The sequence below is a fragment of the Ctenopharyngodon idella genome, chromosome 10 (assembly GCF_019924925.1).
Source record: "Ctenopharyngodon idella isolate HZGC_01 chromosome 10, HZGC01, whole genome shotgun sequence".
Lineage (NCBI taxonomy): Eukaryota > Metazoa > Chordata > Actinopteri > Cypriniformes > Xenocyprididae > Ctenopharyngodon > Ctenopharyngodon idella.
The window spans coordinates 22,638,437-22,782,615 of NC_067229.1; the positions used below are offsets into that span (position 1 = coordinate 22,638,437).

Sequence of the window (144,179 nt, forward strand, 5' to 3'; positions counted from 1 at the left end):
TCCTAAAGATACTGTGAAGAAAAGCCCAACAGGTGCGATTATTATTAACAACACAACTTTAAAAAATAAATTATTATGTCTCGTTATAAAATAGGCCAAGTTTTATTGTCGGGAAATACTTTATTTACTTTTTTGCAAAAAAAAAATTGTGGTCAAATATTTTCACTACACATTTTATTAATTTGTTGTCTTACGTTTAAAAGCTTTGTTCACCTCAAAATGAAAATTAAGTCATCATTTACTCACCCTGATATTGTTCGAATGCCGTATGCCCTTCTTGCTTTTTCGGACAACAAAAGGAAAATTTGAAATAAATTTCCCGCTCGCTCGCGCTCATAATGGCAGTAAATCGCAACAAGCATCAAGCAGAAGTATCACAGGATGGTCCCATGCGACACTTGCCGAATATTCCATGTATTCTGGGAGTAAAAGATAGGGTTTGGTGGAAAAAACGAACCGAAATTTAATGCATTTTTTAACGAAAATCCTGACCTTGACAGTTGGTCTTCCATGCTCGATCGCGCGTTCACGAGTCTATTAGCGCCGCAGTTCACTCCGACATTCCGACTCGCCGAGAAAAAGCAAAAGCACTTTCCAGGACATACAATGCATGTAGTTTCTTCTCTGGGGTGTTTCTGCGGGTCTGGAAAAGGTCTTAAAAAGTCTTGATTCACCCTTACACAAATTAAGCTTTTAAAAGGTCTTAAATCAGAGCAGAAGGTCTTAAATTCATAAAGTCATGGCATTAAACGTTGCATGCATTGCAAAAAAATGAATATTGTCCTTAGTATTTTTGTCCTGCTTTCCAATACAAATGTCTAAACATCTTTAAATCAAGACCATTTTACATTTGTATCTCAAGTAAATGTAAGTAGCCTACTAGAAGAAAATTGAGTTTATGCTTAAAACAAGAACATATATCTGTCAACGAGTTATAAAAAAAGTCCTTTGAATTAAGTTGATTTGTCTGGGCCCATTGGCAGATATTTGTACTTGTTTTTATCTTAAACTTTCTTCATTTTGATCAATTTCACAGAAAACAAGACTTTATATTTTATGTTATTTTGCATCTCCAGTAAATGTACCTTGATTTAAGACCCTTTGGATATTTTCACTTAAAAACAAGACAAAAATACTGAGGAAGAACAACCTTTTTTGCAGTGTGATCAGAAGGTACAGATGCCTATATTCTAGTGGTTGGGAGCAAAGCGATTCAAGCTACTTTTTTTTTTTATAATTGTTATTAATTTCTATTTCTATGCTGTATTTCAAATTTTGTATTGTCTTTCATTTTTCAGATTTTATTGATTTGTTTTCTTAGCTTTGAGGGGGTTTTGTATTCCATTGCCCTGCTTTTCCATAATTTATGTAAACGTGCTAAACAGATGTCTTTAATAACCATTGATGTTTAAAGTCTTGGGGAAGATTGTATTTTCTTCCCTGTTGTGAAGTATATCCGAATGAAATGCAAACAAGAACTTGAATTTGTCAATGGGGAATTGATTGGTTCGTTGTCGTTTGCTATTGCTGTGATTTCTACTCGAGTGACAGGTTTCCATTTGCTCCAGTAAACACATCATCAGAGAACAGCGATGTCTACAAGAGGGAGGGGAAGTTATTTTGATTAAAGATCACAAGGGGCCATGAATTTTTTATAAAATAATTATGTGCACGGATAAATAATTTCTAATAAACACTGAAATATTCCATAACAAATAAGAATTGTTAGTTTTAATTTCATGGTGACTGTAATCTGTGGTCAGACGTTTTGCTAATATTTTCCTCTTTGTTTTTTCTACATTTAAGAAATTCATACACGAAGCAGCAGGAGGAGCAGATTCTATGTGTTCTTCAAGAGAGCATGGAAGGCCATAAAGCATCCTTTCCTTTGCTGCAGACGAACAAGAGTGGAGTCTCCCACACCACAGTCGAACCCACATCAGTCTGATCCCGAGCCGTCATCTGTCTCAGGTCCCTCTGGGCTCCATCAAATGCCTGATGTAGATCCGGCTGTTCCCGAACCACCATCTGTCCCAAGTCTCTCTGATTGGGAGCCAAATAATGGTCAGTCTGCTGTTAGTGCTGCCCTGTTTCTTAATTTCTAGTTTATTTTTAGGTACTGTTACATTGTAATTCTGATATCACCTACCTTAACATAACCACAAACTTGCTCATAGAGATATATAAAGAGTTTTATAAGAGACACATTCGTTAAATGGATTTTATTTAGTCTGTTTTGATACAGCCAGCCAGAAATGCTGTTATAAATACAAGTTAATAATATAAGATAATTGAAGGAACTAGCAACCTCTTCTTTTTTTCAGGATCTTTGACCACTTTCTACGAGGTGAAAGAGATGCTGGGATCGGGAAGCTTTGGCCGGGTGTTCAAGGGAATCCGTAAATCCGATGAACAAGAGGTAACACACTCTTACTGAACATTTTGCTCCTTCTATAGAGAATAACATCCAATTTATTAATGGGAAAAATTAATAATATATATATTTATCTTTTTGCAGGTTGCCATCAAAAGTATTCGCAAAATGAAGACTGGCCATTATCTTTTTATTGTGAGTTGGCAAAATTTAAAGAATATACACTACCATTCAAATGTTTTAGATTTTAAAAAAATCTTACCAACATTTTTAAAAGAAGTCTGCTCACCAAGTCTGCATTTTTTGATCCAAAATACAGCAAAAACAGCAATATTGTAAAATATTTTTTACAATATAAAATAACTGTTTTCTATTTGAATATATTTTAAAATGCAGTTCCTGTGATCAAAGCTGAATTTTCAGCATCATTACTCCATTCTGCTCAAGAAACATTTATTATTATCAATGTCGAAAAACAGTTGTGTACAAAAATTTTTCAGGATTCTTTGATGAAATGAAAGTTCAAAAGATCAGCATTTATCTGAAATAAAAAGCTTTTGTAACATTATAAATGTCTTTGTCACTTTTGATCAATTTAATGCATCCTTGCTGAATAAAAGCATTGATTTCTTACTAGATTTCTTACTAACCCCAAACCTTTAAACAGTAGTGTATATTTAGGTGTTTAAAATGTTGGTTTTAGTTGGTATCCACACAATCATGAAAACATTAATGTGACCGCACCTCAATTACTGTAGTACACCATAACTGAAATAAATGATAAAGCTGAAAGCACCAACAAACTTTGAGCTGGTAAGGCTCTGATGATTGTATCTACAAAAAAATTAAAGCAATGTAAATACATGTAAATACAATGGCATGGGTTCTTCAGATCTATAGTCAACTAACCTTTTGTTGTCTTGTTCTCTTTTTCTCTAGCGTGATTGTCCCAGACCTCTGGTTACAGAAGTGGCGATGATGCTAATATTCAGGCGTCCTCCAGTAAGCCCCTATGTAATAGAAATGTATGAGTGGTTTGATCGGCCCAAAGTCATCTCACTCATTTTGGAGTACCCTCAACCGTGCAAAGTCTTGCGAGAGTTCATCACTGATCTTCATAAACTGAATGAACCGATAGCACGTGGCTTGATGCGCCAGTTAGTCCTGGCAGTACAGCACTGCATAGACCACGGCGTCTTTCATAATGACATTCATGCAGACAACATCCTGGTGAACACATGCAGTTTGGAACTCAAGTTGATTGACTTTGGCTGCGCTCACCTAGTTGATAGTAATGGCTACAACAGCATTCAATATCTAGGTAAGCTGGTATTTTGTATTACATGTATTTTGTATTTAATTATTGTATTGGTGTGGAAATGTATTAATCATAAAATGTCTTGCTTACAGGAGCAATAGAGTACTGCCCACCAGAGGTCTTCAAATGGCCCAAATACCACGCCGTCCCAACAAACGTTTGGGCTCTAGGCATTGTGCTGTATATGATGATGAATGGACGTTTGCCATTTTTCAGTATACAGGAAACAGCAAAGGCCTGTCCTGATTTGAACCCCGACTTGTCCAACGGTGAGAGAATAGACATTCATAAATGCACATGCAGAGCCTCTGCACAACTTGTTAGAACAACAGCTAAATGGTGTTTAACAGAAAAAATGGCAAAAACAGCCATAAATGTTTACCAGTGAGATAAAAGCCACTTTTCCACTGTCAGGCCAAACCGTTCTCTTTGCTTAACCATTCTATTCCATGCTGATCCGGCCCAGCCAGTACAGATACGGCTCTTTGGAATGTAATACAAATGCATCAGTCATTGCCTTGGTAATGCAAGAGTTTACAGACAATATGAGATGTAAATAGCAACCGTGTTAGGGAGGCTGATTAGGTATTTCTTTTAAATGTATTATTTATTTGTTTTTACGTCACTCAAATAGCGTGCTAAGCAAGCTACAGAGAAACTGGCAGCCAGGCAACAGACAAGTGACCAATCCTGAGTTGCAACGTCACACGCATTCTACTAGCAAACTGTGCTGAGAATTCCGGACCGAGAACAGTTTGTAATCGTGACGTGCCATAAAGGCTCAAGTGGGAATATAACTGGAATTTTTCCTTACCGTTCTTAGAACCGTTCAACCAGACTGTGGAAAAGCGGCTAAGGGATGAAATTATGACCCTAATGTATACATATAACTTACATTATAGCTTATATTAATCACGAATTTCAGAAGATATTTTCACAAATGTCAGCTTTGGTGTATTACATGGTCTTGACTAACATTCTCTCTCCTCCAAACTTGTACAGCATGCCGTGATCTGATTAGCCAGTGTCTGAATCGCAGTCCAGCGAAAAGGCCGACGTTAGAGCAGATCTTACAGCACGATCGGTTGAATAATCAGTGCTAGAATGAAGGCAGGCAGGGGATTTCATCGATCATTGGGGTCAGAAGTTAGGACAGAGCCAGTTGTGGCCTAAAGGTTAGAGAGTAGGACTTGTAACCCGAAGGTTGCAGGTTCGAGTCTCAGTACCGGAAGGAAATGTAGGTGGGGGGAGTAAATGAATAGTGCTCTCTTCCGCTCTCATTACCCACAGCTGAGGTTCCCTTGAGCAAGGCACCTAACCCCCAATCGCTTCCCGGGCACCGAACAAAAATGGCTGCCTACCGCTCCGGGTGTGTGTTCACAGTGCGTGTTCAATACTCACTGCTGTGTGTGTGCATTTGGATGGGTGAAATGCAGAGCACAAATTCCAAGTATGGGACACCATACTTGGCCACAATTCTAAATTATGTTTAGGATAAAAAATGCAGATATGATGAAAGAGAGACTGGGTGGAGACAGACCATTACGAGAATACTTTTGCTTCACCATCCACTGGACTAGACAGGAAACAAAATCCAGAGATAGAAAACACTTCTACATTCTCATGAAACATAAACCCTTGCAGGCCTCTGTAGCAAAGTTAACGACAGGAACCAGCAAACTTTTAACATAATTTATTAATTTATTTAATCATAAAATAAACAACAAAACGAAAGTAAAGCAGCAACCCCTCACAGATGACTGGTGCATAAACTAAAACAAAACAACAAAAAGTCCAGGCCTGGCCTTCTCTCATCTTGCACTGTCATCACTCCTCCTTTTAACCTTCCAGAGCTCGCTCCATTCCCATGGCTCTCGGCCCCATTTTCAAAACATGGTCTGGCGTAATGTTATTCTACAGCTGTTACAGCAGAAAATGTTTCCTCACAAAGATAGATTGCCGTGAATGGCACTGAATTAGTCATAATGGTCTGTTAAGCATTATAGTATATAATACATAATTTATTATTAAAAAATATTGTAAACTTTTATTAAAAATCATAATTTATTAAATTCTTTTAAACTTTTAAGTTATTTAGCATGATGATATATATAGTGGCGATTTAGTGGGCAGTAGTTATTAACACATTAGCGATAAAGGAAGATGGATGAATGAGTAATAGAGCGGGATGCATTTGATTTTAAAAAGAGTTATTAAAAGTGCCAAAAAAAAGAAAGAAGAGAACTCAGATTCAGTATTTGCACACAGGCAGCTTTCTGTGTGCAGCTAAACGGTCAAATACATACAAAAGTATGTCAAAATCTGTGTATCCACATAAGCACAGTCGGTTTATATTACCTGAGTGAAGGTAAACTGTGTCATTAATGTTAATCACACAACAAAAGACAAAGAGAAAGTCACTCACTGCTCTTGACTGAATAATTTTTGCTGCTTTAATAAATATCAGTGTGCTTAATTCATACAGTAAAGACTATGCAGTGTTTTATTTTACATTTGATTACTTTGTTTCTTTAGTATTTCTTACTTCTGTTAGGTAGACCTACCTGAAAAGCACTCTTTATTGAATTTGTATCTTTGTTCTATTGTACTAATTTGTCCTAATGCTTGTCATTTGTTTCTTTGTTCTTATTTTATTACTGACTGTTTACTTGTCTTCGATAATTGCTTGAACTTTTTTACTTGCATTTCTGTCATGACAACTCTCAGAGTGTTTGGCATGGTAATGGGTATGACAATGTTGATATGTTTGGTCTTGGCGGAAGAGATCTGCTACGCTGCTGCTGCTGTTGATTATTGCTGCTGCTGCAGAGCAAGTACGGGACTTGCTACTGCCAATACATACACGACACGCTGCTGCTGTACAATATAGCGTACATGAATTACCCCCCAACAGAGCAGGAGACATTGATATTTGAACAATACAAGCCAAGTGTACTGTATGTCAGAAGATCCCCCATCATGCAGATAGCAAGATGACGATTCAGCCCTCAGCCCCCAAAACATATGTACTGCTGCTGCTCCAAAGAGCCATAGGAACCGTGTGTATGCTAGCTATGTGTGCTTGGCCCATTAGTTTTGAGAATGAGAAATGGGGCATATGCTTGGTCTTGGCAGACTAGATCTGCCTACGCATTATTCCCCCCAAGCAGATCTAGCTGTTAGACATGTGGGCTGCCATGAGATGCATATAAGGCGCGTGAAGCATTTCGCAGTGTAGCCCTATGTGAAATAGTGTACCCCCCTTTTTAAAGGGTGTCCTTGGTGACTTACCAATGTGGTGTTAGCTACATATGTTCCTACATACCAGTGTATGCATGCCACTAAACTAATTTATTTTGGGCCATAAGGCTTAGCTCTTGTGGCCTATTAGACTATGTGTGCTTGGGCTACCACGCTGAATGGCTTAGCTCTAGTGAACAATATGGCTATGTGTGCCTGGGCTACCACGCCGAATGGCTTAGCTCTAGTGAACAATATGTGTGCCTGGGCTACCACGCCGAATGGCTTAACTCTAGTGGCCTATGACTTTGTGTGCCTGAGCCAAAAGGCTCAAACATAACCAATTAGAATGCGCATTATGTGTGGCTTTAACAAATGGTAACACGTTGCAGGCTAATAGAGATGAGAAAAGAAACCCCCCACAACCACCTGAGCAAATAATTAGTATAATGATTTAGCATCATTTGATAATTGTCATTGTCAAACCCTCTATACTCCTATTGTAAAAGTGGAAGTCATTCGGACAACGGAAAAATAATGAGCATGGCTCTAACACGCGTTCATCTGAACCCAGCCTGAAACATGTGTAGGTAAATGAAAACATCAACCTTGAAAAGTGTTATTGGAAGTTGAGCAAATAAGGTAACCCGGTTAAATGGTAATATGTTTCTCATGTCCACTATGCTTAGTTGCAGTGATGGCTTGCTGCTGTATAAAAATGTGTATCGCTGCTGCTGTATGTTTGTATTTTACTCCTACATCGAATGTAATACTTTAAACACCCTTCTAAGACAAATAAGGCATAGATGATGTTTTGTAGATCAAAAGAAAAGGTTTATGTTTAGACGTGAATGCCCAGCCCAGTTCCAGAATCCGGAAATTTGATTTAATACAGATGCTGTGTAAGCAACGTCTCCGCCATAAGAATAGCAATGTACTGTGAAGCGTTTAGATTTACGTGACATTAATTGAATGACATTGAATAGAACTAAAAATATTTTTGAATCAATATTTCTATACATCTATTGTCTGAGTTACATGCTAATGTGTTACTATGATATATTATATATTTGTTCCATGTAATGGTTATGTCATTCGATGCAATTTGACAGTGAATCCCATATCACTTACCAAACTCCGCAGTGTGCAACCAACTGTCGGTTCTTACAGCAGCATAAACACTTATTAATGAAACCGTATGGCCGCGAGAGCTGAAAAAACCGTGCACTCATCTGAATAGCGAACTCAAATCATGTAGAATTCATTTATTTTGTAACAATAATTTTGTTTCTATTCAAATATGAGTTTGTCATAATAAATTAGACAAAAAAAATACTCCCCCTCCTTTGAACCGATTGGTAACGCACAACCAATGCGTCGCACTTTAACCAAAACAACGCGAGTGGTGCTGTACTGTTTGAATGGGAGAGCGCGGGCAGCACCAAAAATGAAGAGAACCGCTGCCCAGACGACTATATTAAACCTGGTCAAAGAGGGACGTTAAAAAGAATAAAGCATGTTCTGAGAAGGAGGTATGAGAATATTGTGTAATAACCTAGTACACTCCACATATATTTTATATTTTAGCTAGCTAATCCATTGCAATTTAGCCATAACTAGCAGTGTAACTGTAACCAGTTACCAGAACAGCCGTCTGTTAGTTGTTAGTTCATTTTTCAATAGTGTCTGTAATTATCAATGACAAAAGTATTCACATCGGTGTTTGTTTTCTTCCTAAATTAATCTGACTTTTGAACGAATTGGCTGAACAAACGATTTAAGTGGCTCACTCATTAAAACAGCGAATCGCTGCCGCCTACTGGCGGTTTCAATTTTTGACATAATTTCTTTTTAGAATCACTCAGTTATGTTGGAATTTGATGAATGATTATACATAAATTTCATAAAGTTATGAAGTATAGATAGATAGATAGATAGATTTAGTTTGATAGATAGATAGATAGATAGATAAAGAAGAAATAAATTATCCAATAACGTAAAACATTATTATTATTACAGATTATTATTATTATTTTTTAATTAAAAAAATAATAACAGGCAGCATACCAACGTTCAACCCCCCCCAATGTTGAAACCAAATCTACGCCCTTGAGCCACACACTCTAGATAAGTTGAAATGATAAATTATTCTACGTGAAATCTATAAATAAGATGCTAACATATCCGACATTGGCATAAATTGCTGTTCGTCCTGTAGTTATGAAATATGCCCAACATAAATCCGAATACAGCTGCTCGCGTATTTAGTATGTAAATAAGGTGAAAACATTGTTTGCGTTTTAATTCATGATAATATTCACATTGCATTATCAACTCATTAGCCAACTCATCTCACTCAAATTGCAACACGTACACAGTGTTTACTAAACTGCAACGTCTGCTGCGTTCTATTGTTGTTGATATTAGCTACATTGCAATCTGTATTTGTCATCCATGCTGCTGCTGCTGTACAAAAATACTGGAATTGCAGATCTATCTCCTTCAGCGACGACGACGCTTCTCTTCGCTGGACACCGAGACTGAACGCCTTTGCCTGCTCGCCGCGGATCAAGCTCCCTTCTCGCCGTTGACAGGCTTCGCAGTGGACCAGCTGAGACTCGCCGACCGCCTGCAGAGCCGTCGCCCTCGCAGACTGCCCGCTCTCTCGCGCCGCTCACGAGTAATGTCGTGCCACGGCTGTGGCACTTGCAGGGCCCCCCTGCAAGTGGACAACGGGCACGGTCTTTTGCCTGGGCAAGCCCCACGCAGAGGCCGAGTGGTTCCTGCCCGGTCGTCGCCAGCCCCCTCGTCAACGCGCTGCACCATTTTTCCCAGAGGTCCACGATGAGCTAACCAAGTCGTGGCACGCCCCCTATTCGGCCTGCCTACGTACTACCATCTCTACGGCTCTCACCACTGTGGATGGCTCTGAAGAGAAGGGCTACGAGAGGATGCCGCCCCTGGATGAAGCAGTGGCTGCTCATCTCTGCCCTTCAGCTGCTTTGGGTAGGAAAAAAAAAGTGGGCTATTCGATCCAAACCCTGCAGGACGACCTCCGCTCTCACTGGGAGAGCTTATTCGTCTGCCGGCCAAGCAGCTTCGGCACTCCACACTGTGGCCATACTTCAAGTGTTTCAGGCCAAACTTCTCTGCTCCATGGACGAGTCCGGCCCTGACACCGCTGCCTTCAGGGAGCTGCGCAGCGCAACTGATCTGGCCCTGCACACTACTAAGGCCACAGCCCAGGCTATTGGACGCTCGATGGCCAGCCTGGTTGTATTGGAGCGCCACCTCTGGCTGAATCTCACCGAGATTAAGGAGGCAGATAAGGTGGCTTTCTTGGACGCCCCTGTCTCCCCCACCGGTCTCTTCGGACCCGCCGTGGAGGGCTTCAACGAGCGCTTCACCGCTGTGCAGAAGTCGTCCCTGGCCATGCGACACTTCTTGCCCAAGCGCTCCAGCTCCGAATCCCCCCAGAACCGTGCCGACTCAGCAGCAGAGCAAGCTGGCGCCCTCCGCCACCCAGCCAGCGCCACCGCCGGAGCCATGTCAGCAATCTCACTCCGCCAAGCGCCAGCCCTTCCTGAGACGTCAGGGACCCCGGCCCAGGATTGTGCTGGACCCGACGCCTCCCAAATCTTCCTGATCCGTCAGGAAGGAAGAATATGGGGCAATGTCTCGCTGCGGCCGGACCACCCCCAAAGTTGCCTTGCTTAAGTCTCCCACCACCCCGATCACTTCCGGGTGTTGGAGAAAATGTTTGTTGTGCATGCTGGGCCCACGATTGTTGCGCCTGTGACAACAGAAAGAAGTAAAACTCAAACATATTTAAATAAGGAGCAAATTTCCTCTTCCACCCACCGCGGTTCTCAGGCCCCAAGTCAGCAGTCTGTCATCTGCCCTAATCCAACCCCTTGCCACACGGGCCGAGGCCTGGCAGGCCATCCCCGGAGTGTCAAGCTGGGTGTTGGGGATAATAAATCGAGGTTACTCACTGCAGTTCGCCCGAAGACCCCAGCGTTTCAGCGGAGTGGTCCCCACTGTGGTGAAAGCGGACGACGCGCATGTCCTCCGCACCGAAGTGATGGCTCTGATGGAAAAGGGAGCCATAGAAGTGGTCCCTCCATCCGAGAGCGAATTGGGTTTTTACAGCCGGTATTTCCTCGTCCCCAAGAGAGATGGCGGTCTCAGACCCATCCTCGACCTCAGACTCCTGAACCTCTCCCTCATGAGACGGAAGTTCAGGATGTTGACGTTGAAACAGATCCTTGCGCAGATTTGCCCCGGGGACTGGTTCTTCTCGCTGGATCTGAAAGACGCATACTTTCACATCCAGATAGCCCCCCATCACAGACGATTCTTGAGATTTGCATTCGAAGGAGTGGCTTACCAATATACAGTCCTTCCCTTTGGGCTGTCCCTAGCTCTGCGCACTTTTACAAAGTGTATGGGCACAGCTCTTTCCCCTCTGAGGCAGATGGGAATCCGCGTTTTGAATTACCTCAACGACTGGCTTATATTGCCCCAGTCTCAGGACGAGCTAGCACACCACAGATCCGTGCTCCTCAGCCACATGGAGTGCCTGGGACTCAGGGTCAATTTCGCCAAGAGCTCACTGCTCCCCAGCCAACGAATATCATTCCTGGGAGCTGTCTTCGACTCAGCCCAGATGAGGGCGACAGTCTCACAAGAGCATGCTCTGGCCATTCGGCAGCTCGTGGCTTCTGTCAGGATCAGAGCCCGTCTTCCTCTGAAGTGTTTCCAGAGGATGCTAGGGCTGATGGCTTCCGCCTCCCCAGTTCTACAGCTCGGCCTCCTACGAATGTGGCCTCTGCAGCACTGGCTGAAACTTCGGGTCCCACCTCACGCTTAGCAGAATGGCCGCTTCTATGTCAGGGTGAATCAGGCCTGTTTAACAGCCCTGAACCCCTGGAGAGACCCTCAGTGGTACATTCATGGGGTTCCCCTAGGGGCGGTATCCAGAAGGATGGTGGTCTCGACGGACGTGTCCAACATGGGTTGGGGTGCTCTGTGCGAGGGCAGACCAGCCTTCGGCTCTTGGTCGAGCGAGGAGAGCAGGCTACATATCAACTGCTTAGAGATGCTAGCAGTTTGTCGGGCCCTCCAAGCCTTCCTGTCGGTCCTGAGGGGACACCAAGTCTTAGTCTGATCGGACAGCATGAGTGTCCTACGTAAATCACCAAGGCGGGCTTTCGTCCAGACGCCTCTATGCACTGACAAAGCGGCTCTTGGAATGGGCGCTGCCCAACCTGCGATCGCTGAGAGCATGTTCCGGGCAAAATGAACCAGGGAGCAGACATGCTGTCTTGGAGCAATGTCCCCTCAGACGAGTGGACGCTCCACCCCCAGACGGTTCTCAAAATCTGGGAGATCTTCGGGAAGGCAGAGGTTGACCTCTTCGCCTCAGAAGACAACTGCTATTTACTCTTATACTCTCATTACTCTATACTCTATTTATTTTGAAGTGCTTTTTGTAGTATAGTTATATTTATGTAGAAATAACAAAATCAGAAAATGAATACAGCAATATTTTACGAAAAGGGCAATAGGAAGAGTGCAGAGTTAGCTCTTCCATGTGATGAGAGTGAGGATGAGTTAGCCTAACTTATTTGAAAAAGTATTTCATGGTTAGAACATAATGCATGACATACAGGGTTAGGGGGCTTTCACACTGCATCAGTGTGCTGCAATGTACCCAGTGTCCGAGTGTGATTGTTCCAGTGCCCCCCTCACAAGCGTCGGTCTGGTTTTACACACATGTCCATCAAACCCTGGTGCATTTCCGTTCATCTTACTTCACTAGTATGTGCACGGAGCATGATAAAAAAACAAAATGTGGGTCTTTTTTTTTTTTTTTTAATTTGGTGGTGAACTACACGTCTACTCCAAGTGCATCACATGAAGGTTGCTTTCTGCTGCATGTAAATTGACTCTATTGAGGAGGCAGCTGATTTCAAACCATTCATTTGCCACTCTGTTTGCACTCATTCTGCATGATGACAATGCACACTTACTCTCGCTTGTATCCAAGGTAAATCATCACCTCTGTCTTTCCCGACATGTGTTTTGTTGAACTAATTATGCTGTCTTCAGCTAAAACGCATGTGCAGGTTATTTTGCTTCCTGAAAAAGTGTGGCATTCAAGCTGCTTTCACATTCATGCTATTTGTGCGACAGTTAAAGTGCAACCAAACTTAGACCACCTCCTACAGGTAGTCTCTGATTCGGTACAGTGGTGCGCTCCCGGCCCGCATGACAGATTTACATTATCAATTTTTCATGTGAACAGTGCTCTGTTTCTAACTAAACCGCCATTGTGAAGACACCCTTTAAACACATCCAGCATTGTACAGCAAATGTAGATTATAACTGTGCCATATTTGTTTTTCCTCCAGAGGGTACTTACTGACTGAGGAAATCGAGTCCTTCATTGGGACACATGTTTGTAGCACAGCATGTGAGCAAAGCAGAGCGCTGTGACTCTCCGCTCAATATTCTGCTCTATGACAGTGCCCTCCACTCAAGTGCAAATCGCCCAAGAGATCGCTCCACTCATGTACCAACTCATGCGAATAGTAAAAGAACGTTCGCTCAAATCCCACTCCGACATGAAATTTCTTTGTATTATTTTTGTTTGTAATGAATTTCTTGAGTAAATGTCTCAATTACAGTAGGCCTATACATACCAGTTAGAATATTTGCGGCTTTAAAAGCAATATATAAAGTGGTATAAATAAACGTGACTTGACTTGACTGGATAGTGCCAAATTGCAGAGCTCATTCAAACATATCCACATCGCTAATATGATCAAATGCTTTCTTTACTGCTATTTTCTCACCACTTTTTTTTTATGTATGTTTATTTTGTTGTTGAGAGGAAAGCACTTAACACATATTTATAGATTCGTCTAAATGGTGCTCTTATCAGTGTGAACTGCGTCAGGATGTTTGTTAACAGTATACCTCCTCAAAGGTATTGCAAACTTCGTTTTACTCCTAAGCAAAAAAAGCAACAAAAAAAAGAACTTTGCTGTGAGTATATCACAAAATTAATCTTTGCTAGTTTATCCACACCCCTTTCCACTCACATGCTCTGTTCGCAGTGGGTGTTGGAGGCTGTAAGATTGTGGCATATAATCTGCAGACAGAGGGATGTCTGCTCATCTGCCACTTCAGCAAAATGGGCTCTGTGCTTAGCATCCACCACAGCACAGTAGGTCAGTGACAGCACTACAGTAGTACTGCAGTATGAATCATTGGAATTATAAGATGATTGTGTGATTTCCAATGTCTTAAATGTCCGCTCTGAGGGTCGATTTCTTGTAAAACAGCTAATGTTTGCGTTGCCCTTGTGGACATTGTAACGTGGGCAAAACAGCTTAAAACTCTTTGCCGAACATCTAAGTGCTATCAGTGCTATCATGATCTTAGAAGTCAAGTAGCACAACACTTTTTTTTTTTTAAGTTGAGACATTCTGATTTTTTTTTTTTTTTTTTTTGTCACGTGGTTGATAATGTGATGTAGGTCTGTGGTGTATATGAGGGTTTAGAAGTGCATGTGTTCATGTCTGATGAAGAGCCACTGGGCTTGAAACGTGAGAACATGAAATAAATATTTTTCTGTGCAGATGGGGTGGTGGAGGGATGCTGATAAACTATCAACGAACAGAGGTAAGTCTGCTGTATGTATAGCTCTTATCGTTAATTAAGTTGATTAACTGAATGTGCACCTTTAACAAACTTTAATATAACATCATTTAAAAGAACACTGCGAACTGAGTGTGATGTTTTTGGACACTTAATGGCATGTTAGTTGTGATTGAATGAAAATTTATTCTAGTTTAAATTTATATTAAATTCAGTTAGCTGAACTTTAGAGTGCTTTCTGACCTACTTAGGTAGAACGTAAGTACATCTTTATATGAAATTATTAGGAGCTGTAGCCCTTATTGTAATTGGCAGATTACTTTATTAGTATTCCTCCCCAATGGGAGTCAATGGCAGCCCTATGAACCGCAAGTTGGAAAATGATGAAAATTGGCACACTTGTAGTGATGGTAATGAATAGTAATCTGACCAAGTTTGAGGTATCTAGAAACAACTCTATAGTGCCACCACCAGTTCAAAAGTTCACTTTTCAAATGGTTATAACTTTTGAACCCTTTGTTCTCGAAAAATTAAACTTAGTACACCTGATTCCTCTTAATATGCTGATCACATTCAACATCTTACATTAAGACTCTGCCCATTACAGTAGTGGCCATTTTGAAAAGTTCAGTATTCTGTTTTTTTAGCCACTCCTCCTTCAAATTTTGCCCAATTCTTACATAAATTGGCTTAGATGATCTTTTCTGAACATTTTTTTTATTCATCTCTATTCAAAAGTTATGATGTCGCAAACTTAATGTCGACCCAAAATTGGTTCAGCTGTATCTCAGCAAATCTTTGATCAATCGATACGAAAATTGGTACATTTTATCGGAACCATGATCTGTGGGTCCATGGCAAATTTGGGAACAGCACCATGTACAGGTCATGAGCTAATGATATTTGAGTTGTTTTTGAGGCTGACCTTATTGCATATGCATTTGTAGGAGTTTCCCTTTCAGACGCAAAATTTATGGGAGAAGAGTATTTAAATGAATCACGCAACGCAATTTACTAATGTTTGCGCTCGACAATTTACTGGTATTTGCACCATTATTTAATGCCCCCCAAAAAAACATTTTGCGACATGGCTGCAATTGTTGCTGCTATAAGGAGACACCGAAGAGAACAGAGAGCGGTGGCAGTGTGTGTGTCGTGGCCACCCTCTCTGTGCCGTCTCCCACACACCCTGTCACCTTGCGGAGTCTGACCCCACTTCGGGCCGCGCTGCCGTCCGAGTCGGGTCCCTCTGCTCCGCCTCGCTGCTCCACCACGGGTACTGTGAGCCAGCGGGACGCAATAGAGAATGGAGACTCCATCCCCAGGTGGTCCAGGTGATTTGGCAGCGTTTCCGGGCCGCACAGATAGATCTGTTTGCCTCTCCGGACACAGCCCATTGCCAGTTGTTTTACTCCCTGACCAAGGGCACTCTCAGCATGGACGCACTAGCACACAGCTGGCCCCGGGACCTTCGCAAGTATGTGTTTCCTCCAGTGAGCCTGCTCGCACAGCTGTTGTGCAAAGTCAGGGAGGACAAGGAGCAGGTCCTGTTAGTGGTGCCCTATTGGCCCACTTGGACCTGGTTTCCAGAACTGATGCTCCTCACGACAGCACCTCCTTGGCCCATTCCTCTGAGGAAAGACCTTCTGACTCAGAGACGGGGCACCCTATGGCACCCGCGTCCGGACCTCCGCCATTGCTGCACATCAGATAATGGTAAGTCCCTAGGGAAGCATGACCTGATCGTCAGGTTCCTGAGGGGGGCGAGGAGACTGAATCCGCCTCGCCCTCCCTCTGTACCCTCTTGGGACTTGTCCCTGGTACTTACAGCTCTCCGGGGACCTCCCTTTGAGCCTTTGCAGTCAGTTGAGTTAAAAGCGCTGTCCCTTAAGACAGTACCCCTGATTGCATTGGCCTCCATCAAGAGGGTAGGGGACCTGCACGCATTTTCTGTCGACAAATCGTGCTTGGAGTTCCTGCCCAAGGTTCCTACCACTCCCTTTAGAGACCAGGTAGTGAACCTGCAAGCACTGCCCTCGGAGGAGGCAGACCCAGCCCTAGCTTTGCTCTGTCCCGTCCGCTCTTTGCACCTGTACGTGGACAGAACACGATGCTTAAGGACCAGCTCCAGCTCTTCGTCTGTTACGGAGGTCAGCAGAAGGGAAAGGCTGTCTCCAAGCAGAGGATGGCTAGATGGCTGGATAGCAGGATAGTGGATGCCATCGCCTTGGCTTATCAGTCCCAAGGCGTGCCTTGCCCGCTCGGGTTGAGAGCTCACTCTACTAGAGGAGTTGCTTCTTCCTGGGCATTGGCGTACGGCACCTCGCTGACCGGTATATGTAGAGCTGCGGGCTGGGCGACACCCAACACTTTTGCTAGATTCTATAGCCTTCGTGTAAAACCGGTATCTTCCCGTGTACTCGCCCCCAGTGGCCAGTAGCGCGAAGGACCCGTTCTAAGTGTCGGCTTGCCACGCCAATCCCGCCCCCTGGGCCGGATATGTGCGTCCATTGCTCCAGCGAGTTCCCCGTCTGGCGAACCCTGTTGAGTTCCTCCGCCACCTCTGCGGCTCGGACATTGCGGAGTGTCTGATGCTGGGTGCCATATGTTGTGACCCCTACGGCGGTCCCATATGTGTATTTCTCCACGGTAACCTTCCTATGGTGAGCCCGTGTCTTTCCCTTTCCCAAACCTCTTTTTTTCAGACACCTTGGCATTGTTATATATTAGCAGTATATTATTGTATATTATTTTCTCATTTACATTTGAGGTAATATAGTTGATGCTACTTAATAGTAGTAATTATTAATTAGTAGTAGTAGGGATGTGACAAGATCTCGTGCCATGAGCTCTCACGATATTAAAATGACGGAGCGTGAGGGTGAAATTAGCCTAGAATGGGATGAGCGGGGCACAGCTAAGGTGAAGACATTAGTTGTAACACGCATGGTTTAAATACTTCCACACATGCTAGCATGATGAGACCTAGCGTATTTACTAGTTGCCATATTGAAAATATATAGAGAAAAAGTTGCGCCAAAATTTAGAAATCTTTGGAAGATATCACTGAACATTTATTTAACAATAGCAAAAGTAAAGATGCAATGTGTAAATTTTAGCGGCAGCTAACGGTGCACACCTCGCACCCTTCCCTTTCGGAGAAGCTATGGTGGCCGTCTGGCCAACACAACACAAAGATGTCGTCGTCTGAGACAGCAGAGTAGAACTATGCTACGCTATTAGAACTATGCTGTTACATGTTATAATCTCATGTGCAGTAGAGAAAGCAGCTTACATGCAGTCTATACACAGGAAAAGTAATCGTGAAGACATTGAATTAAACATAAACACCACTTTTGTGTCTTTATCAGCTTTTCCACATATATTCTGGCCCTGATAATCACACTTAGCACTTGCTCTGTTTCTGTAAATTTGTTTTTGTGAATGATGACTGTAGCTGTTGCTCTGTTCCTCGTTAACAGCCGCTTGCGGCACCTGCTGGTGAGGAGGACTAACAGTAGATGGAGATCATGCATTGGCAATCTACTGCTATTACTGCAGTTCCCGGATGTGCAATGTTGAATTTTCTGTTGAATTTGAAACACTGAATTTGTGGAAGCGACTTTGTAAAGCGAAATAAAATGGACCGAAATTGCCTGTTGAATATTTTAGGTTGTATTTTTAAACAGACTGAATATGTTGAAAGTGAAATCTGAAAGGTGAATATGAATCTTCGAATTTTTAACAATGAAAATGTGGGTGAAATATTTTGAATTGAAATATTCATATATATGACCATGTTGAATTTCAGCCCACAAAAATGCAAGCCCTAAAAATACAATGCATTAAAATGCAAACACGGTTAATGCAATGCACATTTTTTTCAACTAGTGCAATTCAGCAGGCTTTTTTTATTTCAAACACTTTTGGCATTAATAAACTTCCATAAAGTTCCCCATGCAGATTTCCCTCGTGTTCAGATTGGTCACGTGAATTTGCTGCATTGACCAATAGAAAGCTGCTAGTTTTGAAAGTGACTTCATTGTGAGCTCTTGTAAGGAAAACGGATCAATTTAGCTCAAAGGGAATTATTAATTAATTTATAGGGAATTTTGAAAGAATCACTTATTTTATGGCAGAATAAATTAATCGTCGAGTGCTCAACTGAACAGGCCATAACTATCAATTCTGTAGTGGTTATTAATATCCAAACTAAACTGAAAACACTTTATTAGCATGGTAACAAGATCAGCAGTTTAAGACATTAAATTTTTAAGCACATACATTTTTAAGCTCCTATTTAAATACAAACGAGACTTTATTGATTATTGATTAACATATAATCAACACACAGAGTCGCCGAAAGAAAGAAAGTGAGGGCAGAATGAGTTTTAACTGAGTGAAATGATGAAATCCCAAGTTTCTAGCAATATATGCACTTTATAAGACCTGACCTGAATGAACCATCAATCGTTAATTTAACCCTTCTATGGTTTCTCAGGCGGGGTTATTAAATTTAGGCTACAATCTGGAGGTGCTACTTGCGTTTGTTGTTTGTCTTTGATGGGTGTTTCCTTTTCGTTGATTTTCTGGAGGTCTTTTCGCATCTGGAGTAATGTCTTGGGAAGCCAGTCACTTTGATATGTTGGCAAGTGAATGGAAGCGGAGTCTCTGCAGTTTGAAGTTGAAGTTTGAGGCAGGCAAAGAATATAGAGTCACGGACTGTGGATTTGTGGCAAAAACTTAACTTAGAAAACAAGACTTTCAATGGAAAAGAAAAAGAACTAAGTAAAGAAAAGAAATGTGAGACAAGAGTAATTAGATGGCTTGCCGTTGTCTTAACCCATTTTACAAGTTTCCCAAATCTGATCTTCTCCTAATGCTTTGTTTGCCATCTCCAAACCCATTTGTCTTGTTAGACTACAAGTTGACATCTTAATTGTTTGTTGGGACCATCACTTATATGCGTTCTTTGTCTTATATGTGGAAGAGTTAGTTTCTCAGACTGAATGGTGTCCCAAATGACAGATCACTTATTTTATGGTCCTAAATTGTTGACTCAGACTCTGTGGAATTATGCTTTTTCAGTTTTAGTGACCAGTCTTCTCTGTCTGATTCACTCTCAGTTCCTACACTCTGCTTCTTACTTCACTATCGACAATAGTCAGTGGACCTTTTTTGTCCACAAAATTTCAGTGAAATTTAGATGTGACCACAAAAAACATGCATAGAGGTAATTTGAATTTATTATACAGTGTAGTGGATAAGTAGCCCACTTTGGTGGCTGAACAAAGAAAAAGGCTTGACATTCACTGTCCAAAGGATTCCATTATCCACAGCATAGTTATTCTAAACTGTATAGTATATTACAAAAGTTAATACACAAAATAAAAATAATATCTCAAGAGGTGTGTCTCACTTAGCTCCCTAGTGTAACAGTTTGCAGGGAAGAGATGCAAGGATCTAATTGCAAGCAAGTCAAGTCACCTTTATTTATATAGCGCTTTATACAATACAGATTGTTTCAAAGCAGCTTTACAGTGATAACAGTCTTTTTTCCATAAACACACAAACGAAGATAATTCAAAAGAGAGATCAGATGACAATAATCCAAACAAGAAACTATAAATGCAAACATTAAGATGATAAAACTCCAACAGGGAAACAGTGTGCGCTGTACTTACAGGAACATTATAAATACACCATTTCTAATTAAACTTATCTCTGTTTTATATCTCATTCTTTTAACATCTAAGGATCGCAGGTAAGAGTTGAGAGTAAAACTGTCCTGAATATAACAAAATGTTGAAATTTTAAAATTAGATTAACTAGTTAAAATTAGACTTTAATAGGCCTAATCAGTAACATAATAAACAATGAAAGAAACCAATCAAAATCTAAGTTTTTTGATTGATAGATAAGAAAACCAATATGGACAGCACCCCCATGCCATTATATGACTGCTTTTTATTTTTCCAGGAAGTCAGTACAGTTATAATTCTTTACAGATTCACACACCAGTTTTCGTCGACTGTTTGTTTGGACTTCTTATATATCAGTTCATAAACTGATTTTCGGCGGGTGAACTTGACGGCTCACGGTGTTAATGATTTTGTGCTGATCGTCACAAGACTGTGAGGCATGTGATATTGATCAGACTATTGAAAACACCCAGCATTGTGCTGCATTGTGCCATTTTGTTTTTCCTCCAGAGGGCGCTTACCGGCTCAGGAAGCCGACTCCCCCATTGAGCCGCATTCAAATCTCTTAACGATTTGTGTCCTGTGTGAAACTTTTTAACTTGACCACATATAATTGTTTAAATCTTTTAACATTAGTTACTGATTTCTGGACCACAAATTAAAATCCGCCCCATCAATCACTATAAAAGCATTTTTAAAAATTCTTGCTCGTTACACTCAAACAACTGTGATTGGTTCACCCTAACCAGCGCTGAAAAAAGTAACAGCTTTTCCGTGACCAAGCTATGGTCTACTTGTTGCTTCAGCAGTGGTGTAAACAATTTATTATTTCCTAAATAATAACACTGAGAATTTTAAATAGCGGATTAATTGAAAATACACAGTTAGTAGTTAAAATAGCTTAGTCGATATTTAGACCCATCGTACCGGACCAATTAGAAACAGCTTCCGGACCGCTAAACCCCACCTATTTTAAATATCTGTGTCATGCGAATTGTTATTCTGTCACTTATTCTGTTTATGCAACTCTTCCGTGATTCACAGACATGTAGACTACAGTCCCCGCAGCAGAAATGGTTCACGTCTATAACTGTCACCCGTTCGCGTCTCAGCACATCGTAGCGGCGGAGCAGGAGCCTGGGCTGGTGTGCTGCGGCGGCGGGGCGCTGTTCGTAGTGAATGCTGGAGGCTGTAAGATCGAGGCATATGATCTGCAGCAAGAGGGATGTCCGCTTATCTGCCGGTTCAGCAGCATGGGTTCTGTGCTCAGCATCCACCACAGCACAGTAGGTCAGTGACAGCACTGGGATTGTAGTATGAGTCACTGAATATAAGATGACTGTGTGATTTCTAGTGTCTTAAAAGTACCATGGTCCCCTGTGAAAAAGTACACTTTGTAGCATACTTTTAAAATGAGTACTTACACAAATAATATACTTTAATAGAGCACTGCAAACTGAATGTAACGTTTTTGGACATTGAATGTTGTGTGTCATGTATTTAAATATATATATATATATATATATATATATATATATATATATATATATACATTTACACATTTGTCATGATGAAGTTGCAGTTTTTAAAATATATAAACTTTAAATGTAATATCAAATAACACGCTATAGTTATATATTATATACTTTTCATGTGCTTTAGTATGTTAGTCAAGACATCAAAATAAGTACTTTAACACAGGACAAACACTTATTAAAAACATGATTATAAATAAAACATTTAATGTCACATTATTACGAAGTGCACTTTTTAAGTGTGTTAACAAACAAAATCATGAAAGTGTACTCTCTTTAAGTACATTTAAATGGCATTTTATTTTATCAACATTACCCGCAAGTACAATTGTTTAAAACGTTTACCCCTGGTTTCACAGACAAGGCTTAAGCTAGTCCTAGACTAAAATGCGTGTTTGAGCTGTTTTAACTGGAAGCAACTTGCACTGACATTTCTAAAATAAGTCAGTGCCATTGTTTTGTCTCAAGATGCACACCAGTAATGTGTTTTTTTTTTTGTTTTTTTTTCCTCCTCTAGTGTACGTTTATAAAAGCTACTTAAATATCCTAATTGAACTAAGGCCTAATCCTGGTTTAGGCTAAGCCCTGTCTGTGAAACCGGGCCTTAAAATTTGAAGTACAATGCAAGTGCACATTCAATACAATTAAGCGCACTTATTTTTCACAAGGGGCACCATGATAGTATTAGATGTTAAATACCGATTATTCGTTTATCATGCAATTTGTGTTAATTTAAAAGAGTACCATTGGAATACCATGGTACATGTGCAAAAACATAGTTGTGGCAGTTGTGGCCTAATGGTTAAAGAGTCAGACTTGTAACCTGAAGGTTGGGGTAACTCCGGGTGTATGTATCTACGGTTATACTCACTACTACTAGTATGTGTGCACTAACTTGGATGGGTTAAATGCAGAGGACAAATTCCGAGTATGGGTTACCATACTTGGCCTTCACATGTCACTTTCACTTTCATAAGATGGCACCATGTCCAAAAACCATCACATTACAATATTAAAATCTTGACATGATGATAATGAATAAAAATTAAATAATTGGTATAAATAAAGTCAATGGTTTCTGACTTGTTTGGCTGTTTTTGTTCTTAGGGGACTATCTAGTCACTATTGAAGAGAAGAACAAGGCCACTTATCTCAGGGCCTACACTAACTGGAGGTACCAGGCTGCCGAGAAGACTCGTGTTGGGGTGCGTCTGTTGGGTCACTTTCTGCGGGGCTCGTCCTTCCGCGGAGCTCCCAAAGAGCAAATGGAGATCATTGAAATCCCTCTGTTTGAGCCGCCATTGTGTATGGCATGCTGCAGTCTTACTGGTGAGAACACTTACACTGAAATCATACAGAATCATACAGTTTTCCAAACAGCAGATTTGACACGTTCACGGGAAAAAGCAGCAATGTTTTTGACTTAAGTATTATTTTATGATGTTACAATGGTGAAATTACAAACATGGAATACACATTCTGAGGTGTGAAATGAACAACTAGGAATTTTATTAACATTAAATGGTTCTTCTCCCATTTTCCTCCTCAAAATCTTGGGTAGGCTGTGCCTCCCTTGCCTCCCCTGATGAGCCACTACGGCCTGGCACTAATTACTTAACTAAAGAGCCAGTTGATGCACCCTGGATGGTGGTTGCTCGAACATTTCTACTGTGTTCAGAGTGGTGTAAGACCACTGCTATGTGGTTCTTAGGATGTTCTGAATGGTTGCTTTTAGGGCTGCCCCCTAATAGTCGACTAAACGTTAGTTGACGAGAAGAGGCTTAGTCAACCAAAATTGTATTAGTCGCAGGAAAAATAATGGGAAGAAGTGGCGAAGTCATGCAGTCTGTGAGGGAAAGATTGTTAACAGCTGGTATATCGGACAGGACATCCAAACGCTCACCTATCATTCATTGACCTTAAATATGAGGACTCTGTTTGTGTGTGTGTTTAGGTGATGTGGGTGTTTTATTCTTGTTTAGTTATTTTTAGAGATCGACCGATATATCGATTAACCAATATTTTCCGCGATATTTAAGCATTTTACCATAATCGGATATCGGTTTTGTAATATCGGATTTACCGATAAATGCCGCCATCTTGTGGGTGTTTTGAGAATTGCGTGCAGGATCGCCATTACAGCGCATCTGAGGGGAGACGAGACAATGGCGTGCACAGGTAAAGTATACTTACCTGCTTTGCTGTAATTAGTAAACTTTATTTAACATAACAGCCATTATGCCAAATTAGATGATACATAAATGCCTGAAATTTGGCTAGTTTATGCAGCTTGTCTCTAAGAAATAGAGGCAAGCTCACGGAGTCACGGAAGATAATCCGTCAAGTCCTGTCACAATAAAGATGTAACTTTGCATGAATTAAATAATACAGCCATGAATGAGCACATGTTGGAAATAAAAGCGCTGAATTTAATTCTCTCTCTGTTGTCTATGCTTATCATTAGTCTCGTGAAGTCGTCTGCATTTTGCTAATGCTCCAACACGGCCACCGCATGTAACTTTTAACAAGATTCGCTTGTTTAAAACACCGCAATTATATAAACATTTACTATATAACCATTAATTCGCTAATAAACATCCAAGTAAACACAACTCTATGGAAATTAATTATTTATTATCTCCGCGAGCAATCGCAGTTTGAGTATAGTTCTGTGTAAATGCATAGATAAACAGCGCTTTGTCAGCAGATATTTCATAATCTAGAATGACAAAAACATTATTAATAATTCTGATATAACATACCAGTTGAGAAATGCAATAAAATATGATGTTTTGTTTGTTATATTCCAGTATTCCAGAGAATATTATTCAGTTATTTAACATTATCCAGCAAAAGACGCTCCTGTCGAGGTGTTAACTTCCACGGACGACATGGACGTCTCTGTGAGATGGTTGCAGTTCCATCTTTTTAAAATTTTTGTACCACTTTTGCTGCAGTATTCTGACTGATAAGTAAAGCTTTGCTGATCTTCTTGTAGCCTTCACCTTTCTGGTGTAAAGAAATTATTTTCTTTCTCATTTTCTTTTCTTGTGACATTTCTCTTCCATGTGGTGCCATTGCTGACAGCATGAAATGGGAAGGGGTTTTAACACCCTTTTATAGTCAACTGTCTGCTGGACACCTGTGTAATGAATAATTAGACTCGCCTGTGGTTGAATTCTTGTTAAATTAGACATTTGTAGTGTAAAATTTAGCTTTGCTCCAGAGACTTTCAGTGGGGTGTACTCATTTTTGCATCACCCTAATTTGAGTAAAACTGAAAATTTTGTTCTCTAAGTTCTCTAACTTTACATGTAAACTCGCTTTAACGATAACCTAGAAAAATTTGGGCTATTCAAGTGTTTGTGCGGAGTGTGAAAGCTGAATAGTAGCACGCTTGCTGCATGACAGCCAACATGGAGGCGCCGGTGCGATCACTTGCACTTAAAATCAATTTTGGTCATTGAGATGAGTGTAATACATCTTTTGAATCTGTGAAGAGTCTACTTTTATTTGTGTGCATTCACAATAAGAGAAGCACAACGTTTTGTAAAATAATGAAAGCAAACAGGATGTGCTTTCTGCCGTCTCTGCCGCCGGGGATCATGCTCTGTTGGCATTCATGGTTCCCTCAATGAACTGTAGCTCCACAGTGCTGGTAGCACTCATGCAGTCCCAGACCATGACACTCCCACCACCTTGCTTGACTGTAGGCAAGACACACTTGTCTTTGTACTCCTCACCTGGTTGCCGCCACACACGCTTGACACCATCTGAACCAAATAAGTTTATCTTGGTCTCATCAGACCACAGGACATGGTTCCAGTAATCCATGTCCTTAGTCTGCTTGTCTTCAGCAAACTGTTTGCAGGCTTTCTTGTGCATCATCTTTAGAAGAGGCTTCCTTCTGGTACGACAGCCATGCAGACCAATTTGATGCAGTGTGTGGTGTATGGTCTGAGCACTGACAGGCTGACCCCCCACCCCTTCAACCTCTGCAGCAATGCTGGCAGCACTCATACGTCTATTTCCCAAACACAACCTCTGGATATGACGCTGAGCACGTGCACTCAACTTCTTTGGTCGACCATGGCGAGGCCTGTTCTGAGTGGAACCTGTCCTGTTAAACCGCTGTATGGTCTTGGCCACCGTGCCGCAGCTCAGTTTCAGGGTCTTGGCAATCTTCTTATAGCTTAAGCCATCTTTATGTAGAGCAGCAATTCTTTTTTTCAGATCCTCAGAGAGTTCTTTGCCATGGGGTGCCATGTTGAACTTCCAGTGACCAGTATGAGAGAGTGAGAGCAATAGCACCAAATTTAACACACCTGCTCCCCATTCACACCTGAGACCGTGTAATACTAATGAGTCACATGACACCGGGGAGAGGAAATGGCTAATTGGGCATTTTTACTTAGGGGTGTACTCACTTTTGTGGTCAGTGGTTTAGACATTAATGGCTGTGTGTTGAGTTATTTTGAGGGGACAGCAAATTTACACTGTTATACAAGCTGTACACTCACTACTTTACATTGTAGCAAAGTGTCATTTCTTCAGTGTTGTCACATGAAAAGATATAATAAAATATTTACAAAAATGTGAGGGGTGTACTCACTTCTGTGAGATACTGTATATGGTTTATTAATAAACTTGAAAAAAAAATGAACGACTACTAGTCGACCAGAAAAATCTTTAGTTGAGGGTAGCCCTAGTTTCTGTGATGATGCTAGGTTGTTATTGGTGGAGTCTTGCTTGCCATAAGTCTCTATGATGCTCCATATCAGGGATTCCCAAAGTGTGGTACGCGCACCCCCAGGGGTACGCGAGCTGCCACCAGGGGGTGCGCGAGAGGAAAAATGTAATGGCGGTCTGTTTTTTTAAGTGGGATTTTTCCATACAATAAAAAAAACATGAACAGTAAGCATTTCCTTTGTAATCGCTTTTATTTTAAATAAAAAATTATAATTGATTAGTTTTTGATAGAAACGTAGAAGAAGACAGCTGCTGTCTTCTTCTACGCACTGCTCTTCTTTTATGCACTGCAGGCTAGGCTATATGCGTGCCAACTCGTTTCATTCATTACATATATATATTATAAATATGCTTAACTGGCTGAAATCAGGGAAACTGTCAAGTGGGACGTCTTATCTATTTCGGAGCTTATTCTCTTTAATGTTGTGGATCGTTTGTAACTTCATTGCAATTTAATTCAATGTACTGTCGTTCTAATTTCCATAACCGTTGTGTTATGATGATGATGATGCTAGCTCCACGGTCATTTAATAGGCCTAGCCTATTGCTGCAATGTTTCTTTTACGCGGCTGAAAATAACCGTGCTTTCTGTTACTGAGCCTGTGTCTGTCACTCGTCCTCTTAAAAGTGGAAGCTTGTGCGTAGCTTTGTTGCATTATATTGAAACTTTGTTGATGTTGTTATTGTCATGCGTGTTCTGGTTATTTGCGCATGAGTCATTAAACATGAGTCTTTATATGGCGATAAAACAAAGCTTTGTTGCGTTTTTTTTGAAGTGGGGATTGGGGGTGCGCCTACCCGGTTGGGACATAGAAGGGGGTGCGCAGGAAAAAAAGTTTGGGAACCGCTGCTCTATATATATCCATAGCCTCCCTGAGTTTAACACTTCAGACAAATGTAACATAACACAAATACATTGAACAAGTTCAGACAAATGGGATGTCCCCCATACTTACACCATTGGTCAAGCCAGAAGTTAACATGTCTTTTAGACTGCTTATAGATTCTCAAGCTTTGTCCTAATTCAGACTTCAAAGGCCATGAAGTTCAGATCGAGCGTTGTTAAATGGGACGGTCTAGCCTACAGAGGATTGTTCTTGTCGCTTATCAACTGTGACAGCTGCCGTTGACGGCAGTAACGTTTGTACCAAACAGGGTTCACAACCTGTCTAAATATGTTCACCTTGGTCCATTTATGTACATAATAAAGAGTATAAACTATCTATGAAATCGCATATTGATAAGAAATCAATATTTAAACTAGGGCTGGGTGGTATATCGAGTTTGTATGATATATCAATATTTTTTTTGTATACGATATGGAATGAGGCAATACCGTTTATATCGATATACAGTAGTTTTATATGAGCGCATCTGAAACATAGCAGTGGATGTCGCAGAGTGCTGCTGCGAGGAAAATGCATTGTGTTTAGGACATACAATTTGTCCTAAACATGAGACATGCTTAATATTAAGGGCTTTAAAAATAGCCTAACTCATAAGATTAAAATATAGTTAACACGTATAGTTTAAAGCGGCTTGCCCCATCAGATGCTCTGAGTCTGACAGATACTTGCGCTGTTTAATGCGTTTGTTATGTGTTGTTTTCCTCAGAGCCTAACTTACATTTCACAGGTATATCCTCCATCTGTAAATGTTAGAAAGTCATACAAATATTTCCATTTTGCTGTCAGGAGTGGACGAGCCTTCTGCTAGTTAATCTCCTCCTCTAAACTTTGTAGATTTCTGTGAACGAGCGCCGCCGCGCGCATTCGCGCCAAACAGATGGGGCACTATAGAATAGGATCACTATAATTCTGACTAAAATATACATTTTGCTAAAATGTTTGTTGTTGAACAATAAATGTGCCATATGTAGAATTTTAAACAAATAAGTGCATTTTTATGATAGCAGTAACTGTTAAGTGACTATTTGGGGTAATCAAAAAAGCCTAATATAGATATTATATTAACTATATTATTAGTCCTTTTTGCACTAGTGTGCCAGACTACATGGTTACATTTACTATACTTGTTTTAATAGGCTTCAGTATGAACATTGTTTGTAGGACAATGTTCATACTGAAGCCTATTAAAACAAGTAATAATAATAATAATACAGAGATATATACCGTATATCGCCATTTAGCCAAAAAATACAGAGATATGAGTTTTTGGCCATATCGCCCAGCCCTAATTTGAACAGCTTTAAAAAAAATACCTTTGTATGGTTAAATATTCGAGCAAGTTGAAACCCAACAATACTTACAATTAAAAGTGTAATATGGCATTTGAAACAAAATTTAATCATCACTGGATGGCAATGAATCTTGGAATATTCTAGGCTGTGAAGGATTCATTCGTTCTATCCTTCATGGCCCAGGAAACAGGATGCATTTGTAGGCCGCGTTAAAAAGGCCCCTTCAACCTCTGCAGCAATGCTGGCAGCACTCATACGTCTATTTCCCAAACACAACCTCTGGATATGACGCTGAGCACGTGGACTCAACTTCTTTGGTCGACCATGGCGAGGCCTGTTCTGAGTGGAACCTGTCCTGTTAAACCGCTGTATGGTCTTGGCCACCGTGCTGCAGCTCAGTTTCAGGGTCTTGGCAATCTTCTTATAGCTTAAGCCATCTTTATGTAGAGCAGCAATTCTTTTTTTCAGATCCTCAGAGAGTTCTTTGCCATGGGGTGCCATGTTGAACTTCCAGTGACCAGTATGAGAGAGTGAGAGCAATAGCACCAAATTTAACACACCTGCTCCCCATTCACACCTGAGACCGTGTAATACTAATGAGTCACATGACTGTGTGAGTCACACAGCCTCTTCGAATTGGGACATCCTTTGTCACGCTGACGTGACGCATTTGGCCTTCGAAGGAAGGTTTACGTACATCATGGAATTGACCAACCAATGGTTTGCTTACAGTTCATTTTGTACATTTACCTGAGGTACATGTAACTGAGTCTTCTGTTACTTTTAGGTGATCTTCTAGTGGGCTGTGCAAAGAGTTTGGTGATCTTCAGTCTGAAGCGACAGACACTGAGCGAACAGCTCTCTGTGCTGGACTTCGAGAGGGTTCTCATTCTTCACATCCAGGGCTGGAGCCCGTCTCAGGTGGCCTTCTGTGCTGGATACGTAGCCCTTCAAACGGAGCTGGAGGTCCTGGTGGTGAAGCTTACCCCGCAGCAGAAGAGCAGCCAGGCTGCAGAGCAACACGCGCTGCTACCAGAAGATATCATGACTGAAACCAGCTTAGATGAAGATGCAGGTATTACTTAACAGGCTGGTAACAGGCAAATATCATCAGAGCTAGTATGAACAGTTCCTCTCTCTCCTCTCCCATTATTTCCCTGTCTCTTTACTGTACTAATAAAGTCAAAAATGGCAAAAATAACTTTTATAATATGTACTTTTAAAATGCATTGTAAACTTGAAGCCCAAAGTATATTTCACATAAAAAATTGAGAATACTTTAGGCTGATCGAGACCATAGAAACCACTGGCACTGAAGATCTCTATGATCTCTTTGGGCTCACAATGCTTTTGGGAAATGCAGCCCTGGCTGATAAATTGTTTTATAACAACACAAGTTGCAACAGTGTAATTTCTTTTCATATTTTTTTTCTTCTAGAGATGAAAAAAGATGGATTCAGCCCTCTCCATGAGCAAGAGGACTTCTTTTTGTTCCCAAAGCATCAGGAGATGTTGGGTAATGAAGCCCAGGAGTGTGGCATCTCTTTAGTTCTGGAGTGGACTGGTATGGAGGCGGAGAGCCGAGGAGACATGAGCGTGGTTTACATCTTATTCAGGTATAATGAAGAGCTTGAGAAAATGAGCTGCTTTCTGAATGTGGTGTGTTTGTTTGTCAGATGTCACCTCTCTAGTTTGCCCTGTCTAGGAGGTTTGCACCTGATTTCTTCCAAGGTTGCAGTGTTGAGGAGACACACTTGCATTCCCTACAGCTCCACCCCATGTTTACTGGTTAGTGAACGCTACGTGTGCTACATTCATTCACACACCCCTCTCCTTTGAACTGAATGGTTTCCTCCTATTGTCTGAACAGATAAACAGGAAGAAGCCTCTGTCTCCAAAGTTGGGGAACCTACATGTATGTTTGTTTTCTTCTCCTTGCCGAACACCGGTTACATGTACAGCTTGAAGGACACCGTGGAGCTCGTGTCCACCTACCAGTACCCAGAAAAGGCCCACCAGGCTGTGCTTAGTGACCAGTTCCTTTATGTCATCACCAGGTATGGTGGACAAATTCTCGCTGTCCACAGTACACATACGACACTTCCTGACACATAAACTAAGATTCAAATTTGCTGTTTATGGGTGCTGTGATACAGTACATAGTGAGATGAACAGGTTTTTGACTTGAAACGCTCTTATTTTTTCATTAAAAAAACATTTAAATATTTAGTATTATTCTATGGCTCACTGTGAATAGTAAAATGTTGGTATTTATATTCATATATTTGTACTAAAGAGCATTATACATAACATTAAAATCCTGATGTAATGGAAGTAATGACAGATCTTTTCTTCCATATTGTGATGTACATCAGAGTATAATGGATTATTGAAAAAAGAAATAAATGTAGGATGGGGACTTTATCTGTTGTTGATTGGATGAAGGCAAATCTTAAAATCACCTCAATCAACATTGACAATTCTTGTTTTTTTTCAATGATGCTTTATTAACAAAGTTCAGGGGGATCACATTAAGATAATTAACCTTATTAACACGAGTGGAGCACATTCAGTTAATCAACGCAATTAATGAGATAAGAGGTGGGGGGGGGCTCTGGGTTTGCGCCAAATTCCAAACTCAGAGCCCTCCCCTAGGACAGCATGCTAAATACTTGTGAAAGGAATATTGCAGTATTTATTATAAATGATTTATCCATGCACATCATTTTTTTATTTATTTTTTTATTCAATGTTTAGTCAGAATAATTTCCGCTCCCTCTTGCAGCAACATCTCTTCTTTGATGTTGAGGGCCAACCTTTCACTCACATGAGATCCACCCATAGCAAACCACAACCATCCAATCAATTCCCCATGAACAAAATTAAGTCCTGCCCTACATTTCTTCTTGTTCCAGAAGCTTTTTCACTCGTATATATGTCATAATAACGTATACTATCACAGCTTTTGTCTCATGACAACTTTAATGCAAGCTTTCAGTTGATTGTAAAAATGGGGCGGGGTTTATGCAGACAGAATGATTGGAGAACATGTCTGGCATACGTCAACAGAGAGAAATCTGTCATTTAACTGAAAGATCAAGTTATGACATTTTGAATTAAAAATTACAATATAAAAAAATAGTTAATCATTCATAATAAGATCAATAACATGCATTTAGAAAATAATTGAGGTGAGTTTCCATTTGATGCCAATTTTAACATAAAACTGAGAAGTTAGTCTTAGTCGATGTGGTTGTGTTTACTGTAGGAATGCTCTCCAGTGTTTCACCGTCAGGTGCAGTGCGGTAGCGGCTCGGCTCGATGACCCATACATTGACACCACCATGAAGGTAACACAAGTCATCATGGGTTTCCCTGATTTTGTATATTTTACTCAGTATTACTATTAAAACCCCTCAGTGGAAGTTTTGCACCATTTGGGCCTGAATGATGCATCATGTGGCTTGTGTGCTATTACTTTACATAAGATTTTCAACTGCCAGATGACAAAATGGTTGAAAATGTCCCATAAGCCTACTCAGAAGGAGGGACTTGATTCATATCTCCACAAGCATGGTCACATTATCGAAATTTCAGCAATGTTTCACCAACCAAAAAGGTCCATTATCCACTGTCAATAGAGTAGTGATGCAAAAGCACCACTCTGATCAATGTGAAGAATTTGCGTAAAAAGCCTTCAAACCGAATATCAAATCTGCGTGGGGAAATGTTTCATCCTTACTTAAATTTCACCTGCAATCCAGTAATGTGACACATCTTTACAAGAGGGCCTTTTTGAGCCCAGGAACCACATAGCAAGACTTTAAAGCTACTTTTCCCACAGTCGGGCCAAACCGTAACCATTCCGTTCCGTGCCAATCCAGCCCAGCCAGTATGAATATGGTTTCATTTTCCACTGTGGGACTGATAACAGAATGCTTTGGAATGTAATACAGATGTGTCAGTCATTGCCTTGGTGACACAAACGTTTACAGACGGTATGAGATGTAAATTGCGACCATGTTATGGAGGATGATCAGATATTTCTGTTATTAACTTGCATTTATGCTGCTCAAATAGTGCACTTGGTGACCAATCCTGAGTGGCAACGACCCAGCACGCATTCTACCAGCATGGTTAGCCAAATGAGAACCAAGAACGGTTTGTAATAGTGCCGATCCAAGCTCAAATTGAAGTATAAGTTCCTTACCTTTCTTAGAACCAACAGTGGGAAAGTGACTTAAGATTAGAATCACTCAAAAAACCTTGTCAGCCCTCCCCAAGACCCTAGAATCACGGCTGTGAGTTATGCATGGCCAGGAACCACTCATATTCAGTTCAAAACTAGTTGTCTGACTGTTGATATCTGAACGGTGTCCCATCAGGCCTGTCCACCCTTCACAATGGATGTGTGTGCTCTGAGGATCCAGCTCTTCATTGGATTGAAGTTTCTCTGTCAGGATGGAAATCATATTGTTCTCCTGACAGCAGCAGACGTGGACAGCAAAGAGGACATGGAGAGATCAGCCCGCAAAAACACGTATGTGTGTATGTTCACAATCACTGCAGTTTTGTGAATTGAGAAATGTTTATCTCATACATTTTGACTGCTTGATTTTTTTCAGTATGACGTTGCTGTTTGGTTTGTAAATGTATCATAGTGCCCTGAGTAAATGGCCTGTAACTCTTATTGTAGTGAATCGAGGGAACACAGAACCCTGACAGGCATTTTAGTAGCTGTAGGTCTAGAGCCGTCCTCAACACCAACTCTGGAAAGCCTTCTGTCAAGGTCCTTCCTGTAAGTTAGCGAGGAGCATGATCCTAACAGTGGGCCGCTCTGAAACAAACCCTAAAATTCCTCTTAACCCACTCTGAGTGTTACCTGCATGCGGTCATTCATAAATTATCTAACATCTCAGTTTTGTTCTGACATAACATTTCAGTCATGATAAATAAGATAAGAACCTCTCAATATGGTTCAGGACTTACTCTTATTTAGAGAACACTTTAATGCTTTAACTGAATTTAACCAACCACAGCTATACTAATCCCACAACCCTTTTCAGTCTAGCATTTTAACAATTCGTTGTCGTCCATTTAAATGGGTCATGACATAAGAAATCAAATTTGCCTTGATCTTTTGACCTATAAGAGGTCTTTGTAGTATTAAAACACCTTTAAAACATCCTCCTCATTATAAACAAAGAATTTAATCAAGCTCCCAAAACGGCTCATTTTGATATTGCGGGATCTGTGATGTCACATGGGCAAAGGCATTTGCATATGCCTGCCTCTAGAGCAAGATGTCGACAAATAGTTACACATCATCGCACCGCAGGCCCCGCCCACTGGCATTCAGTCGCTTGATGGCTGACATTTGCCTACACTGGATGTGAGAGTTGAGTCAAAAGCGAATAGAAGCCATTATAATCACTGACGCTGTCTACGCTGGATACAGTATACAAATGTGCATTCAGTTTCTGACATAATCATGCACTTGAATCTGCCAACGAGGACAAATGGAAGAGTGAAAAAACATTCATTTTGACACGTCCAGTTTAAAACAGCTCGTTTGCATATTTCTGTGCAGACCTTAGAAGGATCCCAGAGTCAGAAAAGCGTATGGTTTATTTTAATGGCGTCCCGGAACACATTGGAGGATTATATGTTTGTTTGGAGCATTTTGTTTTGTAAACGAGGCAGTGTAATGGAGAGTTTTGAAAAGAAACTTTTGTTGAAAGATGAAGCTGCCAACTGTATTGGATCTGACACCAGCTACTCCACAAACTGTAATTAAATGATTTCATAATGCTTTGTCTGGGTTTATATGGGTTTATATGGGTTTATATTTCAAAACACTTATTTTCGCAATAGCGAGTGGGCGTTGCTACTGTTTCCTATGCAATGATGTTAGCCAATTATAACAGTGGCCGTTAACTGACAATCCTTAAAGGAGCGGCCCCTTAAAAACTAGGGATGGGAGAAAAAAAAAACGATGCATCGCGATTCTCTCTCCAACGATTCTGGATCAATTCTGAGCTTATTTTTTACCACAGATGCGCGATGGCACTGTGTGTGTTTTAGAAACACCCATATTCTGCTTGCTTCCAATTCCTCACACACACACACACCACTCGAACCTTCCATAAAATAAGCTTTCATAAAGTTTGGAAAGGTACAAGGAAATTCGTCGAATTTACTGCACAGAAGAAGCGTGCCTGCTGTGAGAAGCATGCACTTTACCCTTGCAGTGTGTGGTCTCGCCCTCCGGTATTTTCCTTACAAATGCTCTACGAAGGCATCATTTATGTCAAAATATGTAACTGACTGACAGAAGGCTGCTTTCAATTTCAAATGTTTATGTGCGCTTTAAGAAGAGAGCTCATGCCTGCGGCTGTGTGCAACTCTGTGTAAAATGTACTTGCAGCTCAAAATGGTTTCATGATGTGAAATTAATGTAAACACAGTCAGTTATATCTTAAAGTCCCCCTGAAATCAAAACTTAAGTTTTTTAGCTTTTAGTATGAATATGTTAGCCTTAATGTTAATGTCAATGACAAAATTCACATTTAGGAGATATAAGCATTCAAAACTTAGTCTCTCACTTCCGCTAAAATGGACCACGAATTTTCATGACATCACATCGCACTTCAGCTTCTCATCAAATGTTCTGTCCAATCAAATGCTCTCTAGAATCTGAAGTCCCGCCCCCTTCCTACACTATCAACAGACACTGAAGCTGCAGCTGAAATCGGTCATTTGTTCACACATTAACTAGTTTCTACATGGTGAATGGCACATAGAGAATAGGGAACGATTCAGATTCAGCTTTCCATTGACGCGAATGAAGTCTGTTTTCGCGTTAGAATAACGTGAACCGCTGCAGCGCAAGCGCTGTCTGCTCTGGCCCAAGGACACGAGAGCACAGAGCGGATCATATCCGCGAGTCAGCTCAGACCACGGAAGGTATTAAACCCATTTAAATTCTGCACAGTATGCTATATTTTAAAGTGATATAGAGGAGATTAGGAGGAGAAACAGTTATATATTAAAAGGAAACAGAGATTTTACTGAGTTTAACGGCTCTGGCCGAGCTGTGATATAAACAAAACGCTATTGGCTATTTAAAAAAATATCGCTGTTCGATATATCGCCCTGTCTTCCTGTTTCAGTTGAAATCACGTCAACACATTGAAAAATGCAACGCGTTCCAAGACACTTCAGCAGGCCTTTAAAGGATTATACAGACAGAACAAACCACATCTTATATTTCAAAAGAGATCTGTGCATTAGTGTGAAGGCAGCTTATTAGATCTCCTGCTGTCTATGATGTCATCAGTAATAATCAAACAACAGTAAAATTGAGAAAGAAGAAAAAATCATTCACTTCTTTTGAATGAAAAATGTTCAGTTACTCTTAAATACTAAAAGCTTGTAATATGTTTCTTCTTTTCTTTTACTACTTGCTTTTATGTTTTGAAGCTATATTAGTTTATATTATTAAAATTCTCAACATAGGCCTACAATTGTTTTAATTTAATTTAATTTGTTTTTTGTTTATAATTTGTTTTTATTTATTGTTTTAAAAAGTACTTATTACATATGTAAGGTTAAATTAAAAAAAAATCTTATAAAAGTCAGTAAACAAATTAATTAACCTCTTAGCGTCCCAGTGTACCGCCTGCAGTACACATACCTTTCAAAAGGTATGTGCATATATTCCAAATGGTTCAAGAACAGCATGCAATTTTCTTTGGGTATGCCTTTTTTTAGGCGTTTTAGGTAAATTTTATATGCTAAGGGGTTAATAAGAAAAAAAAGTAGATCAAGAATTGTTTTGGAATCTGATTATGACTCAATGAATTGGAATTGGATCGAATACTGAAGTGCCTAAAGATTCACACCCCTATTAAAAGCTGATCATTTCAGACAGAGGGTCAGAATGAGTATTGAAAATAATCGTTTTTCCACTTTATATTTTTGTGTTTTTTCCCCCCCAGCCTCCCCCAAAAACCAAAAAAAAACAAACAAAAAAACTTTTATCAATTATAAATGAACCTTGAGGAACATATAAAAAAAAATACATGTCATGACCCCTTTAAATGTGTTTTATTGGTATTATTTGTGTAATGAAGTGACCTAGTATACTTACACACAGTGTATGTGGACTAAAGGTGTGGTCACATTAGCGAAATTTCTTTAAAATTAATCCCCACAAAAAAAAAAAAAAAATGTCTGTAAAATATGGTCCATTGTCTGTTGTCAATAGTAATTTATGAAGCATGGCTCACACAGAAGTCACTTACAAAGCAAGTGGCTTCTGTTGGTCAGTGTGGCTAAATTGCGTGATTTTTTTTGCCCTCACAAAAACTTCCAGATGGTTGTTGATTCCTATTGAATTGTCTGCATTTCACCCACTAACAATGGTAAATGTGGCGGCACCTTAACTCAAGAAAATGCAAGCAGTAAATGCAACTGCGGTTACGATCTATGACCATTACCATGTTCTTCTATGTTCCTCAGATCCAGGAAGACCTCCATCTCCAAATCCACAGAGCCGACTGACAGCGGTCATGGCTGGAACCTTTATGTCATCAGTTCTGTGTCCGCACTGCAGCTCTACAGAGAAATAGTACTGTAGCTTCAGCTGTCATATCAACACTATCTATCTATATATATATATATATATAATATGTGATATATATGTGATATATCACATATATATATATCACATATATATATATCACAAACCCTTGTAGAGCCAGACTATTGTTAAGATGTTTATATTTTATTCTGGCCAAGCACTGCCCACTTTGACAGGAAGAGACTGTCTGATTGATGTGTAAAGCGTCCAACAACATTTATGAATGGGGATCGATCTGAAATCGACTATGCCACAATTATAAGAATGTGCAGGAAAATAAAAATAAATATTTTTTGCAATTTTGTTTGCTGCTGCTAATGGTGCAAAAATTACACATGCAGAAAACCCTTTATTAAGGTTAATTTGCTTATATCTAACCAAATTAAAACTTTTTTATTTTAACACTGTCATGTTTCTAGGGCCCTATGATTTTAGTAGGAAATTGGGTCCCACTTTATATTAAGTTGCCTTAACTACTATGCACTTACATTTAAATTAAGCATTTGATACAGTGCACTTATTGTGTACAGTACATACGTGTTTTTACATTGTACTTATATTTTAAAATCACCTGCATGTAATTACATCTGTAATTAATTTCTGTAATTACATTTATAATTACTATAGTATAAATACTGTTGACCAATCCCTTACACCTTACCAGCTTTCCCTAACCTTACCCGTATCCCACTTCAATAGCAGCAAAAGTGTTTTGCAATTCAATATGAACCCAATAAGTACATTGTACTTAGTTTTTGATGTAAGTACATAGTAGTTAAGGCCAACTAAAGTGGGACCGGAAATTGTGACAGAAATATATCTCTATTGCACAGTAAAATGTACTTCTCAAAGTAAATAATAATAATCATAATAAAATGATTAAAACTTTAACAGTAAATGTTGTGCAGCACTGTTTGCCAAAAAAATAAAAGAAATTGTTAAATGTTCATTTGATTTATAATTTCTATTGGTTCATTTGATTACCACCATTTTAATAATAAATTTGTATTTAATCATAAATTCAGAAAAATTAAAAAAGAATTTCTGAAAAATAAAACATTTCTTAGGGCCCTATTATTATTGTAAAAACTGTAATAAACTATTAAATTGTTTTATGAATTACATTCATTAGACATGCTTTTTGATTATTAAAATTAAATCAACCATTAAAACGGAATCCAAATAAATAAATAAATCAAACGGAAAAAATTGTGAATTTTGGAAAGAAAATAGTGAATTTCTAAAAATGTTTTTTTTTTTAAATAAATTGGAGTTAAGTTTCAGGATTTTAATTAATCAGATATGTTTTTTATTACTAAAATGTAATGTATTAATTAAAACAGAATCCAGAAAAATTTGAATATAAAAAAAAAAAAAGAAAAAAAAGAAAGGAATTTGGGAGAAAATAAAGCTGATTTTATATGGCCCATGTTTCCCACATGCTGCATGTTTTCTTTGTAAACATTCCTCATTGTTTCCATCAGGTGGAATACAGCAAGCGATATGAGCAATCGAGCCCGTCGTCTCAGAGCTGCATTCACCTGCTAAGTGAAGGTCACCTGCTCCTGCGGACGGCACTGCTCATGCGGCGGGACTGTGATCCTGCGGAGAGAGCTCAGCTGCAGCAGGCCTTTCAGGAGAGCTGTGCTCAATTAGGAGACTGCTTCAGCAGGTCAGCTGCATCTTGTGAGTGTGTGAGCTGTGATCAGTAATTGTCAGTGTCATACTCTGATTTCATGTTTAATTTGCAGGTTTGATAAGAAGGACTGTCACTTGGCTCTTCCGTACTATAAGATGTCAGGCCTCACTGTGACTGATGTTATCAAAAGAAATGTGTCCATGAGCTCCTTTTCAAACGGTTACGGCAAAGGATTTCTCTTCTTCCTGAAGCATTCAATCTACGAGGAGACCATGGAGGAGCTTAGCAAGGTACTGAAGGAAACACCAGTGTCTCACAGATGGAAATTTTAGATATAGTGGTCATCAAATATATGCTAAAATGCAATTCACTGATAGCAAATGAGATGTGCACAAAACTGCTGAAATTAAATTAACGGTTATTTTACATATTTACTCAGAATTCAATTATCAAGTAGGCAGGTTATGCAAATGCATACAGTATATAGAAATTTAGGTAATATTTTACAAATAGGTTTCTTCAGTTAACATTAGTTAACTAAGAATTAACAATACTTCTACAGCATTTATTAATCTTAGTTCATGTTAGTTTCAAACATTCACTAATACATTATTAAAATCAAATGTTGTATTTGTTAACATTAGTTGATGCACTATGAACTAACATGAACAAACAATGAAGCTAGATTTTTATTAACTAACATTAATAAATATTAATAATACTGTAACAAATTGCTCATTATTTGCTCATGTTAGTTAATACATTAACTAATGTTATCAAATGAGACCTTATTGTAAAGTGTTACCGAAATTTAGATAATCTTTAATTCAGAGTTTAAGATATTTTAGTAACACTTTTCCAATAAGGGTACATGAACAATGTACCTGAATTAATACTTAATTCAGCATAAACTAATGATTATTGAAAGCATGATCTAATCATGTGTATTTGATAGTAATTTTAAAATGAATCATGTGCTGAATTTATTAAGTAGTTAACAGTGAATTAATTATGATGGGCCCTCTCAAGTAAAGTCATTACAAAATAATTAATTAACAAGGCATGAGTTGATGTTAGTGTATGGGTAGTTAATAGGGATGTGACGGTGAGAAAATTTTCCCACCAGTTAATCGACATGTGACAACACCGGTAATACCAGTGTCACCGGGGGGCGAGGCCTCTACCTCTTTTTTTTTTTTTTTTAAACCGCATCTTTTTATCTAAAAACGAGTGGAAAGCGCGGCCATGTCGCTTTCTCCTTGTTTCCAAAGCACTTGTGCTCCCGTGGCGTGTCTCATTGCTATGCAACCATGAACTGCGCTCTCCGCGACGAGGAATGTTTTTGACATGAGAAATAAAAACCCGCCCTGTACAGCTATGATCAGCTGTTCGGCTGAGCTTTTGATGTTTTGTTACGAAAAGGCTGACTTTCACTTTCAAATTAACGGCAATTGCTTGAATGTTGGGTTACTCTTACTGAAAAACACTCAACAAAGCAGACATTTTGGCATAATTTGTGTGTTTTATGGTTCGTTAAGAGCAGAAGAGAACTCGATACTGGCTCGCGTGCGTTGTGTGTGTGTGTCACATAGGCAGAACATTCACAGACAGCGCGTTCTCTTTTGCCTTGTCGTGCTTGAATGGTTTAAAAGCATTAGCATGAACAAGAGCTTGATCATATAACGCAGAATACGGATACTACGTTAATTGCATTAATTGCAAATACTTTTAACATGTTAAAGAGGAAAAAAAAAATAACCTTGGTGCCGTGGTGGGCAAGTGATGAAACCGGTGTTGCGACTGTACACCGGTAACACCAACTACCGTAGCAAGCCTAGTAGTTAATAATTAATTAGTAATTATGGGCCCATCAAAGTAAAGTCATCACACAATGATGCACTGTTAATTATGATTTTCTACGCTTGATGGGGAGGATCAATTAATTCTGTGCTATCCAGTAATGTTTATGACAAAGCTGCAGTCAAAAGTTCAAACTATGATAATATTAAATTTGTTTCAAAGTCAGAGTAATTCTTATTCCTCCTTAAAGAGGCTGTTTGATTTGGTTTAGCCATAAATGTTAATTAATGCATTAACTATCAAACATGTACTAACATGTAGTTAAGGCTGCCATTATTCATGCGTGAATGCATAATGTCATAGCCTGCATCTCAATGTGCACACTATCCATCCTAAATAGTATGTGACATTAGTAATATTCAATACTAGCTCCAATAATAGCTCTTCATTGGTTCATGATTAGTTCATGCTTTCAATAATCATTAGTTCATCCTGAATTAAGTATTAATTCAGGTATTAGTACATGATTATTCATGTACCCTTATTGTAAAGTGTTATCGATATCTATTAATTCGGAATCCATTGCTAATCCCTCACTTCTCTGGGAGACCTGTAAGGCATATATTACAGGCCTTGCTATTTCATATGTCACTGCCAAAAAAGGAAACAATTAGAAAAACAGAGACACCTAGGGCCCTATTTTAACGATCTAAGCGCATGGTCTAAAGCGCACAGTGCAAGTGCACTTAGGGCGTGTCCGAATCCACTTTTGCTAGTTTAATGAGCGGAAAAATGGTCGACGCGCCCGGCGCATGGTCTAAAAGGGTTGTAATAATAATAATTCTCTTAATGAGTAATAGGTGTGTTTTGGGCGTAACTTGCAATAAACCAGAGTCTCATCTCCCATTCCCTTTAAAAGCCAGTTGCGCTAGCGCCATGGCGAATTCACTATTTACATTGCAGAATTTGCAAGCGAAAAATAACTGAACGCTTCTCTAGCAAGGAGACGGCTCTGCTTGTGCATGAGGTTAAAGCGTGTGAGCAGACCATCTCCGGGACAAGCCGGATTCCACCAAAGCATTTTTATATTTATGCACACAATAATAATCTTTTACATTGTGATCCTTTTATTTTTAATATTCGGCATGTTTGTATGCTGCTGCGCGTTCCTGTGTGTGTGTAATAAGCAAAGTGTACGTACGCCTATAGGCACATATTACTAACGCGCTATTTAAATAAAAAAATAAAAAATAAAAATTGACTTTAGATCAGGTTTTAGTTGGTTTATGGCACAGTCTATTTCAGTTGCCTCAAAATAGCAACGCACGACAATGCGCCTAAACACACCTCGTTTTCAGACCAGCACGCCCATGGGCACACAAATGGGTGCAAATGCATTTGCTATTTAAACAACATGGCACTGGACGTGAAAATGATAACTGTGTCGGGCTGAAACTGGCAAAAAACACCTGGCGCCGCATTGCGCCGGGTGTATGATAGGGCCACTAGAGTCAGAGTTATATATTACCACTAATAGTTATTTTAATGACCCCTCTTCAGCTTCCTCAGGAAAAATAGGTACCGTGCAGGCTTCTTGAAAATTATTATTAACTCAAGTGTCCCACTCAGATATTCTATTTTCAAAGCAGAAGTTGTATGAATAGGGTAATAAACCTTAAATATTAAAGGGATAGTTCACCCAAAAATGAAAATTTGATGTTTATCTGCTTACCCCCAGGGCATCCAAGATGTAGGTGACTTTGTTTCTTCAGTAGAACACAAATGATGATTTTTAACTCCAACCGTTGCGGTCTGTCAGTCGTATAATGCATGTCAATGGGAACTCCATCTATAAGAGTCAAAAAAACATGCACAGACAAATCCAAATTAAACCCTGCGGCTCGTGACGACACATTGATGTCTTAAGACACGAAACGATCGGTTTGTGCGAGAAACCGAACAGTATTTATATCATTTTTTTACCTCTAATACACCACTATGTCCAACTGCCTTGAGCATCCTGTTGGTGAGGTCTAAAAACACGCTCTGATGACGGAAGTGATCTCTCGCATGTATATGTCAATGAGTGCGAGCGATCACTTCCGGCATCAGAGTGCATTCAGACCTCACACACCGGATGCCGTGCATGCGCTCAAGGCAGTTGGACATAGTGATGTATTAGAGGTAAAAAATTATATAAATACTGTTCAGTTTCTCTGTTTATTTAACTGTTATATTAAATTATAATATTGTTATAACCATCATTCTGTCTCGTTTGTGTGGTGCAGGACATGGCTGATAAAGTCCTGGAGATCTTTAGTGCGGCTGAACCTGCTCAGCTTCCTCATGTTGTGACCAGTCCGTCCATGCTGAAGGCTGATCCTGACAGCGCCATGACCCACCTGAGACAGCTGGAGGCCTCCGGTGCCCCGTCCATTACCTTGTCTCTCTGTATAGCCTCCCTGGCACTTCGAAAGGGTGACCTGCACACTTACAGGCAACAGATGGACCTCCATGCTGAGGTATTACATGAGGAATTCTGTACCATTTTACATATTTTATTATCATCTTTTGATGTAGGATTGTGGCTGTTTTTGAGTTTGTTTGTTTGTTTTATTTTGCTTAAAAAGTGTTCAAATTAAGGGGAATTTTTTTAATTCTTGGTCCTGTTCGTCTGAAATATCAGCATACAAATACAGTGAAGACTATACAGTGTTTTATTTTTACATTTGACTATTACATTTCTAAAGTATTTCTTACTACAGGTTAAATAAATGTTACTTTGTTCTTATTTTTAATAATAATAAAAAAAAAAATTACAAAAACTACACTGCCGTATATACCTTTGGCTGTATCGTCCACCCCTTACTTCATATGGTGTTCTGTTTGTTTTCCTGGCTTTGTGAGGTGACTTTGTTACTAAATCACATCACATATTAAATCACTAATTTGTTGTCATCTCCAGATGCTGCAGGTGTACGGCTTCATAGAAGTGCCCAAACTACTGCTGCACGGCAGAGGGAAGGCCGTGCTGCCCACCATACTGGCCCAGCACTTGCACGACACACGGGAGGGTCTGCTGGTGGCGGCGGTCATAGCGCTGCATGAGAACAGCAAAATCAGACTGGAGGAGGCCGATCTTTTCTTCCAGGTACATGCAGCAAACTGGGAGACAGAGAGTGTTTCTATCTGTGTCTTTGTCATAGCTGCATGTGTTAATCTCTCTCTCAGGAGCTGTGTAAGGATGGTGTTGAGGTTGAGAGCAGTCCTCAATTACTGGTGGATTTCTGGGAGGCTCTGTTAGTAGCATCCTCTCATGAATCCATTATCCAAGAGCTGCTATTCCGTCTTACGTCTGTCTATATTGACCGTATCACGCACAGAGATCGCTCCGGTGTCAAAGCCCTCAAAACGGCAGAGGACCTGGTGAGCAAGATTATCTTCCTATCATAATGTAACATAGCAGGTGTTTTCAGTGGTTGTTTACATGTTTCTAGGTGATTACTAGAGTGTTCAAACTGGGGTCCAAGGATCCCCAGTGCGCCGCAAGAGAGTTTAGAGAAAACAAGTGTAACAAACATAAATAATAATAAAAAAAAAATCTTCTTTTGGAAACATAATTTGTATGCAGTATCATGAAAACCATATTTATAAAGCTTTTCCAGCACCATTAATTAAACCTCATTAAATATCCCTACAAGTTGTCTTCTTCTTTAAAATAGTGTTAAAATATTATCTCATCTCGTTCTCATGAACTCAATATCATGTGTCGTCTCATCTTGTGAGCTAAATGTATCATCACGTAATTTCCCAACAACAACTGTGGCCAGTGAAAATGCTGAGTGGCTAGTAATTTTAGAAAAACCACAGTGCCTGGTGAGCAAAAAACTTCATGTCAAGCCCTAATAAGAACCATTAGTAATAACTGAGCTGCAAATCATCATATTAGAATGATTTCTGAAGGATCATGTGACACTGAAGACTGGAGTAATGATGCTGTAAATTCAGCTTTGATCACAGGAATAAATTACATTTTAAATTATATTACAATAAAAAACATAACAATAATTGTAATAATATTTCACAACATTACTGTGTTCACTGTATTTTTGATCAAATAAATTCAGCCTTGGTGAGCAGAAAAGACTTAATTAAAAAATATTAAAACTTTGTTATACTTTCTTTTGCTGATTTTTCTTTGTTTTGTTTTTTGTCAGGTAAAAATTGTCTGATCACAGTAATAGTACACTTTCCCTCAACAAGACACATGATTTAATCATGTCTGTAGCACAAATGGTATAGGAAACTGCTGTTTATTAACCTATTACCCTAAGGACAAATCAAGGTTTCAACAAGGTTTTCAAATCAGTTAACTCAAGTAATAGTTTTTGTTGCCTTAGCAAACACCGCAAATTAAGATAAAACAGTTAGCCCGTAAGTTACATTAGGTCTCGACAGTCAGATGCGTTTAAAAAATGCTGCATAAATGACAACTTAGTAACACTACAGTAAGGTTTCATTAGTTAATATTAGTTGACTAATTTAGTTATCATAAACTAAGAATGAACAATACTCTACAGCATTTATTAATCTTAGTTAATGTTAATTTCAACATTTACTAATACATTATTAAAATCAAATGTTGTATTTGATAACATTAGTTAAAGGGGACCTATAATGCCCCTTTTACAAGATGTGATATAAGTCTCTGGTGTCCCCAGAATGTTGTCTGTGAAGTTTCAGCTTAAAAAACCCCATAGATCATTTATTATAGCTCGTCAAATTTGCCCCTATTTGGGTGTGAGCAAAAACACGCCGTTTTTGTGTGTCCCTTTAAATGCAAATGAGCTTCTGCTCCTGGCCTGCTTTCCAGAAGAGGGCGGAGCTTTAACAGCTCACGCTTTGGTTGCTCAACAACAACAAAGCTGGGGAATCTTACGCAGCCAAAATGGGGATTGTCAGTAACGGTGTTCAGCCTTACATTGTTCAAAAGTCGGACACTGATGGAAAGACTCAGGAAGAAGTTACAACTTTTAGAATGAAACTGGACATTTCTGAATGGTTAGTGGATAAATTTATGTGGTTGCTGTGGAGTTGATTCAACTCATCGACTAGCATGTGCCATCATGTTAATCTTTTGTGCAAATCCAGCGTTGAATTGACCCCCGTTTGTGAAGCAGTCCGCATAAAATGACGGCATGGCAACAACACTGTACTACAACAACACTTCCTCTTCTCTAAAGCAGCCCAACATGGCCTCACCCTCTTTGTTGCGTGTTCTTGGGGGCAGAAAAAGAAAATATCTGTGTAAAAGAAAATATCTTCCTTTGCATTGAACTTTGAGCGTCGTAACTTTGCAGAGGTTATTTATGCTCTAACAGCAAAATTACACACTAACTAAAGTTAAAAAACGTGAAATCATAATCAACCACCCCTTTAGTGCACTATGAACTAACATAAACTAACAATGAATGACTGTATTTTTATTAATTAACATTAATAAAGATGAATAAATACTGTAACAAATGTATTGCTCATTGTTAGTTTATGTTAGTTAATACATTAACTAATGTTTGCAAATGAGGCCTTTTTGTAAAGTTACAGACATCTTTAATTACTGTAGCTTGGAAGTGGTATATAAAGACTCATCAAATGTTTCTTCATGTCCAGATAAACTCCTGTTCTCATTATGGAATGTTGTATCCATGGGTGAGCATCCTGACGCCTGTCCAGTTCAACATCACCCATGACCACCAGGAGGACCTACACAAACTTCAAGTGTGTACTGATATATTTCTCTTTTTTTGACAAGCAACACCATTAAATAACACAAATTAATGACAAGGACTTCTATGAAGTGCAGCCAGAATAGCTGAAGCAAAGGTGTTTGGCCTTGTGTACACTGAAAAAAGTTGGTATTTACTTTGAAACAATCAGAAATTCACTCAGAAATTGTTAGTAAATTTCACAAATAATTACAAAGAATCACAAGTAACACTGAATTAAACATGATTTTTTTTTAAGTAGAAAGACTAAAATGGTATTTTCTTGTAAAACAATTTAATAATGTTTGTTTTATTTACAACTTTGAAAAATATTTTTTTACAGCGTACACAAACCTCAGCTCGGCAAATATTTTCTTGCATGTGCTTTGCAACTGCTTTAAAAGAATGATTCACCCAAAAATGACAATTTTGACATCATTCATGGTGTTTTAAGATTTGTTTCAGAACCTGACATGTTTTCTCCCTTAGTTCAGTTTGTTTATGGATATATGAACACGACAATCACGCTCAGATCCGCACCAAAACAATCATTACGAAATCACCTGAACGAGGTGGTCTCAGCCCGATAGGGAATTAACTCTGGATGTGGTGAAAAAGCAATCCGACCCAAAGGACCAATGAAACAAACTGCATCATCATTCATAATAGGAAATGCACTGTGTAAAAAAAGCAGCAGTGAGCATGTTAGTTATTGCAATTGAAAACCAAAGAGAGCCTCTTTGTCTTAAAATGTTGTGTAATTAATTGCTCTTCTCTGAAGCAAGTACAATGCTGTCCTGATGAAGCCTTGATTCTTGTTCTCTCTCTCATCTTTACCCTAATGTTGTTGTTTATTTCTTTCCGCTTTGGAACACAAAAGATAAATGCTGGGGTCCAAATAAAGCTTTAGTTCATGTGTTACTCTTCTCACGGTGTGCAGTCTCTGCTGTGCGGCCCAACGCTGGAGGTCTCGTCCATTCTGCCTCTGTTGGAGCAACTTTCTGACTCTGATGGCAATGGTCTCAGCGTGCACGTGCTCTGTGCCACCAAACTGGGCCAACACGAGAGCTCCATCGACAGACTTCTAGACCGATGCCCACAAGCCATCATCTCCTACGCCAACCACGAGCTACAGAACGACAAACTGGTAACTAACTTAACTGCTCCAGCGATAAGGCCTAAAATGTATTAGACTTCTACACATGCTTGATTTGTCTTAACTTGAACATTTCATTCTCAGTGTTACTGGCCAAAGTGTCATAAAAATGGATGAAAATTGTTAGAAAGGTTTGCTTTGTGACTTTCACCATTATGAATGGATTCACAAACTGTTATTCACTGCTACTCCTAAAATGTTTGTCCAAACTTCACTGAAATTGTTTCAATTCATATTCAGACTAAAGGCAGTTCACATGAAGGACAATAACTATAATGATAACGATAAAAATATAGTTCTAAAAATCTTTCTAAATATAAAAGAATATCAGAATCCACAAAACAACTATAATGAGAATGGCACAATGGAATCACTTTCAGAGTGATTTTTTTTTTTCCCCAGCTGGTGAACAATAAAACATTGACAGCCAATCAGAATCCATCCTGCTTTAAAGAGCTCCAGCATTTAAAGCGGTAGGCGACAAAAACTTATCGTGCGCTGGTGTGGATGCTAATATAGTTATCATTATAGTTAATCTTTATAGTGTGAACGGGCCTTAAAGGTACAGCCACATTAGCAAAATATTAGCAAAATTTTAGCAGGATATCGCAGGGCAAAAAAATAGCTAGAGATGCACCGATACTAAATTTCTCTGCCGATACCGATAGCCGATTATTCAGAATAATATCGGCCGTTGCCGATACCAATAGTTTGGTTTTTCTTATGGGAAAAAAAATCTCTCCCAAATAATGTTGCAAACTATACAGGGAACCCTCTTATTTGGTACACTACAATATTAGAGGTTATACAATGAACAACAGAGGTATTATATTCAGCTGCTGTTTATTTTCAGATGTAATAATTACACTCAAATAAAAACTGAAATGTTTGTATTAGTATCACAAAAGGTAGTTTTCATAAGCACTTGTTGTTTTCATGGCAAATTTACACAAACATATAATTAACAGTAAATAAGCTCCTCTCTAGTGTGTTTTATATATAGATAGCTAAGGTACTGTGAACATTGGAAAACATTCCTGAGGTAAACGTGACATGATGTGACATTGTTCACAAGCTGTTTTATTGACGTCTTTCTGCGGTTGAAACACAAATAAAGTGATTACATGAGACATAAGACAAGACATAAGACATTCCGGTAAGTTGTACTATATCTTTTAACATACCTTTGATGTTCATGCATGTTTTTCGAGATATAACTTGTATTGAGAAGGAAGAATAGACTCGCGTTCCGTGCTGCCGCCTGACCCGAGGCATTACAGCGATCTGACACGTCACATTTATGAGCATCAAAACGCCATTTATTGTTTGAATTTCATGATAAAATGGACAGAATTTGAAAACTGAAACTTTTATTCTTATCAGAAGTAACAAAGCACAAAGCTTTTTGCGATTATTGGATGGGAGGTGCTACAAATAATATATGATGTAGGAAAAAAACGCAGACCTGGCAACCCTGGCTTGAACTACGGCTGATTCATAGGGTCAAAAAGAGCCTGCTTTAACGTCACTATTTTTAAACTGTTAATGCGTTAAAATTCAACACAAGAGTGAGTTTCTTCACACACAGTATGTATGAGTTGCAGTCTGAACACGTTTTTCCACACCCTTTTGATGGCCGATAGTGATTATGATAGCTTTTATCGGCCAAGACCGATTGTTGGCCGATACATCGGTGCATCTCTAAAAATAGCTGTTTATTATCCATTCCTTGTATATAGATGTACGAAGCACAGCTTGCAGCTAATTCACCCAAACTTGAACATGATGCGCTATCTGGGAAAATCTTTCGCCCTCACGCAACTTTGCCAATGATAGTTGAAAAAAGTGATAATAAACGTGATGTGATGCAATAAAAGGTGTAACTTTCTTGTCAGTCAGAGATTTTGTCTTTGTTTACTGGCCTCTAATTAATTTATACTTTTCACAACTACTGTCTTCATCCAGCCTCTGTGGTGGCAGAAGCTTTTCCCTGAGGTCTGTGACAGGATGAGAAAAACAGGAAATGACAACGCCGTCCTCCTCTCAGCACTCAAAGGTATAAGCTGTTTTAAGCTACTGTATGTCCAGACACAACAGAATGAACTGAAGTGAATTCAGCTGCTCATGTAAATATCCTTTTTTTTTTTTTTTTAAACAGAAACTCTGGTTGTGGCGGCCAAAGAGTTGAACCCGTTAGAGTTCCTGGAGTTGTTGCCGGATGATGGAACGGCCCATTTTTTCCTGCCACATCTACTTGAATGCAGCCAATGAAATCTTATGACACTGGCATTTATTTTAGACAATCGCCAAATCAACACTAAACTTCTGGATTTATAGTCGTCCTGCTGCTTTGAATGCTGATAACCAAAAAAAACTGTTATGTGTCCACTCAGATCTTTGACTGCTGTGAACATGATCTGATTTCAACTACATGTTACAATCATTCATAAAGTCTTGAAGTTTGCTTAAAAAAACAGGTCCTCCCAATTTAAGTCAGAATAAATAGACTATATAATATAACAAAATACATTGATGTACAATTGTTAAATTACAAGTGTTTTTTTTTTAATTGCTTGTTAGGCTTGCACTGCTTTTGTTTGAATGTTTCTCGAATGTATGTGTGCACATTACCCACAATGCATCTATCATCTCATTTTATATGATTTTTCAGAATGAAGATTTTTAAGTGTCCTTTTTTTGTTTATCATTAAATTATATTCAAATGCAGAGTCTCGCGCACAGTTTGTTTTGTAAACATTCACTTGAACATTCTCTTCTGCTGTGTTCGAAATCGCCCCCTATACCCTCATTCACTATTCCCTATATTACTCCACTAATGTAGTCCACTTGAAGGAGTGAATGAAAACGAGTGAGTGAATTCAGACACTTAAGTGTGCCGGAAGGACTGTCGCTTTTGCAATATCTTGTGCTTGCTGTTTAATAATCTTTGAAACATAGCAAACTAGCACCTCCAGTAGTAATGAAATGATTTATTTTGAACTCTGTTATGGAAACCCACATGTATATACCGTAATTAAACAATTTAATAATCAATTAAATATGAATTTATACCTGTATGATATTATGCCATATCCACATTGGACCAGCGGTTTGGAAAATGGATGGATGGATGATTCAACTGGAGGCGCCATCTTGTTAAATGCGGGAATTACTTCGATGTGTGACTCTCACAGTGCATTATGGGTATTCTCTAGCCATTGAGCGTACATCAGTTGTACATTCATTACTTAGGTGCATGGTGGGATTGAATGAGTGCATTCAATAACGTCCACTGTGGTTTCAGACACCGCTACAAATGGCTGTCCCCTCAAATAGTGCCCTATTTAAGGGTATGGGGGTGATTTCGGACACAGCCTTCCATTTACAAAATCATATTTTAAAGCTTCAGCAATGTAATTCAAATGCCAACAACTCTACTTCCAGTCCTCCCTTTACAGAATCATATTTTCTTTCAAAATCGACCCTATTTATAATGTCTTCTTTCCTGGTCTTACTGTGCACAAGTCAGGAAAAAATCAACATTTCAGCAAAATCAAATGACCTCTGACCCCTTATATTTTGATATAGTCCACTTAGAGACCATTTTTCATCATCCAATCATATTCCAATTTTAATTGCAATTCTAATGTCTTTGTCATGATTAACAATATCCCAAGATAGGAAAGTTTTTTCAGCTCATTTGCAAACAGAATAAATTATTTATGAAGAACTAAAAGTGTTTATTTAGAAAAATCATGGCCAGGTATTAAAACAAACTTCCTGTTACAAGCACATTGAATTTTAACCACTACCAAACAAACCCAGGAAGTGTAGAAGATTTTGTTATGGTAAAAGTGAGCATAATATAGCATAATATGATGTGTTTTACTTTACAATTAAAATCATATGTGTGTCAGAAGTAGGCCTACATGTGCTGAGAACATGGTAGCATAAGGCCTGGTTCTAAAAAAGGTTTGCTGTGTATACAGAAATTTGAATCATAAAGAATGTGAGTATGGAAAATTCTATTTTAGGCTAGAAGAAACAGAAAAATATGACCCGAAAGCAAGGAAGAACAGTTGTTGCCTCTGCAGACATAACAGCTCCACTTTGTAATAGTGTGTATTCTGAATCAAAGATTTTGAGAAGTGTTTTGTTTTACAAAAATAAGAAACTATCACAGAAGCCCCTCTATTTCCCTAAAAAAGAAAGAAAATTACATAATTTAGTTTGTGTAGCTGGTAAGCTGGTAAAATGTTCTCAATTTCATCACAAAACAAACATTTGTGTAATCAGACTTTTGTGTTCTTTTGTTAAGAATCTGAAAACATGACCCGCTTTCCCATTTAGCTTTGCATAACAGAATAGTAAAATATGTTCATTGTTGTCTGCCTAACTACTAAAACTGATTTCATAGACTTGTACATGCTGTACTTGTCATGCAAACTCACCGTCTTTTTCGAGTACAGTGTATGTGGTCTCCATTCCAGCCTGGATGTGATCAGTGACATGACAGTGCAAGAGCCATGTGCCAGAATACAGTGGACGCATGGTCACTGTCTGGAACGTTCCGGGGAATAAGTCAAACACATCTGCTCGATGTGTACCACTGATCTGCGGTAAAAGCCGACAGTCAACACACTACTGCTTTGGAATATTTTTACATTTTCGATGGATGGATGGATGGATGGATGGATGGATGGATGTTTTACCTTATAGTCAAAGCTGTGGCCATGGAAGTGTGCAGTGTGTATGTCCACCTCGTTTCCCATTCCCATGAGATACCAGTACACTTTATCTCCGACCTTCATGTTCAAGCCCTTAAGGTTGCCATAGACTAAACCATTGATTCCTGTGATAAACAAAAGAATAACCATTCATTTTACACTATAGCTTTTGTTGAATAATAATAATAACAGGAACATTGCAGTTTAATGCTGAAGTAATGATGCTTTAGGGGAAATGAATTAAAAGAGGAAATTTCTCAGGTAGAGTTTAACAGTGGTAAAGATAGTACACATTTTAGTATGCTAAACCACTCCATGAGAAGTTCTCAAATATTTGAGAATTAAAAAGTCATCCTTACTAAGTGACATGTCCTCATCCTCAAAACCATGACCAAATCTACGTAACCTAGAACACAATAAACTCACCATGCATCTTGTTGCTTTCGATAAACTCCTCATCCTCCTTCAGTTCTTTTGGAGGGTTTTTAACGTGAGCTTTGATGTTGTCATCCAGATACCAAGATTCGTTCTCATCAAAGACCATGAAGAGCAAGGCAAACTCTTCAATCTCTTTCTTCAGCCCCAGTGTACGCGCCAGACTCTTCTTGCAGATGACCAGCGGCCCAATCAAACCACTGTACATGTCCTGCGCAAAAAGAAATCAGATTTACTTAGACTCTGGCTCTGTTACAAAACTGTTTTTTAGGCACCATGTTCCATAAGATTTTTCTATAGATATAATTATGCAATCTTCTACAATACCTTCTTTTGACCAGATTTGGAAATCACATTTCCACTAAATGCATTTCAATGGAAAATAAGTGATCCAAGATTGTGGACTAGTCAAGAAAAATGATGATTATGAATACGCTTACATTTCACTAAATAATGAAAAGTAAAATGAATACATTCAGAAACAACTGTGAGTGAAGATTCCTGTGTGCTTTGAATGCAGAGCTTAAATTTCAGGATGCTGCACCCAGCCTGATCTCATAAGAAAACATGTTTTTTTACAAGTTTGTTATGAATTTGTACAATATGATTTGTGTGAATTTGTATTTTTTTTTTTTGTATGAATTTGTATTTTTTTATTGTTATTTAAAAATAATAATAAGCATGAAGCTACACCTCTAACCCCACCCATAAACCCTCAATGGTGCATGAGCAGATTATACGAAACCTATGAATTGTATGAATTCATACAAATTCACAACTAAAACGTGAAATAGTTACGAATTACCATGTGTTGGTAGACAGCAAGCTCATTAGGCTTTAAGAAATCACACTTGTTTTCTTTGGTAGACAGTCAGGAGATATTATGGAGTTTTGCAAAAGATTAGATCCAAAAAGGTTCTAAACAAGGTCCCATGACCTTGTTTCATAGGTCAGAAAGGTACCTTAATAACATCTATGGTGGAGTAATACGCTCCAACACTGCATTCCTCCTGCTCCTCTGTCGGCCCAGAATTCTTTGGAAGGTACCAGGTATAGGTCTGAGTTTCACCTTGAGTGAGCAACATATTTCTTCGGACTTAATGAACAATATGAACTTCAATTTGTCTAATATACAACTGTCAGATCATCTTATCCTTTACCTGGACGTGTCAGGGCGACCTGAGGACTGTCAGTTTTAACTCCATGGGCGTGTATGGAGTACGGTCTCTTAGCCATGTTCTTAAACACAATCTTCACTTTTTCCCCTACTTTACCATGGATCATGGGTCCTGAGGTGAGCAATACCACAGTTGAGCATATTCTGAAGATTTACAAACATTTACACCAAATTATGAGTCAACAGCAAATTCTGTAAATATTTACCCATAATTCCTAAGTGTTCCATATTAGCAGGTCTGTCTTTCAGTTTGGTGAAGGTTTCATCAGTGTACTCTCTGTACAGCACCTTCTTATATTTTGAGCCAATGAATTTTCCTTCTTTCTTGAGGAACTCGTTGCCTGGACTGAATATATCAAAATAAATTATTTAGAACTTGCGTTCACATTTTAATGACAGTCTAACATCATGTTCCTTTCCAAAGATATAGCCTGAATGGTCTTTGTAAATTCAATTTAGTCCAAAACTAACATGTGGGTCTATATTTCAGCCAAAAACAAAAAAATCTCTAAAGTTGTTTCAAACTTGTAAAACTTGAAACTTGATCACAGTCTGTCACAATTCACTCAAGAACCTGTGGTGTTTGGTTTGGTGTCATTGATGTGGTTGTTCACTGATAATCTCACACTTGGTATGTAACCAGGTTTGGCATCAATCACGCTAAATGTCACTGGTGTTTTTAAACATCTTAAATGAAGTTCCAAACTAAGGTTTCAGCATCCCTCCACCTCCCGATCTTCTCTATTTCTCCTATTCTTCCTCTACGTACTACAGTTATAGCGGGGTTTAGCTCAAGAAGAGTCTTTCGAGCCCCCTTCAAAGACAGCAAGCCAAGATCGTTTACCATTACCTATTAAAACTAGATGGGCAGGCGAACTTGTGGAATGAGATTTGCCAAGCAGTGTTTGCAAATGGGATTTGTGAGTTCTGGGGCCTCATTTAAAGCGTGTGTTCAAACATTGAACAGATCAAATTTAGGGCGATTTCTGCGCAACATTTTATAAACGAGGCCCCGTGTGAAGGAAGTGGACTACCTTTCTTTCAGACCATGGTGCATTTGTTCCTCCCAGGTGCGGTTGGGTGAATAGTCCCAATCCATCTCAACTGCAGCAATGTAATACTTCTTCTGGTGTAGCATCGTCTCAGACTGACGGTTCCAGAAGTGACACTTCTCCACAGTGTAGTTGGCTCTCATGCCTCCATGATAATGATCTGTGGTTTTACAGCTCACTTCAAACTGTCCTGCAGATGCAAAACGTTAAATCATCAGAACAGCACACTGTGTAATACTTTAATGTTTATCAGATATGCATATTTATGTGATTGTGTAAGGAATAAATGATTATTTTTCTTGTTTTAAGCATAAATCTAACAAAGTTCAGTGAAGTACCAAACCTGTATGACTTTCTTTCCTCTGTAGAACACAATAGAAGATATTTTGAAAAATGTTTCGACTGTTTTTGTCCAAATAATGAATGTCAAATTGGTCCAAAACAAAGTTGGACCCCACTGACTCTTCTTTGTATGGCTAAAAAAATCTCAAAATGTATTTCAAAATAACTTATTTTGTTTTCTGCAGGAGAAGGTAATGCATATAGGTTTGGTACAACATTGGTTGAATGCTTGTCAACTGATCAAGATAAGAATTCAACAACGCTGTGTGTTAAGTCGAGCACATAATTGTTCTCTATCACAGGGAGGTCAAAGAGATGGGAAAGTACCCATGCTGTCAGGCTCCATGATGATGGTGTGAGATACATGAGGAAACACATTGATGGTGTCTCTCCTGGTGTCTTTGTAGAGAAACCTGTTGCCCTCAAAGTAAAGACCATGGATGTCTGCCTCTGATCCTAGTCCAGACAGATGCCATGACACCTTATCACCTTTACACATACTCAAACCTTTGAGATTCCCATACATGTATCCATTGAGCGCTGTGAATGGAGAACAAATATTAGTTTGGGTGAAAGTGCAAACAATATGGTTTGTGTGCTACAGAAAAGCAAAAGTGTTTTATCAAGGAATGTGACTTGTGCTCACAGTGCATTTTATTGGACTCTTGAAAGTCTTCATCTTCTTTATTTATAGATTTGGGCTGTTTCACACATCTGTTGATGTTGTCATCCAAATACCAGCTCAGATTCTCATCAAACACAGTTGCAAGAAGGTGAAACTCTTTCTCCACGTTTTTCTGGAATAGAAAATGAATATTGGCAAAGCTGTGAGCAAAGAATTGTTACACAGTATTGTTGGAACTCAAATCACAAAGTACTCCACATCTCTGCCCCTGCTTTCAGCTACAAATCATGCAGTACTCTCATCTCAACACATTTTACAAATTTTAGCTCACTCAGCATCCATCTCTCCCACCTGCTTCCCTGATTTGAGGGTTTTTGGCTTGCAGATCAGAAGAGGTCCAACCAGCCCTGAGTTGGTGTCTCGGATGGGATCTACCGCTGAGTAGTACAAGTAGGTGATGCAGTCTGGATCTTTTTCGGTGGGTCCTCCACCCTTAGGTACCACCCATTCATATTTGTAAGTGGTGTCAGGACGGACCAATGCAGCAGGAAGTGGCTCAACCACTCCTGAAGAGATTAAGAACATACAGCTTTTCTACATTCACTGATTGTTTTCTTGTCTTACAAGTAATACGAAGTGCAGGACTTCATTTTATCCACTGGGAATTGACTGAATAGTTAAAAGTCAGCTTTCTATACCAAGATTGAGTCAGAGCTGAATATGAGTTTGCAGTTGATGAGTTTGAGTGCTGCTCCTGGAGGGCCACTGTTCAGAAGAGTTCAGCTCCAACCTTAATTATACACACCTAAACCAGCTTATCAAGGTCTCACTAGGAATTACTAGGCAGGTGTTTTGGAGCTGGTTGGAGCTACACTGTGCAGGGCAGTTGGCCCTCTAGGAGCAGAGTTTGATACATGTTGCCTAAAATAATGCTTAAGAACTATTTTTATGATGTCAGCCAAAAAGGAAAGTCATTTGGAAGCAAACCAAATGATTATATTTTAATGAAAAATTATAAAGTCAGCCCTGGGATGGACTGGCCACTCATTCAGGGTGTTTCATTGCCTATGGTCCAAGATGCCGGGAAAGGCTCTAGCATCCCTGCAACCCTACGTAATGGTTTGGAAAATGGATGGATGAACAGATGGATAGATGGATTATAAAGACAATTTTTTTTATATATATATATAGAGTAATGTGAACTGCTGAACAATAAGACCAGAAACAAGTATTAAGGAAGATCATAGGGTGAATTTGATCTGATTTTCCTCTCATTCTCAGTAAAGCCAGTCATGCGCTCACTAATCACCCAGATAATTCAGAGACAGAACTTTGGTCTCTGATAAATTTGGACTGATTTGTTTGAGACCAGCCAGGACTAGGAAAATACACTTTTGCGCAATGATCCCTGACCTTGATTCAACATCAGACTTAATAGACAACATTTTGGGATCGCTTATCCCTTTAATTTCCAGATCTTTCGGTATATTACTGAGATCTTTTTCTTACTTGCTTCTTTCTTGAGTTCACGAAGCTTCTCGGCAGTGTATGTCTCTACATAGTAAAAGAAAAGAAAATAATGATATTTTGTTCAAGACTGTGACAAATTTTATACATTTATTTAATAAGGTTTTTTCTTTACCTTCCAGGACGTTATGGTAGAGTGTTCCATCCATTTCTATGCTATATTGCACTCCGTGAGGTTGAATACTGTAGGGCCTGCTTGCTTTATTTCTAAATGTCACTTTAATTGTGTCCCCTTCCTCTGCTCTGATGACTGGACCTAAAAAATAACTCAAAGATATTAATTTGGGTTTATAATTCAATTCTAATCCGGTTCCAAGTTAAATACAATGTTCTATCTACAACATCTACCTAGAATTCCCAGGTGCTGCTCCTCAGAGGTCCTCTCTTTGCGCTTCGTGAATGTGTCATCAGTGTATTCCACATATTGGACCTTCTTGTATTTGCCTCCAATGCGACCATTGCGGTAATCAAAGAAAGTGTCAGATACACTGTGGATATTCAGAGACAAGCTCAAATTCAAAGACATTCCCTTTGACTTTAGTATGTCTCTCAGTGAAGATCTTAAAAAGATATTGTTACCTGTCATCAACAAGTTTCTTCCCTGTATACTGGTTTATTTCTGTTGGCCCATAATCCCAGATAAGTTCCTCAGCAGCAATGTAATACTGTCTCACTTCTCCAAATGGTCTGGGTTTATGCACGTTTGGGAAACATTTCTTAATCTCAAAAATGGCTTGCATTCCAGCTAAAAGTGGGGAGAAATGTAATTCAATTCAACACAACAATTACAAGTATAACAATGCTAAATTTACACTCAGATCTGGCCTGTCTTTACCTTCCAAATGATCATTGACTTGACAACTGAGGAGCCATTGGCCGGGATTGTCCGCCACCATCTCTACATTAACAAAAGTAGCTGGGAACAGACTGATGGTGTCAACATGGTGCCGCTTGTCCGTCAGGATCTGTCCATGGAAGAAGGCTGAGTGGATGTCCACCTCATTACCCATCCCAAACAGGTGCCAGTGGATCTTATTTCCCACGCACATAGTAAGGTCTGGCAAGTTGCCGTAGACGTACCCGTTGATAGCTACAATAAAGTTCACGAGGGAAGTTGAAATTCTTAGATAGTTACACATACATTTTTAATAAATAGTAGGCAGTATATAGTATATATATATATCATGAGGCATTATTCCAGGACATTATTACTAAACTCACAGTGCATTTTATTGCTTTCCTGGAAACCATCATCATCCTTGTTTACTTTGGCGGCTGCTGAGCAGTAGGTCTTGATATTTTCATCCAGGTACCAGCTAAGGTTCTCGTCAGACACCGTAAACATAAGGGTGTAAAGATAGTCAGCTGTCTTATCGCCATGGACATCTAGAGAGCCTGACAAATGCACAAACAAAAAAAGAATTATTCATTATTAGTGGACTATATCACAACTTGAAGTGTGTGTATTAAACAATGACATTCATGGTGGTCAGCTTTTTATGTGAATGTACATAATCATTTGAGTGTCATCATATGCCAAATTGTCATAGTGTAGCAGTTAGCCAGATGATTTTTTGCTGTTGTTGTTGTTGTTATATATGCTACTTATGATCTATATATTTACTCTGTTGTAAACATACACTAACAAACTTGTACTCTAACTGGGTGGTTCCTGAAACCCTGAGTGAAAAGACTATTAAAAATGCTCATGTAATGTGCATAATTACTTTTTAAGACTTATTTTTGTTCAGGCCTTAATGGAATGTTCCAGATCTAATACTCACAAATGTTGACAAATATCAGACCTTTGACAAAAATCTGATGAAAAATTTTGATTCCTCCTTTTGATTCCTCCTTTTTTCTTTTTTTTTTTTTTTATTAAATATACACAAATAAAAGGGGGACAGGCACTTTATGTCTTTAAAAGCATTTGAAGCCTGTATTTTGCATTAATCTGTAAAATTGAAAATAAAAGCTGTAAAAATTAACCTGTCTAAATAATCATATTTGAGGTGGCACTACTTCTTAGTTATATAAATTTACAGTGATCTGTCACTGCTGTAAATTCTTTGTGTGTTTCATATTAAAAAACACTGCATTTACTGGTTGACATTGTCATGACGTGAGTTGGAAAAACATGATGCAGTCAATAAGTGATTCGGTAACACTTTACAATAGGGTTCTTTAGTTAACATCAGTTAACTACATTAGTTAACCTGAACTAATAATGAACTGCACTTAAACAGCATTTATTAATCTTTGTTAATGTTGATTTCAACATTTACCAATACATTATTAAAATTTTGTTAACATTAGTTAATGCACTGTGAACTAACATGAACAAACAATGAACAACTGTATTTTCATTAACAAACGTTAACTAAAATTAGTAAATACAGTAACAAATGTATTGCTCATGGTTAGTTCATGTTAGTTAATACATTAACTAATGTTTAACTAATGAACCTTATTGTAAAGTGTTACCAGTGATTCTTTCAAACTAGCCTCATGCTAACGTATAATGCTTTGTGGCTATACTTTTACTTACATTTTAAAGTTACTTGTATTTGAACCCAAAATATTTCTGTAATTAGAGGGGTCCTAGCATTTGAACCCTGAAGTGAAGAGAAAGATTTCTACCTTTTTTACATATAATGAGAGGTCCAATGAGGCCTGAGGCGATGTCTTTGGGGGCATTAACATGGGAGTGGTATATTCTGCTCAGGCAGGTAGTGTCATCTTTGCCAGGGGTATGGGAAGTCGGTAGAGTCCAAACATAGGTGAAAGACTTCCCAGGGGCCACTGAATCGTCATGTTTCTCCTCTTTTTCTGATGAATCGGGATACAGTGCTCCTGGAGAGAAATTCCATATTTAGAGTATTTATGATGAACAATTCATGAACAAAAGTTAAACTGATGAAATGAATCCAGACCCGTATTTTACATCATTTGCAGCACGCACCTTCATGGGACTTGTTGTAACTGAGGCCGTGTGCATGGATGGAGTATGCTCGTTTGGCCATGTTCTTCAGATGCACAACAACTATGTCATCTTCCTCTGCACTAATGAGGGGTCCGAGGTAGCCCAGCCACTTGGGTTTTTCTATCTCCTGCCTGTAGGTGGCATCAGTATATTGTTGGTACACTGCCTTCTTATAAACCTGCCCGATCCGCTGCTCTCCCCTCTCCAGAAACACCCGTGCCTCTCTGTCAAACAACAACACAACATTCTTAGTGAGGCTTTTGCATGCATTGACTCATAAAGTCTAGCAACACTCCTAGTATTTTATTTTTGTATAATCTTTTCAAGGAAATTTTAATGGTGCTTCCCCGTACAGAGGAATAGCACACACCTTCTCAAAATTCCGCATGATTTGCGATATCATACATGACCACCGCATACACATTTTGGAGTGAGGGCATTTCTAAGGTGTTCTGGGTGGTTTCTAGGGTGTCGCTTGGTGGTTACTAGGATTTCTGTGTGGTTTCTAGAGTGTTGCTATGGTGTCGCTAGGCAGTTACTAGGTTATGAAAAAGGCATTGCAAAATGATCGCTTACTGCTCTTTTTATCGTCCACCTATTTAAAATATTAAGTCTAAACACATGTAATACTTGGGTTTAAGCGTTTGTTGAAGATCCAGACTCTAAAGCTGCATTCACACTCACTGACAATTATCTGCAGAAACAAAGTCGCCAGAACTCACTTTTGGAATCTTCAGTTCCAAAATTTTCAACTAACAGCAACATCTGTATGAAGCGGCAATTCATCTTTATGCAAATAATGCACTGACTTCCAATGGGAGTGATGAGATTGAAAACAGTGATCTTCTGACACAGTTGGATACCACGGTTGAGTTTGACTGGCTAAGTAATAGGCAGAATCAACAAGTGAAATTGTCACTAAAGTTCTAAAGAAGGCTATAATTTACGATCATACGTTCTAAATTGCAAATAGAGTGTATTTTAAATGTTAAATCAAATGTTATTATAAGCTCAATTCTTACATACAAAACTCATTCTAGTCAGAAGTGTTTGTACTCACTCATCTTCTTTTATGGTTTTGTTCTGAATCAGATTTTTACCACTAGGAGCATAATCCCACTGAATCTCCTTAATGGCAAAGAAATATTCCCTTGTGATAGAAGACACAATTCCAGCACAACACAAAACCCCGAGCAGCGTCCACTGCAGCCCCTTCATTTTGGATCAGTGGGATTCAGAATGGAGCAGATGCTTCGCTTCTTTAAATGATAGAAGGTGACAGCAGTCAGCCAATCACAACAGATATGAAGAGGGCAAGTTGACTAATACAGCTGGGCGGTCTGGCTGTGCATGACCCCGTGAATTTACTGGCAGTATGTGACCTGATGGACTTTAGGAAACTCCAGTCTATCAGTAAAGTTTTCTTTGCAGTCATTAACCATATATCTGATAAAGCTTAAGGCCAAATCTGTTAATTTCACCCATTTGGATCTGATTTAAGACATTAAGACATTAATTATGTTTTCTTGGTTGGACAATTTATAGGTACAAAAAAAAAAAAAAAAAATCCTTAGGTGTGTTTGTTCATGGTAGATGGGGAAAACATTGCCGACCAAAAACCCCAATTTGTTTGCATTACGTAAAAATCATTAGGGTTTTAGGTACTTGTCTCATGTTGAGTTAAGAGATATTTGTCTGCTGGGACTTGACAACTCAGTTAAAATGCTTTAAAACCTAATTGCAATACATAGGGACAGATTATTTCAAAATAATGAAGCAAGCTATGCTATAAAATTTGTTGACAAATCATAACTCACTACTCCTGAACCCGTCAAGGAGAGATAGGGCAAAAGTCAAGAATTGTAATGAATAATTATTGGTGCTCTTTCATTTTCATTATATCAAAAAGTGGATCCAGTATATTTCTCAAAAATTCACCTTTTGTGTTTCAAAGACATAAGAAAGTCGCACAGGTTTGGATATTGGAATGGAATGGTGAGTAAATAATGACAGAATTTTCATTTGGGGGATATTCTGTTAAGTTTGAACATAATTACAATGAAAACAATTTGTTGACTTAGCAACTTGTTATAAAGTCAACACTTAAACCAAACATTTTCAGCAACATGAAGTTGACTACAAGGTCTCACCAAGTAGCACACTATGCCAAATAAATTACAGAAATTATAATGACGAAGAAGATGATGGAAGGGTTACCAAGGTATTTCAAAGGTTCTGGTACTTCAAAGAAGTAGTGATATTCATTATCTCTAAACTGAGAACTGTCCCCCCCCCACCCCCCCCACCCCCCAGAGAAAACAAACAAACAAACAAAAAAAAATTCCAGAATTTCACCAGTCTGTGAAGCACAGATCGACTATGCTAAAATGATCTAAAGCATAGGAGTAAATACACCTCTGAATATCTAGTCAGAGATAATCTATAGACTTGATTGAGATGCTGCGGCAGGACTTGCGGGCAGTTCATGCTGAAAAAATCCTCCATTGAGGCTGAACTAAAGCAGTTCTGAAAGGAAAAGTGCCACCTCAGCGATGTGAAAGACTGAGGTATGGTTCTCTGAAGTATTTGGTTTCTTCTTTTTGCTGCTAAAGTTGGCACAACCAGTTAAGTTCATGGGGCAATTATTTTTTCACATGAATATACTGTAGGTACATATTTTACATTCTGATTGGAAATCTGAAACTGTTTAGTATGATTTATACACAAAAATACAAATCAGGATGGGGCTAAATGCCTTTTCACATATCTGGAACTAAAGAGTTTGTGCTTAGGTACTTGTGTAGCTTATGTTTGGCCAGAAATCTGCATGTCTTTAAAATACATACCAAGAGGCTTTGGGCTAGTGCTACAGTGTGACATGGCTTTAAAGATTATTATTATTCAGAGATTATTGCTGCAATGGGATAATGAGGCTTACAGCAACCATTTCCTAGTGGATTTTTGCAATAATGTTGTACTGCAAATGCTGAAAATGCTACAAATGCTTATCCACAAATTTAACAAAACAGAAAACAGTAGTCTAAAACAAAACCTATTTATTTACTGAAGGGAATATTCGAGACATATTACAGCTTTTATAGGTATATAAAACAACATTCACCAACTGTTCTTCTAATACTCTCAATATTTAAATAATTTACAAAACAACTTTCTGTACAAAACGACCAGAACTCATACAAAAATACTTTTATATTTTAGCAAAATGCATATTGCAGGTAGTATACAATACAAATGTTTGTTCTATACAGAAAACATGCACTGCTAATACAAATTCGGCTGGAGTGATGTTGAAATGTTTCAATACATTCATTAGAAATGCAGTGACTTAATGTTTACATTTTTTATTTTTATTTTTTTTATCCAAGGCGACTTACAGTTGTTAATGTGTGTGAGTGTGTGATTGACAGTTCTGTTGGCTCTCTGATGGCCCAGTGTTTCTGCTGCAGATGAGCAGTCCTGTTTCCGATTGATGGAGGCTGGGAAGTGCGCCGTCCTCAAGCGTTTAGACTGTACTCTTGTTTGTAGCAGCATGGCCGGCACACTGCATTAACCAGACCACTGATGAACTGCAGGAAACAGATAAGGAACTCAAGGGTGCTGAGACCCAACAGGATGGACAGCAACGTCACATTCCACTCCACAATGTGTTTTGGGTAAACGCAGTCAGACCATCTCTCTTGAGCAAAGAGATACCTGAAAAAATGAAGGAAAAGAGTTCAGGAATTTTGTCTTATAACATCACCATCAATGCATTATCAAAAAAAAAGAAGAAGAAGAAGAAAAAAAGAGCTCCTACTTCCCCCCGTCGGTCTCAAAAGGAGACCTCCATCCCATCGTAGTGTAGCAATACGGCCCCTTCAAGAGCGCCACAGCGGAGATCAGGAAGCAGTATCCAGAGCCAACTAGCCCCACCAGAGCCGCTATCACTGAACCACACATCTATACACACAATGTGAAACTGATGACTATGGCTGGCCTGTACAGCATGTCTTTGAATTAGAGCTCAAATAAGGGCCACAGACCCCCTTCCCAACACTTACCGCACAGCTGTCTGTTCCACAGGAATCCACACACTTCCCCATTCCCAGAAACACGCAGGCCGGAATCAGCATCTGAATGTGGACAAAGAGTTCTCAATACAGTTCAACCAGCTTGAGTAACTGCACCTCAATTACTACATTTTACTTCTGACATATACAAGTGGGATATTCAACAAGAATGGAACTTTTTATCCATGGACTGTGAATAGTGATTTGGTAATGTTAGCAAAAAAGGAAAATTGTGTTAGATGTGGAGCAATCTTGCATTTTAATGAAAGTTTATGAAGATATTGTTGACAAAGAAGGTATAGTAACATATTAGATATCTGAAGAATTTGACCCAGTACTTGTACTTCAGCTTAAGCTTAATTCCATTACAAGTAAAGTTTTTATTGCTTAAACACATATTCTTGTTTTCTCGGATGTAGCCTACTGTACGTCTTGTGTAATAAGGTCTCTTCATCCGTTTATTTTAGTGTTAGCTCATTATTTTCACGTTTAAGGTGTTCATTTTCAACCAAGAAATGCCCAGAAGTTTACTTTATAACACTCATTCCAACCCAATCTTATGAGAATTCGTAAGTATTGTACGAGTCGCCCAAATACATAAAATCCAACCCATACAAAAAAATATGAAAAATGGGTAAAACGTCATTGGGTCCACCCCTAAACCCACCCTAAGTCTAACCCTCAAGGGGGCATGGGCAGATTGTACGAACAGTTGAATTAGATTATGAATAAGAGATTGTATGAATACATCACCAATTTGCCAAATCATAAAATACTTTCAAAACTGTTTTGAGAGCGTGTTGCTTATTCCACACACTCAACTGCACAGATCTGTTTTGACCAATACACAACTAAGAATCTTACACACACACATCCCATTGACTTCTGTTGTTTTTATATTACGCTTATTAGATTTTCTACATCCTAACCCTTAAACCAAAACTTTACAGATTTTATATATATTTTTGCATCACTGTAGTGATTTTTCTTTAGCCTAAATCTGATCTGAACATTTAAAACATTAAGCATTTTTACATTTTAATTGAGACATTATTTAGTGTGTTTATTTAGTCTTTTTTCTCATGGGAAGTGCCCACAGTGTAGAAAGGATGTGTCCAGCAACCTCAGTCCACCAACACTATGCCACAACCTGGACACAAGACAGCATTTACACCAACACAAGTCTGATACTCACCACCAAACCACCTCCTCCGATTCCCATAAAGTACCAGACAAATGTAGTCACATGCTCCTCCTGAACATATATCACATTTCCATCAGGAAAGAAGAGCAGGACATTTGCCACAATGCAGCAAGTGGCGAGGGGAATGAGGGCGAAACCCAGAGACCTGGCGAAGCTCAGAGAACACATCTTCACACGGAGCAGAGGGAATGAGAACAGGCGGCTGTAATCCGGGACAGGAAACTATAGTGGTGGACGGACGAGTGGAAGAATTTTAAGAGACTACCCCCCTCCTCGGTCCCCCATGAGCTGCTGTTCCTCTGAGGAGGAGGAGACAGGAAACGGGCTGACATTATACAGTATAACTCAGGGCCAGATTAACATAAGGGCTAGGTGGGGCTGAAGCCCCAGGGCCAGAGCATGGAGGGGGCCCGTGATTGGCCGAGGGAAGGATTGACTGGACATCGGGAGAACCTGAACTTTTCCTGCTGGGCTGATCAACAAAACCTCACCACGGCCCCGCATATTAAATGCTGTTATTTACTGGAGTGCTGCAAGCGCATGGGAAACAAACAACAAAAGCCAAGTGATGAAACGGCGCTACCTGATTAAATCACACGCGCATCCAGCAGTCGCAGTGTGAGAGCAGCTGGACTGTCTTACACACAGTGATGACAAACTCGTAGAAATGTATGGTATATATTATTAATCTTACTACTATTAGCTTTATATTAAATATTAGGTAATATAAGGGCAATATAAGTCACTTTTAGAAGTTGATTTTTTTTTCATGTTTAATTTTTTTAATTACAAATACCATAGTTTATTCTTAGTAATATTATTATCGTTGTTGTTGTTGTTGTTATTGTTATTATTATTATAGAAACCATAAAAACCATGGTAATGAGGAGCATGGTTTTTGCCTGTGTCATGATGTTACAGTTAAACTCTGGATTCTGTCCAAGAACAATGGAAACTTTTTATTGAGGCAACTAAGGAAATTTAAGAGCTTTATAGCCTGGATTCCATGATTTAAGGAAGAAGCTATGACTTTTTCTTCTATGTAGATATGATCAGCTCTAATAAACTTTAATTGAAGTAAAATATTAGTTCAATAATTAACAGCCTGCAATGCAATGCAATATGAATATTGTTTAACATTTGCAGTATATTAAAAATATCTTGTTTCTGTCCTTTATTTATTCATTGATTAATTTATTTATTCGGATTTAAAGGCCGTAACCCTAGCAAAACATTAATGGGAAATGAGCCAGAAAGAAGACTTTCCAGAAATAGCAAAAGTTGTTGCTGTTTGTATTGAACTCACATCTGGTGTTAAATGCATGTATGCTGTTAATGTGTTATAACCTGGAATATTTATATATAGGCCTATACTCATTGTATCTTTGTGTACTGTTGATTTATTTTTATTTATTTATTTAAATATTCATTATTTTTGTGGTAGAAAACTTTGTGGCACCAAGATAGACTACTGTGAAGAGGGTCCTTGGGTTTGCTTTAGCACCAGGGCCCTATGTGTTCTTGATCCGGGCCTCAGTATGGCTGTATTCTCTCTGACAGACAATATGACTGCACTTTGTGGGGGACTTTGTTTTCCCACAAAACTGATTTTGTGGACATTCAGAAAAGATGTTTTAAAGGTTGGACTCTATCAGATAAATCTCAACCTAAATGAACAGTTTATACCATGGTCTGTCTGAATACTTGATTCCGATTAGCTGAAATATGTGCAATAAAACCGTTAAATGCACAGTTATTAATGCGCTGTTTTCATTGTTGCGCACACACAGTACGTCGCTCACACACGGAGAGCGAAGATCGTGCCGGGCACAGACGGATTCAGGAGCAGAGAAACTTGTTATCAACGCTGACTCAGCCACGCGACTTTTAGTAATAAAATAGTTCCCTACTCTTCACTTTGGGCGGTTCTTTGCCTCCACATAGTGCATTAAAATCATTTAATGCACAGCTAGACATGGATTATCCCTTACTTAATACATGTTGAGAGCTTTGCAGTTTAACATTAGCTATAAACCTTGTGCTCAAGGTCGTGAAACTACAAGGCACTTAGAAAAATAATCTAATGTTGTATATTTCTGCAAGTATTAGTTTCTTACTACAAGGCTGATGACAAGGTTACATAGACGATAGATGGAGATTTTACTTTGTTTTTCAGTGATTACAAAGTGAAAAGGTGTCTTTATTAACACAGTAAAAATTGTTACGAGGTATTCATTGTCATTTTTAAATGCACCACAAATTTTGGGATCGGTAAGATTTTTTCATGTTTTTGAAAGAAGTCTCTTCTGCTCACCATGACTGCATTTATTTGATAAAAATACAGTAATATTGTAAAATATAATTAATATTTAAAATAACTTATCTGTGTAAATGTATTGTAAAATGAAATATATTCCTGCGATCAAAGCCGAATTTTACACATCATTACTCCAGTCTTCAGTGTCACATGGTCCTTCAGAAATCATTCTAATATGTAGATTTGCTGCTCAATATTTTTGTGGAATTACGCCTTTGTCTTTAAAGGTGCGTGTGGTCCAGATGATGTGCAGATGGGTCTTGTTTCAGCCTTTAACACTTCTAATTTGAGACTATAGATGGCATCACTTGCTGTCACACACACGCTAATGACACTGGGTTCAGAGTTCACAAAATAGATCTCTTTAATATGAAATTGAGATGAAATGGAAAGAAAAATAGAGACTTTAGCTGAAGTGTCCTTACTTTCCCCCAGAGAAAACAGGTGATTACATCATTTGTTTCTCCACTAGATGTTTGCAGATGTCATAACAGGGCAATAACTACCAAAGACACTGAGAAAAAACATCTGAGACAACATTGATACTTAGATGGGAATCATCTGCACACTTGCACACTATTTGTTTATGGTGTAAAATCTTTATTAAGCCAGACAAACATGAAGTAACAGGTCTTTTTTGTGATCCAGGATTAGATGCTGGAGTAATCAGGCTTTATGAATAAAGCAGCCTGGTATGGAAGTATTACACTACATTACGTAACTCAACAGTGTTCACAGAGGATACAAACGCTCACTGTTGTGTTTGTTGAGCTGAGCTTCGAGGGGGTTTGAGAACAAAAAATATGTTCTCAAGCATCTCTATTATCACAAAAAAGAATGTTGTAGAACCGCCTTGATGAACTTCATGTTCCTTTCATACTAATTAAATATTAGTGAATATATATTTAATACTTCAGAGTTTAGTATGCCATTCATGTAATGGTGGTTTATTAAAACCATTACTAAAACATTTTAATTTCTATGCTTGTTAAATATGTGTTAATAAGAGTAGAATAACTTCTTATTGTATGTTCCCTTGTGAAAAATAAGTAAACTTTAGTAACTATTACATAAATAATTTTTAAAAGAGAACATATTTAAGTGTAAACTGAATGTAATGTTTTCAAACACTTAATTGTGTTTAAGTGTAATATTAAATGCAATTAGCTGAACTTTAGAGTGCTTTTTGACCAACTTAAGTAGGACTTAAGTACATCTTTATATGTAATTTTATAATTACATATATGGTAAAGTAAAATATACTTTTATGTCATTCCTATTTAAAGTTGTATGTCATGTTTTTAAACAACTGTAATTACACTTTTGAAAGGATGAAGTTGCAATTCAGTACATTTAAAATATACTTTAAATGTAATGTCGAATAACACATTTCGGTTAAAATTATAATTAAATACTTTACTGTGTGTTAGTCAACACATCAAAATACACGTACTTTAAAGTACATTTTAAATCATTGTCTTTTAATAAACTTTTGTCATGCTTTAAAGTAAAAACTTTACATTAAATGTTAAAAACATAGTCATGAAATTCTCTTTAAGTGGCCTTTTATTTCTTTTCTATTATTGAATCTACAAGTACATTTCTGTTAAATATACTTTTAAGATTTGATGTACATCGCAAGTGCAAATTCAAAACAAATCACAAGCGGTTTTTACCACAGAGACGCATGAACCCCTGCAATAAAACCATCCATTATGAATATGTTGTGGAGCAGTGTTTAAAAGCATGTAAAAAAAAAACACTGTAACACAGCCTCTTGTGGCTTATTGCTACTATAAACAGTGATAACAGTAACATAACAAAAGACACCAATGATTAATTAATAGGTAAATTTATTACTAAGAGTAATCAATTATTCATCAAATCAAGTAATACAGTTCATTACAATGTAACTGTATTACTGAATTACAAATCAAGTAATACAGTTCATTACAATGATTGTTGGCTGTTGTATTATCTTCAAACATGGCTCATTCAATCAGAATCTCCAGTCATAATTTTCCATTTAATAAAAGTGATTCAAATGTGTCTTTCTCACAGTCCTCTGGCAGGACATTTTTTGACCTTATAAACTTCCCTCAATGAAAGCAAATTAATCAAAACAACGGAAGTGCAATGACATGACTTCCTGATAAATGTAATGAGTTTATTCTTGTAGTTGGTCATTTGAGTAATGAGATTCCTAAAGACTCACATTTCTCCTCCACCCCTGATTTCCTTTCTAAAGAATGGATGGGCGAGCAGATTCCAGTGTCCTGACACATGTAGAGGGCTTGTCCGCTGTGATCTCACCCATACAAATACATCATTACATATCACTGCAAATTCATATGTTGCGGCCATATGTTGCAGTGTCATATGGCCACTGGACAAGTGTGTTATATTTATTAGACTTTAATGGCCAATGACATAAGAGAGCAGAAAAAAACTTATTTATAACAATCATTCATTCATCTGTTTGAATCAATCTATTCATTTTGTCTGTAAGATATTAGCTGGTTCCCAATTCAGAGGCCACAAAGTCAGACTGAGCGTTGTTAAATGGGACCATCTACTGCAGCCTATATGGAGGATTGTTTTTGTCGCCTACCAACTGTGACAGCTGCCGTTGACGGCACTAAGATTTTTTACTGGACTTTTTTTGAAAGTTATATTCAAGGGTTCACAACCTGTCTAAATATGTTCACATTGGTCCATTTATGTGCATAATAAAGGGTATAAAATATCTATACAATTACATCTTAGTAAGATATGTCAACAAGATATGTTGACCCAACATTTGAATCTGTGTGATTCCATACTTGTCAAGTCTGTTCTGGGTTTGAGTTTATGAGTGAATTTGCACTGTTTCCTGTTCAGTCTTCTGTGTTAGGGCCTGTTTACATCTGGTCACTTCATGCATTTTCTCTGATACCTTGAAAAGACCAGGTGTAAATGCTCTCCGAAAAGCTTTTGACGAATTTAAATCCGATCACTCAAACCGCTTCATAAGGTGGCCTGAGACGCATTCCAGACGAAACTGGACTTACATCTGGTTGTTGAACCCACATAGCCTATGTAAATCTTACTCCTCCCATAATGTAAAAAATAAACATGAGAGAGTGTGTAGAGAGTGTGTTCGAGGCTATATGGCATGTTATAGCCAGACATGACGGCACTACTGCAACACGAATCGCCGCAGATGAGTAGCTGAGTATCTCTTCAGCAAGCCAACATGCAAACTGCTTCAAATTAAACTGAAAATAAGTCGCAGACGCTCAAAACACAGTCATCTTCATTAAAAGTAGTGAGACCAAATTATCTTACCAGTGCTGATACCGCTCTCTCTCTCCTATTGCGGCCTTTGATCATGAAATTAGCTGATGATAAATATGCAGCTCATATCTGTTGCTTTTGTTGACGTGAACTCTGTTAAATTTGCATATAGTGTGGGAATTGAAGATCAGATATATATTCGTTTTGCAGGGAAACACATTTATGCGGCCAAGTGTAAATGGAACTGCTTTAACAAATCTGTTAGTTATCCGATCAGTAAAATGTGGCGATTTCAATGCACCGCTTCATGAAGCTTCGAAACTTTACGAATCTTTTGTTTTGAATCAGTGGTTCAGAGCGCATATCAAACTGCCAAAGTCACGTGATTTTAGTAAACGAAGCTTCGTTACATCATAAGTGTTTCGAAATTTCAGCGGTTCACCACTGGGGGTCGTGACTTTGGCAGTTTGATACACGCTCCAGACCACTAATTCGAAACAATAGATTCATGAAGCTTTGAAGCTTCATGAAGCAGTGTTTTGAAATTGCCCATCACTAGGTATTGTTGAATAAAGTCATTATTTTGTTTTTTGGCGCACAAAAAGTATTCTCATCGCTTCATAACATTAAGGTTGAACCACTGTAGTCACATGAACTGTTTTAAATATGTCTTTAGTAGCTTTCTGGTCATTGAAAGTGTTAATTGCCTTGCTGGCAATGGAGGCTTCACTGAGCCATCGGATTTTATCAAAAATATGTTAATTTGTGTTCCGAAGATGAAGGTCTTACGGGTGTGGAACGACATGAGGGTGAGTAATTAATGACAGAATTTTCATTTTTGGGTGAACTAACCATTTAAAGTCTGTTAAATCATTGATGCAACTTAAAACAATTACATTCTCTGAACAAGGAGTTTAGTTTTATTTTTGTGTAGTTCAACATTTTTGTGTAAACCCTTATACTTAAATTATTATTTTTAAGTTTACTGAGCGACATACAGTGACGTCATAAATTAGGTCAGCCGGAACCGGAAACACTTTCTATAACGCCTGATGTACTCGTTACATCAGAAGAAGAATGGCATCTACGCTAATATTAGTCTTTCTGGTTATCCCGAGGTTCACCGTAGTCAACCGGATCCGGGCCGTATCCAGGTGAGGCCAAGGACCTGCATCCTTGACACGACCACAACGCAGCCCTGAAGTATCAGCAGAGATTGAGTCAACTAGATCATCCACTGTGAGGGCCTCATCGACACAACAGCCACGACACAGTTCCTCAACAACCGTCCATACCGCCGTGATGAATACGATCCTCAATTGGATGGAACTGGAATAAATACTTTGAATGTTGCGATCCTGTCGGACTTATGATAGCTACCTGAATCGTAACAAAGCACTGTTGGCCAGAGGAGAACTGGCCCCCCGACTAAGCCTGGTTTCTCCCAAGTTTTTTTTCTCCATTTAAACACCTATTTGCCATTTGTCTGCCACCTGATGTCACCTGATGGAGTTTGGGTTCCTTGCCGCTGTCGCCTTTGGCTTGCTTAGTTGGGGACACTTGACATTTGACTTGACATTTGATATTCAACAATGCTTTGATCTGCCTGCATTGACACTATTCTTTTAAGAGCTGCTGTGCAGCCAAATAATGTACCAGTTATCAATGTAAAGCTGCTTTGACACAATCTACATTGTAAAAAGCGCTATATAAATAAAGGTGACTTGACTTGACTTGACTTGACTTGACGTCATCCACGTCACATTGTTGCTCTAACCAACGTTATCAGAAGAATCCATTCAACATTAAACTGAGTTGCAGCAGATTTCACGTTCCCACCATGCTTTGCGTCACACTGTGTAAGGAGAATAAATGTTCAAATTGAGTGTTATTTTGTGTGTTTTTGCAGAAGATTAATACAGGGGAAGATTTGTTATTGTTTAATGTTCTGTTATTTTGGTATTTAAATGTGTTTCTGTGATGTTGAAGTTTTGTAGGGTTGCCATCGTGGTGAAGAGTAGTGCCTATGGTTAGGTCGAGAATGGGCTGTGAAACTTCAAGGCAGTTGATTAACAGTTCATGAAAGTGATAGTCGCTTTGGTTATATTAGCACATGCTGGTGTGCTGCTACTAACTAACACTTAACCATAAAGTTTAATATTAATTAGTGTGTTTGTGTAGTACAAAGTTCATTTTTTAAGTTCTACTAAAATGATCTTCGAGTTGTTTACTTAAATGTTTTGAGTATTCTGAACTTACTGGGTTTAACAACCACTGCATCAAAATAATTGAAAAATGAGAAACATTACGAATGGTAAACAATAGTTTTAAGTACAGTGGACTTAAACATTAAATAAAATTTAAAAAATTTAGTTTGACTTAATTATTTATAATTATTGTTTACTTTAAAAAAATTTAGTTACTTAACTTTGTTTTTGCTTAATTGAATAGTTTTAGTTAAAACTCAGAAATAGTACTAAAATCAGCAGTGCAGTTGGTTTCACAGTAATAAATGCCCTGCAGTTAATCAATATGTCTTTCCTAGTCTAAATTCTTATTGAAGCTTATGAGTTTACTAAAGTCCTATTTAAAGACACATGAGGTGCACTTGGCTTGAAGACTGCGACACACCCATCACTCCTGGTGTGTGAACCTCCTACAGCCCGCCGGTCCCACAGTCATTTTACAGTCACCAATGGTCACACCCTATTTGTAACGCACATCCACAGTCCACACATTCAGCTGCAGCATCAGTTGTCATTGCTGAGCTGCAAAATTCTGAATCTGGCAAGAGTTTTTCAGAACATGTATGTACAATCTAAGAAGAAAATTTCTATTATATATTCTATAACCTTAAAAGCGCTTCATATAGAACATTTGAGGGGTTCCATCATTTTATTGATTTAGTTTTATATATATATATATATATATTATAAAATTGTGATGATTTGACTCAATAATTGTGTACACTCTTAGAAAAAAAAGGGGGTTCAGTGTGGTAGAACCCAAGTGTTCTTGACTATATATATATAGAACCCCACTGAACCCCCCTTTTTTTCTAAAAGTGTACACAATTATTGAATCAAATCTTCACAATTTTATAATGTAAATGCATAGTAGATAAAAAGACCTTATTAAAGTGGGACCAAATAAAATAAATCATTACTTTAGAATTTTTATTCCTATTTATGCCCTGGTAGAAAACATTTTCTCAAGTGAGCATACATTTTTCTCTTATAATGCCTTAAAGCAACTTTATAAAAGAAATATTGTCATTAAAATTGAGTAAATTAGCCTATAAATGAAGAATTGCAACATGGGTCATAAAATAACAAGTTATAATAAAAGTAAAATTCATGTCATCTAATTTTTTCTGAAAATATCTCATATGTTATGTGTTATAATAACATGTTTATGGATAATTCATGTAACTTTTGGCGGATGAATATGGTTCTTTCTCGTAACTAAAAAAAAGAGAGAGAGATTATCCTACTGCTCATAAAACATTCACTACTAGACTTAAGAGATAACCAATTTAGATGGAAAGGATCTCAAGCTAACTAGCTGAAGATACTGTACTGTCAGCTAGTTACTGTAGCTTTACCCATTCATAGACATGGTACTTCCTTGAAAATAAATTCCAGCACAGAGCAACAACAACCATAATGAAATGAGTCTTCACAATAGATAATGATTTACAATAAACTCTGTTAGAGAGCTACATATGGCAGTTTATCTGTTCAATAAAATTCCTTACTCACCTATTGAGTAATAAAAATGCCATCATCTCCACGTCGCATTTACAACATTTTAAATCCTTCAGTTCTTGTCATCTCCGAAAAGTCAAGCCAATATTGATTCTGGTTTTATTACGAGCTCTGTCGATTTTTTTCTTTTTGCCAGCAGACTCTCCTCTATTCGGCGATTGTTTAAAACAGGTGATTCCTCTGAGATTGGAGATTAAGCTGCTCCATGTCAATCTTTTTTTCTCGTTGTGACAACTAACCTATGCCACTCCCACACAAGACACGCGTCAAAGTAGCCGGATCAACTTTTCTCAATTTACGGATATGATGAGACACACACAGGCGAGTGACACATGTACGCAATTTCCTACGAAAACCACTCCGTCAGGTCTAAACACTTATAACAGGGTGAAGACAAAAAAAAAAAAAAAAACATGTTTTGGAAGAAGGATTGATGATGTATTAATTTTTGTTAATTTTGTACAAAAAAGGTTACATTGTGTACCTTTAAATTAAACATTTAAATACAATTCCTGTTTGTCTGGCTTTATAGATCTGTAAAACATAAAAAAAAATAAAATAAAAAAAAACCATTAAAAAAAAAGAGAGATCATAGTCTGCTTCATCCTGCACAACTAATTTTGTGCTCATATTGGTCCCGTTATCTGATTTGCATCGTTTTTTTTTTTTTTTTTTTTGTTAATAATGAGACTATTGGTGTTCATATTTGTTACTGTAAGTAGCCGCTGTGACTGTTCAAACACATGTTTGGTATTCATTCTGAACTCGGTTGTTAAGTAACATCTGACATGAGCATCATCAGATACAGCAGGTAATATACAGTCATATACTCTGAAACGTGCACATCAGCCCCGATAAGTATTTAAAGGTTATTTTTTAGCTGTTTAAAGCAATGTGCGCGGCAAGATAATATTCAGTTTTGTTTAGGTAAGAGGTTAACTATGTTCAGGCTCTTCTGAAGGTTTATAAACACAGTAAATCTGGACCGAGCAGAGGTAAACTCAACGTTTCTCTTCTCAAGGGGTTTAAAATTTACATTTTTCCACTCTGAGCTGATTACTCTTTAGCTCCGCATGGCTTGTACTGAAAGTTTAGGGTCAATTCAGATTGAATCTGAGTTCAGTTTATGAGATTTCTTCTGCCCATCTTTCCTGCACTCTTAGAAATAAAAAATGTTCAGTGCGGTTATATATAAAACCCTAGGGTACTTGACTCAATTTAAAAAGAAGGCCTTTATGATTGCATGATACTTTCATGTTTAATGTACCTAAAATGTTCTATATATGAAGTGCCTGACAGAATGCTTTATGGTTCCATAAAGAGCCTTTTCTTCTAAGAGTGTGTAAAGATAGGCTGTGTCTGAAATTTTAGTATCCCATGAGGCCACGAGAAAGGATTTGTGAATGGAAGTGAAGTGACGCAACTGACACTGGTAGGTCACATGACAGTGACAACATCGTTCAAATTTAGTACCTCAGTATTATTCAAGTTTCATAGGCATGAAAATTTTCTCACTTCTCTGTTTTTGATGTTAAAATACATTTTCTTCTCCCATGTTCAAAATCATACTATAAGTAAACCATTTGTTTACCAATAATGGCAGATACTTATATTTGCCAAAGAGCTGTTCATGTTTGTCTGAAAAGCATTGCTTCAAATGTGCAAGAGGATCTGAACAGTCACATGGTGTAATGTGCTTACCTGCAGCAAAGCCTCTGTCCACATGGGTGGGATTACGATGTGATAAGGCCCCTCTCGCCTGGGCATGCAGTTACCAAGACAGAGACAAATCAGCACCTTTGTTCTATTAGATACAGGAAGAGAGAGAGAGAGACGATCTTACTGTGACCTGATATGACTTAATAAACTCTTTCCTTTGGTCTAGGTACTCTTTCCTTTTGATCTAAAATCACATGAGGTAAAAACACTGGCAAAACATTTCACAAACTTATTGATCGCTGGTTAGATCACTGCCAAGATGAATTCAACAAAGGACTCACTGAACAGACAAAACCTAAAAAGTTAATAAGCAACTAGTATATTTGGTTAAGCATTAGAACATGTTACTCACAGCATATACAGATCGATACTCTCGTTGAAAAAGGATTAAACTACAATTTTTGTATGCATGTTAGCAAAAATAAAATGTGAAAAATAAGTGCTTAAAGGATTAGTTCACTTTCAAATGAAAATTACCCCAAGCTTTACTCACCCTCAAGCCATCTGAGGTGTATATGACTTTCTTCTTTCTGATGAACATAATCGGAGATATATTAATAAATATCCTGACGCATCCAAGCTTTATAATGGCAGTGAACGGGACCAACGAGTATGAGCTGAAGAAAGTGCTTCCATCCACATCCATCCATCATAACCGTGCACTCCACACGGCTCCGGGGCGTTAATAAAGGCCTTCTGAAGCGAAGCGATGCATTTGTGTAAAAAAAAAAAAAAAAATATGATATTTATTTATACTTATGAAGTAAAATATCTAGCTTCTGCCAGACCTCCTTCCATATTCAACTTACAAAGAAGTTGCTTATTGCTCTGGATTTAAACATTCTTGAAAACATCTGGGATAATGTAAGTACCTAAGTCAACAAAATATATAACACTGTCCTAGTGGTTTTTGGATATTTTAATCCAAAAATCTTATATATTGTGCCTTTAAACAAAATTGTTTCTTTTAACTATTTCTATGAACTTAGCTTTTAAACAAACTGAACGAAACAAGTTTTAAACAATGATTTTTTGATAGTCCAGTATAAAATACACTATAATTGCAAAGAAATTACACAGTCATTTCAATAGAAGTTTCACATTTCAAGTTTCAATAGAAATTACTTTAACCATATTTTACACTTTAATCATATTTCAAAGACAATAGAAGTAATTATGAATTTAAGATATTCCTTACAAAAAAAAAAGAAAGAAAGAATAAGTTTATTCAACTGTGCTATTAGTATATTTCTCAGAAATATACTTAAAATTAAAATTACACTTAAAAGTGCAATAGGACATTTTCGGAGAGGCTAGCAATAGCGAGCTATCTTTCAAATCATAACATCCCAACCTCCCTTCAGAGCATCTCCAAAGCCACACATCCTCCAAAACACATTTGCATAAACTAAACTTAAGACTTGAGTGGAACCCTCCATCTTGTCCTGAGCACTTGCGGTTCGATGATTGGTTCCAGGGTGCGGAGCATGGTTCACAGCCAAGTTCTGCCTCAGTGCCTTTCTTCTGGGAAGTGCATGAGGAGGTTCAGAAGTTGTGGAAGGCGCCTTTTACTGCCTGAAGCCACTCTGCTGCCTCCTCCACTCTCACTACCCTTGATGGCAGAACCGACCAGGGTTACCTGGAGATTCCACAGATGGAGCATGCAGTTTCAATGCACATGTGCCCGCAAAGTGCCACCACCTGGTGTAACTGTCCATGTCTCCCGTCCAAGGCCTATAAGACAACAGCAGCTCTGGCTGCTAAAGCTTACAGTGCTGCTGGACAGGCCGCTTCCGCCCTGCATGCCATGGCCATCCTGCAGGTCCGTCAGGCTAAAGCTCTCAAAGAGCTGCACAAGGGTAGTTCTGAGCCGGGGTTGATGCAGGAACTGCGCACGGTGACTGACCTCACCCTCCGGGTGACGAAAGTCACAGTGAGGGCCCTCAGCCAGACGATGTTCACCTTGGTGGTCCAGGAAAGCAATCTCAGATTGGACCTGGCTGAGATGAAGGATGCAGACAAAGTTCGCTTTTCTACACCATCTCCGGCGTGACCGGAGTCGTCATCCCGGCTGCCCCGTAGAGCCCCCCACAGGAAAGCGACACACCCTGTCTAGGATGCCTCTAAACCCTCAAAGCGTCGATCTAAGCGGCCCTGAGATGGGTGGCCCAGAGATGGAGGTTCAAACTGAAGCTGCTATGAACCAGGAGATGGTGAACACACCACTCCTTCTCCCAAAGGAGGGCTGGGTGGAGAATATTCAGTTTCATTTTATTTGGGGCCAGCAGTACCCGCATTTTCAATAAAAGAGCAGTATGGCCAGCCTCTGGGCCATACAGGGCATGGTCTAGCAGTGAGGAACATCCTGTTTCCTTCCATTGCTGCTCTCCCTGCTCTTATCCATGCTAGGCTGCATGGATGCGCAGGGAGATCTCTCCAAAACAGAACCATACTGCCAATACAAACTCTATGCTATTATCAATCATATTTGATGATAGTGGTCCTGACAGAATTACTATTATACTAGTACATTGATATTAGTATACTTACTACATAAGGTGTATATATATATATATATATATATATATATATATATATATATATATATATATATATATACACTGTAAACCCTAACGCTCAAAATACTTAATTCGTTTGAGTAGGACAAACTTAAATTAAACAAATTAATTCAGTTAAATTAATTGTTATGAGTATTTAAAACTTTCTTTTACTTTTGAGTTCACAGCACTGACATATTTCAAGTAAACTAAATTGTTTTGCCCATGCTTTGCCCATGGCACTATGGCACTAACTTAATATGATTGAGTTGAGTTGCAGCAGATTTCTAATTCCCAGCATGCTTTGCATCAGACTGTATAAATGTTGAAATTAAGTGTTATTTTGTGTGTTTTTGCATAAGATTAACATAGGGAGACATAAGTTAGTGTTTAATGTTGTGTTATGTTGGGATTGACAGGGGGTTCTGTTATGTTAGTTTTGTAGGGTTACCATTCTGGTGAAGAGTAGACCGTGTGGTTAGGTTGAGGATGGGCTGCAAAACTTTTAAGACCACATATACTGTATGTTGTTTGATTACATACATGCAAGTATATATTGACAGTCTGTTTGATAGTTATAACAGCATGTGTTTTTTGCTAACTAACATTTAACCAAGATCTGAATGTGATGTTTATGTAAATTAACTATATGTATTTGAGTGGGGTGAGGCTGAGAACCGTGGGAGCGAAGGAATGCCAGTAATGTGATTGTTAATGAGAGACACCTGTGCACCACACTGGCCTTGCTCCACCTCCACGGCTCTCGGCCCCGCCCCACTTGTCACAAAAAAATTAAGTTCTACCAACTTAAAAAAATAAGTTAGATAACTTAAATGTTTTGAGGTAATAAGTTTCCTCAAATGTTTTGAGTATTCTGAACTTATTGAGTTTTACAGTGTACTTGAACTTTACTTAAGTATACTTAATAAAATGAACTTGAAGTATACTTATTTTTTTAAGGTACTTCTAAGATACTTTAAGCCTGACTTAAAAGCACTCTTAATTCAGCTAATTGTATGTAATATAAATTTAAACTATAATACATTTTCATTTAAGTGTGATTTACATGTAATTAAGTGTCTGAATACATTACATTCAGCTCACACTTAAAGTGTATTATTTACTTAATGTAATAAGTGCTCTTTTTAAAAGTGTGCAAGTGTAGTTCTTTTTAACAAGGGTATACAAAAAGGAACACAGTCAATGACAAACTAAGGAAAACATATTTTTGAATGCCAAAGTCCATGTTAAGCTCATGTTGGCAAAAAAGTGGGAATTTCCTTCCTGTACACTACAGACAAATGCACCGTGTCACTTCCTATGGGAGTGCTGACATGTTCCTGGCCCTGTGGAGAGAAAGGAGCTCAGCCGAAAGGTCAAACGGACACATATTAAGCAAGAAAAACTAAGTCTCAAGCTCGTATTAGCATCTGTAACTGTAAATCCTCTGAACACAGTTTGATTGAGAAACGCATAATTTTCTGCTTATGTAATTGAAATACCTCTCAAACACCTTGTTAATTGTGAACTGAATTCTAACTCATGATATATATATTTTTTATAATGCATCAATGAATGTTTCAGTTATTGTTCTGATACTCTCCATCAAGAGAGTCTAAAGTCTGCAGGTAATAACCCATTCCTACTGTTCCTCACTCACTGTCAGCTCTAAATAGCATCCTATCACAGCGTCAGCAGATGGAGAAGTGAAAGATCACATGGGTGGAGAAGGGGATAAGCAAACAACACTATCTAATGTAAGCACAGTACCTGGCACCACACGGTACCCACAGAGAGACATAGAAGACATTTGTACATGTTTTGTGACTAATAATCACACCACATTATTAATCAATCTTAGATAGAAAATATACCACAACAGATAGTATTTTTGTGCTTTGTGCTAAGAGTAATATTTGTTCTGTAAAACACTAATAACATAAGAGAGTAATGAAGAAGAACTACTGAGCTTGGCAAGTCCAAAATAACTCTAAATACTGAAAAAGACTGTAAGAGAGTTTTAACTGTTTGTGGTCAAAATGATACAGTGGTAAAGACATGGTATTTACATTTGAACACAAGCTAAATTTAGAATTTGATTTTTATCTTAATGACTATATTTAAATCTAATCCCTGACTAATAAATGATGACATGTAATTTGGTGAATATTCTAAAACAACTTTTTAAAATTAAAATCAGTATTTCATTTTAAAAGTTATTTTGCATTATACACAGGTGAGAAAATTCTATATTCTCCTCGTCTATAACTAAATGCATTACCTTTATCCTTTTGTAATTACTATCACATGTTTTTTAATTACTCTGGATTATTATTGTATGTATGCACATATGTATGCACTCATATTTATCTATGAACTTTCACCTTTGTACCATGAGGTTGCACTGTTCATATGTGTGCTTCTGTCTTTTTAATTTGACAAATATCATTTTCATATATATATATATATATATATATACTGTAGAATATGTCCCTGGAATGTAAAAGATCACTTTTATCTTTAGCATCTTAGTAATTTGAGGAAAAGTATGCTGGAGTGACCTGAGAATATCTGTGCTGCTCAGGAGACAATGATGACTGAACAGAGGGGAATCCCTGTAGTCAAGTCAGAGACTGAAAACCACAGACTTTGTGTTGCCAGCCCAGTTACTCATCAAACTAAGTAGCTCATTTATTGTATAATTGTATAAGCTGTAGCGGGCAGTCACTGTGGCTTAGCTCAATGGAAGTGTAGGATATAAAGCTAGTGAACATCAGGACCTTCGACCAGAACCTAATTTTATGACAATTTTAAATATATATATTATTTTAATTATTTTAACAGATTATGGCATAGTTAAAAGTTTAACTAACAGATAAGGTGACTTTAGAGAATGGACAAGGAGACAAGAGGACCTAAAACAGAGCCTTGAGTCACTCCATACTTTACTTTGGCTTATTAGGCTTATTTATCTTTATTTACACAAAGTGGTAGCAAACTGACTGGTAGGAAGCAATCCAGGCCAATTAATCCATCTATAACTATGGCAACATAGTTCTCCAGACTGAAAGGTTCAATCACTAGGCCCAATATACTTCAAGCAAAATCAAAGAACAAACTGGTGTGACATCGTTTCGAACAAAATCAGGCCAAAATGAAGTTCGTTTTGGTAGTTCAAAACTGCTTGCCGATTACATAATAGATAGGAGGGCCTTTTTTGATGTGGAAATCTTTCATTTCTGGTTCATTTGTTCTGTTCAGTCCCTCGATGTCAGACGTCTTCGAGTAAAAACATGAACACACTAGAGAACCGCTTTATGGTAGAAAATGTAGTTGCAACACTAATTGAAAGAGACACAGACACTTGACTTTTTTTTTTTTTTTTTTTTCATGTTTAATACGGTAAAGCACATATTAACATATTCATCTAAAACACTGCGCTCAGCAGTGTGGGTGGCATCAGGATATTTGCTAATACCACTGGTCAAGTATTTCAAACCTGTTTTTACCCCAAAGTGAAGAACAAAGAAGAACTTCGCCATGAGTATATTGGTACCTTTGTAGTAGAGAGACTCATCCATGATTGTCATTTATAACTCTGAGAACTGCTGTGTTGTGGTACTTTATATTTCTATACAAGCGGTTTAATAACTGCCAGTTGGAAGGTTCTTGGCAAATATCCTAAAAATAGGGATTTAATAATACTGAGAAGGGGTTTCAAAACCTCTTTCTGCAGCTTTGTGTTAATAATAGAGTCTAGCACATCCTGAAGTATAATAGTGAAGGGCTGAAGTTGCAAATTCAACTGCAAATCTGCACGTCTGTTTTAATAGGGTCAAAGAAATACAAATGCTAAATGCAAATGCTACTAACCATATAATTGTGCATAGTTAAGAAGAGCAAAATTAACAGCCTATTAAAAGGGAACAAAAATATTTCCCATACATTTTCTTACTGATGTCAAAGATATCCAATCAAGCAAATGAAATCACACAAATAATCTAATTCAAATCGTGCTCCTAGAGCAATCCCAGTTGAGAAACACTACTCTAAAATTAATGTGTACTCACAGACTAATTAATAGTATCAATATTAAGATATTAGGTATGTTTTGTGTTAACTGTAATAAATGTACCATTAACAAATGACATTTGGTCTCACCATCAACTTTGACACATGCTAGATAAATCAACAAGCACACAACAATGTGCAATAATTATGGTGACCATAAATGGGTTGGTCTGATGTTTTACTATATCATAACTGATAACAGTGAGAAAAGTTTTGTATGTGTATGCGTATCTCTTTACAGCAGTTTCTATATTTGACTATTCCTTGCTAATTTAACTCTCTATATATATTTTCTCTTCTTCTCCCCCCAGGTGAAAAAAAGTGCACTAAAATACACTTTATTTCAGTACACTTTTTTATTAATTTTATACTTAAACTATTAAACTACTACTTTAGACTTTATACTAAAAATTCTTCTTTAGTAGTTCTTTAGATAATCTTAAGAACATCTAAGTGTACTCAACTGTGCTATTTTGAGACACAACGAATATGAACTAAAATGTGCTTTTAACATACTATCTCTGTATTAAAAAAATTTATTTAGTTACCACTTGTAGTACACTTGAACCCATCTTTCATACACTTTTAAATATACTCAACAGACATAGAAAACACACTTGTGAAGTATTTAAAATATAAGAATGATGTATGATAAATATATTCAAAATGTATTTATAATGTATTGCCCACATATTTTTATACATTAAATAATTCATTTAAAATGTATTGTAACTATGTTAATATTCCCTTTATATGATATACTTAACTACATGTTAATGGTGTCTTTAAATAGTACTATCACGTGAAATGAGGAGGATTCAATATCGAATGCAACAAATATCAGTTTATTAAGAAAAATAACAGCAGGAAAGTTAGCAAGGGTCAGACGTAGTGGGTGCAGATGGAAAAGTATTTCTTGCAAACAAGTCCAAACCAGTCCTCCGACAAGATTCCAACAGGTAATCCAAAACTGCCTCAACGAGGAATATCCAGAACAGGAACGAGAGACTCAAACACAGCCAGGACTAACACTGCACAAACACACCAATGATCTGACAACACATGCAGGGGCAAAATGCACAGACATTAAAAAAAGCAGCACAGATGAGCCCGTTGACACTGATCAGCTCATCAGCAGCAACATGTGAACCAGTGAACCCGCAAACCGTGACAAGTACAAAAAGTATACTTACTGTTAAATTGTAAATTTTAGTACACATTTAACCTGCATGTTTTATTTTTCATTAAAATCCATTAAAATAGAACTTAGTGACAGTATTTATAAAAATCCACTAAAATTTTATGTAAAGCGTTCATAGCACACTTTTAAGTAATGCACTTATAAAACACTTCTGGGTCCCACTTTATATTAGGTGGCCTTAACTACTATGTACTTACATCAAAAAAATAAGTACAATGTACTTATTGGGTTCATACTGAATTGCAAAACACTTTTGCTGCTTTTGAGGTGGGGCAGGTTTGGTGGTATGGGTAGGTTTAAGGGTGGGTTAAGGTGTAAGAGATGGGTCAACAGTGTAATTATAAATGTAATTACAGAAATTAATTACAGATGTAATTACATGCATGTGTTTTTAAAATATAAGTACAATGTAAAAACATCTATGTACACAATAAGTGCATTGTATCAAATGATTCATTTAAATGTAAGTACATAGTAGTTAAGGCCACTTAAATATAAAGTGGGACCCACTTCTGTATATTTGGTTTACTTTATCTGACTACACTTAAAATCAATTTAAGTGTTAGTGCTAATTAATGCATTTATATTAAGTGAACTTAAGTACCACAGTTGGGAAAATGTACTTATAACTAGTACATTAGTAATATATTTTTAATAAAATCAATTTAATTGAAATTTAGGATTACTATATAAAAGTCTACTAAGATTGAACGAATTTTGAAAGCATTCAGAGCACACTTTTAAGAAATACACTAATAAAACTCCTCTGTATATTTTTGTGGTAGTATACTTTATTTCAATGCACTAAAAATCAATTTAAGTATTAGTGGTATTTAGTATACTTTTTTAAGTGCACTGAATTACAACTGAAGTAGAACTATACTTTTAATTAGTATATTTATAATGTATAACTTTTACAATTTTGTTTAGCAAAAAAAATAAGAATGTACTACAAATGTACTTGCTTGTATTTAAGTATTTGTTTAGTGCATTCAAGTATACTTTTTTTTTTCACCTGGGCCTCACCGTGTCCAACATAAAGTCTATATGAAGCTACTGTCAGACAACTAGTAAATGAACTTGCCAAAATACATTTATCTCCTCTCATAATGTGGTGCGTTATGTCTGGTTCTCATTAACAGAACTGTAATTTTGACTTTTTAAAAAATGCATTTGGCTTCCACAGCTCGCAAAACAAGATAACGGTATTTTGAAAAATGTCTTAGTGATTTTTGCACAATGAAAGTCAATGACTTACATTGTATGTACAAAAACATTCTTAAAAAATGTTTTCTGTTGTGTTCTGAAGAAGAAAGAACATAATTCATGTTTGCAACAACGTGAAGATGGATAAATTATGACAGAATTTTCATTTTTGGGTTAACTATGCCTTTCTGGGTCAGAGTAAAAATGGTGATTTAGTGTTGGGTATGTATTGATTATGTAATCACAGGAGTTTTCTGTTAGTGCATACTTCAACGAGTGCGTCACTCGTGTCCACTATCCCAAGTAACTGACCTATCATGGTAACTGTTGCTCTGGGCAACACGTATGTGTTTTCATAATGCACATTGATCTTTCCATTGACTATTTAATTATTGACTTCCCTCCCACCTCTGATAAGATTTCAGCTAAAGAGAAGTCCTTTGGACCTGTCACTCTTATCACTGGCCACTGAAGAAGACACACCCTAAAAATGGGGAATGGTCTGAACAAACTTCTGTGTGCAGGTTTGATGACGAGATGTGTGAAGTACAGATTGTGATGCTCTGATACAATCACCCCCTATGAGATAAACTTTTATAGTCCATAATGACTTATTGTTAGATGGTCATATAATGTCATCAGGATACTTTATTTAGATTCACAAAACAAGGTTAAAGGGGGTCAAAAGAAACAATCGACAAGACTTCAGAAAAAAATGTGGGGTCGCTCTGCAGTCATATAGTCATACATATTTGATATTTTATATCAAAATACATGTTGTGTTAAAGCAATAAGCCCCAACAGAAAACACAGAAAGACAACAACAGCAATGCAAAAAATTTACACATTTATAAACTAAACATTGGTAGTAATAGTCATCATCGATTCAAGAAACAATTGTTCCGAAAAGTATTAAAACATTATCACATTCTCACCATGTCTGGGTGAATGATGGTTCATTTTCAAACTCTGACCTATCCCATATTGCCCCTCAGTTATACAGTACAGTATACACCAGAAACACTGCATTCTGGGCATAACGCTGTCATTAAACAGTTCATTGTTTTTTCAAGATGAACTTGAAAGATTGTGCTGAGAGGAATGAGGAGTGAAAGAGGAAACTCCCACAAAAGTGATGCAGATATTCCATGGAGCGACCCTGGGAACTGAGCCAACCATACACTGAATGAACAGCTGGAATCAAGGCAAGAATGATCAGGGTGTATGTGTGCTGGGGGCGTCACAGGGGTGCTCTGTTATTCACCCTGACCAATGGATATATTTAAAACATTCATTTCAGCCAATGTGTGCACATGACCCACTTTAAAGACACCATGAAATGACTCGATAAATGCTATTTCCTTTTAAAGCAGGAAGTTGATGTTGGACATTTCAAAGAGTGGTATTAATGGAAGGAACATTTTGTGAGAGCATTTGATTGGACACACATTTGGACTTAAATATTCAATCAATACTTAAAGGATTAGTTTACCCAAAAATGAAAATTATGTCATTTATTACTCTCCCTCATGTCGTTCTAAACCCGTATAACCTTCGTTCATCTTTGGAACACAAATTAAGATATTTTTGATGAAATCCAAGAGGTATATGACTCCTCCATAGACAGCAATTTAACCACCACTTTCAATGTCCAGAACGGTACTAAAGACATTGTTAAAAAAGTCGATGTGACTGCAGTGGTTCAACCTTTAAGCCATTTACCTCTTGGATTTCATCAAAAATTTCTTAATTTGTGTTCCAAAGATGAACGAAGGTCTTATGCGTTTGGAACGACATGAGGGTGAGTAATTAATGACAGAATTTTCACTTTTGGGTGAATTAACAGTCTAGTTTAAAGTTTCTTTATTGGCATCTACTATTGTGCATTCCTGGGTTATTATTACTGCTGATTGTGTTGGTACTTGAATAATTTTGTGTGTGAATTTAATTTCCAACTTATTTTAGGTTTATTTTAACCCAGAAATAAAGTAATTTTTAAACAATAGTTCAGTTAAATAAAACAGCCCAGCATGTTGGGTCAAAACAACCCAGTGATGGGGTACTTAACGTGTGCTTTCGTATGTTAGTCAAGACATCAAAATAAGTTTACTTCAAAGCATGATTATTAAAACATGATTTAAAATGTACTTTAAAGTAAAACTTTTAATGAGACATTATTACAAAGTGCACATTTTAAAAGTGTACCCAGGTATATAATGTACTTAAAGTGCTCTATTTTCGCACACTAATTTTGTAAAATTCTTCTTTAAGATAATATTAAGAACATCTAAGTGTACTCAACTGTGTTATTTTGAGACAACATGAAATATGAACTAAAATGTGCTTTTAATATACTATCTCTGTATTTAAAAAATTTATTTAGTTACCACATATAGTACACTTGAACGCATAGTGTACTACAAGTGGTAACTAAATAATTTTTTTTTAATACAGAGATAGTATGTTAAAAGCATATTTGGTAACATTTTATTTTACAGTGCCATAGTTACACGTTACTACATGTACTTACTATAGTAATAACAGTAAATTATGCATAATTACAAGTAACCATCAATGAAAGTGACTTCATTGATTTAATTAATTTTATATTATCTGCAAGTTAATATTACTGTATATTAACTACAAGTTTGAAGTACACTACAAGTGCACATTCAAGTGCACTTCTTTTTCACTTAAAATATTTATGAAATTGTACTGTTATTTTACTGTGTAAAATGTGTAATTGGTATTGAGCCAGGCAGACTTAACATTTCAAACCTGAATATCTGTCTGAAAAAATGTGAAAAAGAATCATTCACATCATTTATCATCCAAATTTTTGTCAAATCAACATATGTGTTCATGGTACACTGATGTGTGTGAATGATCTATTGTGTGGTAAAGCATGTTGCATGTTAAGGTGAGGCCACTGTGACTCACTGCTGATAGTATGTGGGGTCTGATAGATGAACGCACCTCTGTGGGTGCAGGACACACCACAGTTACACATTTACAGACAGGTGGCTATCGATAACATCACAGAAGCAGGAGGGTATAAATCCACACAGACACTCACCTGCACAAGCACAGGAAAGGAAGCCTTACCCGAACAAAGGAATCCGAAAAGCCAGAACCACGCGCACACTTTGTGGACTGTACTTGACTCTAGCAAAGACTGAATTATGTGTTCTGGAAATTTTGCCAAATGCCTGGGGATAACCCTCATCCCTCTGGCCATCATCTGTGTCCTCTGCAACATTCTGCTGTTTTTCCCTAGTGGAACAGTGGCCGATCAGAGCAGTAACATCACAAACGAAGTCTTTTACCTTGGAGGAATTCTGGGATCTGGTGTGCTGGTGAGTGAACATTTGGGAAGCAAAATGTTTTACACTTTTCCTCTTACGAGAAGTTAAATAGATATTCTCATTTCTGTAAATTAAATGTCGTGCATTTAATGTGGCAATTTATGTAAGAAAGTTTTTATGGAGGATTTGCAAATAAATTTGCTCTGTTCGTGTTTCATGAATAAAGCTCATTTTATTTATTTATTTTATTATTTTTTTATTTTATTTTTTTGCATTATAGCCAGTACTTTGAAGGGGACATTTTTATTTTACTAATTGTTAGACAAGTTTTGTTTGATTTTAAGGTGTTTGATTTTGATTCAATGTAGAAAAGACTTTTGAGGCATTTAATGAATATACTGGGATGGTCTTTGTTTAGATGATTTTCCCCGCACTGGTTTTCCTGGGCTTAAAGAACAACGACTGCTGCGGCTGCTGTGGGAATGAAAGCTGTGGCAAACGGTTTGCGGTGAGAAAACTCCCCTTTGACTCAAACACTCTTCTCTTGAGGATTAGAAGTCATGTGACAAATGACATTTTCACGCCATTCCTCCACACAATGGTCATGTTATTCCCGCCATCTGAGAATTCCCTCCAGAAAAGGCTTTCTGAGTGAAATATTTGGAATATGCTTTTCTTTTTCTTCCTTTTTTTATTCTTGTAAGCGCAACACACAGGCCACTGTTTCAAAGAAGAAACAAGAATAAAATTACAGTTTCAAACATTATGGTAACATTTAAGCAGGAAATCGTACTTACATATAGGCTACGTTTTGTGTTTCCATGTTAACATTTGGTTTGTTTTCATCTAGATGTTCAGCTCCATTCTGTTTGCCGCAGCCGGAGCTGTGGGTGCTGGTTACTCCGTTATTGTCTCCTGCGTGGCCATTAATCACGGACCCAAGTGCTTCACACAAACTAACACCACTCACGCCGATTACCCATTTATCGACGGGTGCGTATTTATTTTACAATGAAATTAAATTAGATAATAATCCAGTAGCTGTAATGTAACATCCGTCGGCTGTTTTATTTCTTTCAGAAACTACCTGTCCAACCGAACGCTGTGGGATCTATGTGAGGGTCCGGGCGACATCATTACATGGCATCTGACCCTGTTCTGCATCCTGCTGGTGACTGGTCTGGTTCAGATCGGTCTGTGCGCTTTCCAGGTGATCAACGGGCTCATCGGCACCATCTGTGGAGACTGCTGCGGCTGCTGCGGGGTAAATAATAGTAATATTAGTAATGTAGAGTTCACAGTTTATATCTATATTGATATATGCGAATTCATCAGGGAATTATTAGTTTTTAGCACATATCTAATGTGTTTATCCATGTTTATCCACAGGAATAAACCACTCGGAATGGACTTGGATCAATGATTCTTCAGTACTAATCATACATCGATATCTGTAATTGTCAGCATTTTTCACCTCATGATTTTTATTTATACTGTTCATATGGATGGTGTTTTCTTCCGTGTTTGCTGTATACAACATCTGCCTGATGGCTGATGGCTTATGAAGGCAACGGATATTTGATATTGTTATATATTGCTATATATATAGATATATAGCCTATATAAGCTACACATGATGTTTGATATAGATTTTATATGAAATAGGATATTCATATATATGATAGCTATAGTGTATTGATACATAGGCCTATTAAAAAGATATTTATTCAAACTGTAAGAGAATGTTATTTTCGTACATGTATTTAGACTTTTTTAATGATGAAAGGGATGAGTGCAAATATATGAAATATTTCATTAAAAAAAGATAAAAATAGTGTCATTTTATCTCAGGAAATTGGTTGAAATCCATTGCTATATTAGTAAAAGAATATTTGACATTTAATAAACTCTTGAATTAAAAAAAAAACCTTCCCTGTCCTTGTATACTTGCATTTTTCCGTATCACTCAGCAAAAAAATACTTTTTTTTTCTTCTTTGAATTCACACTCGAGAAAACAGGAAGTAGCAGTGAGTTGATCTGGGAAGCACCATGACATACTCTGGAGATTTCGGGTTACTTCATAAACAACAGCTGGCCTGTTGGCGATGATCTGCGTAATTTTCATAACTAAACATGTAAAGAGCATCCAATAACAACCGCAAGCTGAAACTGTACTTACACGTCTTTGATAAGAGTTCTTACATAATGTTATACCTTATAGGCCAATTCAAGTTATTGAGAAAAGGCTTTCTGGCTAAAGTAAATGTTTGTTGTTCCACCGTTGTGATATTGATGTGTTATCAGTTTTTTATGAGGGGAATGTTATTTTATGATGGGTTTATAGGCAACAGCTCTCATCTTCACATAGGAATGATTAACTTTATGTCCTATGCCCTTTATGTCCCAGTCTTTATTACTGACTGACTTTCCCCCAATTTTGTGGCAAACTAAAGTATTATAGTTGCATATAAATTATTTGTTTCTCAACAAACAGCCAGACGGGCAAATATCACTTTAGTAATAACAACAACAACATTGTGTAATTACAAGCAGCTTTATAAAATAAATCCCCATGAAGCAGGCCCATCGCCAAGGGGAGACATTGGGGGGCAGTTTTCACCGTAATATTAGCATATTGGTGAAACATATTTGGCAAATGATCCAGTGCGTATCTGTGTTTGCACTCTGATCAATGCTGCAAAAACACGTTGTAAGCCTTGTCATTCTTCAATGTAGCCAATCACAAACATATATCTGTTGATTTCCTGAACACAGTGACCAATCAGAGGTGTTTAAGTTAGTAAAATTTAGTGATTTTAACATGTAAACGAAGCATTCTGGTACACTCTGACAACAAAATAATGGGAAAAGGCAAAATTTGCTTTAAGTAAAAAAAATAAAATAATAATAAACATTTATTTACACTATTAGGCTGGGCATTAACACAAATTTCACAATTGGATTCGATTTCGATTCACAAGCATGCGATTCAATTTCGATCCGATTAACTTCAATTCAATAATGATTAATTTGGGGCGTATCAGGTACAGTACATGGCAAATTTCCTCAAAGAAAAAAAAATCTCTCAACTAATGCTGTAAACTATATTTAACTCCAGTTGGTACATAATTATAATTTTAAATGTTAAAATTAATAACATTATACTAGGCCTAATAAATTTTTAATGACATAATTATGTTTCTACACGTTTTTTAATAAATGGTGGCTGTCATAAAACAGATTTAGGCCTATTTAAACATTATATTAAAAAAAGGGTTAAGTAAAAATAAAATGAATATGAAATATAGTGCATATATTTAGCAAAATGCTGCTCTCTAAGTTCATTTTTTTCTAGCTGACTAACAAGTTTTTGGATATTGAACGGCTTTTCTTAGGTAAATGTTATATGCCATTGTTTACAAGCTATTTTATTGACATCTTTCCGCGGTTGAAACACTGATTGAGCGATTACGTGACATGATACGGATTTCGGTATACCTACTGCATCTTTCAACATACCTGTTGGTGTTCATTCATGTTTATTTCGTATTGTAACTAGTAAAGTGGAAGAGACGATTGTTTCACGTGCACGTGCACTCCGCGCTGCCGCTTCACTTGAATGATGCGCACGCAGAGAGCGCCAAAACAGATTGAGGCAGCTGAATCTATGGTCTCGCTCAAGTCGATGGGAAATTAGCCCATTTTCGATTTTTGTGAGGTTTATTGTGCTTGCCTCAAAAAAAAAAAAAAAAAAAAAAAAAAAGGCACTTCGGAGTGTAAGGCCAAAAGGGCATGTGCTCTGCACAGGTTGAACCCTACAGCTACACGTGCCTGCGTGGAGTTGGTTCACCCCCCGCCTATGATCAGAAAATTAATATTTAACGCACAAATATGCCCCCCCATTCTATATGTTCTGGCGATGGCCCTGCCATGAAATACATGTCCAGTAGTAGTATATGCAATTACACAGTAAAATAAAAACAAAATGTAAGTTCAATAAGGCATTAGTAAAAAGCGTTTCATTATATAGCCTAATTATTAACAGATAAGCAGTTTATGTACATTCAAATATTAATAGGACTATAAAAGAACATAATGTTTTTAAATGAATGAAGTTCTTATAAAGCCAACATGATTCTTTCAGTGCAGATCATCATAATTATTTGGATTTTACTGATTTGAACTCTGGAGAGCAATCTCTGAGCTGTCCAGTAGAGAATAACTCACAAATGTTACTGAGTGATGCTGAGACCCCTGCTGGACAACTGTGAAACTACAATATATGTCTTTACTGGCGAACTTTTGCAAAAACCCATCCCCTTAGTTACTGTTGTTATGTCTGACAAGCCATGATGCTCTCTTGCCACACATCAAGTTCTCATGCAGTAAAAAATACATTGAGGAGCAAAGAGGACACTGACAAGTCACAGACAGACGAGACAGAGCAGATTACTTTTGGTATGAAACAAAGTCTCAGCTTTCAAATTTTGTAAATTTTTAAGAAATTCAAACAATAAATACTGGGTCCTTAATGTGTGGTGGCAGATCACTGTAGCGCCTCAGTTCAAGCGACACGTGAACCGATCATCTCTTCCTACAAGTCTCTTCCTACTATCTATAGCATGAAATAAACATGAACATCAGAAGGTATGTTGTTTTAACCAAGGAAAACACGCCAATACATACCATTTTTCAAGTTGATGTCCACTGACATTAATCTACTAATGCCAGTTTCAGACTACACAATATTTTTGTTTCTTATGATAGACAAAAATGTCAGATTATGTGATTTTGAATTCTTGTGTCATGGACAAGAAACGTCAGACTACACGTTGCTTCCCGACCAATCATCGCTTGCCGTCTTTAACGATGTGTGTGATGTCATAGAGATGGCGGAACTAGCGAAAGATTTCCAGAAACAAGAACGTAACCAAACTACCGAAGCAGCATGCTAGCTTAAAGGGATAGTTTACCCAAAAATGAAAATTATCCAATGATTTACTCACCCTCAAGCCGTCCTAGGTGTATATGACTATCTTCTCTCAGACAAACACAGTCATAGATATATAAAAAAATATCCTGGCTCTTCCAAGCTTTAGAATAGTAGTGAATGGCGTTCATGATTTTGAAACCCAAAAAAGTGCATCCATCGATCATAGAAGGCTCCAGGGGGTTAATAAAGGGCTTCTGAAGTGAAGCGATGGGATTTTGTAAGAAAAATACTACTTTCAACTACTCCTATTTCATATGTCGCATCAAAGGTTAAGCTTCCGCCACAAGTCGACTTGTGTACGGATGTTTGAAGGAAGCTTGTTAATATAGTTATAAAGTTTTAAATATGGATTTTTTTTTTTTTTTTTTTTTTCAAACAATAATCCTTCATTTCAGAACCCTTTATAATGCTTGGAAGAGCCAGGATATTTTTTTAATATAACTCTGATCGTGTTCGTCTGAAAGAAGATAGTCATATATACCTAGGCTTGAGGGTGAGTAAATCATGGAATAATTTTCATTTTTTTCATGTTGGTCAACACATCAAAAGTGTTCTTTAAAGCACGACATAAGATTATTAAAAATGTTTTAAAAGTATTTAAAATGCACTTTAAAGTAAAACTTTCAATTTGACTATTAAGTGCACTTTTTAAGTGTAGCTACTTAATTGTGTACTCTCTTTAAGTGCACTTAAGTGGCCTTTTATTTCATCAATACTATATTATCTGCAAGTAGTTTTTTTAAATACCTTTCAAGATTTTAAGCACAGTATATGGCACATTCAATACAATTAAGAGCACTTCTTTTTCACAAGAGGCAAATGGCACTGAAAATGGCTAATAAATTGTTTATCCAAAAGTACAGGTGCTGGTCATATAATTAGAATATCATCAAAAAGTTGATTTATTTCACTAATTCCATTCAAAAAGTGAAACTTGTATATTATATTCTTTCATTACACACAGACTGATATATTTCAAATGTTTATTTCTTTTAATTTTGATGATTATAACTGACAACTAAGGAAAATCCCAAATTCAGTATCTCAGAAAATTAGAATATTGTGAAAAGGTTCAATATTGAAGACACCTGGTGCCACACTCTAATCAGCTAATTAACTCAAAACACCTGCAAAGGCCTTTAAATGGTCTCTCAGTCTAGTTCTGTAGGCTACACAATCATGGGGAAGACTGCTGACTTGACAGTTGTCCAAAAGACGACCATTGACACCTTGCACAAGGAGGGCAAGACACAAAAGGTCATTGCAAAAGAGGCTGGCTGTTCACAGAGCTCTGTGTCCAAGCACATTAATAGAGAGGCAAAGGGAAGGAAAAGATGTGGTAGAAAAAAGTGTACAAGCAATAGGTTGTAAAACCCATTCAAAAATATGGGGGAGATTCACAAAGAGTGGACTGCAGCTGGAGTCAGTGCTTCAAGAACCACTATGCACAGACGTATGCAAGACATGGGTTTCAGCTGTCGCATTCCTTGTGTCAAGCCATTCTTGAACAACAGACAGCGTCAGAAGTGTCTCGCCTGGGCTAAAGACAAAAAGGACTGGACTGCTGCTGAGTGGTCCAAAGTTATGTTCTCTGATGAAAGTAAATTTTGCATTTCCTTTGGAAATCAGGGTCCCAGAGTCTGGAGGAAGAGAGGAGAGGCACACAATCCACGTTGCTTGAGGTCCAGTGTAAAGTTTCCACAGTCAGTGATGGTTTGGGGTGCCATGTCATCTGCTGGTGTTGGTCCACTGTGTTTTCTGAGGTCCAAGGTCAACGCAGCAATATACCAGGAAGTTTTAGAGCACTTCATGCTTCCTGCTGCTGACCAACTTTATGGAGATGCAGATTTCATTTTCCAACAGGACTTGGCACCTGCACACAGTGCCAAAGCTACCAGTACCTGGTTTAAGGACCATGGTATCCCTGTTCTTAATTGGCCAGCAAACTCGCCTGACCTTAACCCCATAGAAAATCTATGGGGTATTGTGAAGAGGAAGATGAGATATGCCAGACCCAACAATGCAGAAGAGCTGAAGGCCACTATCAGAGCAACCTGGGCTCTTATAACACCTGAGCAGTGCCACAGACTGATCGACTCCATGCCACGCTGCATTGCTGCAGTAATTCAGGCAAAAGGAGCCCCAACTAAGTTTTGAGTGCTGTACATGCTCATACTTTTCAGTTGGCCAAGATTTCTAAAAATCCTTTCTTTGTATTGGTCTTAAGTAATATTATAATTTTCTGAGATACTGAATTTGGGATTTTCCTTAGTTGTCAGTTATAATCATCAAAATTAAAAGAAATAAGCATTTTAAATATATCAGTCTGTGTGTAATGAATGAATATAATATACAAGTTTCACTTTTTCAATGGAATTAGTGAAATAAATAAACTTTTTGATGATATTTTAATTATATGACCAGCACCTGTATGTGCCAAAAAGTTTTTTACCACACCAGCTGGTACAGTCAAAGTCAACAAACTGATTAATAAAGAAACACAGCTATACATCCATGCTAATAAAACCATTTTATTCTTTTAAATTTTACTGACAATTTTAAAGATTTCTTAGAGGTTACAACCACGTTTCTCACGTACAGTACACCGCTATCATATTTCTGTGGTAAATTGTTTGTTTTCTGAGCTTTCCAGCATGTGACCAACGTTACAAAACCTAATGCATTCTGAAATGTTGAGCGCTATATAACTCTGGCATCAACCGGTACAGATTACACTCACCATATATCAGTTCACCCCATAACACAATGAATAAATTCTGTTCCCAACCACAACTGAAACCTCATATTCAACTCTTTGGAAAATTGCATGATTTAGGTTTTGGAAAAGCAGTTTATATCACAGAAAATAGTTAAATCTTTAAAAGGTCTTTCAGAACTGGCCACTCAAGACCACCAGATCTCATCCTTAGCTGTCCAAAACTGAAGAATCCAACCTCTGAATGATTCTCAAGGTCGCTCGGGTTCAAGAACAGCTTGTGTCAGCTCTTTCTGACCCGGTACTTAACCATTCAGTCCTTATAAAGGACGTCATGAGCTCAGTTTGACCTACAGTTACTAAAAACCACCCCTCCACCCAACCATCTGCACAATTCACAAATCCAACACACTTCTCAATTCATAACCCATCTATAAAGTAACCATACACAATAAAGAAGTCATGGTGAGGTGGGTCTACACACCCCTGATGCTATGAATATCAAACAGATCAAACATGCAATACAAAAATTAGACCTGTGTAGAAAAACAAAACATATTTATATGTTTATATACTGAACTGGATTTCAGCCAGGGTAGTAAAATCAATAAAAAACATGTGTCGGCCACAATGATCATTCAAATGAAGGCAAAATGATCAGAAAATACTTAATGCGGATATTCCCTTAAGATATTGTGGGACTAGACTAGTATTGCTGAATCCTTGGTGTATTTGTAGTGCTTGTAGTGAAAAAAGGAAAAACAAAAAATCTAAAACTATTTAAAAAGAAGTTCATACATTAGCTCTTGATAAATACTAAACTGCAAACTAATTTAATGCACCAGATGTCAAGAGCACAGAATAGAAAATAGGAATACTGTAGCAGTACATAAAAACATATGATATGAAACGCTTGTCTACATGAGCTTCATGAGCTTCACACAATATCTAAACTGGAATAAAAAGTAAAACATGTCTGAAATAGTTATACGCTGGATATAAATTCACAATGTAAAGCTCTGACAGGCACACTGCTCCTACTGATTTGGCAAAATGTGAATTATTAAAGCAGAGTGAATCTCATGAAAACATAAGGACCATTATGATTTTTGAAGCATCTAAATCAGCTGGTTTTATTCAAGTCAAAAATTTTATTTACCATCACTCAATCAACCTAAAAACATTAATCTTTGCCAATAAATCTAGATTTTTGGTTTAAGTAAGCTCTTTAAGATGGCAAATGCATGTTGCCAATTATTGCCAAAATTCCTAATGGTCCTGAAAATTGACTTAATTTTCTTTAAGCATTTACTTATTTCTTTTTCTTGATCCAGACACATTCTTATGGAAGCTTATTTATGCTATGGAATAAAAATATTAAAAAATGTAACTGTTTATATCTGACTTTATATTAATTCTGACTTTTTTTTATCTCAGAATTGCGAGTTTATATCTTGCAGTTGTAACTTTTTTTTTTTTTTGCTAAGATGTGAGAGTTTATATCTCAAAATTGCTTTTCTATGAATTTTCATTTCTGCAATTCTCACAATTCAGTTTTTTAATGGTACGTTTACACAACAACGATGTACTAAAAACTTAAATTTCCTTTGCGTTTTTCGCGTACAGACGGCAACTTTGTCAAAACTATCCTGTTCACACAGATCCGTGGAAACAACTAAAAACACTATTATTCATGCCAGGCCAGTAGTTGGTGATGTCACTTTGTAAAGAAACACTACGCGCCTATAGACTGAACACGTAATATGCATGACATGACCGATTTCTCAAATTCACAACTGTAGTTTACACTGAGATGATAACTGAAGAGTCCAAAATTTGCACTTTCAAACACGTTATCAAAAGTTTGCGTTTTCAGGCCCCCCAAAACGCTGTTGTCGTTTAAATGAATGGCCAAAAAGCATAAATAGTTTTCTGATTTAGTTGGAAATGGTGTCGTATAAACGGCCCCTGATCTAAATGCATACACAAATTCTGAGGAAAAATTCTAAATATCGAGCGATAAACTCGCAATTGCAAGAAAAAAAGTCTGAATTGTGAGATAAAGTCACAATTACCTTTTTTATATTCCTTTTTTTTTTTTTCTTTCCGTGGCTTAAATAAGGCTGCATACATTCTAGACGGGTTTCGTGAGATTCACCCAGACTCTCTCTCTGGGTTAAATGTACAAACATGATCAGAGAGCCCAACTCATTTATACGACACTATTCGGGCATTTCCACTGTCAATGTGATCATTCTGAACACACAGTCATAATCAAATCTACCCAACATCAGTTACAAAACAAACATATTTGTCTTCCCCTAATGTCTTGATTGACACATGCTCACTTATTTGTTCGCAGGCTAAACACTTTGGTATTGTTCTTAGACTCGTGGTTGATGTGAGAGAACAAATTTGACACCTAAAAAGTGAAACTAGAGGAAGAGGCTGATTGAATATATAATATAATATCTATATTTATATAAAACAGTCTTTAGTCTGGCGTGTGAGTCTAGAGCCAGGTGAGGAAGGGTTCACTCTTGTTCAGAACCGATTCCACGTCATTGAGGATGGGCATGAGGTCGGCGCCCTCCAGGGTGCCCAAGTCCACATTGGTGCCGGGCATGGAGTCCAGGAAGTCTGGGAAACGGCTCTGCTGGGGTACGTTCATACTGACAGGCACCATGTTCTCACCTGCAAACAGGAAGATGGAGGTTTAATGAGGAATTAATATTACTTCACACCCACAACATATATAAAACTACCTAACAATGCTAAGAACAATTCTGTACACCCATTGAATAGCACAAGAGTCTGCTAAATTAGGCACATGGCATGTGCTATCATTGCCATGGGGAAGGTTAAATGTTATATATGTTTATTTGATTTAGTTGTTTATTTTAGTTGTTTACTTTAAAAAACCTGTCAGGTTATATTTCACCCCAAAATCAAAAGTAAAATATAGCTGAAATCAGCGATGATGGGTTTATGCACAACACTGGCATTGAAAAACAATGCTCAGTGGGCACATGTATTTAAGTTATTTTTAAAAGTCTCTGAAGTACATTTTTATATGAAATTTAATTATGTCTTGTAAATATGGTTAAAGTGTACTGCTGAATGTACTGACAAGCATTTATGTTAAACTAAAATATACATTAATGTAATTTCTATTGAAACCTGCATTAAGTATATTTGTAATTAAACATTTATAATGATGAAGTAGCAATTTAGTACATTTAAATATCTACTTTAAATATCATGTCAAATAACATAATACAATTTTTACAGTTTTTACCTTACATGTGCTTTACACGTCAACCAACACATCAAAATACATGTACTTCTTATTACAATTTACTTAAAATTTTCTTACTTTAAAAGTTTTAGTTATACTTTAGTTTAGGGTCCAATTTTCACTATTAACTAGATGCTTATTCGCATGCATATTACTAGGATATTGGCTGTTTATTAGTACAGTACATATAAAGCACCTATTAATGCCTTGTTCTGTATGACCATATTCTACATCCCTTAATTCTACTCAATACCTAAACTTAATAACTACCTCAATAACTATTAATGAGCAGAGTTTATTGAGACAAAAGTCATAGTTAATAGTTAGTTAATAAGAATTAACTATAGTGAGAATTTGACCCTAATCTAAAGTGTAAAAAAGTATTAATGTCATTGTGACATTACTACAAAGGGCACTTGTTAAAAAAGTGTACTTAAGTGTACTTAAGTGTGCTAAGAAAAGTGACTCTCCTTAAGTACAGTTGAGTGGCCTTTTATTTCATTAATATATATTATCTGCAAGTACAGTTAAAAAAAAAAAAAAAAAAAAAGAATGGCACCTGGTGGCTCTATTTTCATGACAAACATATTTTCATCCCAATTCTTATATTTCCCCTCCAAATACTCTATAATATACTCGATAATTAGAATAATCATTCTAATATGCTGATTTTTTTATCAATGTTGGAAACAGTTGTGCTGCTTAATATTTTTTATAACCTGTGATACTTCTTTCAGGATTCTTTGATGAATAAAAAGTTTAAAAAGGACAGCATTTATTTATTTATTTATTTAACAATTTTTTTTTTTTAAAGAAATTAATACTTTTATTTAGCAAGGATGTGTTAAATTGATAAAAAAAGTGATAGTAAAGATTTATATTGTTAGAAAAGATTTATATTTTGAATAAATGCTTTTTTGTTTGTTTGTTTTTTTACTTTTTATTCATTAATGAATGCTGAAAAAAGTATCACAGGTTCCAAAAAAAAGTAGAGTAATGGCTGCTGAAAAATCAGCTTTGATCACAGAAATAAATTAGATTTTATATTAAAATCTATATAATATTTTAGTATATTAAAATAGAAAACCATTATTTTAAATTGTAATAATGTTTCACAATATTACTGTATTTTCTGTATTTTTGATAAAATTAATGCAGCCTTGATGAGCATGTACTTAAGTTCTACTTAAGTGGGTCCAAAAAATAATTTTAATACATTTTCATTTAATTGCAAATAACATTCACTTAAATGTCAGAAATAATTAAAGTTCAGTTCACACTTAAGCATGTTCTTCTAAAGTATATTATTTCAGTAATAAGTACTCTTTACTCTTTTTTTAACAAGGGCTGTACTGCCTCTAATTCAAACTGATTTAAATAAAAAAAATATGTATACTGAATGACACAATGAGAATCAAATGAGTAATCATTCGGAATAATGAGATTTAAAATCCTACATTTGGAATAATGAGATTTACGGACAAAAAAAAGTAGTAATAAAAATGAGATCAGGGAAAGATGTGCTTAGCTGTCATGAAAATTATGTCATAACATAGTGCAAAATGCCAACACACAAACTCATATATATACATATATATAGGCGTGTCATCCAACCAGAAATTGCGTAAGAATTTAGCAATGGCGTGTAATAATAACGTTACATAATGTTTTTATCTGAGAATGTTTGCTGTGTCATAGCGTCTTGTGCTGCACCTGTGTCCATCTCCTCCATGTTGTTCAGGAAGTCCTCGGGAGTGGTGGGGATGCTGTAACAGCCCAGTCCGAGTCCGCTGTCCGTGCTCTGCTCTCGTGAGTGATACGGCCCACTGCACACACACACACACACACACACACACACACACACACACACACACACACACACACACACACACACACAAAGACACACACTTTAACACAGCTTCACACCCTCAATGCTGTGGCACAACCAGAGTGCATTCTGGGAGATCTAGACCAAGTCAAACTCATTTTTAACATTAAATAGAGAGCATCGAGAGGGTAAAGAGGACACCTGCCTGTTGAGGAAGGGATCTGAGCTGTTGTTGGGCATGTTGCCCTGCGTCATGGCCGGAGAGCTGATGGCTGGTGCCACAGGTGCCATATTTTCAGAGTCCATGGGCAGCTGTCGGAGCGCCACCTCCTGGAGAAACACAAACACTGTAACCCGACCACATTCACACAGCCTCTGGTTTACATCATTTTCATTTAACTTGTTAAACATTAACATGAGGAACTGAAACACTAAGAGGGAGAACTAACATTTACATTATTTTGTTTAAATAAACCTGCCAATCTGTGTTCATAAAACTGGTTTACTGGTTGTATTATAATAAACTAGATATACCTTGTATTTCCAGTTAATAGTGCTGGTGTCAGTGTCAGGAACATAAATGAGAATTGTTGATTATAAATTCATTATATAATTCATTTAATACTCAAATATCGATTAAAACTAGTTGAATCTAAATAAAATAGCAGTTGTTAAAGACAATATCTATATATTGTCTTTAACAATATATAGATATTGTTAAACGTGGTTGAGAACCACTGTATTAATACATCCTTCTAGCAATTTTATTTACACACACACACACACACACACACAAACAATTGAGTAACTTATGAGTAGCTCTGCAAACAGTGTTCGTGTCATTGAGTAGTCATGAACTGCATTTTTTAAATTATTTTATGTTTCCTGGCATACTTATAATGTTTTTTTATGATTTTTACATCAAAAATTGTCATCATTTAGAAATAAAAGGCATTTTTCCTACCTTGATTTTAGCCCTCTGATTTGAACGCTCTGTTTTAAGGGGCGTGTCTGCTCTGAGACTTCAGTGTAAGCACCCACTGCTGTGACTGGCTAAAATCTTTGCATATGAAAATATGTATTTCAAGTGGAACTCTCTCAAAAACTTTTAGCACATTTTCACTATTAAAGTTCTCAAGGTTTACTAATCGTGAAAAGTGTTGATTTTAGCATTATATTTAGATTGTGTCATGAAAGGTTGCAGTGATAAACATGTAACCGAACACAGACATGTTGAGCGCATGAATGCAGTGATCTCGTCATTGTAACTCAATTTCTGCACATTAACGAATGCTGTTGATTCTAATGGGAGTTTTGGCAAGAGTCCAGAACTCAGTCACTGATAAACTCGCACTGTTTGATTGACAGCTCCAGCGACTATAAAGAGAGTGGCCTTTAATCACTTTCTATATATATAATTTAATCAAAATTTAAATAACAGATTATTTTCATCCTACTAAGTGAAACAATGTGAAGTTGACTGTTTAGTCAGTGGTTTGATTTACTGACAATAAACGATTTTGAGACAAACAACATCTGACTGTACATAAATCATTACATAACCGAAATCACTGGTCACTGGTGATTTTGGTTAGACATGTACACATAATCCGCACATATCAAACAATCTGTAACAAAGCAATAGTGACACAGTAAAAACGTTTTTACTCGCATAAGTGTGTTGCACCATTCCTGTCAGACCCAATATAGAAGGCACAGCATTGGGTTTTTTTTTAACTTCAGGCTCTCTGTAAATCCAATGCAACTACTGTGTTTTTTTTCCACAACCTGACACTGCACAACATTTGGCACTCTTTAAAGGTATATTTATCGCTTAGTTGCTCGATCCATTGTTAGCGTCATGTCTGTTATTTACCTACTACTTGTCATGTGCGAATCAGTGGGCGGGGCAACAGTGGTAACGATGTAGAAGTAGGCGTTGATCTTCTTCTGCAGAGGCTTTCTTTTACTTCTCTATGACGTGATAAATAGGCACATTCCACGAGTCGTAACCTGGGCTTGGTTATAATAAAAGCTGTTTTTGGACAAACAAGGAAGTTTTCAGTTCTGAAACTTACAGGATATTCTTGAAGTATGATGACCTGTTATATGTCAAAAGTTTGATTTCTCAATTCATGACCTCTTTAAGTATTTTATTGTATATTCCACAAGTGAAAATGCTTCTTTTTTGCAAGTTGCAATTTAATAATTTTAAAAAAAAAAAAAAAAAATTTTTTTACAATTTATATGATCACAACAATTATTTATGTAATTCATTATTTTATTTTAGTTGGTTTAGGCAAGGCAACTTTTCCAATTTTTGTTTGTACCAAAATGACTAAAAATAAAACATCACGTGCCTGATGAAGAACTGTGCGGACATCACATTTGTTTTTTTGCCTACGTTTACCATGATTTTTACCATGACTTTACCATGAGTTGTATCCAAATTTACAACTTTATTGCCATGCCAACATAACAGCTAAACCCCTAAGATGACTGTACAAAGGATTTACACAATATTAAAGCTCAAATAATACAGTTTTAATAATGAGTTTTATCTGAAGAATTAATGTAAATGCTTATATAAAACAATAAGCTTCACATTTCTGCTTTTAAATGCGCTGGTCAGAGCAGCTCAAGCTGTTTATATATAGATGAGCATCTCTCAGCATAAGACTCAGGGTGGAGTACGTTCGCAAAAACAGCTGCAAGAATCCAGTCCAGCAGAAAACCGTGGAAGATGTCCAGTACCAGAAACCAATGCCTGACTCATCTTTTTTAAGGTGTTCTTTTTTAGCCTTTGTCCAAAAACATATGCAAACAGCACGTGTTCTCACACACAAAAAAACATGTCATCTCAAACTGAGTTAATAGAGTCAGAGATGTTTAATGTAAGCACATGCTGCGTGAGGTCTGTCTGCTGCTGCTGCTTTACTGAGGCTGGATTCGTTCTCGTTTGAATCATTCCTATAAACCTGAGCTTGATTTATGTTGCCTGCTGAGGGCGGCCTGAACTTGTGTACCACTAGGGGGCGTCAAAGTTCACACCAGAGCTTCCCAGCCTTTTTCTAAGCTGACCCTTGTGTTACAATTTGTCATGCCCAATGTCACCATTTTGGAAAAAGCACTTCTTATACATTGTAAAAAAAAAAAAAAAAACTACAATAAGTAGTGGCAACATATGTTTTTAAGCGACTTTACCTCATAACAATAATTTAAGCAATTTCAACTTTTTAATAAGTTATACGAGATTCAACTCGATTTTTAAGTCAGTTGAATATAATTTAAGTTGAAATGACTTGTACGGCCAAAGTGATTACATTTAATTTAAGGCAGCAACTGAGAAAGTTTTTAAGTTGAAATAGGTGACATTTTTTAAAGTTTACACATTTTATTTACACATTTAAAAAGTTCTAGAGTTATTTGAGTATTATTTATATACTATTATAATATTTATTAATATTTTTAATTAGGGATGGAAAAGGTGCTTTATTCACAAATGTTTTATGCGATATTCCAGTTTTGTGTACGAGTTAAATTCACCACTTTGAATGGAAACACGGATACATTTTTTGCAGCTACAAGTGAAATCATAACCAGTTCCCCTAAAATCAACCCCTAAGAGAGCTCTGGTGACACCTGGTGGGGTCTGAGGCATCAAGAAACATAAATTGTTCTACACAGCAGTATGAAAAGAGTAATTTTCGCCCTTTATGTGATAATTCTCTCTCCAGCACACACACACCTGTCTCATGAGCTCTTCCTGTCTCCTCTGGATGCGCTCTCGCTCCATCTGGATGCGCTGGAGCCTCATTTTCTGCTGGTGCTGCTGGGCACTCATGGGGCCGCTCATGTTCATCATGGGCTGAGAGTTCTGCGGCTGGGAGCCCTGAACCTGAACCGGAACCTGCTGCTGCTGCTGCTGCAGGTGCTGCTGGTTGAGCACTGAGACAAACACACAACAAACACACTTCACTGATCATCTGATGCATACTGAGAAGAATTTTCTCCATCTGGCAAGCTCTAAGCTGATTGTTATTTAAAGGTATCAGGCATCTACAATGAGTGGCCCAGTGAGGGATACTTTATATTCTTATAGTTGTGAAATAATACATACTTATTACTTTTTCTGAAGTCTATATACATTTTTTACTAATTTCTTCTGTGAGCAGGAAGAATTTAAACAGTGAAACACTTAAAAAAATGGTCTTCACTGCAGTGGTGTGCGGTGGTGTTTTTAAAATGAGGAGGCAAAGTCCTCAAATTTTTTATACACTGTATACCATATGTAAATTTATGTCCGTTATTCTTAATTTTCCTGGTTAAATAAACATTACATAAAAAAGAGAGACCAAGTACAATTCTATTTTGTATTTTATGCAATAACTACGTAATGTCATTTTGACATGACAAAGTGGCTGAGTTGTTTACTTTTTAATTAGTTATAGTTATAGTCTTTATTCAGGCCGATGAAAACGTGCACAAAAACAAGAGGTGGGATTTATCGCATGAACCAGTATTATCCAATCATAACCGATCATATCCAATCAAAGCACAATGGAGGCATTGCTTCCTCTCATGTGACTTTCCCCCATTTATTCTCAATTACCCCCCACTAAACCCACCACACGCTTTAGGCTGTCTGTTTTAACCCAATGTGGACAGAGGAGGAAAACCTCCTGCTGTAACTTCACCTGCTGGTGTCGCTGTTGGACACTGTTACTTTATAAAAATTAGTTTTTGCTACTTTTTAATGTCACATTTTTTTTTTTTTTTGCAATATTATTTTCTCATCCGTTTTTTTTGAGGAGACACTGCCTCCCTTGCCTCCTCGGAGGAAACGCCACTGCTTCACTGTCACCACGACAACAGGCAAAGTCCACTTATAATTGTTAGCTGTACAAAAACAAGTGAGACTTTAGTTCTCATGGCTAGGGCTTGACATTAACTTTTTTGCTCACCAGTCACTGTTGCTAGTGGTTCTCTAAACTTACTAGCCACTCAGCATTTTGACTGACCACAATTTTTTTGTTTTTGTTGGAAAATTACATTTTATTAAGGGTGTGATGTTATACGATATTGGGTTCACGAGAACGAGACAATATTTTAAAACTATTTTAAGAAATCTTCAATGACAAAATTTATGACTGGAAAAATGTTCTTTTATTCGACTGAAAGTCAGAAAACGCAAAACAATGCAGGTGCATTGTGAAACGTTTTATCTCATTTTCAGCATCATTATTCCAGTCTTCAGTGTCACATCATCCTTCAGAAATCATTCTAATATACTGATTTGATGTTCAAGAAACATTTCTGAATATTATCAATGTTGAAAACAGTTGTTGTGGAAACCATGATACATTTTTTCAGGATTCTTTTTATTTCATTTATTTGAAATTATAATGTTACAAAATATTTATAATGTCCTTACTGCCACTTTTGGTAAATTAAAGCGTCTTGGCTGTATAAAGTTTATTCATTTTTAAAACAAATCTTTCTGACCCCAAACTTTTGAATGGTAGTGTATCTTTAAGATTTCAATATGTAAATAAGCTCTGTTGTGATTGGCTAACCTCCATGTAACAGTGTAGGTCACACTGCTGATCATTAGGGTGGGCATCTTCTAGATGCTTAGAAAATGTGTTTTATTTTAACTCAAAAAGAAATGTTTCTAAAGATAAACTTTGAATGTTGGCTCGACAATGGCTTGTCTAAAATTAAAAAAAAAAATCAAGTATGGAACAAATCAATTTGCTTTAAGCAGGCAGTATGATAATTGTGTCAATTAAGTTTTCACAATAATTACTGTATTTTAATGTGATTTTATTCATCTGGCTCGTGAAAAGCTGTTCTGTTTCAGTGTAAAGAACGTCTGATGTTCTCAGAGGAACAGACAGATAGGACACAATGTTTGCTTCAAGGACACCACTGGCACAGTTTCAGAATGACCTTATGCACAGCCATTTGATCTGCTGCACAACAAGATTCACATGCTTTACTTCAATCTGAACCAGCTTCATTATCGTAATCTATATTTTTAATTGTGAAGGGCACAAGGGTTCTTCACCCCACAGTTCCTGTGAAGAGTGTTTGTGACTTGTGACCATTTGGAGCATGTGTGTATCTGTGTGTGTGGTGTGTTTATCTGTCGGGTAAACCACTTTCACATGGAGAAAACATTCCTGTAAAAGCCAGATGTGGGCTGAAAGAGTCGTGAGATATAGCACAAACAAAGCACAATCTTTCTGCTCTCTGGATCATGGCAGCAGCTTGTACTGCTCTTGGATTAATTATTGCGCAGCTTATTTAAAAATAAAAAAGGCTTACTGACGTATGTGACACTATGGCCGATGATCAGGTGGCTGAAAGGGCCCTAACAACTTTTAGATTCAGTTTATATTCTGTTCTTCTTGGTGCAAATCTCAACAAGTGAAAACTACATTTGGTACAAATTATATTAGGCATCTTTAACTTCATTGTACTAAACTGATACAATATATTTACTGTGTACATACATGTTCTTACATTGTGCTTACATATATGTAATTACACTGTTTATTCCACTTGTACATACTGTACTTACTATAACAAGGTACTAACCTTAAAGCCAAAGTATACTTTTGGCGATAAAAATTTCTTTGTACTCTTAAGTAAAAGCTGGTTGAACACCCCCAAACATGCGCTTGTTGTGGCCTTCTTTTGTTGTGGTCTCCAGTAGTTTGTTGTTGTTCTGGTCTCTTCAGTTTCTTTTTTTTAAACTGTGAAACAGCGGGCTGTTGCCACCTTGTGAAACAACTAATTGTAACTGTAAACAGCCAATAAGCAGAGTTGGGGGTAACGCGTTACAAGTAACACGAGTTATGTAATCAGATTACCACATTGCTTTTAAATTTACAACAAAATATCTGGGTTACTTTTTCAAATAAGTAATGCAAGTTACTTTGTTTTCCCATTTATTTACTGACAGCTCTCCTCTCCCAATGTTGAGAGAAATCAGGAGTAAGTACAGAGGTTCACACACATGTTCACTGTGTGTGAACATGATGGTTATTGTAGTTCTAGACTAAATGGGAGAAGGCAAGCCAAAGGTTGCGGGTTCAAGTCTCAATACTGGCAGGAAATGACTGAGGTGCCCTTGAGCAAGGCACCTAACCCCCAATTGCTCCCCGGGCGGCACAACAAAAATGGCTGCCCACTGCTCTGGGGGTGTGTTCACGGTGTGTGTGTGTTCACTACTCACTACTCCTAATGTGTGTGCACTAACTGGATGGGTTAAATGCAGAGGACAAATTCCGAGTATGGGTTACCATACTTGGCCTTTGCATGTTACTTTCACTTTTTTTCAGCACAGCTGAAAGGTTAGTTTGAGCTGTGCCCTCTACTGTACAGGTGTGAATTTGCATTTCCTTCAGCCAGAGGATTATTCATTTCACCTTTGGTGTGAAAGTGCCTTTACATTTGCCAAAAATAGATCTTTTTTTTTTTTTTTTTGTTATTATAAAACAAACAAGCAAGCCCAGCCCAGATGAGAAAAAGTAATGCAAATCTATCACATTACTTTCCATAAAAAGTAACTAAGTAAAGCAATCAGTTACTTTTTTAGGGAGTAACGCAATACTGCCATGCATTACTTTTAAAAGTAACTTTCCCCAACACTGCTAAAAAGTACATAGTTGTTACAGAAACTGCACATAAAGTGGAACCAAATGTTTTCTTGAAATTTACAGTAAGGTTTAGAACAAACAAACAAACAAACAAACAAAAAAGAGACTCTCTTTATGTAATCAGGTCATGCTAAGTATACCCAGTATAAAATCATGTTAGAATATTGAGTTAACCCATTTCAGAATTTTTTTTGTCTAAATGACTGAGTCACCATACTGCATATGGGGACGTTCATGCAGAACATGTATTTAATTTCAAAAGTAGCCCAATCAGGGCTGTCCAATCCTGCTCCTGGAGTGTCACTATCCTGCAGAGTTTAGCTCCAATCCTAAATAAACACACCTGAGCCAGCTAATCATGGTCTTCGGGATTACCAGAAGCTTCAAGGCATGTGTGTTTGGTCAGGTTTAAGCTTAACTCAGCAGGAGGCCATTCAGGAGCAAGACTGGACACTCCTGAGCTCGATGAAATGCAATGGAATAAAACTTTTTCAGGTTGTTGAGTGTGGTTGCCAGGGCACTGATATGTGGTTGTAACATATTCTGAGTGTTTTTACTGTTGCTTAGTGGTTTGTAGGGTGTTGGGAGCTTAATGGAAGATCTCAAGAAAGAAAATCTCAAGAAAAATGTTGGGTTCCATTTTATGTATCTGTAACAACTATATACTTATGCTAGCAATGCCAAGGTCATGGGTTCAATTCCCAGGGAATGCAAGAAATTATACCATGAATGCAATGAAAGTTGCTTTGGATAAAAGATTCTGTCAAATGTGTAAATGTAAAAGTTCTGACCTAAATCAAAAGAGCCCATCCCCAAGTCTCTTTAATTTTAAAGTCCCTATAATATTCTGGTCTATAGATACGGCCCATCTTCCTCCTTCAATGTAAAATAAGCAATAGAATAATTGATTGCACACCTTTGCTCAACGAGTGGCTTGATTTGAGGTATTATGTTCGTAGTCTGTTTGTTCAAATCCCCAACCCTCAAGTATGTCATATACTGTACATACTGTATCTGCACAGGACCCACATCTTCTCAAATGTGTAAAAGACTTAACTTAGTCAAACTTACTGGGTGGAAAAAGTTGAAGCCCATCACCCTCTGTGTATCACAGTTCTACTATAAATGGATTTCTGTTGGAGAAGGTTACATAATGCACAAGAGAATGGGATAAAACTGGCACCTAACCAATTTCCATGTTAGACTAAATGCAGTGATTCTTCAGACTTGCTATAGACATTTTCAGGCAATCAATTGTCCAGTGAACAGGAAGACAACAAGTTAACCATCCAAGTGGGTGTGGTAAATGATAAACCAGGTCAAATGTCAAAGCATACGACCAACTTATCACTCTAAAAGGACTTTGCGATCAAATCTGCATCATGTACACAAACGAGCAACTAAACCTAAACTCTTACTAAACTCCACAATCATAGGTACGCAGTAGCTGAGAATTAGCATGGTTTGCTTTCTTTATACGATTTGCAAACATTTATTCACAACAAAAAAAGATCTTCAAAAGGTCGGTTTTATAGATGGGGTGGAGGATTTGGCAATTGAGCAGTTGAGGTGAAGCAAAGATGGCCTTATATGGTAAGATGAAGAGGAGACATTCGCTAGTTCAGACTTCACTTCTGTCACTGAAGTCATCCACTATTTTTACTGCCATTAAGCTATTTTGCATTGTGATATTATTTTCCATGACAATTAAAGGGTTAGATCAACCAAACGTGAAAATTCTGTAATCTATTGCTAACCATCATGTTGTTCCAAACCTATTAGAAATTTGTTCATCTTAAAAACACAAAATAAAATATTTTGAAACCTGAGAGATTTCTGTCAATTCCACCAAAACATGCTTGCTTGACACAGGAAAACCAGTGAGGTTTGTTCTCGTGTATCAAACAAATACGTGTATTAAGCTTCTGTTGACCTATTGATGTGCTCTATGAGTGAGTATCAATGTTTGTGATGTGAATACAAGCCTAAATTTTATCTGTTCATAATCTAAAGTGATTGTGTATCTTCAGAAGACTTGGATTAAACTGCTTGATTCATATAGGTTACATTTATGATGGTATGATTAACTTTTTGAAGTCTTGGTGGAATGCACTTTCAATGGAGGGACAGAAACCTCTCAGCTTTCATTAAAAATATCTTCACTTGTGTTTCAAAGATGAACAAAAGTCTTAGGATTGGAACAATTACAGAATTTTCTTCCTTGGGTAAATTTTGTCAATGCTAAAATACTTTGTATTTGTATAAAAAGGATTCTGGTGCAGAAACTCAACCAATAATTGTGATGAAAATGTAGTCTCAATGCAATTAATCATAATGGTCCTAAAAAAATAGGTAAAACATTTCTTTGATTTTAAGGTAAAAATGTAGCACAGACATATTTCTGACAGATTCTGTAAGATTTACTTTTAAATGCTATTTATCTCGAGGTCAAAGTTCATGTGGTTCACTGTCTGAGTCCAACACAGTACAACAGGTGGAAAGCGGCACTGACTCTTGGTTACACTCTGTTCCAGTGTGTGCTGCTTGTCCAGATGTGAACAGCTTCAGCCGTGGCTCTGGAGGCGGCCGACACACTCTGGCTTCCAGCTTTTAGCCCCCCTGATATCTGAGTGTCACAACACCCGCCATGATAGAAAACACATGGAGCGGACAAGGTTCGTGAAGGGGAGGAGAGAGAGATCGGACAGAGTCGATTGAGTTGCTAAAGCCACAGCAACAAAGAACTTCTTGTTTCATTGATTTCCCAGAAACGGCATCAGCTGTCCAACAAGGGTCAGCAAAAACGACAAGAAAAAAGAAAAGGAAAAAACGTCCAGACCAAAAAAATCTGTGAGATATTAAAGGACATCCTGTCTCAACAACAGCTCATAATCAAAATTGTGTTAGCTAACAAACCCCATATCTTGCTCCAATTACATTTGGTCCCACTTTATATTAGGTGTTTTTAACTACTATGTACTTACTTTTGCTGCTATTTAGGGATATCGGTAAGGTTTGGTGGTATGGGTAGGTTTAAGGTTTGATTAAGGGGTAGGTGTCAGGTCAACAACATACTTGTAGAGATACTTACATGCAGGTATTTTTTATATATAAGTACAATGTAAAAACACATTTACACAATAAGTGCACTGTATCAAATGATTAATTTAAATGTTATGACATAGTAATTAAAGTCTATAAAGTGGGTCCATTTGGGTCACTATTGCTTCTTATGTTGAAGATCTATATACGTTCATATGTACATCTATCTATCTAACATTTTTTTTTTTTTTTTTTTTTTTTTTTTTTACATTTTTTAAAAACATTGCAATTATATCGTTATTGTGAATTGTTTTGCTCATGATAATCGTATAGTGAAAATCTGATATTGTGACTATAATCTCTACAATTATAAATAACAGTAGGTTGAAACTCAATGTCAATGTTCCCCAACTTAACAGGGCAAACTAAAGTTTTCACACCTGCTACAAAACCTGCACAGGTTATTTCTAATATATTTTTTTAAGTGCTAGAGTAACATGACATGTCACATGCTTCAGTCAACCAGCCATAACTTTACAGATATTTTTACCAAAAAAAGTATACATAATTAGGTCAGACTGTCTGGTGTTGGTCACTGGCAAAAATAATATCTTTAGTACCATTGAAAAATAAAAATTCTGTCATCATTTACTCACCCTCATGTCATTCCAAATCTGTAAGACTTTCTTACTTTTGTCCATAGAATGAAAGTCAATGCGGTCCAGTGTCATTTTGGACCCCATTGACTTCCACTGTATTAAAGAAAACAGTTAAAACACTCTTCAAATTGTGTTGAAGAATGAAAGTCATACAGGTATGGAAAGACATGAGGTTGTGATGAGAATTTTCATTGTCCCTGGAAATGGTCATGTTAATGTCCATCAAGGATCATTAAGTTTTTATAAGTATAGTGATCACTGATCAGGTCAACAGACAATAATGACAATCAACAAGTATTAGCATGTAGTGCAGATCATCTGTGGATCATTACACTCTCAGCGGACATATCAACAAAACAACACATGCTAGTCACAGCACTAGAGAAACACCCTCATGCCATTTCATCATACTGTGGGTTTAGATTAGTGGCAGTGTGGGGAAACAGGGGTCAAATTAACAGGAATGAGACTGGGAGATTGGAGCGGGCGGCAGGATGTGGAAAAATTAAATGATTCAATCAAGCTACTGGGCTGATTGGACTCCAGGAACTCTAGAAGGGAGTACTTACCCACCCGTGGGTCCAGCCATGAGGTGCTTTGGGTTTTGTGGTCAATGAAGTATGTTTCTCCCTGAGGGGTGACGGCCTGCTCCCAACCCTCGGGCAACTGTCCTGTTCAGCAACAGTACAACAGCTAGAGATCAGCCAGCAGCCTGACCCACACTCCAGAGTGATGACCACAGAAGTGTGCTTCATTTAGGCTATGGCTACTTTTTGGTCTGCTTAAATGTGCAATTTTACCTTTATGGGAACAACAGCTTGTCACTCGGGCAGTACCCTTAAAGGAACCCTTACTTGTACCTTATTTACCCCAAAACTTATTTTTAATATCATGTGGTGTTACCATCAATTAAAAAGTAATAAAATGTACTTATTTTTCAAGGCGAGTTTTTTAAATTATTATCAATTATTAATTCATAAATATCATTATGTTTTTGGTAAGTTTTGGTGGCACATTTTGCAACCTGAACTATCCTTGCTTTGTCACAAAAAAGTCAAATAATCTGTTTTTTTAAGAGACCTCTCCATGTATCAAATGTAATTTTCATTCAGAAATTAAAAACACCTTCATCATATAAGATGTATATTCAAGTCACTGCATTAACTGCATTTTTAATGTTTGTTTAAATACATATAAAATGAGCATCACATCATTGACCCAAACCATACATTCATACTGGGCTTAGTCTCATAAGAGCTATAAAAATTTTTTTTTAAAAAAAGCAGTTGCAGCTGCCTGTAAAACCCTGAGTGTGATGCAATATGTCAATTGTTTTCAACTGCAAGAAGAAAAAGATGAGGAAAATATCCAACAAAAATGTACTGTTCTAATAAGAGAGGAAAAAGAAAAAGAGACACTGGAAAAAAGCAGGACCCTGGGCCTTGCATTAGAGTGTCAATTACCCATAATCCCTAAGTTTTGAGGGGGGCCCATCATGAATACACACAACAGGTGAAGGCTCGAGCTGGTCTAAAATAAGAATACAGGAAATCTGTTGCCCCTCAAGTTCCCAGAGACTGAAAAAAGCCAGGGATAGAGGAAGAACAAAGCATTATGGGATTGTAAGGGCTGGGTCTGAGTCATGGCTTTTTTCTGAACTTCTAGTACTCGGAGAGCCAAAATGGATGACACGGCCATGTCAAAAAAAACTGACTGATTGAGTCATCGGAAGATCGTGCAACACAGAAACAAATGGTTGAGTTTACAGATGATCAGGGAGGGAAAAAACAGCCGTTTGAACGAGTGTAGCAGGTTGGCTTACACACTTCATTATTTCAGGCTGAGCAGCTTTATTCACATCCAGTGCGGTGAGATGTCATCACCAGTGCTTTCTCCTTACAGTCATGTGTGCTACTGTCACACTGGAAACTTTTTGATATTTTTTTTTACAATACACACACTGGACAAGTTTTTTTTAGGAGGTCAAAGTTTTTGTTAAGTAACTTTAATTAAATATCTTTACTTCCTGTGACTGCAGACAACTTCATAGTGTGTAACTCTATATGCTGAGACAGTCAGTGTCTACTGTATGCTGGAAGTGCTGGAAGGAATCTTTCTCCCTCCAAAGTCTTTAGTCTTGTTCTTATCCCCCCACCCCCTTCACTGGAATCTGTTTCTCAGCTGCCAACAAAGCAGAGGCACACCTTTTTTTCCATTTCATCACAAATCAGGATTTGGGAAGAAAAAAAGGCAAACAAAGAAAGCACATTTGGAAGTCATTTACCGTACTGACAGAGTCAGAGCTGCAGCCTGTATCATGGGGCAGGGTAAACAACACGCAAACACGATACAAAATGCCTCACGTACGACAGTCAACAAATCTAATACAGCTTTAAAAGCCTTCAGATCTGTCGGCTGGGAGACTTCATTAAATCAGCATTTGAGCACTCAGAGAAGCAGCTACACCTCTTTCAGAGCCTCTGATCAAAAGACAGGCTGATGAAGGTGTTGTTATACAGAAATGACAAAAAGTGTTCATATCATAAACACATTATTAAAGTAAAATGTTGCTGGATGAAACACATTGTTTCATTTCTTTTTTCTTTTTTTTTTGGTACCTAGCCTAAAAAAACTGACTAGATATTTACATTTTTGAAGTAAATGTGAATGACGCTTTCCAGCGCCAACTCTGACACAATGCTAGAATTAAATATCCAATCTCATAAGAAAATGTAACTATTTGTAGTTGCGGATGTCATATGAATTGAATGAATACGGCCGCCGTGACGAGAGGAGTAGAGTGCAGTCTCGTGGGTACCTCTGGCCTGTGAGGGGTGAGGGGGGTATGTGGCGGGCAGGAAAAAAAGCCGTAAGAGCAGTGCGAAGACGGTGGCGCGAGTGTAAATGTGCATCACCTGCACGGCTTCAAGTTCTCATGGAGGAGCTTGGAAGGATAAATGGAAAAGTGACGACAATGAAGGACGAGAGAAGACCACGCCTGGACTTTTAATGCTATGTTTTGTTTAGGTGAGTGCAGCAGTCGTCCGTGAGGGGCTTCTGCTTTTACTTTCGCTTTGTGTTTGTTTATTTTATAATTAAAATGTTGAAACGTTTGCCGGCTCCCGCCTCCTTCTTCCCTTATCAACAAACTGTGTTACACTCCACTAACATAGTACTCTTGTAGGAGTGTATGAAAATGAGTGAGCAAATCGAGAAAACTGAGTGTCCTGGAAGAGCTGTAGATGCCATCTTCTGGTGAGATGCAGCAAATTATTCGGCCCACACAGTGCATGGGTATTGTTTATCGCAGACATGTCAAACTCATTCCCTGGAGGGTCACAGCCTAGCAGAGTTTAGCTTCAACCTTAACTAAATGCACCTGATCCAGCGAATCAAGTCCTTCCGGCTTATTTTAAAACTACAGGTCTGTGTGTTGGAGCAGGGCTGTGACCCTCCAGGAAGGCGCTGAGTGTACATCAGATACTGTGGTGCATTATGTGATTGAATTAGTACACTCAATTATGTCCACTATGGTTTCGGCCACTATGGTTATGACCTTTTTGGATCTTCTAAGTTGTGGTTACCTGGACTTTAAATGGAGGGACAGGAACTTCTAAAGTTTCATTAGTTTGTGTCTTAATTTGTGTTTTGAAGATTAACCATGGTCTTATGGGTTTGGAACAACATGATGAGTAAATAAAGTAATTTTCTTTCGGTGATCAAACCCATTAAGACTCTAAGGCTGTTTAAATCTCTAACCCTAATTACGAGCATAATAATATAGATACTTGCCTTAGCACACACCTCTAAAATTAAAAGAAAAAATATATGCTAGCATGCTAAAAGATCTAATAAACCCCATGAAGTTCATCCCTGTTTCCACATCAGAGCTGTGATATTAGATGTATGTGTTAATGTTGAGCGTTGGAGCAAACCTGTAGCAAAGCTCCTTCAGCTTCTTCTCAGCTGATTGAAAACAGCTCAAGAGAACTTGCGTGTTTTCATGAGTAATGCGAAATGTGGACTGCTGGGAGGGACGGCTTTCACACTCACCTAGGTTGGGTTGAGAGAGGGCCATGGTGCGCTGCTGTATGTTGGCGTTGTTGGAGGCTTGATTGTGCAGACCCATCTGGGTCACTGAGGGTGCCATGTTCTTCCTGGGGTCATGCCATGTGGTGATCTTCTCAATGTGACTGCACAAGAAAAACAGCAAATGTTCACATTAAACACTTCTGTAGAAGGGTATTTACACTTTTTGGATGGTCAAGCAAATCAGAACTATTCAAGGAACACATTGGTAATTTTGCACGTTGAGCATTTTAGCCCGATCCTTCAATCTACTCCAAAACACTTTTAGAACCCAAACATTTTGATTTCTTGGCCGTGTCTAACTACAGTGGCGTCAGTGTTGGGGAAAGTCATCAGAAACCCTAAAGGAACATGATTATGGGATAAAAAATTAGATGGGAGGAAAAATATATAAAATCTTGGCGTTCTCTCGCAAATGTTTTGCGTTCCCAAAAATGTTGTGCTCACAAAATGGTACCTAACCTACCATATAACAGAAGATTATACATGCATACACACACACACACACACACTATACCATCATTCACTATTCCTACAAAAACGTTGTGCTCAAACAATTTTTGAGGTCTTTGCAAGTAAAAACAAAGTCTCTTGGGTGAATTCAAAGGTTTTGCGAACTTGCAAATGCAAACTTACTTGGGTGTCAAAAATGTTTGATAATGTCAATTTGGATGACAACATTTGAACAGACAAATTTAAACTAAATACAACCAACAAAACTATATACGTTGCTACTTTAAGTCAGTTACACCACAAAACCGGATATCATGCTAGTGGTGCACAAGTGTTTCTCTCTGGTGGTCTCATGTTATTCTAACTCTTGCTGAAAATGCCAGAATCTGCCTTAAATCGTTCAACTCAAGCCATGGCTGGACTCAACACAGCTGTTAGACCTGCAGTTCTAGCAACACGGCGCTAAACGTCCAGCATGAACAAACTCTGCGGTACGTGAACCAAGTAACAGGTATACCGTCTTTTCCTCACTAGTTCAATCACTTCCTCGCCACTCCTCCACCCTGAGTGAACCCTTCAAAACTGCAGCTACATGAAATTCTGGCTTCTCTACATTTTTTCATGCAAAGCCACAAGCGCCAGCCAGGCGGTTGCTGAATGACAATCTCAGTGTCCCTCAGTCAGAAAACCAGTTTAGCATTTTTTTTTCTTCTTCTTTTCATTATCAGGTGGGCATTACTGTCTAGTTCAGGGGTGCTCAAACCTGCTCCAGGAGATCTGACTTCCGGCTGAGATTAGTCTCAACCTTGATGATCTGGTTCAGCTGTGTTTCGTTAGAATCGGAAATGAGCTCTGCAGGAATGTAGATCTGCAGGACGCGGTAAATGATGAATGAAATGCAAGTCTTGTAAAGCATCGTTTTGCTCCAAAAAATTGGTTGTCAGGAGACTTTTTTATTGACAGTCGATCACCTGCAAAGCTAAAGGGGTGGTCAGACTGTTTCGTTCCATTGACTACAATTCCTGAACAATCTCATGTGAAGAAGTTTCACATTCCACTCTGTATGAAAGTTCAAGTTTGCTGAAAATAAGACCTGCAAATTCAAATGATGTAAAAATGTGTGACAAATAGAAGATTGCTATGTTACACTATGACCACTTAGCTTTGGATTTGTTATTTGTTATACAATGAATTTATGAGCGTGACATCATATCACGTCCATTGCATTTTACATTTTAAATGGAACGCAGGATAAATTCTGCCCTTAATTCATCCTGGGAAGTTCCTAGTTATGAATTTGAAAAGTATTTGAATAGTGTTACATTGTGAAATATAATGGATTTATTTCATTATTCTTAAGGTGCGGTCACATTAGCAAAATTTTGTGGCTAAAAAAAATGTCCATTTTCTATTGTCAGTAGTGATGTATGAAGCAATTCTCGCACAGAAGTCACTATCGAACCAATCAGCTTTCTGTTGGTCAACATAACGAATTTGCATGTCCAACTTGAACACGAACAAAATTAGTGTTGGAAACTTATTTTGGCCTCATGTGAAACTCCAGACTGTGCGGATTCCTATTGAAATGATTTTGCCCACAAAATTTTGCTGAGCAATGGTAAATGTGACCGGACCTGTTGAAACGGATAATGATGGAAAATGTTTCTAAATGCAACACTGTCAGAGCATTTCTGACAAGCTTAGTTGCCTAAAATAGTACAGAAAATGTATAGTCAACAATCACACTTATACCTTAATTATGACCAATCAATTAATATAAAAATCAGGGCCTAAAAAAGATGTAGAGTTTCTCACTGCAACTACATGATTTTTATTGCATTCATGTGTGCTCTTCTCGTCATTTCGACATGACTTCAGGGCAGCAACAGGTTTCCATTTTCACATTGGTGGCATTTAGACACATTTTCCCCTCATTAACGTATGCCTTGGTTGGTTACATTCTTTACAGATAATTTTTTTTTTTTAAGTTTTAAACTAAAATATATGCCCCGTCAACTCCACCTGCTTGTTTGTACACAAACTGGACTGAACATGGGCGAATGAGTCACAAAATACACAAAAGCCTCATCAGAGAGTGACTCACTCGAACTATTCATGCTCCGCTGGGAAGATTATCTACTTCCTGCTGATCTCAGGCCCGCACAGTGACAGAACAGGAAGCCATGTGTCCATGTGCCGTTCTGACCTCTCAGTTCTTGTTTTGAGAATGTTTGAGATTATATATGGATATATGAGGATGATTCTTTAATTAGGGGAACTTTTTAGCCCTGACAATATTATTTTAAAGCACTAAAATTCAGTTTTTTCCTTAAAAATCTATTTCTAAATAAAATCTTTAATAAACTGTTCATCACTTTTTAAAGGTTAAATTTCCCAGAATTTTTTATAAGACCCTGAGGTGTAATATTTTTTAACTAGTGTTTATTAAACCTGACTATCAGTTTCTGAAGTTGTGGTTTAAGAGACTCCAGCTGTGTGAAATACATCAACAGTGGTGTTAATTAACAGAGCTAGGATGCTAGCAGGCTTAGATTTGCTTTAGATTTATGAAGGTCTGACAGGAGAGAGAAGGAACGGGCCCTAGGGGGTCTTTGGCTTCTGGGTGGGGCAGCTGTCCTGCACCTGTGGGTTGGGCCCCTTAAATTTGAGGCCCATCTTCCAACACGCTAAAGCCAATATGTGAGTGGAGCAGCTGTTTAGCAGCTTATTGTTAAAGCAAACAACAATTTACTTACAATTGGTCAATGGCACAGTTTTCACTTTCTCTCATTTTGAAGAGTTTTATAGGACTAGTGACACAGCGAAAAACAAGCAACAAGTGATAAAAGCTCTCAACCATGGAAATCTTTTAAAAGCCTTTAGGTGTTTATATTGTAATATGGTTGTAAGAGTGCATATTTTATCTCCCTCATGTTTTAGAATTAGCAGCCAGCAATGGTAAAGCATAGAGATTTCAAAATAAGAGTCCCAATCTTGTCTATAATTAAAAGACACACATTATGCAAGTTTTTTTCTGATAATTATTGGTATTTTGGTTGGAATTTCATTGATGTTTTAAACTGTACCTGGCATTTGATTCAACATAAACACTTAGCTATTAAAAATAGCCTCTCTCTGGGCCACCCGTTACAGGAAGGAAAGACTAAGAACATTATTAACACATAATATTCATTGTACAGATTGTACTAGTATCGCCACAATAATCTGTTTATTATAGTTATTACAAAATTTTTGTCCACTTATGGTACAGTTCTTTTATTTCGTCCTTTGTAATTGCAACATTTAAAAAAAAAAAAAAAAAAAGAAAGTTGATTAGCATAATTAACAATTAAATCAAAATCCATTACCTACAAATATTGTGATTTTTACTTTTCCCTACCCCCTCTAAAGGTTGAAAAACAGGGCTTATAGTTTTCCAAAAATTTGTTTCTGAACTGGTTTGGAAAAACGAAGCAGAGATTAGGAGGCACGCTCAGGTCTTGCACAGCCACATGCTGTTTGCAGAGGAAATACACACACACACACACACACACACACACACACACACACACACACACACACATCTCAAAGAAACAATGGCTTGGTGGTGGATTAGAGGTGACACACAGGCTGAAACAACAATGACACACACTCACAGTAAACAGATGGACACAACACCTCTGAGCTGAGCTTCCCGCTCTTCCTGTTAGCGTGCTAGCTGTGGAAAATAACGCACACACACTCTAGTATAGTTCCAGTGTTTGTCATGGGCCAAATTCATGTCAACAAACATGCTTACACTGCAGCAGTGATTGAATCTCTCTCAGTCGCCATTTAAACTCATGACTACATCTAAAGAGGGGCAATCCAGCAGACTTCTGGGATTATTTTTACCAGAAAATCTAGGCTTTAAGATGCTGTCCGGAGCACACGTCTGTGATGGGGTTTATATGGAGGGTCTAGACCAGTGGTCTCCAGCACTGTGCCCGCAGGCACTTGGTAACCGCGTGGAGCTTGTGAATCGCCCACAAATTATACAAGTATGAAAAAAAATTATAATTTTAACATTGCTATTTTAACATTTGACATAACATTAAAAATATTCTGTATATTTTTAATCATTTTAGAAATATTTATATCTTCACATTTAGTGTAGTAGAGAATAATACAACAGCTGTTGTGGTCATTGAGCTTATTTTAAACATCCCAGGAAATCTAAATTATCATTTATCTATAATCATTTGAAATTTACAGACTTTCTGTTCCAAGAAAACAGAGCAAAAACATTTTGCTCTGCACTCATGCTGAACCACAGATTTTTTTTAATCAGATGCACTCCAAAAAGAGTCCCTCTCCCTAATACCACCTGCGACTGACTAGAAATTGGCTGTGATGTAACTAAAGCATATTAATTATTAAAATAAAAACTGGGATGGTCTTTTTGATATGTCTCATCCCAACTTTCTGTTTGAAAAGATAAACTCTACCCAGATCTACCTCATCTAATGTTCTAATTATAGAGCAGGCAGTGGCAAATCTGAAGGCACCTTTCACCCGCATGTGTGTTCAGTGTCCAGCAAGAAATCTCCTGGAATGTGAGTCTGTCTGTAGCCATAGTGATTTCAACACACTCCAGACGGAGCTGGCACATAAATACACACAAACACACACACACACACACACACACACACACACACACACACACACACAATGGCACACAAGGAACACACACTTACTTAAGAAGAAAATCTTTGTTAGATACAGTATATATAAGATTTGAACCCACCTGAGTGGGTTCAAGAGTGCTGACTCTTGTACAAGTCAATAATTTTGTCAAATATGTTTTTTTATTTTTGTCAACTATTATTCTGCATATTGTTATTATGTATATATTGTTCAAAAGTTTAGGGTTCATAATTTGGGTTTTTTAATGCTCATCAAAGCAGCACTTTTTTGGATCAAGAATACAGTAATATTGTGAAATTCATCAACAAAAATAGTCAGTTATTCTTTATTTCAATGTTCCACTTTAGACATTGTAACTTTGCAACTACATGTCAACTAACTCTCATTAGAGTATAAGTAGACTGTAGTAGACTGTTAGGTTAGGGTTCAGGTTAGTTGAATAAGTTGACATGTAGTTATATATAGTTAGTAGAATGTCTGGAAGTGGACCATCGAAATAAAGTGTTACCAAATAGTCATTTTTGACTGACTGTTTTAACCTTTTGTGCAAACTGGAATCAAAACGCATCACAGGATCAAAAGTGTTTCTCTTTTCCACAAAACTCTTAAAAGTCTCTCAAAAGGTCATTTCATCCAACCGGTCATAATAAAACAGGGTGGACGGTAACTGTGGTTGCATCTGGGCTGAGTCAGTGACATCCTCTCCATTCAAAAGTGGCCCGTCCACAGGGTGACAGCAACCCAGCATGGCTCTGGGACTCTCTCCACCCAGCTGTGCTAATTGAAAACAGGAACAAAAGAAAAAGATCCACTTTCCCAATTACTCTGAGCTCGGGTTACTGGGGAATTCCTGCACATCCAACACAAAGGCGACTCCTCCTCAGAAGAGAAAAGAAATCGGTGACGGAGGGCCTGTCCATAAGACGGATCGCCAGAGGTCAGATTTAGATGGTGGGGATTGTTGAAGGACACCAGCTGGATATTGTGGAATCAGAAGTATTCAATTGAATGTGAAAATGTGAGGGAGGGGCGCGCAGGAAATGGAATGCGCTACTAATTATAGTCATCCAGATTACTGCCGCCAGCACACGGAATAAAGCTGAGCTCTGACATCTTCTGTGGAAACGGGGCAAGTCGTGGCTTGTGTTTGCAGGCCTGGTCAGCAGTGAGGACAGTGTGATGTAAAGCAGCTACTCTTAAATGGCTTGTGAAGCTACAAGTAGTTCAAATACGGTCAAGCTACTTGTAAAAATAGTTGCCTACACTACAAGCTAATAAAAAGTTGATTACTGTAGTTTTTACAGTATATAATAAAGTTATTTAAGAGGGGCAATATATTTTAAACTCAGATAGTTAGCTATTACACATTTATTACATTTTTGTTACATGTTACAAGGACATGAAATATTATTCTGGTTAATTTTTACAAAATCATGATTGTATATTATTTTAAAGCTTCCACTTAGACAAAAAAAAAAAAGGTTACACTTTATTTTAAAGGGGACCTATTATGCAAAATTCACTTTTACATGATGTTTGACGGCAGTGTGTGTACACAACCACTCTATAATAGTAAAAATCCACCCACTCCTCTTTTTTTAATCCCCATAAATCATAATCAGTGTCTCAGAACAAGCCGTTTGCAGATACTAGCAATGTGACATCACATTGCTTAGGCCCCGCCCATGACTGCTGACAGACTCTGCCCTATTAGCATAGACCCCGCCCTGAGTGAGCTGTACAAAGTCCACCATGTTTATCTCCTCACCAAAGCATTTAACAGCAGCATTCAAGTAAGAAATGTATTCTTAATAAAGCTAAGTTATTCAAGAATGATACAGATGTTTTAGTTTTTGGTAGTATCTGAGACACGAGCTGTACAGTCTCTGCCCTCCTCTGGAAAGCAGGGTCGGGAATAGCAGCTTCCACCTGTTTTTCCTCCCACTCAAAAATGACATATTCTGGGGACACCTGAGACTTATATTACATCTTGTTAATAGTTTCATTGAGTTTGTTAGTTTTAGTTTATTTTTTTATTTTGTGAACACATTTCTATTTAGTTTTTATACATTTAACTTCAGTTTTAGGTTTAGAACAGTTCAGCAGAATTAACAGAACACTTCCAGAGTGCAGATCAAAGCTAGACATTTTAAGGTAAGCTTAGTGACGCAAACGTACCAACAATCCTGAGATTGATTAGATGGAGAATAGTAAAAGTATGCAAAATTATGTCAAAATGAAGCAGTCAAGCCTTTTGTACCCTTTTGTAATCTACACAAGCTGCGCTCCGATTGAGGGTCCCTATTTAATGTTCATTACCCCCATCTCCCTGAGCACGCGATATCAGTTGAAGTTCATTATGCGAGTTTAAGGTGTAATGTCATACTTCTGTAAAAAAAAATATTTATTTCATAAATATACATGTGTATGTAATACATCCATCCATGTGTATTTATTTAGGCTAATATACATTTAATATTATTATAAATTGTCATATTTGAAAGTGCTGGACTGAATGTAATATGGTTATATTAGATGTGTCTTTTATCTTATTTAACCATAATCAAGTCGTGTCTTGCTCACTTTATAACAGTGAATAACCGCATATAAATCATACCTGGGACTCAATACACTGTTTATTTTAGTGAAACTTATATATTTTTCATATTTTTCTGCCATAGGCTGGCAGCTAAGTGATTACGAAAACAATTATTTATTTTTCATAATTATTATTTTATTTCAGTTTGTTTTTCAGTAACTCTTGTTAGATTCGTTTCATTTGAGTTTTTTACATTTATTTTGAAATTTGTATTTTATTTTAGTTTACGAAAAAACAATTTTGATCAATCATTTTTGTCTTCATTTCAGTTTTTGTTTACAGAAATAACCTTGGTATTAGTTTTATAATTATAAATTATAGTTTTAACTTTTTAACTGTTGAAATACTTTCTTCTATCTCAGCTTTTTTGTGACTGTGGTTTGAACATCTCAAACATCCCATGCACATCCCAAACATCTAACCTCAATCAGTGGCTTGAGTTTAGGGTGGGACTATGCATGCTTAAAACAAAACCTGCTTAAAAACAGTCACTGTTTTTGCAATTCCATTAAGTGATGCTAGTGACACAGAAATTACAAATTTATGTTAGCAACATCAATAGATTTAGTTAGTGAGATAGTCTTAAGAGATAGTCAATGAGAAATTATTGCCTTGTTTGTGTGGAAACAGACTCCAAAAATACTTATTCAGCAAGTGGAAAACTGAAGCAGTCCCGCATCAGATCTACCTCAGCTGTTGTGAAGGACTTTGGGCGGCTCGTCGTGTTACTGGTTCGGACAACTGGCCTGTAAGTGTGGGAGTGAACGGCCAAGCAGCTGCCATTGGGTGGGCTAACTTTAGACCTGGCAGGGATTTACTGGGTCTGTTCAGTCACTCAACTGTTTACTAGATATACTGCTCCAGAAACAGAGAGCCAAAGTACCAAGTTAACATATAGAAAACAATAGTGTGATCTCTGCATATATTGAGTGGACAGTTTGTGGTTGTGTAGGTACTACAGCTCAAACTGAAGGACTGAATACAGAGATCTTGACAGTAAGCCAGTGAGTCATGACTACTGCCTTTCCCGTCAGAGACAAAGCAAAGCCTTATGGGAAGTTTGGGAGTTGCTTGACCCTTAGCACAATTAAGGTTTGTCATTGTTCAGCTACACAACAAAAGTTAAATGCCAGTTTAAAAGAGTTAAATACATTACTGATACATTTCAGTATTTTGATTATTGACACAAAAGTTTGTCCCGAGTCCAGATCCCCAGATCCATGCTGGTGTTGAGACTCTGCATGATTTAGGATGATCTCATTAGGACTTTATAATGCGGCAGTTCTGGACGGCAGCCCAGTATGTTAAACAACTCCAGAGTGACTCTGCCCAGACTGCAGCCTAACAAGAAGCAAATTGTGCTGCGGAAAAGAATGTACTGATCCGATCTCTTAAAGCGGAGAGCTATTGAGCCTCTCATGAACCCACAGAACTCATGAATATCATTGGCCATCAAAGTGCTCACGCAGCCCAGCTCTGTGTGTGTGTGTGTGTGTGTGTGAGTGAGCAAGCGAGCGTGCGTGCGTGCGTGCGTGCGTGCGTGCGTGCGTGCGTGAGAGAGAGAGAGAGTTATGGTTTGTTTTCATTCAGTCGGATTTGGTCATTTGGTGCTTTCAAACTGTAATTTTTCAAACTATAAATGTTTATAAAGTCCTAAAAGAATATGTTCTTGTCATAATTTACCCCGATTATACAGTATATATACATTGCCATTCAAACATAAAAAAAAAGAAAAAAAAAAGAAAGAAAGAAATCTCTTAATAATGTTCTTTGTGAGATTCACCCATAAACCACTGTGAATGTGTGTAAAGTAAACTCAACAGTTCTCACTAACCCTTTTCAGATCACTACATTGATTAGCTACACAAAGACAGTTTCCTTGAGTGTGTGTGTGGGTTGTTGGAATGCTGAGTTAAATTCTGGCTCAGCATCACCCTGACAACAACCTGTCACCCGTCACCCATTCCCACATCACACATTAACATATAAACACCCTCAAACCTGCAGCCAACATCCTTTCACACGGTTAATAGTTAACTTCATTCACTTCAGTCAGTTTCTAATGTGTGTGAGTCCCATTACTGGACTGAGGTACCAAAACATTTAGTTAAACATTGGTAATGATGATGATATGGTGAAGTATAACTTGTCATAACTTGTTTAAGTGTGTCACTGTATAACTGTGCTCTTGATGGGTACAGGGGTCACTGTACAGCTCCAGTGCAGATGCTGGCACTCACTTTCAGATAAATGGAAATAAGCACATTTCCTATGCAAAAACGGTATTACTGTACAATAAAGTTTCATTTGTTAACATTAGTTAATTATTGTCAACATAAATTAAAAATTAACAATACTTCAACAGCATTTATTCATCTTAATGTTAATCTCAACATTTACTAATACATTTTTACAATTAAAAGTTGTGTCTGTTAACATTAGTTAATGCACTGTGAACTAACATGAACATGAAGATTTTTATTAACATTAACAAAGATTAGTAAAGGCTGTAAGAATATATTGCTCATTGTTAGTTCATGTTAATGTACGACGCTCCTCGCGTGGCGGTCGGAATTTATTTTTTTTATTTCAATGAAATGAATGTACTATATTTTAGTTCAATAATGTTTTATTTAATATATTGTTATTTTAGGGAATTTTATGGCACTCAATTATATTTATGCAGTAGTTATAATCCTTTTATTCACTTTTTGAACACAGACCTGAAAATGAAATTTCCAACTTAAACTGTAATAAATCTTAAATGCTTTGGAGCACAGATTTCAGTTTGGTCTCTCTTTAAAGAGACACTTGCCAGATTATTGCTGAAGTGAAAAAAGTAAAAAGTGAACTTGAAAGCTGAAAGTTATATAAGTTAAATTTGTTGTAATATGCAATATTGTACAAATTTTTTTAAAAAATTTTATGAAATATATATTTTTCAAAACATGTTTTACTCTACAACTGCAAGAAAATCAAAGCCATAAATCTATAAAAGTTGTTTTCTAAATTTGAGGTCTATGTCTCAAAAAATTAGCTTTCAGTAAGATTTTGTTTAGGCACAGATGGAATGCCGTCATTTTTGACCATGAGGCAGTGGCATCAATTCACCAAAAGCCAAGGTATGGCAGACTCTGATGATGTCATCCAAACTTATTCTCTATTGAAACTATTTGACAAAATCAAATGCATGAAATTAAAATTCATGCAAAGCGGTAGCAGAGAGAAAAATGACCAAAATGCTGTTTACAACAGCGCCAACCTTAAAATACGACAAGTGTGTGTTTAGTGCATCCAAAGATGAATCGCACCGCTTTGATCATAACCCAGTAAATTAGACAGTTATAGAATTGGACTTTAAGTACTTTTTTCTTCACATCAAAGCTCAAAAATGAATATTATCCAATTTTTAATATGATGAACAAACAAATGTTTTGTTCATCTTTCAAAGATGAAAGGACATAACAACTTTAATTTACTTGCTTTTCTCTTTTATTAAATAAATACAAATTATATGTTACACGTTGTAATATAACTTTAGTAATCCTGCGATAGTAAAAATATATTACTTTGCATTGTCCTGACTAGGAAGCCAAGCCATACCCTACCATACCCAATTGACGCCCCGTGTCCATTTTTGTGTGTGTGTGTGTGTGTGTGTGTGTGTGTGTGTGTGTGTGTTTGTGTTCACATAGCAAGTGTCAAAACCTTTACCAAGTTCCGTACCATTCCAATGACATTCAAAATGTACAGAAAAGCACCATAAAAATAAATAATTTTTAATTATTGAATTAATAAAAAAAATATTACAAATATTTATAAACAAATAATAAAATATAAAATAAATATTTCAATATTTTATACATATTTTTAATCAAATAAAATTCTCACAAATTTTAATCTCACAATAATAATAAGACCAAAGTTCTTCCTCAGACTAAAGGTCATGTGTGGCAAAAATATATTATTTGAATTTATATAGAATTAAGTGTTATTAAAATCAATGCTTTTTGTTTTTCTTCCATGTTGATAACAAGCTTTATCATGAAATTAGTAGGTGGTGTAACTGGTTGTAGGTGTAACACCACTGACAAAAGAGCATGTGAGTCATTGGTAAATGAAATTTACTAAATTGGCTAAAATCCTACATTTATTCAGAGTGGCCATAAGTGGCCAAATCACTCTAACCCAAATTAAACCTTCTTTGGTTTTAGTTCATAATGCATTATGGGATTGCCTTACCCGTGAAGGATACAAGCAATTCTAAATGTAACCAAAAGTACCTAAAAAATAGGACTTGAAATTGAGCTTATCTGAAGTGAGAAAGAAGAATGTTGACATTATTTCTGTTAGTTTGGTTGCAATTGTTGAATGAACCAAATAATTGAAAAGCATTAGCATTTTGTTCTGGATTCATACAGTAGGTCCAGGGTTATTGTTGCTAACTAAAACTATAACCATTAAAAACAAGGAAACATTTTCTTTATTTGAAATAAATTAAATGTTAACGGAAATACATTTTATTTTATTATATAAAAAGAAATGTATTTTATTTTGGCTAGTTACCAATGCAAAATTTCTCATTTTCATTTAGTTTAACATGAAGTACTAAGATAACAAAAAATTACTAAAATTGTGACTAATATTACAGTAAAAACAAAATCTAATTCAAAAGATTACCAAAAACTATAATAGCATTTCAATGATACTAAAATAACACTGAGCAGGTCGGAACGCCACCTATCAAAATATTCCCAGCAGCTGGAAAGGTTAAAACAGAGTCAGTTAAAGTGTGAGGCGCTCTACAGTTAGCGTGCTCAATATATCACCAGCAGTGGGCTGACACTGGGCCAAAAGCAGGATAACAGCCCTTTTCCATGTGGCTGCCAGGACTTTGAGTTCAGCTGGAAAGCGTTGTTTTGTGGAAAACAGTCCAGCACTGGTGCCCCATGCATCCTTTTCCCTCCAAGATAAAGAGCACAATGTCTGATGTCTGTTTTCGACCCCGGAGCTGGGAGAGGCCAGCACCACAGGCCTGAGGGAATGCCAGCCAGAGAGATGAGAGGGCTGAAAGTGAAATCAACAGCCATGCTAGGCTCTTTGACAGCTTTTTGAAACAAGCACAAACTGTTGTGCATTATTTTGCTGCATAAAAATACAAAACTAATTTTCCCGCCTCAAAGGCACCAAAAGCTTTAATTCTTTGTAGGGCTGCACAATATCTCAAATTAAAATCATAATCTCGATATGGCTTAGTGTGACAGTCAAATCACACAGGCTGTGATTGAATTAAATATTAAATACATGTACTACTGGACCGGTTTCAGACTGCATGTGTGTAAGAACACACAGTGCCACGCTTCATTCTGAAACCCACAGCGCATAATTTTATTTGCTGGCAACCCGTCAAAATAAAAAAAATTATGTAAATATTTGCGGAGCCCCGCACATGACAAATAGTATGTGTCCACAAATTAAGAATGCGTTCACATGACTTACTAATTCGCCAGCATGTTTTACTAATTTGTTCCCTTGTTTTAGTTAAATCAAAAGAAGTGAACGAAGTAGTTCAACGTGACCATGATTTACTAAAACTAAGTTTAATAAGTTCTGGGAAAGAATTCTTAATTCGTGGCCATGATTTAACTAAAATGAGTGAACGAACTTGTAAATTGCAGCTATGAGTTAGTAAAACAAGAAAGCAAATTCTTAAAGGTGGGGTAAGTAGTTTTTCAAAAACGCTGTTGGACATTGTTGATATTTGAAATCAACCCCCACCTCGGTCTCAAACCCCGGCCCGTCAGGCAAGGCAAGTGCACTAACAATGACGCTAAACACCGCATTCTCTAGCGGTCGTCAGTACGCAGTGGTTTAACTGCTCAACTCTCACTATCTGGCCACTGGTACACACGCAATGCGAGAGTGGATGTATGTTTATCACAGCTGACATGCAACAAAATGCTTCACGAAAAATAAAGTGCAGATGATGAACGAATGACAAGGAAGCACAAAAAATGAATGTACAGTACACAAGAGTAAATACAAACAAGAGTTTGTTGTTAGTCGCCAACAGCACAGCAGCTCCAGACAATCAATGACGCTCAAACCCAGTGTTACTCACGTGTGAAGCGGAATCAAAGCAGCCTCAATATCTGATTTCAAGCCTTCCCGCTTAGCTCTCTCCAGCGCTGGAAACCTTTTCTAATATTAACGCGGGTGCTAAAGCACTTACCAAGTCATAAACTTTCATTCCAGTGATATTCTTTTGAGCTCTTTTGTATTGTGTATTGTGTATTTGTAGCTCTCTTTCTGCGTTTTTTTTTTTGCTCGTTCTGTCTCCTCGACCGTTATACGCCCCCTAATGCTGATTGGATACACATTTGTTGTTGGTGTCAGCCTGACTAACTTCCAAACAGTGTTTTTGAAAAACTACTTACCCCACCTTTAAGTCGTGGGAACGATATATATTTTTTGTCTGCATGTCATGTGCATTTCAGGCTCAGTAAATATTAGTATTGTAATTTTACAGTAAAATAAAATTATTTTTAATTACTCTATATTTTATTTTACAGTACAATAGTATTACAATATATTTCTTATTTTGTTTAATATTTTATTTTAATAATATTAAAAATCATAATAAGTCATGATGTCATATAAAGTCATATTGAATTGGTCTAAAACAGTGGGAATGATATGGAAGCTTGTTTTGCCACTGAATAAAAATTTAAAAAAGGTAACTGCGAGTTTATATCTCGCAATTCTGACTTTTTTTCCTCAGAATTGAGACATAAGTTAGAATTGCGAGATAATGTATAAAACTCGCAATTGCGAGAAAAAAAGTAAATGCAAGTTTATATCTCAAAATTGCGACTTTATTTCCCAGAATTTTGAGATAGTGTATAATTTCACAATTGTGAGAAAAAAAATTAAATGAGAATTTAACTCTCAAAATTACGACTTTATTTCTCAGAATTTTAAGATACTGTAATAATCTCACAACTGTGAGAAAAAAAATAAAATACGAGTTTACATCTCAAAATCGCTACTTTATTTCTCAAAATTGCGACTATCTCTCATTTCAGACTTTATAACTCGCAATTGCGATTTTATATATCAGAATTCTGAGATTACTGAAAGAGGTTTGAGTTGGATCTTGGAAAAAGCAAACCGAAGTATGAACACTGAACATTTTCAGTTCTGCAGTTCAAGTTCAGCCTTACAAGGATTTTGCAATCAAAATATTTTAGATTTTTTATGCAGATGCACTTCCCCCAAAAATTCATCCCATTCATTCTTGAATGATTAATTCTTTCCTAATATAGCTATTCAAGCAATCTAGTGAAAACTTCTGTAACTTTTCATATCACAATGCCAGTTTTTTTCCAGACTCGTGTGGCCCTAATTCTCTGGAGACCCAGAGCGGGACTCACCAGTGTCTGATAAGTGTTTCCATATGCCAGCCGACAGTAACACGGGCCTGTGTGCCGTCAGTCAACTGTGCCACATTCAATGAGGACGCAAAAAAAACAAAAGAGCGTTTGACACAAACCTCTGTCAGCTCATGATAGCACACAGGCGTCTTTCTCTTGTCTCAGAGTAAGTACAAATATAAAGACTGGACACATATTAGCCTAATGTCTGCTGGACAAAGCACTCATTGTGAATAATCCTACAGGAGACATGGGAATGAACCCTGGCTCTACACACAGAGACCACCACCACTGTCCTTTCCATTCGCTTCTGTCTCTCAATTCATGCATTTGGCTCGACTGCTGAAAAACACAATGATCTTTTTTCCATTTCTATTATTTTCTGTTCTTCTTTAAAAAAAAAAAAAGTTACTACACATCATTAACAAATTAGTTACATTAGGCATTTAACAAAGTTACTCTCATTCTCAAGGACATAATCTTCGTTCAATGTAAAATGCTGTTAGCAACTAATTGTATTTCTGCAAGTGTATTGAATAAGTTTGAACGTTTTGATTACAGAATAAAAAGACTAAACGTGTTTTTTCTTTGGAAAACATACTAATGCATCATTTACAATAATATCTGTATATGCTATCATTGAAAATGTTTTTGAAATACGTCTCTTCTGCTCAATAAGGCTGCATTTATGTGATCAAAAATACAATAAAAACAGTAATATTGTGAAGTATTATTACAATTTAATCTAGATGAGTAAGTTTGTGAACAAACTTTGATTTTGGCTGTAAAAGCTTAAAGTGTGAAATAGCTTAGAGAGAGAGAGAGAGAGAGAGAGAGAGAGAGAGAGAGAGAGAGAGTTTAAAAAGCTTGAAGGTTTTAGGTTTGATGCAGTTTTAAAAGCTTGAAGTTGAAAGCATTTAAATATGAAGTGGTTTTATGTTTGAATCAGTTCTAAAAGCTCAAAGGTTGAAGGTTTTAAGTCTCTCAGACAAACTGTTTGCTATGTGGTTGCTATGGTATTCTGGGTGGTTGCTAAGGTGTTGCTAGATATTTTAAATAACCGTTTTGTTTTTTGTAACACTATAAATGTCTTTACAGTTTTGATCAACTTAATGCATCCTTGCTGAATAAAAGTAATTTCTTAAAAAAACACTTACTGACCTCAAACTTTTGAATGGTACTGTATATATAATATATATATTTATATTGCTGTGGTACTGTAAACCACAGTATAAAACTGTACAAAGTACAAAAACCTACATAATATTTTATATTTTTTAAACATTTTAAATATGAGGGAAGAAAGAAACACTAAACTTTGTTAAGTATTTATCTGACTAAATTATTTGGCAAAAAAAAAAAAAGAAAAAAAAAAAAAGAAGCTTACAGTAATTTCTGTTCATAATTTCTTTGTATGACAGCCTGGCCAAAACTTACATCACACAATTTGGCAAGTTTAATTGCATTGTAACAAATAAAACAACTGACTACAAGCACAACTACACAATATGCTTACAAAATCTTTTTGACATTTTTAATAATATTTGAATAAAGGGTGAAGTTGTCAATTTTCCTAGGACAGACATCACTTTTGGCCACTACTGTACTATACACACACTCCTGGGCATAAAAAAATGGGCCGAGCCAAAAATGGCAAAACATTTAGTGGTCTTTTAATTATCTTAACCATTTTAAACCATTCAAATCACTGGTCAGGAAATTAGCAAGAATTGCACAAATACTATAGATAAAGTAACTTAGCAGCTTTTTACAGGAAGAAGAGCCAGTGTTGTTCCACTCAATGTTAATCCCTTCAAACAGTTCATGAGAAGTTAAAAAATGTCTCCCAGTTCGTTTGAGTTTAATGTGAGACCAAATATTCACTATAGGGTTCAAATCAGGACTCTGAACAGGCCAAAACATGAGCCTGATGACTTGTTCTCAAGACACTTCTTGGTTGTCTTTGCAATTTAGGCAGAAGCATTGTCTTGTTGAAAAATAACATCTGGTCATTCCTTTTTAGATAACAACTTTTCATTTGTGGGAAGTGGGAAGCAAGCCATTCAGCAATATTCTCCTGTACTCTAAAGCATTAAATGACTTTGACAGTGAAGCAGCTCACCAACAGCAGCAGCTAAAAAGGCTCCCCACACAATGACACCTCTCCATCCATGCTTCACTGTGGTAGAGATGCAGTTATTATTATATTTCTCAGCAGATTTTCGAAGACACCACTCTGGAGCATAACCTTGCAACTCGTGTATCATTTGTCCACACACAACTTCCCATATTCTGTAAAAACGTCATTCTGCTTTGATGTTTTCCTTGGCTTTTTAAGTAGTGCATTTGTTTAAATTTTGCAGTCTATAGTTAAGACAATTAAAAGCTTAGCATTTAGCCTTTTTTGTTTTTTCTTTGCTGAGGAGTGTGTGTATATGTATATATGTGTGTGTGTGTGTGTGTGTGTGTGTGTGTGTGTGTATTATATATATATATATATATATATATATATATATATATATATATATATATATATATATATATATATATATATATATATATATGCACTTGTGTATGTAATAACAAAGACTATGTGTGACAAAATAACATTTAAATCAACATAAATAAAAACATAATAATCAACATAACGTTCTATATCATTATTAGCTGACTGCATGCAAGAACAAACTGGCAGCACAACAAGCTTTCCAGTCTGCAAATGAGTTGCATGATTTGTGCAATTCTTTTTCATGAATTGGTAAATTCATCACAAATTGGCAAATCATTCTGAACTAGATTGGATTACTAACCTGGTCACTGAACTGCAGGTTATTATACTGTATGTCTGACATATAATGAATTGCTTATTAAGAGCCGCTGCTGTGTTATTGTACCTTTATGAAGGCAATGCTAAAAATGTGTAAAATATGAAATATGTGTAAAAAAATAAAACCAAATTAAAAATCAATTAAAAAATTAAAAAATGAAAAGGGCCAAAAACAAAATCCTGTAGGAAACACTGACTCCCACAATCCCAAATGTTGCCTCGTTTATAAAACATCAACGAGTGCTGCCATAGATCTTCAGTTATATCCCTAGTTATAGAGTTAATTACAATCAAATGAGCAGTAATGATGGACGGGGCTGTCAGAGCTGTGGTTACGAGACGGCACATGAGCCAAATATGCAATAAGACACTAAGCCGCTGCAGACACCGACCGAGACGTGCTTGACACCAGCGATACAATGACACCAAGCACTGTTCCAATGGTGTACTGATGTGTAGGATTATCTGGAGGACTTTGGTTGGGTTTCGCTCAGGTGTCTTTGTGCCTGAAGGATAATCTGTTCAGGCATCGGCAAAACCTCCATTGCACAGCTATGCAGCTTTACCTGTTTTACTCTCAACGCCTGCTTAATCACGCTCACAATGAGTCGGAGACAGATTACATCTACAGAACAACTACACGTTCCGCTGCTCAGTCTCTGGATATTTTCATGTAGTGCATGAAATTACATGAATATTCCAGGTTCAATACAAGTTATGCTCAATAGACAGCATTTGTGGCATGTTGATTACCACCAATAATTTTGACACACCCCTTGTTTTCTTTCATTTTTCTTTCTTTGTTTTAATAATGATTTTTATAGTCCTTTAAGGGTTTATGCTTTCATGGCGACAAAGTTGTAAAATGGGAAAAAACTTTACACAGAAAAGGTTAAGCATTTCTTTCACACTTAACAAATACTGTTTACATCATATGGCTCTATAATCTTTTTTAAAGAAAATGAGGGGCAAGTGGACATTCATTTTGTCAAATTAGAATAATAAAAATAATAAAAAAAAAAAAAAAGTGCAAGTGCAAAATGAATGTAATGTTTTTGGACAATTATGTTATTTACAATTCAGTGAAAATGTATTGGCAGGGCCAAGAGCCGTGACAACCACACCTGCCTCTTATCTCTCACGGAGGAGCTCCGGAAACATTTAAAGAAGCAACCACGACAGTGAAGGACAAGAGAGGACCAGGCCTGGTCTATTTATGTTGTTGTTTTTTATGTTTTTATGCAGCAGTCGTCTGTGAGGGGCTGCCGCTGTACTTTTGTTTTGTGTTTGTTTATTTTGTGATTATTAAAGTGTTTAAACGTTCACCGGATCCCGCCTCCTTCTTCCCTGAGTTACTAACTGCATTACACACATCTTTATATGTAATAGCGGACCAATTATTAACTACGACTTTTCCCTCAATAAACTCCTAATTACTGCTTATTAATAGTTAGTAAGGTAGTTGTTAAGTTTAGGAATTGGGAAGGATTAAGGGATGTAGAATATGGTCATGCAGAATAAGATATAAATATGTGTTTCATAAGTACTAATAAACAGCCAATATCCTAGTAATACGCATGCTAATAAGCAACTAGTTAATAGTGAGGATTGGACCCTAAACTAAAGTGTTACCATAATTGCATATTAACTTCTATTGTCTGAATGGTTAATGTGGTATGGTATGGTTAAAGTGTACTGCTGCATGTACAGACAAGCATTGATGGTAAAGTAAAATTCAATGTCATTTTTTCTATTAAAACTTGTGTGTCAGGTATTTAAATACCTGTAATTTCAAAATGTAATGATCAAACTGCAATTATGTTTACTTCAAATGTAATACTGAATAACACATTACAGTTCAAATTATAATCAGGTACTTTACATGTTAGTCAACACATCAAAATAAGTGTACTTTTTAAAGCGTGACAAAAGATTATTAAAACATAATGATTTCATATGTACTTTAAAGTAAAACTTTTAATTTGACATTACTACAAAGTGTACTTTTTAAAAGTGTCATGAAAGTGACTCTTTAAGAGTACTTAAGTGGCCTTTCATTTTATTAATATTATATTATCTGCAAGTCCAGTTTTCTAAAAATATACTTTTGAGATTTGAAGTACACTACAAGTGCACATTCAATACAATCAAGTGCACTTCTTTTTCACAAGAGGTGTCTTCATATTTTGTCTCAAGTGTCTCGAGACACAATGCCCTTGTTACAATTACACAGAATAAAACAGCTAAATATTCCATTGTCATAAAGATTCTTTCATGGCTGGTATGCCATAATATTTATGGTTTATATATGTTCGCCATTGGCAGGTGTGCCAAAAACCTTTAACTTTGGACCCTGATGGCATCTGACTCAAGACTGGTTTAGAAACTTTGACGTTGCATGTTAAATGATCTGTCAAATTCGATTAAACTCAAAGAAAATAACCCCTGGGAATGCTCTCTCTGCTCTTTAGAATGATACAGATTCCTCGGCAGCGGCATAAAGGCATTGCTCTGCTGGAATGTGTATTCTTTGGAGGAGCCACTTGGAGCAAATTTGACTCTTTTCTCTTCTCCTCTTGTCACCCACCTTCTTGCTGGTGACGTGGTGAGTGGAATGCATGGCCGTCTATTGCATAGCAAAGATCAGACGCATGCCAGACCCTTACAGACAACAGACAATAAGCATCACGCTAAAGTTGTCCTTCAGTGAAGCCCGAGCAATGCATCACACGAGACGGGGTGACGCTGCTGTGAATCAGGGGCAGGCCCATGCTGATGTGGCCCACCTCCTCGGGCCCCTGATCGACTCCAAAACAAATGCGACCACACGCATTCCCCCCCCTCACTGATGAATGAAATGGCCCTGGTAGAGGAGCGCTGAAAACAATACATCCACATAACTGAGGGAGAGACAAAAACTCAGTGAAAGGGAGGAGTCTGTCACAGACTCTGTCAACATGTCTAGAAGGGGGCGGTGCCTCTCTCAGCCCTGCCCTTTCACGAGTGAACACACCCACAACACAGTGGGCGGAGTTCGGACAGAGACTCACACAGAACCCATTTTCCAAAGCAATCAGCTCATACAGATGCTTTCTGTAAAATATAACAGGGACTTTATGGCTATAAAAAGACAGACTTTCAGAATTTCTAAACTTAAAGAATCTGAACAGACAGAGTAAAAGCTGCTAAACACCAAACCATGGTCGTAATGACAGTCAGCATCATTTTTGTTAACTTATTCATAATACAATACTTAACTTACACATAACCTATTCATATCCAGAGAGCAGAATATCACAGAGACTTGAGACTTGGTGATGGATTCTTATAAAGCTTTGTTAGATAAATAAGGCTCTGACCCAGCCAAAATTTTAGGCCCAGTATGTTTGTCCAAGGGTCCCATGTTGGCCTGAATTGAATGAGACAAATAGGTTTGTCCATGAGTTCCACATCAGCCCTATGAACCCATGGATGAACCCAATGTAGAGCCCATACCTCAAGCTCATGCCTACATATGCCCCACCATGCAATGTTGGCTGGGCAGGTGTATAATCACATTTACATATCTGCATATTCAAATTAGTGTGTTATTATCGTTTGAGGGAACCAATGAGAACCAGTGGTGTTTATCACTGACGTCAAAACTACATATGGACTACTTTTCTGATACATTTACTGTATGTTTTCACTGCATTCAGTATATAACTTAATGGTAACACTTTAGTTTATGGTCCAATCCTCACTATTAACTAACTGCTTATTAGCATGCATATTACTGGGATATTGGCTGTTTATTAGTACTTATAAAGCACATATTAATGCCTTATTCTGCATGACAATATTCTACATCCCTTAATCCTTTCCAATACCTAAACTTAACAACTACCTTACTAACTATTAATAAGCAGTAATTAGGAGTTTATTGAGGCAAAAGTCGTAGTTAATAGATAGAATTGAGAACTGAACCCTAATCTAAAGTGTGACCAATTTAATATATAAGGAACAATTGACTCAGGGCCATTGAATTATGAGAAATATAATGCACACCTGACAGGTGTGCACTACTTTTCTAATAATCAATTATTCAGCTTGTACTAGGGTTACCACACCTCAAGACATTGTTCAGAAGTTTTATTTCAAGACATTTTTCAGGTTTTTGTCCTTAAAATGCTCTTGTGTGTAAGACTAATTTCTTAAGCATCACATCGCAAGCCTCCATTGTTAATTTCAAAACGTCATTTTAGAGTTAGTAACAAAGTCTTGAGCCATTGATTTGCAGACTCTCAACAGTGTTCGGCAGCAGCGTTTCTGCTAATAGCGAAGCTGTAAGTTTAAATGCTTCAAAATCAGCCATGTTACCAAGTCAATATTGTGAAATGTAATGTAGCTTTTAATAAGCGAATCTATTTTATTGATAAAGTCACGGGGCAACACTGAAAACAAGTTTCTGAGCGTGTCAAAACCTGCCTGGAACTTCTTTGGCTGCAATTAATATGCAATCAGGTTTCAAATATTATTTTAAAGTGCATTATTTCCATAATAAGTACTCTTTTTAAAAGTATGCTAAAGTGTACTGCTTTTCACAGTGGTATAGAAGACAACAGTATAAACATTTTACTAAACATATGCTTTTGTCTTCTACAGAAGAAAGAGTTTGTCATAAGGATGAGGAAATTATGTGAAATATTTCAAGAAAATAATATTTTTTTTAATATAAGTTAAAGTTTTGAGTGGATACTGTGAGAACTGTGATTGCAACCAGAACTGAAGCTCGAGCACAGATTTACAGGGATTTTCTACTCTTGTGGAAAGACACTGTCAGACAGCAGGTGTCAAAACTATAAACTAACTTTTTTTGAGGTACATAATTCTTATTTTCTGTTTTTCTTTTGAAATGCTCTTTGAAGTGCGTAACGTGTGTTTATTGTTTTTACTTTGCCCAGAGCGTCCCTCCTGCCATTATTCTCACGAACAAAAGGAAATGAGCAGCTCCATATCCTGCAGACAGAGCCATCGCTTTCAACTGCTTATTGGAAAGGGGGTGCGGAGACGAGGGAAAACACTGGAAAATACCTCTCAGAGGGCAACAGAGCACTCAGACATAACATCCACACCGAACAATCACGGCCAAGCGCTACATAAACTACTAAAAATGTAAAAGTATAAGCAAAAGGAATGGCTCCAATAATAATTCAAACTTCTCTTAGGAAAACTGAATTATTCCACTCAATTAAAAAAAAATAAAATACAGGTTTGAAATGTCATGAGGGTGAGTAAATGATTTTAAGATTTTATTTTTGGTTGAACTATCCCTTTAAGTATGAGCATTAGTAATAGTAACTCTTGCCTTAGCAAACAACACTAATGAAGAACCAGCAAACAGCTTTTCGGGCAGTACTTTAGGTCACTATCTGTAAACTGACAGAGATATGAGGGCCGTGTGCATAGAAATCTCCCTTCCTCCCCTGCTAAAGGGTTACAGATGTCTTCCCAGAAGGGGATGTCTGTTGACGGTCAGCAACACCGCGTACAAGAGCCACTGAAGAGCTACAAACCTGCTTCTTTATTTAAACGTCGTAAAACACTTTGGCATCGAGCTCAGAGGAGCGGCGCTGTACACAAAGCAGTCTCTGTCAAAACACTTTCAGCCTATATCTGGCATTTAATGCAAACTAAAATGCATCTGGATGATCGACTGATCTGTGCAGAAGAGCCTTGTTAAGTTAGTAACTTTCTTAGCTCTCTTGGCGTGCATTAATGAAATCAAAGCCCTGACTGCAGAAATACACTCTGCTTGATAAGACCGTCAACGGAGAGAATAAGCCATCTGAAGGGGTTCTTTGTTTTCAAAAGTTTAAAGTGATGGCATCATGGCATAAGTTACATTTCAGCATCACAAAAAAGGTAAATAAATCTCTTCACCCTGAATGTGTGGTCATATTAGCGAAATTTCGTAGACAAGAAAGATTCTGTCTATTGTCAATAGTGTAGAGTATAAAGCACTGCTAGTGCTCACACATAAGTCGCTTTCAAACCGAGCAGCTTTCTGTTGGTCAATGCGGCGAACCTGCGTGACCAACTTGAACCCGCAGCGAAATCTGCATGGGGAAATCTTTTGCCCTCACACGAAATTCTCAACTGCATGGATTTCTACTGGAAATGACTGGATTTTGCCCAAGAAAATTCGCCGAACAACGGTAAATGTTAAGGTCAAAAACACTCTACGTAAGAAGAGACGTGAATGCTTGATGTAAATAGTTCCCTTGTGTTCTTGCACCTTCAAATGATGGTTCCATTAAACTTGAACATGTTATTACTCACACAACTAACTATAAACATGTCAACAGTTTACTTTAACTTGCTCAGCTAGATTCTTCTCAAACTATTGTTCCACAATGACAGTAATTTACCTTTTTGCGGACACTAACATCTACAACAGTGTCCCTTGTGACAATGCTGAGAATGTGTCAAATAAATTGAGTATTTGCATTATGAACTACAATACACATTTTGGAATAGAATGACACATAAAATAAAGCTTGTTCGGCACGAAAACGTGGTTCGATTTTCACATGCGATTTGCCTGTTCAGACCAAATGCGAAATAAACGGCAGATGGGCTGAATGAAAATGCAATCTCACTCTCTGACCGTAGGTGGCGCACTGCAGAGGGCAGCACTGCACAAATTTTCATTTCTGACGGCCTATTCACACCAAGACAAATATTTTGTGTGACAAACATTTTATTATGAATGAATGCCACCTGTTCACACTGAAACAAACATTTGCACGCCATCAATGTTTTTTTTTTACAGAGAGGTATGACTTTTGGTCACATGCCCATGGCCGCTGCTGTTGAATACAATTTTGACTTGGTTGCGCTCACAGACTATTTTGCTAAGCTGCCGTGAATAGCAGAGAAAGAATTCGAAACATATTCTCTTGACTCTGTACTCTTGTAATTTGTGTTGTTTGATAAAATAGCGAATACAAAAATCTTAACAACTGTTTGACTTCCAGTGTTTTGTTTGATGGGGTAATTCTGCTTTTCTATAAGCACCATCTACTGCCAGAGTGTGAATTTGCATTTTCAGTCAGTTTGTTATTTTTTACACATTTGTCTGAACAGAAAAATTGCATATGGAATTTTCATACCAAACTTTCGAATTGGTCTGTTCAGGCCTTGACACCTTCTTGTCCACTAAAAAAAAAAAAATCTGTCGCAAGCGTTCGTGACAGTCTAAACAGGTGCTTTAACAGCCGTTCATTCAAATTAATTTTCAGACCAAACATTAGCCTTGGTGTGAAAAGGCCTTCAGAACGTGCAGAAACAAACAGGAGACTGTGTACTATCTTTTTAAACAGTCAGTAAAGATCATGCTTCAAACAAAGGCAGAAGAACACAGTCCTGAGGACCATAAATAACTGATGCTTTTTACGTATTGGATATGTGTGAGCCCAGAAGCCGTCACCTCTGAAAGCCCCCCATCAGCTGCCGTGTGTGAAGCGCAGCTCTAGTGTTATTGTAGACGTCAATGAGCTTACTGAGCACTTCATAACACTGGCCTTTGTCTGAGAACACCACAATACCACTGACTGTTTCAATGGAGCACCATGTGTTTTAGTTACAAAGTACAAATGAAACACACTTTAATACAGAGCATAGTATGTGTAACTAGTTTATTACATTTTCTGAATAAAACGTGAGTGCTGCATGTTGCTAGGTGTTTTGAGTGATTTCCAGTTGCTAGGTGGTTGCTAAGGTGGATATTTGTATGTTGCTGTGTGGTTACTAAGGTGGTTACTTGATAGTCCAAGTCAACTTTTGTGAAAAAGAAGTACAATTTAGCATACACTTTAGAGTGCTTATTACAGAAATAACATACTTTAAAAAAAAATTTACTTAAGTGCAAACATTTCAGACACATAACTGCATGTTAAATGCAATTAAATGAAAATGTATTATAGTTTACATTTATATTACATAAATTAAGCTGAACTTTAGAGTGTTTTTTACCAACTTAAGTAGGACCCTTTATATCTTTATATTTAATGTCATAATTCCATAATTCGGTGTTTGAAATATGGTTAAAGTGTCTTGCTGAATGTACTGACAAGCATTTATAAATGAAAATATACTTTAAAGTCATTTCTATTGAAACTTGTTTGTCATGTATTTAAATATACCTGTAATTACACACTTCTAATGAGGAAGTTTAATATATGTAATAAATGTAATATCTAATAACACACTACAGTTAAAATTGAAAAAAAATTAAAATGAGTACTTCTTTGAAGCATGACAAAAGACTATTAAAACATAATGATTTAAAATGTATTTTAAAGTAAATCTTTCAATTTGACTATTAAAAAGTGCACTTTTTTAAAAGTGTACTTAAGTGTGTTAAGAAAAATAGGGTTACACTTTAATTCAGGTTGTCTGTTACACTGTAATTATACTGAGTATCCTTACTATAGGGTTAGGGTTTGGTTTGATTTAGGGTTAGTTGCATGTAATTATGCATAATTTATAGTTA

General features: G+C 37.3%; 5 protein-coding genes and 1 long non-coding RNA gene across 9 annotated transcripts in view; 2 read left to right on the forward strand and 4 right to left on the reverse strand.

Moving 5' to 3' along the window:
• The first annotated feature begins 21,276 nt into the window (after positions 1-21,276).
• hps3 (HPS3 biogenesis of lysosomal organelles complex 2 subunit 1) lies at positions 21,277-50,517 on the forward strand. 3 transcript variants are annotated; one of them, XM_051908813.1, is made up of 19 exons: positions 21,277-21,592; positions 22,945-23,166; positions 29,574-29,861; positions 30,225-30,402; positions 30,492-30,574; positions 30,657-30,843; positions 32,055-32,136; positions 33,172-33,326; positions 33,483-33,584; positions 37,310-37,418; positions 38,915-39,102; positions 39,182-39,359; positions 43,158-43,391; positions 43,835-44,020; positions 44,101-44,295; positions 46,540-46,647; positions 47,575-47,781; positions 49,756-49,846; positions 49,949-50,517. In XM_051908813.1, the coding sequence occupies exons 1-19, from the start codon at positions 21,376-21,378 to the stop codon at positions 50,059-50,061; spliced, it is 3,123 nt and encodes a 1,040-aa protein (XP_051764773.1). In that variant the 5' UTR covers positions 21,277-21,375; the 3' UTR covers positions 50,062-50,517. The 3 variants fall into 3 exon arrangements, with proteins under 3 accessions (XP_051764773.1, XP_051764774.1, XP_051764775.1); XM_051908814.1 differs by lacking the exon at positions 33,483-33,584; XM_051908815.1 differs by lacking the exons at positions 21,277-21,592; positions 22,945-23,166 and adding an exon at positions 26,730-26,751.
• LOC127520595 (uncharacterized) lies at positions 37,268-43,263 on the reverse strand. Its single transcript, XR_007932152.1, has 4 exons — positions 43,129-43,263; positions 42,602-42,718; positions 38,972-39,129; positions 37,268-37,405 (listed from the first exon to the last, which is right to left on the reverse strand). It is a non-coding gene; the product is annotated as an uncharacterized LOC127520595 (long non-coding RNA).
• Positions 50,518-51,506: 989 nt separating the features above from the next.
• On the reverse strand, positions 51,507-61,940 carry cp (ceruloplasmin). Its single transcript, XM_051908811.1, has 20 exons — positions 61,719-61,940; positions 60,638-60,882; positions 60,316-60,528; positions 58,897-59,070; positions 58,511-58,765; positions 58,255-58,420; positions 58,024-58,163; positions 57,791-57,931; positions 57,658-57,702; positions 56,500-56,714; positions 56,170-56,320; positions 55,851-56,063; positions 55,164-55,371; positions 54,336-54,475; positions 54,113-54,241; positions 53,915-54,021; positions 52,944-53,163; positions 52,503-52,642; positions 52,242-52,404; positions 51,507-51,989 (listed from the first exon to the last, which is right to left on the reverse strand). Exons 1-20 carry the CDS (start codon positions 61,874-61,876, stop codon positions 51,982-51,984), a joined length of 3,231 nt encoding a protein of 1,076 aa, XP_051764771.1. The 5' UTR covers positions 61,877-61,940; the 3' UTR covers positions 51,507-51,981.
• A 1,757-nt stretch (positions 61,941-63,697) lies between these two features.
• Positions 63,698-66,322, reverse strand: tm4sf18 (transmembrane 4 L six family member 18). The gene is made up of 4 exons (XM_051908872.1): positions 65,924-66,322; positions 64,720-64,791; positions 64,476-64,618; positions 63,698-64,372 (listed from the first exon to the last, which is right to left on the reverse strand). Exons 1-4 carry the CDS (start codon positions 66,098-66,100, stop codon positions 64,174-64,176), a joined length of 591 nt encoding a protein of 196 aa, XP_051764832.1. The 5' UTR covers positions 66,101-66,322; the 3' UTR covers positions 63,698-64,173.
• Positions 66,323-89,106: 22,784 nt separating this feature from the next.
• On the forward strand, positions 89,107-91,279 carry tm4sf4 (transmembrane 4 L six family member 4). Its single transcript, XM_051908870.1, has 5 exons — positions 89,107-89,403; positions 89,771-89,860; positions 90,203-90,345; positions 90,433-90,616; positions 90,742-91,279. Exons 1-5 carry the CDS (start codon positions 89,230-89,232, stop codon positions 90,745-90,747), a joined length of 597 nt encoding a protein of 198 aa, XP_051764830.1. The 5' UTR covers positions 89,107-89,229; the 3' UTR covers positions 90,748-91,279.
• Positions 91,280-96,861: 5,582 nt separating this feature from the next.
• The window catches only part of wwtr1 (WW domain containing transcription regulator 1), a 55,683-nt gene continuing 8,365 nt past the window's right edge, over positions 96,862-144,179 (reverse strand). The window contains exons 2-6 of one of the 2 annotated variants that reach the window (XM_051908858.1): positions 117,610-117,749; positions 105,937-106,136; positions 102,394-102,515; positions 102,074-102,186; positions 96,862-99,756 (exon numbers count right to left, since the gene is read on the reverse strand). In XM_051908858.1, coding sequence (XP_051764818.1) covers positions 99,575-99,756; positions 102,074-102,186; positions 102,394-102,515; positions 105,937-106,136; positions 117,610-117,749 — 757 coding nt within the window. In that variant the 3' untranslated portion in view covers positions 96,862-99,574. Of the gene's footprint in view, positions 99,757-102,073; positions 102,187-102,393; positions 102,519-105,936; positions 106,137-117,609; positions 117,750-144,179 lie in introns of both variants that reach the window. The other variant, XM_051908857.1, reaches the window with a different exon arrangement.

Coding starts and splice junctions, on each gene's coding strand:
- hps3 (XM_051908813.1), top strand. CDS start 21,376: ATGGTTCACGTCTATAACTGTCACCCGTTCGCGTCTCAGCACATCGTA. Junction 23,167..29,573: donor GGCATGCTGCAGTCTTACTG/GTGAGAACACTT, acceptor TGTTACTTTTAG/GTGATCTTCTAGTGGGCTGT. Junction 43,392..43,834: donor AGATGGACCTCCATGCTGAG/GTATTACATGAG, acceptor TGTCATCTCCAG/ATGCTGCAGGTGTACGGCTT.
- cp (XM_051908811.1), bottom strand. CDS start 61,876: ATGAAGGGGCTGCAGTGGACGCTGCTCGGGGTTTTGTGTTGTGCTGGA. Junction 60,529..60,637: donor TTACAACAAGTCCCATGAAG/GTGCGTGCTGCA, acceptor ATTTCTCTCCAG/GAGCACTGTATCCCGATTCA. Junction 58,164..58,254: donor AAGAAACTTGTTGATGACAG/GTAACAATATCT, acceptor GAATATCCACAG/TGTATCTGACACTTTCTTTG.
- tm4sf18 (XM_051908872.1), bottom strand. CDS start 66,100: ATGTGTTCTCTGAGCTTCGCCAGGTCTCTGGGTTTCGCCCTCATTCCC. Junction 64,792..65,923: donor TCGGAGGAGGTGGTTTGGTG/GTGAGTATCAGA, acceptor GTCCACATTCAG/ATGCTGATTCCGGCCTGCGT. Junction 64,373..64,475: donor TTTGAGACCGACGGGGGGAA/GTAGGAGCTCTT, acceptor TCATTTTTTCAG/GTATCTCTTTGCTCAAGAGA.
- tm4sf4 (XM_051908870.1), top strand. CDS start 89,230: ATGTGTTCTGGAAATTTTGCCAAATGCCTGGGGATAACCCTCATCCCT. Junction 89,404..89,770: donor TTCTGGGATCTGGTGTGCTG/GTGAGTGAACAT, acceptor GTCTTTGTTTAG/ATGATTTTCCCCGCACTGGT. Junction 89,861..90,202: donor GCTGTGGCAAACGGTTTGCG/GTGAGAAAACTC, acceptor GTTTTCATCTAG/ATGTTCAGCTCCATTCTGTT.